At 42.6% G+C, this 144179-nt stretch overlaps 1 long non-coding RNA gene across 1 annotated transcript; it reads left to right on the top strand.

Moving 5' to 3' along the window:
- Positions 1–20535: 20535 nt before the first annotated feature.
- LOC146797479 (uncharacterized) lies at positions 20536–105358 on the top strand. The gene is made up of 3 exons (XR_014968991.1): positions 20536–20618; positions 27665–27762; positions 105331–105358. It is a non-coding gene; the product is annotated as an uncharacterized LOC146797479 (long non-coding RNA).
- Positions 105359–144179: the final 38821 nt, after the last annotated feature.

Genomic DNA, 144179 nt, shown 5'->3' on the forward strand with positions numbered 1-144179 from the left:
TTTATGTCCATCTACTTGTGGCTGAAAACCAGCAGCCAGGAACAAACAGCCGCCATTGAGCGCTGAATCGGGCACGTCGCGTCCTGGCATCCTGACGTGGCTAGAGAGAGTAAAAACAGTCTTGAGGATTTGGAAAGCAAATAGTTGTTGTTGGACCTGGCCCTTTTTGGAAGGTCTCCCACAGAATATTTTCCTTGTGATGATGAAACGGTTTGTTTGGCACTAGGACTCTGTGCACTTTTTCCTGTGGTAAAGTGCTTTCTCCCTAAAACATGGTACCGTTGGCATATACCTGATTGATATATTTAGTTTACTTTTAAGTCCCTAGTAAATGGTATTACCAGTGCCCAGGTCCTGTAAATTAAATGCTACTAGTGGGCCTGCACACTCATTGCGCAAGAATAGTGAACATTGATATGTTAAAACATTAATAAACTAATGTAGCACAACATAAAATGACATTATGCAATGCACAAATCCAAGTAGAGGGATTTAATGAAAGAAAAGTAAAAATGAAAATTTCAAAACATTGAGAAGCACTTATGAGAAAAAAACGATACTTTCGATAACATGAATAAAATGAGGAGCAGATTAAAAGAGCTCACCATCGACAAGGAAGTTGCCAGTACTCAAGTAGAGGCTTTTTAAAAGAATGCATTTTCAGTTAAATGTGGAAAGCTTCTCTAGATGAAGAAAGTCTGATGTCAAGGTGAACCTTTTTCGAGGCAGAACTGCCTCTGGAGGAAAGGCTTTGAATAAATGGCTGCATAATTCTAAATGGGAAGCCTATAAATTGACTTATCACTACACAGAAGAACATTAAATCGTCCAGGAATATTTTTTATGTTTTTAATCAAACCATGGCTCCATTACCTAGAACCTCTAACTGCCTTTAAATGTCTACGATTCACACATTAATACTTAATTGAGTTTAATTACTGTAAATGTAACCCTTTTACAGGAATTATGTATTTTTTAAAATGTAAATATTATCCTTCACTCAACCGTACACCTTCCACTTACTATAATTTTAATAATGTCATTTTGAAATATTATTTTTCCCTACCTAGATATCACTAGCTCTCACCATTTAACTATCCTTTTAATTTTATTATTTTATTTTTGATTCTAACATTTCCCTAACACTAGGCCTAGTACTCTCCCATAAATATTTAATTTAAAACTAATTCAAATTTTAATTAATGTATTTTTTGTAAGCCTAAACATTATGCTATCATAAACCTTAATATATTTTAATATTATGTAATAATGTAAACAGATATATTTACATTTTTAACATGAGTATTTTGTTGAAAATCTGTTTTATTAGTCGTTCATGGTAAAACATAGGCACAGTTCACCGTGCAAAACATACAGCAAGTTTACGCAGCCTTAAAGAACGAGGGCTGCGGTATAAAGACAGGGAGACACTGTACTATAACAAAACTAGGAAACTGAGGATAATGGGGAAGAATGGGGGGTGGGAGTCCTGGGGTACTGTATCCTGTGGCCTGGTGAGCTACTGTGGGGGGTATTAAGAGAGGCCTAGGAGGTGGGACGGTAGGGCAAGGGGGGAGGAGAGTGGATAAGGGTTCTCTCGCCTGCTATGGAATAGGCTACTTCACGGTGGGAGTTCAGCTCCGCGAGGTAGTAAAGCATCCTCAAAAAGCTGAACGGCACAGAGTCGGGGGGACGGGGTAAAGCAGGAGTATTCTAGTTTGGAAAGATTTTCTAGCAGTGGTTGCCAAATATACATGAATTTGGGTTCAGAGTGTGAGATACAGCTGGTTAACAGCTTCTTCGCCATAGTGTGCCGGGGCGGAGTGGGTAGGATCAAAGGTTTTTTCCATGTGCATGATTAGGCGCCAGTCGGAGTGTGTCATGGCTTTAAGATGTTGCGGTCGAATACCCAGGAGGTCTACCATAGGTTTGTTTGGTATGGGAAACCCCACGGTGTCTTTAATGTGGCTCTGGACCTCCTTCCAGAAGAGCTTTAGGAGTGGGCAACACAACCAGATATGGATGAAAGTTCCTGTTGCGGTGTTGCAACGCCAGCACAGGGGTGAGGAGGTAGGGAACATTTTCAGTAGGCGTGCCAGCATGAAATACCAGCGGGTCATGACTTTACAGGCCGTTTCACATTGAGGGATACATCTATAGATCCTAGGGATGTTGCGACATAGTTGTTCCCATGGTTCTGGGGAGATGGTCTCTGAGAAGTCTGCATGCCATTGAGTTTGATAGGAATGTGCAGGTGTGGGAGTGGAGTGTTGTAGAACCTGATATGTGCGGGAGATCAGGCCCTGTGTGCCATCAAAGGAATGCACCAGCGTCTCAAAGGGGGTGAGCGGTCACGTTGCCCCTTGCATGTTAACTGGCATAAGTAGCCAATGTCCGAGCTGGTAGTATTGCAGTCTTGTCGTGTCAGGGATGTTGAAGTCCTTTTTGCATTGGTCAAGGGTCTTGAATGCCTCCCCCTTGAAAAGGTCCCAGATCGTACGACACTTCCCCTCTCCCCAGGCTAGGAAGGAATAGGGTTGTTAGGTCGGGGGAAGTTAGGGTTTTGGGCCAGCGGGGTATTGGGCGAAGGGAAGGATGTGAGGCCATTGATCGCAATTAGGTCCCAGATGTCTAGAACTGTTTTTGTGGGGGGGGCTATGTAGGCACTGCATGGTCGAGTTTGTTTCGGTAGCCAAGCCAAGTCCCAGGGAGGTCTGCACGCCTACGCCTGGCCCATATGAAACCAATGTTTTTCACTTTTGCGAACCACCCACTCAGAAATATAGTGGAGGTGTGATGCCTAATAATAGATGAGCAGGTTAGGGAAGGTGAGTCCCTGGTCCCAGCACAGCTTGAGTAGCTTATTCGAGAACCTCGGACAGCCCTTTCCCCAAATGAAGGTGTTCACTTCCCTCTGGAGGCATGTAATGGCTGTTTGGAGATTAGATGTGGGGAGAGTTTAGAGTAGATTCAGGATTTTCGTCAATATGGACATTTTAACTGCATTAAGACGACCAAGACACAACATGGGAAGCGGTTTCTAGCGTCTCAGGTCTTCAAGAACAGAGCTACGACACTCCGGCCAATTGGCTTGGGACCATGAGGCCAATGTTGAGGTCATGTTTATGCCCAGGTACTGGATTGAGTGGGTCTCCCATTGGAACGGGGTGTGTAATTGCAATTCAAGGACTTTCCGTGGTGAGAGTGATAGGTTTAGTTCCTGTGACTTGCCATGTTAATCTTGAGGCCTCTGATCTGTTCGAAGATGTGGAGGAGCGAGACCAGTGCGGGTAGAGATTCCCTAGGGTCGGTCAGGGTAAGTAGAAGGTCAACTTCAAAGAGTGCAACCTTATGTTCATCACCGCCAAAAGGGATGCCCTTGATAGTGGTTGTCTGGCGTATAGCTATCTCCAATAGTTACACGGCTAGGGCGAAGAGTAGGGGGAAAGCGGGCAGCCTTGTTGGGATCCTCTGCGAATGTGTATGGAGGGGTAAAGAAGCCAATTAACATGGATCTGCGCCGTGGGAGCAATGTGAGGTGCCATTACCTAAGAGACCATAATTGGGCCCAGCCTGATCTTCTGCAAGACGGCTCGGAAGAAAGCCCAGTCCACCCTATCGAAGGCTTTCTCAGCGTCAAGGGAGAGGAGACATGCTGGGATATGCTGCCGCTGGACTTTCTCTACCAAGTGTGCTATTCAGCAAATATTATACGCCCCTTGTGGCTGGCATATAAATCCAACCTGGTCTGGATCTATCAAGCCAGGTAGGTTGGCTCCAGGTGGTTGGCCAGGATCTTGGTGTAGATCTTGGCATCTGTGTTGAGTAGGGCGATGGGGCGGTAAGACATGCAGAGGGAGAGGTCCATCCCTGGCTTCAGTATAAGAGCTATCTCGGCCTTGGACATCATGGGTGTAAGGCCTGTGTCGTCAAAGAGGGAAATGAAAAGATTAAGGAGGTGGGCCTGTATTTGAGGTAGGAACATAAGATAGAAGGAGACCGTGAGTCCATCTGGGCCCTAGGATTTGCCCACTAGTAGGTCTTTTAATGCCCGGCGGACTTCGGCTGGCGTGATCGGGGCCTCCAGACTTTGCATCTGGGTAGGGCCAAGAGGTGCTCACGAGCAGGATGTGAGGAAGGGGCCAACTTTTCCATGGGTAATATGGCCGTATAAGGTAGAGTAGAATGATTGGAATGCCTGTTGTGTGTTGTTTTCGGAGGTGGCCCATGTGCCATGTTCGTTTTTGATCTTAGAGATGTGGGTATGAGTGATTCAAGTGTGGAGCCGGTGGACCAAGAGTGAGGCCACCTTATCCCCCCCTTCAAAATATTTATGTTTCAGCATAAGGAGTGAGCGATCTGCCTTTTCACCCGGAGGACCCTCAGCTGGCCCCGGAGTAGGGCTAGCTGCTTCTTATACCATTGTGAAGGTGCAGTGTGATCCAGTCATTCCAAGGCCTTAATGTCCTTGGTCAGACCGGCTTCAACTAGCCGGGCCTCCCGGATGCGAGCGATTACGTTTGAGGTGATGGTGCCACGGATGGTCACCTTAAAGGCATCCCACAGAGTATGACCCAGAGTGTCGGGTAAAGCATTCGCCTCGAAGTATGCTAGGATCTCTTGCAGGATCTCTTCGACATTGACCGGGTATAGGATATAGAGAGGGAGCTTCCAGCGGGGCGGGGAATGGGTCAGAGCATTGGTACTTCTCAGGGTCATCTTGAGGTGGGCATGGTCTGAGATAGAGATGTCTGAGATACACACAGATTCGAGGGACCAAATTAGCGAATGTGAGAGAAAGAAGTAGTTAATGTGTGAGTACGAGCGGTGGACATAGGACGAAAAGGTCTTGTGTGTCCGGCGATTTATATTGCCAAGCATCCACCAAGCCCAAGGTAGTGATATCTCTTTTCAGTGCTACGGACATCAACCCCGCACCCTGGAAGGAGGCCGCACTGCGATCTAGCTCAGAATCCCAGATCAAGTTGGAGTCCCCGCCCAATGAGTAGATGCCCATCTTCCGGTGTAACTAGCTCCTTGAGGAGGTTCCTGAGATATGTATCCTGCGGCTGGTTGTGGCGTAGACATCAATCAAGGTAGAGGGTTGTGTGTCCAGTTGGGATTCAATTCTAAGGTGGAGTCCCTCCCGGTCTCGTACCACCTGATCCCCTTGTAGGCATAAACCTGCTTTGTAAAGTATGGCAACACCAGCTGTCTTAGACAAAGAAGACACCCAGTCCTGGGTCGGGTACTTGGGGTGGTCCATGAGATGTGTATCTGAGCGTAAGAGGTGTATTTCTTGTAAAAAAATGACATGTGAATCTTGTAATAGAAGGTATATCCAAATCTGGTGTTGCTTATTGGGGGCATTAAGGCCCTTCACACTGAGTGAGAGGAATCTAATGTGTGTTATGTCTGTTTTCGTAGAGAGCAATCAATGTAAGCAAGCGTGCCAACCCCTTTCGACCAGCCAGTTGCGAGGTACGTGTCCCGTGAAAAGCACCACTACACGGGGGTGCGGGGTGTGACGGTGGGTAACGAAAAGGTCAGAACGGTGCGTCCAGCTGTGTGCAGGATGGCATGTCCCCTTTGGAAATACAGAATGGTAAGAGGGAATCTCAGTGACCACCAGTCCCAGGGTCCCTAGGGAAGAGAAGGGAGGATAAGGAAACAAACAACCAAGAAAAAGAATACAGTAAGGAGAACAGGGCCACAGAGCTCCATTGAAGTCCTGTAACGACCCATTAGTCAGGACCAGGGCCATTCTGAGGAAGTCACTCCCCTTTGGGACAGGTTGAATGGAGGGGACAGGAGGAGGCCTCGTGTATGTTATGGCCTCCTGTTCCGGCAGCCAGCGTACAGGGTAGTGGGAGGGACTCCCTTCCAGGGATCCAGTTAAGCATCGAGGTAGTACCACAGGTGAGCCGCCCTGTGGTTGGAGAGTGAGGACCACAGAGGAGGCCCAGAGATGCACATGTTTTATCTTAAGTACTACAATGTCCGTGCAGAGGCTTCTTTCGTTCATCTCTGGTCTGTGCGTTATCAGAATGGAGAGTTCGCTATGCCAATAGCCCGGGGTGAGTTAGATCATTGTGACAAGTGACTGCTAGTTACTATGTGTGCGTGTTAGTGATCACTCAGAGGCCGGAGGGGATTGGGCTGGTGATTGAGCTTTGTCCATGGAGCAACAGTGTTGAATAATGTCTTGCTTGGTTTGGAGGGATGACTTTCCCTTGTCATGGAGCCTGTGCTTGGGGACAGCACAGTAGAACACTCCAGGTATATAGAGTCCCTAAGCGGGGTATGTGGCATGGTCGGACTGGCCTCCCAACAGGTTGCCGTGACATGGAGGAGCTGTTGAGTGTCTCTTGTAATAACAATAATAATAATAATAATAATAGGGAGCAGAGTACTCTGCGCTTGCCCTCCCAAATGAATATCAGAGCAAAGGGGTGGCCCCATTGATATTTGATGTTGAGGTCGAGCAATTTATCAGTAACAGGTTTGAAGTCTCTTTTTTGACTGTGGATGACTGTGGATGCAGCTTATTCTGCGGATGTGATGTCCGTTGTAGATTAGCTCCATCTTGCCCCTGGCAGCCCGCAAGATAGCCTCCTTTTGAGTCCGGGTTGAGGATGTCAAGTCCAAAGTCCTGGTGGCCCTGAGAGGTTGTGACTCGGTGGGCTCATTCCAAGGCCAGCGGAGAGGCATCATCATCACCTCTGATTGTTTGGAAAAGGTCCGCTGGGAATGCCATGATGTCTGGTCCCTCTGCGACCCTAGGGATCTCCCTGATGCTGAGGTTGTTCCTCCTTCTCCTGTTTTCCAGGTCTTCTTGCTTTAGTTGGAGGTCAATATGTTGCTCCTCTAGGGCAGTCATCCTGCGCCATAGGTTCTCCTGCGGAGGATCAAAAGGGACCAAGGTTGAGGAGCTTGATTGCAGCCAAAGGGAAGGGATTGTAGTGTCTCCTGAGGTAGTAGCCAATGCCTCTTTGCAAGCTTTGGTGCGGGGCATGGTCTGCAGGGGACTGCGCCGAGTGTAGTCCTTTTGTGAAGGCCATGTAGCTGAGGGCATGTGTCGGGCAGTTATTACTGTTTCACTTGTGGTCAGACCCCAGGGGCCAAAGGACACAGACAAGGTGAAGGCTCAGGACTGAGGAGCCCCCGCCTTCTCGTCAAGAACACAGGACCCGGGTTCACAGAGTAGCGAATGGTAGGGGATCCCCAACACCGACCAGAGAGCCAAGATGGAGGTGAGGCAGGTGAGGTACCCCATAGAAAGATCCAGGCCGGGGCAGTGCACTGGGTCGGTATACTGCAGGGTGACTCTCGGGTGTAGTCAAGTGGGGAGCCCAGGGCCATGCAGGAGGAAGCAGGAAGATGGGGATCCCGGAGCCGCCCACTGGTAGGTAGGAGATAGGCCCAAGAGGACTGAGGCTACTTTGGGGGTGCAAGGTCCAGGCAATGATCTGCCTCAGGTACAGGGGCAAGGGTAGGATACCCGCCACTCGACTACGCAGCCAATCTCCCCTACCTTATCTGTGAGGCAGGTCTGGCATGGATTGGTGCGTAGGTCCAGCCTCTCATCTCTGTTTCAGCAGGCCCCAGGAGTGATGGAAGCGTGTGGTTGCAAAAGACTCTTAGGCGGCAGGGTCAGGCCTCCGGGCAGCCCCACACAGGTCGCACTGAGTTTCGATGCGGCCAGCCTGTCCTCGCCTCCATAGGGTCAGGGGGGCTGTGCTCTGGCTGACCCCGTGCGAGGCTCAAAGAGGGAGGGGGGCCTAGGAGCTCGAGCTCACCACCGGTGGGGCCTGCCGATAGGCTCAAGCACAGCAAGATGGAAGGTGGCGACGAGGGGCTCAACACTCACTCCTTTGGCTGCGGCCGGGCACCGGGCACCCTGCAGGATTCATAAAGCAGGTGCATATCAGCTACGGGCCCCCGCAGGCAGAAGGCCATGCCCCGTCATACCTCCAGCAGGGCCCGAGCAGCAAGATTGCGGCATAGAATCTGGCCAGATGGTCCACCTCCCAAGTTCGGGGGAGTCGGCAATGGGGAGCACAGCACTCACCCATCCGTATGAGTCAGTTCTGGGCTACCAGGAGGTGGAAGGCCACACAGTCCTCAAGATGGTGGTCCGGACCATATTTAAACATCGGGCGGCGGTCATCCGGTCCGTTTTTCTGCTTCAATAGCCACCCGGCACCGTTGGATTGCATCAGGTGGCGGTAGTGGGGCTAGGGTGGTCTCGATGTGCCCCTCCAAGGTCCCGATGCCATAGGATTGGTATTAGCTGGCTGCGAGGGAGCAGAGACATGGCAAGGCACTTTCTACTCCAATGGCAGCCAGGCCACGCCCCCTTCAGCCCGGCCGCGCTCCCCAACATGGATATTTTTTATTGTTGCAAATAAATTATAATCAGAAATTGAAAGAAACAAGTGAATATTATTATTTGCTATCAAGTCAAGTCAAGGAAAGCTTTATTCGATTGCCATGTGAAACAATCATAAAAGGACATTAAAAAAAATCCCAACTAAGTTCATAAGATACATGTAATATAACAGATTTAAGAATCTCAACCATAGAACATAGCAAATATTGTACAAAGCGAGCTAAGTCATGTTTCAAATTTACAGATAAAAAGAGATTAAATTAAGATACATTTCCTTTGTCTCAAGACTTGTTCAAAAAAAGTTAAAATCTTAAAAACATTGTGAACGTTGTCCAGGTGTTGTAATGCAAGGTAAGCCGTTCGGCATTGCCAGAGCCCCACTGATTTCAAAATTGGTAATACATAGACTTTCCGGGCATCTTGATAAAATTTACAAAAAAAGAACAACATGTAACGTGGATTGTGCTAAGTGACTGTCACACGTACACAGATTAAGATCTTCTGCCCAATCGTTCATTTTGGGGATCATCACGAGTCTGTGAAAAACCCCCAGCCGGAATCTAGTCAATAGAAATCTATCATAAACGCCTGGTACAACAGTTAAATAAGGTTGAATATAAAAGGTAGTTAAAATCAACTGATTATACATAATGGTCAGTTTAATAATCTCAATGGATATTCTGATGGTATCCAAGTGCCTAAGGGCCTCCTTTCTTGTTGTGTCAACAGATTTTGGATTATTAAAATATTCTGGGTGACCTAAATCTTGTAGGAAACTCCTGACATATCTCAGCCATGGTATCTTCAGGACCCCTTCTAATTTTAGAGTATCTATCGGATATCTTGATTTAACTTTGTTTCATCCTTGGTCCAGAGCCTGTGCCATAGGAGAACTGGCTAGAGTTTTATTAGATCAGAGATAAAGGGAAGACCCAGCTCTGCGTGACAGATAGTTGATAAAGTACTATTCGGAACAGACAAAATATATCTTAAAAAATAATTTTGAGCCCTTTGAATAGGAAGCAGGTCAGCAAATCCCCAGACCCCTTCCCCATAAACCACAGAGGAGACACACTTTGCTTTATAGATCTTAATCAATTCAACTGGTGGTCTTCTACCTAGTTTTTTAACAAAGTTAGTCAGGGCGTTTATAGATCTTAATAACACCAATTTTTTGGCTGAGACTGTTTGTGCCCAGGTATCATTTTGGTCGAAGAGAATTCCGAGATACGAAAATCACTTAGTGACCCCAATCTTCTGTCCTGCCACGAACATATCCTTGCACTTCTTGCTACCGTGGCCGCACAGCATAATAGAGGTCTTTGAGGTGTTCAATCTTAATCCTAGATCTCCCATAAAACTGGAAAAGGTATCTAAAATCCTCTGGAGACCTACTTGAGTGCGGGACATCAATACAGCGTCATCTGCATATAAAAGTGCTGGTATTGGGTGACCAGCTACTTGGAGGAAGTCTTGATTTCCTTGCAGGAGTGCATCAACCAATCCATTTATATAGAGGTTAAAAAGAAAAGGAGCCAGAACACACCCTTGCCTGACTCCTCTTCTTATTGAAAACCAGCCCGAACACTCGCCTTGTAGACCACAGCGTACACAAGCCTTTGCAATAATGTAAAAACACTTCAGAGAATAAATAATCTGGGCATCAACCCCCATATCTTCTAATATTGACCAGAGTTTACTATGGATCATGCAGTCAAAGGCTGCTGTGAGGTGCACCAACGCTAAAAACAGCTTACCTTTCTTCGCCCTGGTGTATTTCCCCACCAGAATTGAAAGATTTAAACTCTGCTCTACCGTCCCTATACCTGGGCGGAAACCATATTGTATATCGGACAAGACTGAGTGTTCCTCAGCCCAGTCTTGTAGACGTTCTAGTAATATACGTTCTACTATTTTTGTCATGGCATCCAACAAAGATATGGGTCTTTTCCCACCCTATATCCTGCCGGTCCCTTTTTAAAGATAGGGACTATAGTGGATTCCACCCAGGTAGGTAACAACGGGGTACAACAGCTAGCAGCAATTACCGGGACGATTATTGGGCCCCAGAGGGAGATGTTTGACTAATATAAGTCAACCGGTACCCCGTCTGGGCCGGGAGCCTTGCCACCCTGGCTAGCGGAAAGTGCCCGGTTCACCTCGTCCGAGGTAATCTGCAAGTCTAAGTGGGGGAATGCTGTCACCAGAGTGTGGTCCTCTCCACTGCAACTACTTGTAGCATCGAGATTGACCTCGCCAATATACAGTTTGGTAAAATGTTTAATCCATTGATTTTCAGTTATGGCGATTTCAATGGACGGTCCTCCTTCTTTAATCAGGTACGGCACTTTGACCGCCTTCCAGAATGCTGTACCATTTTTCCGTAGAGATGCTTTATGTAGGTCCTCCCAGGCCTTGTTCTTCAAGATAGCTTTTCTATTTCTAATAGCTTGCTTATAATCTGTGCGAGCCTGTCTTACTCTGTCCACATTTCTTGGGGTCTAATGTAGAGCATCTTTTAATCCAGAATGTGCTGCGGTGCAGCCTGAGTAAAAGCAGCTCCGTTGTTGGCCCGTACTACGTTTCCCCCTTACCAGGGACTCTCGTACTGCATCAATAATCATTTTAAAAGAGGATAAGATAGTGTCTTGAGCGGCTGATTCACTCAGACATGTTTCAAAGGCGGAATTACATTTAGTGACCACGACCTTAGTAATTGCGTCTTGGTCTACCTTTGACCAGCGCAAAGAGTATCCATTTGTTTTCCCAATAGCTATGTTATCTAGCAACTGGTCGTCTTTATTATGGCTGGTGTGTTCACTTGGAGGTAACAGAGCGGAAAGACAGAGGGGGAAATGATCACTCAAAGAAATATCATTAACAGCAAATGAATGAACAGTATGCGCATAACTATTTGATATTAAAATAAAATCTATTGTGGAGTATAAACCTCTACCAATAAAGGTCCATGGCATGGGGGCAGAGAGTGGGCAAAGATCATTCACAAAACCCAAATCAAGGCTACAAGTTAGTTTGTTAAACATCTCACCCAGTATAGAGTGCCGGAATTGGGTATTACTTGTCCCTTCATCATTTGAGAGACCACATAAGTTGTCACCTGCATTGGGGCACAATGCACAATTAAAGTCCCCTACCAACAATAACACAGTATCTTTTGACTTATTATTGCTAATACATTTTAAATCACTGATTAGTTTTTTTCTGTGGATGCAGCTTTTTCCGGAGGAATATAATTATAAAAGTTAGCTAATGCTATACAGTGTTTCCTGCCAACATGGATAACAATCATTTGATAGTACACTTCACTTATAGGCATTGTTATCTGTTTAACATTGAGACGACTAGATACTTACGTACAGAACCGACCTTTGGCCCTTCCCCTCACCCCATCTACAGCAGACGTATGAAAAGTCCTAAACCCATTCAGGTGGTGCACTTCCTTAGACCATGTTTCTTGGAAACAGATTATCTTAAATTTTGTAATGAAGTCCTACCACATAGGGTCATTCAACTTGGAGTGTATACCAGACATATTCCATGACACAATGTTACAATATACTTGACAGCTAATAATAGGTACAGCATTAACTGTGGCTATTTTCTGCCTGGTGTCCCTGCTATAGTATTGCTAACATGTTTTGTGTCTAATTGTACCAGGTGTTCGTTTGGGGCGTCCAGGTTCAAGTTAATGCTGCTTAAATCTCTATCCTTCAGGTTCCTTAAGACAGGAAAGGGCAGGCTTTTATCTCTCTCTATATGGGCCGAGGCGGGATTACTGTTCTGTGGACTGACATAGCTGCTCCTTTCATCATAAAGGTCAACATTAAGAGAGGTATGGGCAAGGAATCCCGTGGGCAGTCAGTCTATCACTTTGAGTGGATTCAGAATGTCAAAACGATTACTCACGGGGAGCCTATTTCCTAAGTGATTCACCTCCACAGGTCTAGGGGGTTGGTAAAAAAAAGCCCAGTGGTAGTATGTTTATATCCTGCGCGTTAACGAACCGATTGCCACCCTTATCGAGGATTTTCTGGACTAAAAACGGTGAGCTAAAGGTTAACACTACACAGTCCCCCCTAGGGTTTTATCTGAGTTGCCCAGCCACCCTATTCTCCTGGCCATTTCAAATTCAGAGACTAGAATATCATTAATCCCAGTCCTAGAGCTTAAGAAATGCAATGACTCGTTCCTTAAGGTGGATCAATGCTCATAGGCATTGTGTGAAAGCGATGGAATATTTGCCAGGACAACCATTTAAGGGGTTGCCTCTGGCGGCAAATGTAGATTTTGTGTTGGGTTGATAAAGTTACCACTATCGCAATTCTGATGCTCTAAAGAATTTGAACCAATCCCTCCAACCCCTGTGGAAGCTGTGGAAGCTGGCACCTCTGGCGCATTAGGGTCAGCTCTGCTTTGCGAATGGCCATGGGGGTTTGCTGGATCTGATGCAGGGGGCCCAGACCGAGTAGGGGGTTTAGCTGAACTGGGGGTGGATTCAGTGTTAGACAAAGTAGTTGAATCGGTGGTTAGGTTATGGGTCTGCCCATTGGTAGAGCTAGTTCCAGCTTGATCCACCCTCTTGTCCGTCTCCCTATTACAGATACTGTCCACTCCTCTGTTTTGACAAGGGGCCGTATGCACTGTCATTCTGTTAGTGACAAGTTGCTCCAGTTTTGCAAGTCTAGATTCCACAAGAGTGATTTTTTGCAGTAATGGATCTAATAATACTGACACCAGAGTCTCTAATCTTCTCCAGTAGTCCTCCTTGTTTCTGCATTCAGGTATCCTCTCCATTGCAGTATGTACAGCAGATGCGGAGGGCCCTTTATCCTGAGCCCTGTCTTTAGTAGTGGATCTGAGCTTCCTCCCAGCTGATTTCGAGTTGGGTTTAGGGTATTTCTGAGGCCCTCGCCCTTTCCTTTTTTTCGATTGGGGTTCATTGACGGTTTCAGGGCTTAAAATAGTTTTCCATCCTCTAGTAATATCAATGAGCCTATCAGGTCCGTTTTCCAAATCTGCAGGATATGGGGAGACTTTTTCTATTTCTGACTCTGAGTGTTGTGTCAGGCTAATTCAGGGGGGAGGGCGATTCATGACTATTTGGGGCAGACAACTCTGCGGGGACAGGTCTTGACTGTGAGGGCAGGGGCTCCAAGGATAGTCTGCGTTCGGTCAGTTGTATGTCGTGGATAAGTGCAGATTCAGCCCTCAATAAAAAGGTGTCAAGTGTCCCAGCGACGCCCTGTCCTGCACCCAATTTGTGTTTATTCATGATGACGACACCAGTACAATAATGTGTGGGAGGCAAATAGAAAGTGATAGCTCACCACAGTATTGTTGACAGTCCTGGAAACAAAGAATTTATGGGGTTGGCCCAGCACGGTCTCATTCGGTCTAAGACGGGCGCAGATGGGCCCACCCTGGCCCCCTCTTAAGTGCCTCCTGGCACGTGTGAAGCGGTACACGGCGTGCGCGCCGCTAGCGCTGCTGGGGGGTGTAGTTCCAGGTTCGCAGGCTCGTGGATGCGGCAACGGTGGTGGAGACAGCAAGCCACCCGCGTGCTGAGACAAAGTGGCAGGTAAGTATCAGGCAATCAGCAGTCAGCAAACTATCGGGCTATTATTTGCTGTCAATGATAATAAAAGTGCTAATGGCACCTGCAACATATCTACATGTAATTTATTTGGGGAAACTTATCATACCCTCCTATTTATGTTTTTTTTTAATGAATAACTTTTGGTAGTATTTATAATAGATATAATTTGTTAGAAGCTGTTATTAATTAAATGAAATATGTAAGCTTATTATTTATATTTCTACATCATTTTCATTAAAAAAAAAATCACTTATAACCTTTTTCCTGTCATATCTACATTTGGAAATGCAGTGACAGGTGATGTTGTGGTTACTATGATGAACTGACCCCGATGTAGGGACCTGAAAATGTAGTGATGGCAATGTAGCAAGGAGCACTTAGTAAACTGTCATGTGTTGTTGCATTTGAAGAAGCAAATTGAACCCTGTTCTTTGAAATCCTGGAACCACTTGTGATCTATAATTTGACTGCCAAGAAGGTAGGCTGATTCCCAGCCTCGCCCCTTGGATCCACAGATCACAGAGATTTCAGTGCAAACACGTTGAAAAATGCAAACTGAAGCCATTTCACAGATATGTGTTCACTCCAGACATACAGCATAACCACATGGTCAACTATGCCAAAGGTACTGAGAGCTCCAAACATTAGTCAACAGGTACCTCTTTCATCTAGTATGTGCATTGCATTATCCACTTCCTGAGGACTACCCCGAACGAGGGATGTGCCAAATTTGTATGCACATAAATAGTGCTGCAACGCAAGTGACTGCTGTAGTTAAATTACTACATATTGCAGCAAAGAGCAGGCCTTTAGTTTTAGGACCTTTATTGAAATAAGTTTTAAAAGATCAATAATGATTTAGCATTGAGTGTGTTTTAAATTATAACTTGATCCGAAAAAGCAGGATTTCACTAAAGGCTAACTAATGGAGCAATTGTCAGGAAGGCATTTTCCCATCCCCTATGTTGGCAAATTACCATAGGCAAAGATATTGGTTTTCGCAGGTGGAAACAAGTCAATAACTGTGAGTTGTGAAGCAGCAAGTCCTGAACAGAGGGAGCAGACTGGTGTTGCAGAAGAGTCACAACGTATTTAGACTCGTTTCTGAATATTAATGTCGGGAGACTGATTAGATTTGTATATGATGTGATGTTAGTGGCACATGAATCACAATTACAATGGATTGCTTCTGAACCTGGTAGGTCAATACATACAACCAGTGCCCAGTGCATGGGGGGTGTTGTTTGATTTCATGACAGACAACTATATGGTTTATTCAAGCTGCTTTGGTTGAATGTTTAAAGGTCACACTTTTGTCTTCTCTTGGATATGTGTTTGTTGTGTTACAGTGAGAAGTGCTATTGTGAGCGGGGTTGGGCAAACAATTTATTCAAAAATCAAAATTTGCTCTTTTTTTGTTCTGCATAAAGAGCAGAATTAAATTCCCAAATCTACCAAATACACCCAGCTGCAGACAGGCGAAAACGCTGAATTTTAAAAGTTTGTATTAAGGCTGCTATCGCCTCCTTGAACTGTAAAACAGATTCCAGTAAATTGCTGCTAAATGCTAAATTCTACTTGGCTAATAATAGCCAATCAGACGGTTCTAACGCAGGGACTGATTGTTATTGGTTGCAGGGCTGGCAAATCAGATTGCTCTGCTTGTCAGAAAACTTATTTTTTAAAGAGCATCTCATAAGAAGGATGGACCTACAACTATGTAAGAAAAAAGTAGCAAGAATTTATGTACTCCTACAGTTGAAGTGCTGCACACTGCTCCAAAGTGTGTGACTGGAATTTTAAAACCAGTAATAGACTAAAGGAATTGGAAGAACCCAAATAAATCCTATTAGTGGTAGACCATGAGCAGTTAAATGCCTTTTAGAAGGAGGCTCTCCCTAAATGTTACAAGAACTGAGCGAATGCCAAGTGTCTATTTCTTGGAATTCTTAGAATTCTTAGTATTGCTGGAAAGGAGAAATGTTCCCCGTCCAATTATATTTCTCCCTATTGGATCCCTCCTTGGGAATTGTTACAAAAGGGTGATCCCATAGAAGGGAAACAAGCCCTACATACCAGGAATTTCTTTTGAGGGGGGAGTGACCACCCTGGCAATGAACTAGTGCTCCACCCTCCACTAGGCAAAACAGAAGAAGAAAGGAGTGGATGCGGCCTACCCTGACATAGGCTTCCACACAAATGGGGCAATACAATTGGTGTGCCCTCTGGGAGGCAGATTCTGAGGTTTGCGCTGACTGACCACCAGAGAATTTAAAATAAGCAAAAAAGAGGTGAGGGTGGCCCACACTGGCATTGGGTGCGCCTCCACTCTGGACAGTGAACATACAGTCTTTATGTCTAGATTTACCTGGGTGGGGGAAAAGCCCAGGCCCCAAATCCAATGGTGAAAAACAGCTGGCTTTGATGGGAATAATTGGATTTGTCCATTTTGGGATGTTTCCTGTCATATAAGTGGGGTACAATGTTCATCAGGACAAGTGTGGAATTACTGTGTGGTAGAAAATTTGTGGTTCCCTGCAGATTCCAAAACTTTCCCTCCCAGAAATGTGAGGGAAATATGTGTTTTTAGCCAAAGTTTGAGGTTTGCAAGTGCTTCTGGGTGAAAAAAAGCATGCAAGTAACAAAACACTCGGTTCCATTGGGTGTTTCATTTTCAGAAATATCTGAGTTTAGTAGGTTTCCCTGGGTGGCAGCTGAGCCCAGGCACAAAAATACCACAGCTGCAACCACTGCAAACAATGGTCGATTTTCAGTGGAAAAATTGATCTGTCTATGTTGTGGTTTGGGGGCTTTCCTCTTGTAGGAGCTGAACCCACCCACACAAAAGGGGAACTGTTTGTATCAAAACAAGTGTGGGAACGCTGGGTGGTAGAAAATGTCTGAATACCCACAGGTTTCTGAAACTTTCCCGGAAAGGAATGTGAGGAAACTATGTGTTTTTAGCCAAAGTATGAGGTTTGCAAGGACTTTTGGGTAAAACAAACGTCATGAGATCCATGTAAGTCCCACCACCCTAGACTCCCCTGGGTATCTAGTTTTCAGAATGTCTGTGCTTGTTAGGTTTCCATGGGTGTTGGAGGAACAAGCACCCAAATTCATTTGCTACCCACATTGAAATAGCGTTAATATGACTGGGTAAAATATGAAGTCTCGAGGAACTGTTTTGTATTGCGGTCACTAAGCCCACCCACACAAGTGGGGCATTGTCTTTTTTTGGGAGACGTGTGGGAATATAGAATTGTAGAACATTTGACATTACCTAATGGATTTCTTTGGATTTTTGGCTTCCAAATGTTGAGCATTAGGGGTATGAAAAAGTAGAGGGATCCATGCACAGCACACGACCCTGGACTCCTTCAGGTGTCTAGTCTACAGAAATGTCTTGGTTTGTTAGTTTTACTGGCATATCTACTGAGCTATGGCGCCAATTTCTTAACTGTCCACATTATACAAAATTGTTGATTTGGGTGTGTAAAATCTGATGGCTCCAGATTCTGTTATGAGGTGGTTTGAGTGCTAAGCCCAATCACATAAGTGGGTACAGCTTTTATCAGGAGACATGTGGGAACACAGAATAATGGTACATTTGTTATTACAATTTCGATTGCTCTGCATTTTTGTCTTCCAAATGTACGTCAATGTGCATGAAAGAAGACTTTTTTTCAAAATGCCCTCTAAATCATATGACAGTATGGGTATCCCCAAACTCAGAGGTATACGAACAACCACTGTTCTTAAATGCAGTATCTTGTGCACATTTCAGAAATACATAAATTTCGTTCATACTCATTTTTCTTTCATTATAATTTATCATTGGAATTTCTGTATGGTAGGTGCACAATGAAAAAAATCATTATCAATTGCAGCTCACTTGTTTGCTCTGGGTATCTCATTTTTTGTGGTGAACCTACACTCCATATATATTCTCGTAACCAGAAGGGTCTGTCAGACATAATGGTATGATGCGTTTGTAAATCTACCATAATAACAAAACAAATTACAGATGAATATGTTATTTTATTTATTTCAACGATTAGTTTCTTTGTGAAAACCATGATGGCTTCCACACACATGAGCCCCTGATGAATACAGAACATTGTCTACTTTTCAGAAATGTATAGCTTTTACCCATGTGTTTTACAACTATTTCCACAACAAAATGCAAGTAGGTTGAAGCCACAAACATTAGGAAAAATTAAGTATTTCTTAGAAAAATGCCAAAACTATAGTAAAAAGTGTTTTGTTAATGCAGCTGTCAATGAAAATCTGGGAAGATGGTGATCTTAGCACAGCAAAACCTTTATTGATGCCGTTTATATCAAATAAATTACACTTTCTTGCACAACACTTTTTCCCCATTTTTCTAAAAAAGCAAAATGGAGACATACGTTGGCTATTTTCTTGATTCCCTCTCAGGGAATCTGCAAATCTTGGTACCTTTAGAATCCTCAGCATGTTGGAAAATGAGGACACAGATTTGGTGGTGATACCTTGCTTGAAAAATAGTTATGAAGGCATATGCGCAAATAAACTCAAATAACAAAATAATATCTCAACACTGGGATTGGACAAGCCTCAGCAGGTAAGGGGTTAAAGTTAAAAATGATAATATACTTCAAAATTAATAGTTTTACTTATTAATGTAAATAATCTATCTATCTATCTATCTATCTATCTATCTATCTATCTATCTATCTATCTATCTATCTATCTATCTATCTATCTATCTATCTATCTATCTGTCTGTCTGTCTGTCTGTCTATCTATCTATCTATCTATCTATCTATCTATCTATCTATCTATCTATCTATCTATCTATCTATCTATCTATCTATCTATCTATCTATCTATCTATCTATCTATCTATTTAAACAATAATTGAAATATTAAAATTAACAAACATACTTAACACAAACATATATCAAAAGTATTTAAAAAATCTAATTAATACACAACCTATAAAAATAAAGATTAAATAACAAAAATAAAATACAATTTAAAAAATAACAATCGAAATAAACAATAGTAGAGAAAGTATGCTTTGAAGGAATCACATTTACAATTCTAACTCCAATGAAAGTAAAATCAGGGAAAGTAGTGGACTTTGGATGAGTTAGATTTACTATTCCTACTCCAACCTAAGCGACAATAGGGAAAGTGTTTGACTGGTAGGAGTAACATTTACTATTCCCACTGCAATCTAACTAATAGGAGGGAAAGTGTTCGACTTTAGAGGGGTTAGATTTACTATTATCACTCCAATGTAAGCAACAGTTGTGAAAGTGTTGGAGTTTGGGTGGGTTCGATGTACAATTCCTATTCCAATCTTAGCAATAGTAGGGAAAGTGCTGAACTTTGAAGGGGCTGCATTTACTATCCCCACTCCAAATGTAAGCGAAAGCAAGTAAAATGTTGGACTTTGGAGGGGTTAGATGTACCATTCCAATTCCTAATCTTATTTTTTAATATAACTTATTTTATTGGCTTTTCAGAAAGAAAAAACAAAAACATACACATACAGTAATACAGTGGTCAAATAAATGAATGTACAGGCGGAGCATTACCGTGTCCTGGAAAGTTGGGATACAGAAAAGAGGGGTGGGAAAGACTGTGCAGGTCATACATCCTTGGTTTTGGAATCCCCTTTTGTTCCATTATTGATCATATGCATATATAACATAATGAAGATTATAAGTGTCAGAACCACCATGCACTTTTACCTGTAGAAGCGTGCCGGTTTGTTTTGCAGAGACGCTATGGACCAAACTTCCTGCACCCTACCTGAATAACCTGATTTTTCAGACAAAACTTAAGGCTACACGATAGGGTTCAGGGAAGAGGGCCGGAATCTTGGACGCTTGAGGATGAATCTGTTGTTGAACTGCAAAGCAACAAGACTTATTACCTCCTTAATACTTGACTGACTTCTACTCACTTTCTAATGTACCACATTACGTAATTTAGTAGGAAGACTTTTACTCAACTCCCTACCTGTGACTTTTCATTTGGGGATTCAGCGTCCGGCTTTTGAGGTGATGATGGGAATTCAGGTGCACAGGAATGCAGAAGAGAAGATTTTCTTATCCTCTCTTTGCTAGAATGGAAAATAACGTTTTTTATTAAAACCTTTACTAATTTGTTTATTCTAGACTGTATATGCAATTACTAGCCTTTGATTTGTACACTCACTTGGAACTGAAATCCTGGAATAGATCACCACTAAAAGAGAAATCACACAAAAAAGAAAACAACAACATTCTACATCATTATATGCCGTGATGCAAGTAGTCTGTTTACATCTATTAACACCAATTGTTTGTATTGCTTAATAATGTTCTCCAAAGTTCCTTCAGCCTTTAACTAAAGTCCAAAAGTTCCAAAAATTGTTTGTTCTCGAGTATTCTCGTGTTAGAAGATACTCTTTCTTGCGATGGATGCCTGAATAAACAAATGAGTACTTAGCTTTCTTTTTTCTGTCTTTCCTTTGCAGGTTCAACTGGAAACCTCTGTGTTGCTGAATACGTCGGAAGAAGAAATGAAGCCGGGGCCGAGTCGAGATACCATCAGGAAGAGCGTCCCTGGAAACAGGTAAGTGCCGCGACTTCACGGAAGGCTAAGCACCTTCCAGAAGTCAGGTGTGGCATTAAATAGTAAAGCCACACCCAGGATGGCCACCACGCTGCTGTACGTCTAATGTAACACGGCGTGCTGCGAGTTTTCAGAGTATTTGTTGTACCTGGAAACCAGCCACGGCACAATCCTGGAGAGCTCTGATTTCCCAATTTCCCTTCTTTCTGCTTTGCCACTTGTTTCTTGACCAGAGCACTAAATCTGATTATGAAATAAAAACAATGCCAAATTAAACGTGCCAAAATAAACGTTCCTAAAAAGTTAACAGTTGCATAGCATAGGATCACAGTTTAGGATACAATAAGGTCCTATTTTCATAATAAGTACAGAAGCACAGGTATACATTGCACTCTCACACTCACAAGGTCGTGCTGGGTGCACGGGACGGGGTGGGTTTTAATGTCTTAAATACCCTGCACTTTTGCAGTGGATTCCCTGTACATCAGGGATTCATGACAGTACTATCCTCTCAAAATCCCCCCATAACACCTCAGGAATGGGTTTGGGTTTGTTTGGATATCATGTATGAAATGCTTTTACTAAACGTGGGGCATTTGTTAGATTTGCAAGTGGTTCCCATGACCTTTCTTCTGGCCCGTAACCCTTCCAGTCTACCAAATAAAATAATTTTCCATGAACTCTTTTGGAATCCAGTACAGCCTTAACTTCAAACTCAGGTACCCCTTCTACATTGACAGAAGGGGTGGTGTTTTCAGTCGAGTTTTCTGATTGTATGGTTTAAGTAGAGATACATGGAACACTGGATGGAATCGATAGATTGAAGGAAGCTTTAATCTAACATTCACAGGATTGATGATCTTGTTAATGAAAAAAGGTCCTATGAATCGGGGGCAAAACTTTCTGGCAGATTTTATTCGTAAATTGTGTTTGGATAACCAAACTTTGTCGCCAATCGCATAAAGTACCTGAGAGATCTGCTGTTTCTTTTTGACTTTCCTTGGCTTTAGCTAGATGAAACTGTGCTAATTGTTGAATTGACATTCACTTAGTAACTTAGTCAGTTATTGTTAGAACTATTAGAGAGGAGGGTAACTCACTGGGGATGGCCCTGGGGTGGAATTCATATGAACAGAAGAACGGTGACATATCAATAGAAGTATGATCTACATTATTGTAAGCAAATTCCAAAGCCCATAAAATGTCAGACCATTCTTAATCACAGGTTGCTAATGTACATCATAAAAATTGTTCAATGGTTTGCTTTGTACGTTCTGTTAAGCCATCTGTCTGATGGTGATAACTAGAGGAGGTGAGCACTTCCATGTTCAAAGATTTACTCCAATTTTGCCAGAAATGGGAAATAAATTGAGGACCTCTGTGTGAAATAATACCGGATGGAATTCCATGTAAACGAATAATGTCTTGAAGGAACACATTGGCTGTTTCCATAGCAGACGGGACTTTCTTTAAAGGAATTAAATGAGCCATTCGTGTGAAATGATCTACCACAGTTAGAATGGTAGTGAAACCAGTTTTGGTTCGTGGGAGTTCGAATATAAAATATAAAGATACAGTGAGCCAGGGCTGAGGAGGAATAGGTAGGGGATTTAATAATCTGCTAGGAGCCTTATGCGAGGTTTTGTTTTGAATAAAAATGGCAGAAGTATCGATAAAATGTTGGACATCCTGAAACATGCAAGGCCACCAGAAATGTCTTTTCATCAACTGATAAGTTTTAGTTACACCAGGATGCGCATATATAGTAATATCATGATGAAAGTGTAATGCCTACTCTTGTAAAGCTTTAATTGGTACAAAAACCTGGTCATTCATCATCAATAAGTTGTTTTTCATTTTAAGTAATGAATACATACTTTGCCATATGGGTAACGGTTTTGTAGACATTTCTTGTTGTATTTTTTCCAATAAATCATCACTGATAAGACTAGCCTGAAAACAGTGTGTAGGTAAAATCTCCTCACTTTCTTGCCCTTGTGAACACAAATCTTCTTGGGTGCCAATGCGTGATAAAGCATCTGCTTTATTGTTTTCTTTTCCTGGGCGATAGGTAATCACAAAGTTATAATCGGTAAAAAACATAGTCGACTGGACGGAGGCCCTGGCCTCCCCACGCGGGGCGGCTATTGCTATGAGCCTTCGACTCATCCAGTTTAAATACCTCCATATGGTATATTTTACTAGAGTCAGACTGTACAGGGCTGGTCTGGTGGCATCCCCGAAATGCCTCCGCTGCTTGCATGAAGAGGGTACTCTGCTGCATACTATATGGGATTGCTCTGCGCTAACTAGGTTTTGGCGGGGTGTACTGGCATGCCTCTCAGAGGTTCTGGGTTGGGATCTCCCTCGGTCTCCTAAATTAGTGCTCCTGCATGTTATGGATGATATAGGGGGCAACGTCTACAAGCGCCACCTGATGCTCCTGGGCTTTACCCTTGCCAAGCACGACATTGCAAGGGCTTGGAAGGCGACGGCCGCACCCTCCGTCTCAGTGTGGAAGGCAGGACTGGATTTCTGTATGGGCCTTGAGGCCCCCATTTTTATAGCACGGGGCTGCCCGCGTAAACATGATAAAATCTGGAAGCGCTGGGCGAGTTACAGGGGATTGGAATTGGAGCCCATTCCAGCGCAGGGATTGTGTGGGTTGTAGTCTTCTCCTCCCTTGTCTTGGGGGGACCTGTATCATATGTGTACCGGGCGGCATGGTGTCTCTTGGACATTTTTCATAGCGAGGGTAGAACTGTAGCTCCGATCATACTTGCTGATATTGCTGGGTTGACTGTGCGATGGGGTGTGGGGTGGGGGGTGTTATCTGTTTTTTTGTTTAATTTTGTTGTATTTTATATGCATGTCACTTCATTATTCCTTTTTTGTTATTACATGAGAAAACTGTCAAAGTCAGGATATTGTTCATTGATGCTACGGAAGCCTCTGGGTTACAGAGCTCTGCTGTATGTGCATTTGACAAACAAAGTTTGTTTAAAAAAAAAAACACATAGTCCATCTAAGCTGGCGAGCAGAAAGAGCTTTTACGGATCGCAAAGTTTGAAGATTACGATGATCCGTGTAAATGGTGATAGGATGCCTAGCCCCTAGCAGGTAATGGCGCCATTCTTCAAATACAGCTTTTCTAGCTAATAATTCTCTGACCGCTATTGCGTAGTTCTGTTCTGTGGGAGATAGTTTCCTTGAATAATAGGATATAGGGTGCATTTGTCCAGTATATTTGTGTCTTTGGGATAAAATGCCACCCAGAGCGAATTGGGAAGTGTCTGCCTCAATAATGGCTAGGCGGGCTGGATCGGGATGCATTAAAATGGAGGCTGAAGTGAACTGGTTCTTAATTTCTTGGAAGGCCTCTTCGGCAGCTTCATTCCATTCAAATTTCACACCTTTTCGTAATAGCTTAGTAATAGGTGTTATATTCTGGGAAAAGTTACGTATGAAACGTCGGTAAAAATTAGCAAACCCAAGAAAACTTTGAATTTGCTTTACAGAAGAAGGGCTTGGCCAGTTGAGTACAGCTTAAGTTTTCTTGGGATCCATTTCAATGCCAGTGGGACTAATAACATAGCCAAGAAAATCAACTTTAGAAGTATGGAGCATACTTTTCTCCAATTTAACACACAAAGAATTTTGCAGTAGCTGCTGAAGAATGGCGCGCACCTGCTGTACATGTTCAGTTTTATTTTTTTAATAATAAGGATGTCGTCAATATAAACCACACAACAAATGTCTAAAAAAAATCTCTCAAGACTTCATTTCTAAAAAACTGAAATGCTGCTGGAGCATTGCAGAGTCCGAAAGGAATGACTTGATATTAGTATAATCCAAATTTCGTGTGGAAAGCTGTTTTCCATTCATCACCCTCACAGACTCATACAAGATGGTAAGCTCCACGCAGGTCGAGTTTGGTATAAATGCTGGTATCCCTAATTTGGTCTAATAATGTCGGAATCAATGGAAGTGGTTAATGATTTTTTACGGTGACATTATAAAGTGCGTGGTAGTCAATACCCGTGCGCAACTCCCCCCCCCTTTCTTCAGTATGAAAAATGAAGGGGAGGAGACAGGGGACTTGGAATGTCTAATGAACCCATTAGCAAGGTACTCAGATCAAGGTAATTTCGTAGATGTTCATTTTCTCCCTCAGTTAGAGCGTATATGCGACTGCATTGTAAAGTTGCTCCAGGCACAAGAACTATTCGGCAGTTGTAATCCCTGTGGGGAGGTAAGGTGTTTACCTTCTTTTTATCAAATACGTCTAAAGGATCAGAATATTCTTGTGAAACACCTTCAAGTAGTAATACTGTCTTGGATTTTTGGGGAAAATCATATCCCTGTACTAATAACTCCTGGACTTTCTGTTGAAAACATTTGTTGTGACAATGAGAAGAGTTGAACAATATAATTTTCTTTAACCAATCAATCTTGGGGTTATGTGAAACCAACCATGGAATTCCTAGAATAAGGCAAAATTGAGGGGCGTCGATAACATCAAATTGGTTTTTTTCCTGATGGTCGGTGGAACAAGTCATGATTAATTGCTTTGAGTGGTGTTGAATTAACCCTGATGTAAGTTATTTTCCATCCACTGCTCTGACTATCTCTGGTCTGATCTTAGGAAGAATCTTTACACCCAACTCTTGTACTAACTGTGTGTCGATAAAATTACCCGTGGCCCCTGAGTCAATTAACGCATCTAAGGACCACAACTGTGCTCTTTCCACTAAGGAAGTTAGAGTAATTTGGAGACTAAGGTGACAAAAAGGATCTTTGGGAGCTGCTGAGGACAAACTAGAAGGAGTACTCGACAAATCAACCTCTTCTTTTATCGAGTTTATCAGTTTTCCGACTGTTGAACTAAGACTACTTCGGTTGTTTTTGGTTTTGCTTTATTGGGACAAGTAGGACATTCTTTAACGAAGTGTCCGGTCTTACCACAATAAAGACACTGGTTCATTTTTCTCCGCTTCTCTTTCTCTTCTTTAGAAAGAGGACCTCCTAGAGTTCCTATTTGCATAGGTTCTCCCATATCGACTTTAGGAGCTGATTCACTCTTGATATTTGTTTTGTCGTTAAATAATAACATTTTATGATCCAACTTATTGCGTTCCCCTTTTCTTTCTGTTAAGCGATGATTTAATTTTACAACTAGATCAATAAATTTGCTATAATCTTTTAGTGGGTCTAGAATTTCAGTTATCATATATTTTAGCTCGTCCCGTACCCCTCTGTAAAACACACATTTCTCTTCAGGCCATTCAGCCTCAAATGACTAATCTATTGAACGTTGAAATGTAATGGAGTAGATCAGAAGACCCTTGTCTTAAATTCATTAACTCATTGTCTGCTGACTGTACAAAGACATGATTGGCGAATAATTTTTTCATGGTTTCTTTAAACCTCCTAAAGTCATATAATAAAGGGTCATCGTGTTCCACTAAAGGAACTGACCACGAGGCGGCGTCCCTTCCGAATAGGATAAAATAAAAGCTATTTTAGATGAGTCGTCTGGGAAGGTGGTAGGTTTAGCTATAAAATATAAATGACATTGGTTTAAGAAAATAGTAAATTTGTTACTATCGCCATGGAATTGTTCAAGGGGGTGCTAGAGGAACAGATAGTGGGGTTACAACCTGAATTTGCGCAGGGGCTGAGGCACCATGAACAGTTTGTGACATGGGTTGAAAAGTGGGCGGTTTAAGAAGGGGTTTTTATGGTGAGGGAAAATTCCAAGATGTTCTGTCCTGCATATTACTGTCCCGCATATTTTGCTGCAAAGCAGACAGATCCCTTCGCAATGCCGCATTTTCAGACTTAATGTCTGCTAAAATTGCGGCAATATCCTACAACGAAATTTGCTGAGTTGGATCCATAACGCCTGGCCAAAACCTATCCTTGTGGGCTTAGACTTCTGTCAGAACCACCATGCACTCTTACCTGTAGAAGAGTGTCGGTTTGTTTTGCAGAGACGTTATGGACCAATCTTCCAGCACCCTACCTGAATAACCTGAATTTTCAGACAAAAAGTAAGGCTACACAATAGGGTTCTGGGAGGAGGGCCGGAATCCTGGACGCTTGAGGATGAATCTGTTGTCAACCTGCGAAGCAACAAGACTTATTACCTTCGTAATATTTGACTGACTTCTACTCACTTTCTAATGTATTACATTACGTAATTTAGTTGGAATACTTTTACTCAAGTCCCTACCTGCAACTTTTCATTTGGGGATTCAGCGTCTTGATTTTGAGGTGATGATGGGATTTCAGGTGCCCAGGAATGCAGAAAAGAAGATTTTCTTTTAATCTTTTTGCTAAAATGGAAAATAAAGTTTTTATTAAAACCTATCCTAATTTGTGTATTCTAGACACTATGCACAATTACTAGCCTTTGATTTGTACACTCACTTGCAACTGAAATCCTGGAATAGATCACCACTAAAAGAGAAATCACAAAAAAGAAAACAACAATATCAGCCGCGGTCAGTAGTAGGAGTAACTGCAGGGCGGTGACGTGGGGAGGAGGAGGGGCAGGGTGGGGGGTAGTAAACTATGGATTACGGAGGTTTACAGGTAAGTTAACATATAAATTAATAAACAAATTTCGTTGCGCGCACTGCATCGCATTTGGGGATGCAGTGCACTCAACGTAATTCGTTTTATTAATTTATATGTTAATTTACCTGTAAACCTCCGTAATCCATAGTTTACTACCCCCCACCCTGCCCCTCTTCCTCCCCACGTCACCGCCCTGCAGTTACTCCTACTACCGACCGCGGCTGAACAATATTCTACATAATTATATGCCGTGAGGCAATTAGTCTGTTTACATCTATTAACACCAATTGTTTGTATTGCTTTATAATATTCTCCAAAGTTCCTTCAGCCTTTAACTAAAGTCCAAAACTTCCAAAAATTGTTTGTTTTAGAGCCTTCCCGCATTAGAAGATACTCTTTCTTGCGATAGGCGCCAGAATAACAAATGAGTACTTTGCTTTCTTTTTTCTGTCTTTCCTTTGCAGGTTCAACTGGAAACCTCCGTGTTGCTGAATGCGTCGGAAGAAGAAACGAAGCCGGGGCCGAGTCGAGATAACATCAGGAAAAGAGTCCATGGAAACGGGTAAGTGCCGCGACTTCACGGAAGGCTAAGCACCTTCCAGAAGTCGGGTGTGACATTAAATAGTAATGCCACACCCAAGATGGCCGCCACGCTGCTGTACGTCTAACGTAACGCGGCATGCGGCGAGTTTTCAGAGTATTTGTTGTACCGGGAAACCAGCCACGGCACAGTCCTGGAGAGCTCTGATTTCCTGATTTCCCTTCATTCTGCTTTGCCACTTGTTTCTTGACCAGAGCACCAAATCCGATTATGAAATAAAAACAATGGCAAAATAAACATGCCAAAATAAACGTTCCTAAAAAGTTAACAGTTGCATAGCATACAATCACAGTTTAGGATACAATAAGGTCCTATTTACATAATAAGTACGTAAGCACAGATACACATTGCACTCTCACACTCTAAAGGTCGTGCTGGGTGCACGGGACAGGGGTGGGTTTTAATGTCTTAAATATCCTGAGCTTTGCAGTGGATTCCCTGTACATCAGGGATTCATGACAATAAGTTGAATAAACACCATTATACATTTTATGTATAGATTCAGAACAGTAAGCGTATAGAACTGAGTTTTCTGAACAGATGCTGTTAGCATTATGAGGATTGATTATGCAGTGGAACATTCAGATATACCATGGTATTAACGTGGAAGGGATCCAGAGAATTTGATTAGCTTGCACTGGGGAGAATAAAACTTCAGCAATCGGTTAGAAATGATGAATAGGTGAAATCCAGGGGTGTGTGTCAGATTTGAGTAAATGAATGATTAAGTTCCCAAGTGTGAGAGGAAATCTTTTAGAGACGAGTTAGAACTCACCCCCTGCTTCTGATTTCACGGAGGTTCGTAGATGAAGTAGTTGACATCCAGTGACATCCAAATCGGTCTACGAGAGGGGCGCCATGGGGAGAGCTGTAGTGCGACAATGTCAGCTCCTCTCAGGAAGGTGATCCATTCTTGCCACATTCGGAATGATATTGTCTTGTGGGCCTAGAAGTATGGATGAGAATTCTTTGGTAGGGACAATGTTGAAGGTGCATTTAATGCAGTCAAAATGTTTGTTCCAGTAAGTTTGGAGGATAGGACAATCGACTAGCATGTGAGATAGGTTGCCTTTGTGCTGTTCCCAATTCCAGCAGTTGAATTTTGGGTAAGACTGACTTTGAACAGCCTATAAGGTGTCCAGTACTTTCTATTAATAATCATATTTTTTGTCTGGGAGAGGACTGGTGATATTTTATTTAAGAAAGGGTTTTTTTAATGTTTCCCCAGTCGAAAGAAGTGTTACTTGTGTTTTGATTCTGATTCTGATTTTAGTTGTTTTTGGGAGAGATTCTTACTTTGATTAGGCAGGAAGAGCTTGTATATGCTTGAGACCATTTGTCCTGCTTCAGATAGGCGTCCTAGTAAGGTAAGTCAAAGAACTGGTGCAACAAATGATTTTCTCGTAATCTGCACTTTTAATTGTAAGAACTTATAAAAGTATAGATTGTTTAGATTGAATCGAGTCTGTAATGAAGAGAACAGTAGTGGGGAGTCCCTTCATAAATGTCTTTAATTAGGTTGATGCCATTATTAGCCCAGTCAGGCCAAAAGATTGGAAGACCATCGATTTTTGACTTTAGGGTTATTCCATATGGAGGCTAGGTTTGAGTTCTGTAGTTTCACCTGTGACTGGGTGTCTAGGCAAAGAAGGGCGTTCTTTGTGTTTTGTATTATATTCCCGGAAGGCAGGAGATGGGATGAGTGCATAGGTGAGAGAGCTGCAAGAGTAATATCCTTAATGAGAGATTTTTCGATTGCCACCCATGGAGATTCATATGTGGGATTATTAATAAACCAACTAGCACCTTGATTACATAGGTAAACTGTTTGGTAGGTCTGGAAGATAGGTAGGCCAAGGCCTCCTTTGTCTTTGGGTAGTTTGAGTTTTTTTCAGTGATATCCTAGGTTCCATCCCTTGCCATAGGAAGTTACTAAAAGACTTAACTATCTTATTTAAGAAATCTTCCGAAAGTGTCACAGGAAGCATGATAATGAGATAGTTAACTAGCGGTGTGATCATAATTTTCAAGGTTTCTGCTCTGCCCCACCATGAGAGAAATGTGGGGGACCACCCTTCGAGTAGAGAACTAATTTTGCTAAGAAGTATTTTTTCATTAATATGAAGGGTAGTAATTAGTTTGTTAATACATTCTAGACCTAAGTACTTGAAATAGCCCTGTTGCCAAGCTAATCCTGATGTGTCTAGTATATCTTTGTTACCTTGTTGAGTGAGAAGTTCAACTTTAGATTTATCTTTATTGAGGGAATACCCTGAAACCTCGGAGAATTGTTGGATTGATGACATTAGAGATGGAATGGTCGAAGGGGCATTTTAGGTAATGAGAAGGTCATCATCAGCGTAAGCTGCTAATTTGATTGTGGTGTGGCCAAATGTGACACCTGTGATGTCTTGGTTCTCTCTTATATACTGGAGGAAGGGTTCCAATGCCAAGAGAAATAGCGGTGGTGAAAGAGTGCAGCTTTGCCTGGTGGCATGTTTTAGGTTGAACAAGGAGGAAACAATGCCTCCAGCTCTGACCTTGGTGCATGGTTTGTGGTATAGGGCCATAATCATCCGAATAAGGTTATCACCTAAATTGAATCTCCAATCGACTTAATCAAATGCTTTTCCAGCGTGTAATGAGATCGCTACTGTGGGGGAATGAACTAATTTTGCTTTTTCTATAGCGTGACGTAGTCTTGTATTGTCACTAGACAATCTGGGGTCGATTCCGATCCTGGAGAAATATTCCCCGTACGAATCGTATCCGGATTTTTTTACATACGAATCGTACAAGTCCCGTACAAACTGGCAAGTACGATTTGTATGTAAAAAACACCATACGAATCGCATTGGGAATATACCCCGACACTTCCTCAGGTCGGAAAACGTGTCCGACACATCCCCGGAAGTTTTTACGTACGACTCGTTAAACCGACGTCCGAACGCGCGAGTACGATCCGTCCCGTCCGTCCGAATCCACAACCGTATGGTAAAAACACCGTACGGAGCGGACCTCCACCATGGAGACGTCCAAACATGTGCCCGCATACGCGCCGAACACCCCCCCATGTCCGCGCCGTACCCCCCATCCCCCCGGCATGTCTGCGACGTCCCCCCAGCCCCCCGTATGTCCGCGATGTCCCCCCAGCCCCCCGTATGTCCACGACGTCCCCCCAGCCCCCGTATGTCCGCGATGTCCCCCCAGCCCCTCGTATGTCCGCGACGTCCCCCCAGCCCCCCTGTATGTCCGCGACGTCCCACAGCCCCCCGTATGTCCGCGACGTCCCCCCAGCCCCCCGTATGTCTGCGCCGTACCCCCACCCCCCGTATGTGCGGTGCGGACCCCCACCCCACCCCCTGTATGTACGGTGCGGACCCCCAGCGCTATGCGCTGGGGTACGCACCATACATACGGGGGGTGGGGGTCCGCACCGTACATACGGGGGGGCTGGGGGTACGGCGCGGACATACGGGAGGGCTGGGGGGACGGCGCGGACATACGGGGGGCTGGGGATACGGCGCGGACATACGGGGGGGCTGGGGGGATGGCGCGGATATACGGGGGGCTGGGGGTACGGTGCAGACATACGGGGGGGCTGGGGGTACGGCGCGGACATATGGGGGGTTGGGGGGGTGTCCGGCACGTACCGGGCCCCCTTTTCCTCACGCTTCGCGGCGTACTTAGCTTTACCAGCACTTTTCGTGTGCTGTAAAAATATAGCCGTCCGGAGTGCTGTCGGAACGAATCGTACTTGCTGGTACGTAAAAAGCTGCCTAGCTCCGTCCGCATGTCGCGTACGTGCCGTCCCGGATCACATTTGTATGTGTTTTTGTGTCGGTCGGTGTTTTGTACGAATCGTATGGAAATGGTGTTTCCGTACGAATCATACTTGCATGTTTGTATGGTGTTTTTACCGGGTACGAGTCGGATGGAGAAAACGCTCCGACCGACGGTTCGTACCCGGTTTTTCCAGGATCGGAATCGACCCCTCTGTGTTTTAGGAAGCCTACCTGTGAGGGATGTATGAGTTTGGATATGTGTTGTTGTATGCATTTAGAAAGAATTGATGCATAGATCTTACAGTAAAGGTTTATCAATGATGTTGGTCTGTAGTTCTTCGCTAGCAGAGGGTCTTTCCTTTCTTTAGGTAACACCGTTATGACGGCTTCAGATGGGGTACCTGTTATCCGTCCAGTTTTTGTAAAGTGAGTGTATAATCTCAAGAGTGGATCTATTAAGGATGAAGAGAGCATCTTGAAGAATTTGGCATTGTAACCGTCAGGGCCTGGTGCCTTATCGATTTTAAGATTTTTGATTGGGTCTATGATTTCATCTTCGGTAATCGGTCCATTGATGGAAAGTTTTTCCTCCTCTGTAGGTGAGGGAAGACTAACACCATTTAGGTCCTTTTTATAGTTTGAATGGTTAACTTCAGTATTCTCTTCGTATATGTTTTGGTAAAAGTCTTTGAAAATGTCAGCTATTTTATCGGGGTTTGTGGTAATCTTCCCTTCCTTGTCCTTCATAGCATTAATGGCATATTTTTGAAGTTCGAATTTAAGGTATGAAGCTGGGGCTTTACCTGCTTTGTTTGACTCACATAGATTAATGGTCTTCTGTTTGTTCACCCAGATTCCCACATGATTACTAATAATTTTGTTATACTCGTATTTCCTATTTCAAATTTTGTTAAGTATATTATTGTCTTTGCTAGTGGTATGAATTTTTTCCAAGACCAAGATTTCTTTTTCTAACTCTGAGAGTTTTGAATTGACTTCCTTTTTCATTTTTTACCTTATTTTGAGAAACTCCCCCCTTAATGTTGCTTTTAAGGCTTCCCACCTTTTAAGGGCCAAAGACTAATTTTCTTTATTTTCATTGAGGCAGTTTTGGATACATTCTTTATTGGCCTGTATGTTGCTTTGTGCAGATAAGATCTCATCATTAAATCGCTAGAGTGGTTGTTCTTTATTTGGTGTGGGGTCAGTAATGGCTAGGGTGATACAGGAGTGATCCAATATCTCTCTTGGTTCTATTGTGGTTTGGTCGATATTACACAAGGCGTTACCTGATATCAGACTGTAGTCTATACGAGAGCAAGATTTATTTGGGAAAGAGTAGAAGATGTTGTCCCTTTCTGAGGGTTTCTGGATCCTCCAAGCATCAACCAGGTTAAATTTTGAGCATAGTTTCTTGAGTGCCTTGTGGGATTTGTTTGGGTGGGACGGGAACTGAGAGTTTTTGTCTAATTGGGGATCTAGAGGTAGGTTGAAGTCACCTGCTAGTATCATCTTGGCAGTGTTTGGTATTTTTTCTAGTTGTGTGTAAAGATCATCCCAGAATGGTGGGTCATCTTTAGTGGGTGCATATATGTTAACCACAAAGAATTCAGTGTTATCCTTTGATAGCTTTGTGATGATCCACCTCCCTTGTGTATCAGAAAGACTTGATACTAAGTTGATTCTGGATTTTTTGGATTAATGTAAGAACTTCATTTTTCCTACCCAAAGCTGCTGAGCAGGCTGAGGCCGAGATCTGATGGTTCCTAATATTTAGGGCTTGTGTAGCATCAAGTTTGGTCTCCTGTAGAAGATTCACATTTCCTTTTTGTTTGTTTAAGTAGTCAAATATCTGTATTTTCTTAATGGGATGGTTGATCCCTTTCACATGTATGGACACTATTTTAATGGTTTGGTTTATACCATCGCTTTATTCCTGACTTCACCTGTTTGGGGAATATCACTTGTCTATGGCTAAGAGGGCTCAGTGAGATAACAGCTGTAATAGGAGCTATAATGTGTTTCTTTCCTCAGGGTGGATCACCGAGAAATAAAATATAAGGTGCATAAATCAAAAGGTAAGTAAGCCAAAAAACAGTACAGTGAGAGCAGTAAAAACTCGAAACCCTGTAGACCCCCCGCCACCCTCCACCCCCCAACATAGCTAATGGGCATGGTGATAGGAGGAAGAACTGCTCCTCCAGAGATACAAACTATGAAACTTTGAATGCAATAGAGTACAACATATGGACGTTTATAGGCGTTCACCTGAGAGCTTACTTGCTGCCTTGTAAAAGCAGTAACATGTAAAGCATGTAAAATTAAGATGTGAGCATCAAGATTACTCCTGAATGTAGGTAATTTGAAGGTGGATATGGCAGGAGAGCTGCGATATATGAGTGTCACTTTGTTGATGGAGGGTAAATAAAGGGTGAGTGTTTGATGTAAGCATATGGTAACTATGGAATGTACTAGTATTTGACTATGTTTAATTAGATGTTTGAGCATTCTCGTGTGTACAGGATAGCATCGTATGTCGCCTGACCCTTTAGAGGGTTCTTACCGTGTCTGACTGATCTTTCTCAAGTACAACATTACACTTACACATCCCTGAAACACATTTTTGAAACAGAGTCTAGGAGTGAGTATTTGTGCAGTAGATCTCTGTTATTTGGAATGTCCTCGTGATTTAACAACTGTTTGTCAGGGGGTTAGTCTTGTATTAGGATTGTTGACTGGATCCAGCACCTTGGTGTCTGAAGTTTGAGGTGTCCATCATAGCTTCTTCTTTGTCTTCAAGACATTTCTTAAGGGTCATTTGGTTGCTGAATACGTGTGAGTTACCTTGTGCTGTAATTTGATATTTGACAGGACCTATGAATGAACCATTGATGTTTAAGGCTTTCATCTTTGTTCGGAGAGGTACTAAGCCCTTGCGAGTTTCCACTGTAGTTTTCGAGTAATCTTGCGACATAAAGATTTTATTGTTCTTCCAAAGGATATGGTTGTGTTTTCACATGTAGGACAAAATGAGTTTGACGTGTTGATATCTTAAGAGCTTGCAAACAATGGGCCGAAGTGACTTTTGATGTTGAAGTATCCTCGCTGGGACTCTGTGTGGCCTGTCAAATTCAAGGCTTTTGTCGAATTTTATGTTAGTTGTTTGGTTGAACCACTTTTCTAGGAAGAGAATGTAGGAATCTGCTGAGTCCTCTTTTCCTTCAGGCATCCTGAGGATGTGTAGATTGCCACGTCTATTTCTGTCCTACAACTCTGCGAGTTCTCTAGAGATCGAGCGGGATGCGGCGTTGAGTGCTTGAATAGATTTCTTTGTTGTGGTGTCACTAGAGTGCTAATCCTACTCTCTGCTTCCACGATTCTGTTGTTGGTTTCCCTGATGTCTTGACATATTACAGAGATTTTGTTTTGCATGATATTTGTGTTTGTTTTGGTGGAATTGGCCAAGTCGTGGACATCTGAAAGTTTTTTGAGAATCATATCCATTGTCGCATTGATGTTTTGTTGGTCTTCACTGGGGATTCCAGGTTGGGAGGGTCTGCTTTCACCCTCTTCAGAGATTGTTTGGACTCCTTTTCTGCCATTTTCACACGTAAGGTGGATCATGTAGAAAATTTGCGATGAGGAACCACTGTTACGATGAAGTATTAGTTCTATGTTGTCAGATAAGAGACGTTTGCACAGAACGAAGATTAAGTAGTCCCAGCCTGTGGAGGTTGATGAGGTGGTGATAGTAGGCTGCGTGTCCTATTTGATTAGTTAGTTCTCACTGATTTTTGTCTGTCCAGGCGTAAATCTTTGGATTGATCAGCGCTGGCCAACACTGAGCTGTACTTTATTATGGCCAGAAAGGGTTGCTACAACGTAGTTCACCGTGTTATCCATGCTTCCCAAAACATTTTATACCTTGTTGGGTGCCATTTTGGTGATGTCTGGGGCAAAATCAGCTTCTCATGCATGCAGCCTTCATGCATGTAGCCCTGAGCATAAGTGCAGTGCGATCCTTCTTATACAATGTGAGGGAAGCAGTTTCTCCAACAGATCAGCAGATTTTCCAACCGTGAGTTGAAAATGGAATGATAGGCTGGTAATATGCTATATTCGGTCTCTGTTCAGATGGAAGTGACTCACCATTTTAGGATCAGGCATGCACGGTCAGGCATGCAGTCAGGACATGCTGATTGATAGTTCTAACTTGTTCTTTTTTTGTGTACTCAAGGAGAAGCTTGTAGTCTGTGTTTGTGGACGCCTAATTGCCAATAAAAGATTCTGCTGCCATCATCAGTGGAAGGAATGTGTCCTTGATCCGTTGCGTACTACTGAGCCATTTGCCATCTTAAGGTCAGGCTTGCAGGGGAAGGTAGGCAGGCAGGCAGGCAGGCAGACTTTGCTGGTTTGAACAGGCCCTGAATCATTAATAAGTTGGTAAGTGCTTACTTTCTCTTTGCATGGGAGAGCCTGGAATCGTGGATGCCCGATCGCTGAGCCAGTAACAAACGTTGGTGTGCCTTGATATCCCACTCAAATATCCCACAAGGCACTTCATTACCTTGCAGGGATGATCCCAACAATGATCGGAGTGCTCCGTTTTGAAGTGAGTTAATCCGGGGTAATTATTTCTTTGACTGGTTTGGCTTATGATCGCGGTCATTATTACAAGGAGTGTAACACAGATAGGGCGCGTATTACCGGGCCGTTCGCCATCTTAAGGTCAGGCAAACTCGCTCCGGCAAGCGGACAGACATTGTTGGATAAACAGGCCCAAGAGCATAAAATTACTGGTAAGTGCTTACTTGTTCTTTGAAGGTGGATAGCCTGGATCTGTGGAAGCCTTACCACTAAATCAACAATGATCGTTGGTGTGTATTAATGTCCTGCATGTAAATCAAGTATCTCACATAGCCCCCTTGCATCGCTGATTGTACCAATGACCGGAGTACTCCATTTTGAGGTGAGTTTGGGCATATCTATTTCTTGACATTGATCCGCAGTCTTAATCAGCCCGCATTGGAGTCAGGGTCGCTTTAACAGGTCACAGAATAAATCTTGGGTAATTAGCCGGTATGATGTGTGGACGCCATTTTCTGGTCAGACTTTGCATGTGGTCGTTGGGTCAGATCGCGCTATAGTTCGCTGCTGCTTTTTCAAGAAATGTAAATTCGGTAGCGGACCATTTGAGACCATTAGAAACTGCTGCTCAGGTCTCCCTTCTTGCATGATACCCGTAAGCCCCGTCATTTTCTCTGCCACGTGAGTCAGTGGAGGTCTGGGCTCGTTCCTTCCACGTACCGACTGTAAAATCCAGGCAGTAGAGGATTTTTCTTGGTGTCCCCTGAGTCTCGAAACGATCACAATTCAAAGGCCACTTTTCTTTGTCCTGATACTCTATTTTATCCTTCGATAATCGGATGTGTTTGTCTCTCCGAAGCGGAGCTGTGGGCTCACACCGCCTTCTTCCTCGCGCCTCAAACCACGCCCCCCCTAATCTTATTTTTAAAAACATAAGAAAATAAAGGTATTTACAATAAAAATATATTAATTACCAATAAATTAAATTAAATTGAAAAAAACTAAAAATGTCCTCCAAAAACAAATAAAACATCATTTAAAATATAATAATAGATATTGTAACAATGAAATTAAATTAATGATGAAATAAAATATTAAACATTAAAACAAATAATAAATATAAAACTCTTTCAAAATTATATAATTAAATAAACTGATCAAGTAGTTATATTTAATTTAAAACCAACAAATAATGAAAATAATAAATGTATAATTAATTAAATAAATTACATAACTTCCAATTAATAAATTAAGTAACAAACAACATTCATTAGAATATATATATTATTGCATTTGAAGTAAAATCCCATCTTAATACCCTGCATATTCAACAATCCGCTACTAAATTAAAATTGACTTAATTACCAATTAACATTTACTTAAATACCAAATTTAAAATGCACAGTAAAAAAATCTTAAAATACTTCACAACTAATCAGTAAATTTATTTATATAATTAATTATCAACTAAATATTTAATTACCATAACAATTAATTACAAATACAAAAACAGTCATTTATCTTTTAAGTAACCTCCAACCCAAACTCCTACTAAACCAGCAACATGATTTTTGTAAAATTACTAATTAAATAAAAAGAAAATACATGTCACATTTAATATTACCACGTATACCGAAAAATCTTAAAATTTTTTCATTGATCTTTTGGCAGAATACGCCAGCCTGAAGTGACAATACAGGGGTGAGTAGGAAAGCAGCATACTGACTCACCAGCAGGAGAACATGCAGCCCTGTTGGAAATGGGAGGCTTTGCCTAGGAAAAAGTAACACATTGTAAGGAGTGGGAATTACAAAAGTGAGCAGCAGTGCCAGGAAGCAAGGCTGTCATGGGTCAGGAACACCATTGACCCTGGGCTGTGAACCCCGCTCCGCTCACGGAGTTTGCGGATTTTCCCGCACTCCGCGTAACCCGGAGCTCGAAGAGTTCAGAAAAATATCCGCTTCGCGGAGCGGAGTTTTTTTCCTTGCTTGCATTCACCAACGTCAAGTTGGCGAGCGCATGTGATGAAAATCCACCTCCCGGCGAGATTTTTCCTCGTTCCCGATCACCAACATCAAGTTGGTGAGCACGAGCGTGGAATATAAACCTCCTGGCGAGATTTCTCAAAGCGGGGGGGGTGGGGTCAGGTTTCTCATCGCATTGAGAAACTGCCCGTTCGCATTGAGAAAGCTGCAGCTCGAGTAGAAATCTACTCAGAAAAGGTAAGCTTGCGCATGGTACTGTTTGCAACAATTGCACAGTGCGTACAAGCATCAGGCACTATGCAGTCACTGCGAACGGCATTTTTCTACCGTACTCCGCCGCTCACGGAGCTCCGCGTAGTGCAGCGGAGGTTTTTTGCACTTCGCGTAGATTTGCGTAGTGCAACTCCGCATACTCCGCCCAGGGTTAAACACCATGCATCCGACAGGAGAAAACTGGGGGGAAAGACAACTTTCACTCAACTAGAAGTAAGTAGCTTGCAGATGGCAGTGGTCTTTGCCCATAGCAATCCACCTAGGGTTTGCCACAGGACACAAAAACAGGCCAAGGACAGAGAAGAAGGCACCAGAAGGGAGAACACTCACCAGGCCACAGCACTAATGGCATGGTTTTCAGAGAGCTCAAAGCAATCAAAATATATCACCTTCCCGTCCCTTCCTTTCCCTTTCCTTCTCTTTCCTTCCCTCTCCCCTTTCCTTCCCTTGCTATCCCATTCCATCCCACCCCGTCCATTCCCTTCCGTTACAGTCCGTTACCTTCTGCTCATTGCTGTAGGAGTTCTGATTCTCCCCCAGAGAAGTCCTGACAATCAGTAATGGGGGGAGGGGAAGTCCTCTACTACCTTGTGTGTTTTGCAACTATTGTAACACATGGACACAATTAACAGAGCAGAGTGTATAACCGCCACCTAGCTTTCGTACTACAACCTCTGCGTTAGAGGTTATTTCACTGCTAAAGACACAGAGGCATATTTAACATACTTTCATGCAGCCCAACCCAGAAAGCCACCTTGCTGGCCTGTGGGAAAGGGCACAAATGCACCATATTTAACATTGTATGACGCATTCCTGTCCTTTCCTTGCACTGACTCACTTCAAACAGCCTAGCGACAATGCAGGCACCCTTGCACCACAGTGTGAGGGTGCCTGGCTTGCAAGGAGAATTGTTTTTGTGCAGGAAGGGATGCAGATAAAGAGTAAATAACACAGAGAAAAAAAGATTTTTGTCCTTGTTACGCCATCGTCTGGCAGGTGTAGTGATTTCACCAATCCCAGGTTTACAAACCTTTGTAAATCTAGAATTGCATAAAATCCATAGTTGGATGCATGGGAATGCCCATGTTCTACCCATGGAACGCCTCAAAGAATGAAATGTAATGCAATGTAGCGCAAGCCACTGCATTGAGTTCCATATTTTTTTACAAAGCCACACAAGGCGATGCAAACTGTTCCTTGCGTGGCTTTGCACATTTCTACAAGCATTTTGCACCATGGATGCGCCACAAAAGTGGTGCAACCATGGCACAAAATGTTAGTAAATCTGGCCCATGGCTCTTGGATGCCAGAGAGCAGAAGTCTTTTTTTGCTCGAAGGGGAGGTGAGGAACTGCTTCAAATTTCCCCGTAGAGGACTCTTTCTTGGTAACTTTGTGATGCTTACGCGTTGGTTTGATCACATGCAGCAGGTTTTTGGTGGGTGTTGTTTGGATGTGATTTTTTTGATTGCGGACTATTTTGTCCCCATGCCAGTCGGGGGAGCGGATCTGCCAATTGAAGTCTTGCGCTGGGAATCATAACAGATGGACGTCATCCAAAGGAACTGGCACGAAGAAGAGAACTGTTTGTGATGCGAGGCATGGAGGACTTGTCCTTGCTGAGAAAAAGGCATCCTATGTCGGAAACTTGGGCGTCCTGGAATTTATTTGGCTGTGTTGTCACAGAGCACCTACAGAGAGGGCATTTTCACTGATAAATGATAGAGCAGTGACTTACAACGAAAATTAAATACGGAGTTTTGCAGACAATATGTGCAATCTATCAATAAACAATTTAAGATACTCAGCATTTGAATTGCTGTAATAATATAGACTTTAGAATTACACATACATCTAGCAAAATAGATTTGTTTCTCCTTTTTGTCTGTGCCTCACTACCCTTTGCCTACCTCTCTGTCTGTCTGCCTCTCTATCTGCCTATCTCCCTGTCTGACTGCCTGCTTTTCTGCCTGTCTCACCGCCGGTCTGGATTTCTACCAGTCTGGCTGCGTCACTGTTTGTCGGCATGCCTGTTTGTTTGCCTGTCTGTCTCCATTCCTGTCAGTTTTGTTCATCTAGTTCTCCATCTATTGCTTCCCCGCTCTTTCTCTCAGATACAAATTCATTAACATTTCATTAGCCTGAGTTACACGTTTTAATTCAGGCATTTTCTTGTTCTCGATTTTCTTGCATTTTATACTAGTATGCTCAACACAAGTTTGCATTAACTAGAGGCAGACCACTTTCTACCACATACACGGTCTCTGCCTGTCACTCAACAGCAGCCTAAGGAAGAGATGTTTGTTGTGCAGAATAAATATAGATTCATGGCACAACATTTTTGGCACGTTCTCTCATGCAGAGACTAAGACAAATATTTCAATACACACAGATCAATTTATTTCAAGAAAGCAGATCATCGAGCAGGGTGGTGCCATGCTGCACCGCGCTCTTCTAAATTACTTAGAGTAATTCTCATTACGTTGAGTCGTCTTTCGCTCCTTTCCTTCTTTACAAAATGAGGCATGGTACATCACAGAAAGAACCCTCTAGCCGCTTGTGTCTAGACTCCCTCTGTCATGTCTCCGCCCCTACCACCTTCCACCACATCCGTGGAGCAGGGGACACTTCCTGCTACATCACCAACACACTTGCCACAACTGCTCCTTAGAAATGAAGGAAATGTGGAAGAGAATGCTAGTTGCAATGAGGATTACTCTGAGTGAAGTAAAAGTGGATGTTGTATCACTCCCAACCTCCTTCCCTTCTTTACTCAATGAAGAAAACCTGGATAAGGCATTAGGCCTGGGTGGGAAATTCCACTCTGTTCGCAGAGTTTGCAGAGTTTTTCTACTCCTTGCAGCGTGCAGTTTTTTCCTCGCTCATACGTGCCAATGTTCAGTTGACGAGAGCGAGCAAGGAAAATTTCACTCCAGACCACCTCCCAGCAAGATTTCTCAACTTCAGCGGTCACGGATTGTTGCTACCGCTCTTATTAAGAAACCTTCCGTTCACGTTGAGGAAGCTGCCGCTCAAGTAGAACATCTACTTGAGTAGCAGAGAGAAGCAGCGCCCTCTTGGGATGGGCATGGTGCCGCTCGTGCTGATTTTACAGCACGGTACAAAGAATCCGGTGCTAAAAATCAGCACAAACAGCAGGACGTAACTCATGCTACCGCTTGCCTAACTCTGTGTAGTGCGACATAGCGGAACTCCGCGAACTCCTCCCAGGCCTATAAGGCATGTCAATTCAAAACAAGACAGAAAATTACAAAACATAAGCAGACACAATGAAAAGTGTCCTGGAGCAAAATGAAGTTTCAAAAAGCAGAGGGAGACAACCCCACCATGACCACACTACAGCAGCATCACAGTCACACACAGATGATAATGGTCAACCAAAATGAAGAGGAGGCCCAAGTGGCAACTTAATAGACAATCAGCAAGAGTGCTTTTTCAGAGACCGAAGGTCACACATTGGCTACCACCCCTCGTGCACATCCCCACCGGAGGAAGAGAGCACCCCTCACACCATAAGCTTGCAAAATCAGATACCAAATTCATCAGCTTATCACGGTGCAGTTTGTGTCACCTCAAAGTTGAAAGGGCCAAATGTAACAAAAAGATTAGATTAATCGTGGAATTTGCGCCCATGCAGAGGCTGGCAATGAGCCTATGTTTTTCATTACTACAACCATCATCAGAACACCACTGTATCTGAAGAAGCTACAACTGATAGATTTGCCCGATGTCAGAAGTTATGAAGAATACTGGCTTTCTCCCCTTATACTCAGGACGACTGGAGAAAATGCAAGGTTCAACAGGATGATCTTCTGGTTGACCTACAGGGCTTCATCCACCCTCAATAGTAAATATGGAGGCTTTCATGCTAACCCGTGGAAATGGGACCTGTCCTTGCCATTTCGTTTGGTTGTGCAATTATTGCTGAAAATATGTACAAATAATACAAATACATTATATTGAGATAACATAAATTATGATTATAAAATACAGCATCTGGAAGATTGTTGGAAATCATTGCTTCATGAAAGTAGATAATGTTGCTGTGACTAACAGAGGGTAAGAATATAAAGTAGTGCGAAAAGCCATAGCATTGGATACAACAATCATTGATTGAACATCAACGCACCATAGTTATACGCACTATGCTGACAGCTGCCAATCATACATGCATTACAAAAAATAAAATGTTTAATAGGTATCTATTATTAGATATGTGACAAGTATTTACATGAAAGGCAAGACAAGGAAAATTGAACTTGTAAAAAAGCAATTGTGCCTCAATCAATAACTAAGCAGACTACATCAACTGAGAAAAAGTAAAGGGAATGATTACTATCTCAAACATAAAATATCAGTTATTTTTAATGTAATTGTGCTAATCACAATACTTATCTGCCTGTCTAAGATCTCCGCCCCGGCCCTCCCAGCCGAAAACCCCATCGATAGATGCAATGAGTTAGCTGATTTTTTTTACCAAAAAATAAATAAAATCTATTCTTCATTCTCAACTCCTGCATCTGAACCCACAGCCACTGAACCTTGCTCCTCTACGCAGAATGAATCCCCCGTGCAAGCAACGCTAAACAAATTCCCACTAATGGACTCAGACTCACTCCAATCCCTGGCCTCACAAATAAAGTCTGGCTCCCCCCGCGACCCTGCACCCCCCCTTACAATGAACATGGTTAGCCAAGTCATCCTCCCCACTATTTTGGAACTCCTCAACAGCTCAATACTTAAGGGCGTGGTGCCCCCAACCTGGAAACAGGCGATGGTGAGAGCATTACTCAAGAAACCGACCCTCAACCCGAAGGACCCAAATAACTATCGTCCCATCTCCCTGCTACCTTGGATAGCCAAAATTTTGGAGAAACATATCAAGATTCACCTCACTAAATTCCTGGAAGAGAACCGGTTACTGGATTCTACCCAGAACGGATTCCGTCCCAAACACAGTACAGAAACTGCTCTCTTAGCCGTGACGGAGGAATCCAGAAGCATTCTGGACCAAGGGGGATCAGTGGCAGTGGTCCTCCTCGACCTAAGCGCGGCGTTCGACACTGTCTGCCACAAAACCCTGCTCGGCCGGCTATCTCATCTGGAACTAGCCGGGGCCGCCCTTGACTGGTTAAGTTCCTTTTTGAGCGGAAGGACTTTCCAGGTCTTTGACGGCGACTCCTGCTCTACTAGTAAATCCCTGGATTGTGGGGTACCCCAGGGCTCTTCCCTAAGCCCCACGCTGTTCAATGTATATATGAGACCGCTGGCTGGGGTTGTCCGCCAACATGGTATTACAATCATTTCATATGCGGACGACACCCAGCTGGTGGTCTCCCTCGCACAGAAGAACAGCGGGTCCCCCCGAGATAACCTAGCGGCCTGCATGGAAGAGGTTAGGAAATGGATGACAGCATCCTCACTAAAATTAAATGGGGATAAAACCGAGGTCATGCTCCTTGGCCCCCCTACCCTCACTGCCTTTGACCGGCTATGGCCTCCTAGTTTAGGCCCACCACCTACCCCGAAGGAGTACATCAAAAGCGTGGCTTGACAAATCACTCACTCTGAATACCCAGGCTACCAAAACTTCAGCAACATGTTTTGGTATCATTCGTATGCTGAGAAAAATTCTGCCCCTCCTACCCTTTGATGCTAAACAGGTGGTCATTCAGGGCCTTATCCAGTCCTGGATAGACTTCAATAATGCTCTCTATTTGGGAGCCCCTGAGTACGTGCTGCTAAAACTACAGCGAATTCAGAACTGTGCGGCACGTACTCTACTTAAGATACCGAGAAAAGAATCTGCCAAAATGGGAATTCGATCACTACATTGGCCCCCGGTGAGGGAAAGAATAAAATACAAAACCCTATGCATATCCCATCAAGCATTTCACAGAGCAAACCCGGAGATCAATCACTCTCTTCTCACTCCCTACCTCCCCGGGAAACTGCTGCGCTCAACTTATGCCTTTCTAGCCACAGTACCCAGAATTAAGAGGTCTAGAGCAGGAGGCAGAACCTTCACCTTCAATGCCACCAAACTATGGAACTCTCTTCCCCTATCCCTCAGATCCAATCCCAGCCTCCCTCCTTCCGCAAGGAATTAAAAACTTTCCTGTTCAGAAACTAATTCCACTCCTTTCTCCCTCAGCTACTCCCTCAGTGAATCAGTTTTTTTACTCAGCGCTTGGACGCCTTGGGGCAGCAGCCGCGCTCTATAAATCCCCTTTCATTTCATTTCATTTATGAAATAAGGACTCTTGAAGAAATGTAATTAGCCAATGTGAGTATTTAGACCCTCACATGGTGGCAAAAAGGAACACTGCCCTGAATGGCCAACTTTCTGGGATATGTGTTTCAAAGTATGTTAACAAATTTCATAAATAGGTGTGAGAACAATCACCTAGAGTTGTAACACAGACTGTGTTCTGGTTACAGTGTGTTCATCCTACCCTCAATGTTGTGCAGAACTACCGCCCTGGTGAGGTCGAAGTACTACAAGTGTGCTGGTGTCAGCAGAATGGTTTCTTAAATAGTTATCAATGAATATGTCCAGGCCTGCTTGAATGTGTCATGTGAATGTTGTCTACTGGAACACTCATAGAAATTCAAAGTAGGGTCTGCTCAGCTCAACCTTTGTCTACGTATGGGCAAATTTGGTGGGGAAACAAACATGCATTTTTTAGTGCATTGTACACAAATATACATGCGCTCAGGAGTTGTAAAGTACATGAAGGCATACTTGCATGTTTGTTTCAGCACGAAAGACATGAGTGACTATGATTGTAACAGTATGTGAGGCACAATGAGTTTCATAATGGGATCCCCAGGACTTGCTGAAGAAACATCTTGAGGTGGAAAAGCACACCAAAACAAATAGTCTATAAAGGAAGAGACAGGATTTCATTAGACATAAAAAAAAGCTTCTTTCAATTGTAAAAAAGATCACTTGTCGAAGAGACATAGATACGTCTCAGGAAGGAGATGTGGCAGTTAAGAGATTAGTGAATGATGTTGAAGGACAGCTGCCACAAGATCAACTCAGACAAGACCAAAGTCTTTATCCGGGTTACACCCCGTTCTCTTGCTGGGATGACTCTTAGTGGTCCGCAGTGCTCGGAACCCCTCCCCACCAAGCACACGCACAAAACCTCAGCTTCACCCTGGACTCCTCGCTGTCAGTAAACCACCAAATCAACGCACTCTTGTCCTGCTTCCACACATTCTGCCTGCTTCTGGAGATTTTCAAGTGGATCCCCACAGAGTCCAGGAAAACAGTCACCCATGCGCTAGTCAGCATCAGACTCGCCTACGGCAACACACTCTACGCCAGCAGCACCCAAAAACTCCTAAAGAAACTGCAGAATATTCAGAACAGCTCCCCCAGACTCATCCTGAACATCCCCCAACACAGCCACATCATTGGTTACCTGAAAGACCTCCACTGGTCCCAATCAACAAAAGAATCACCCTCAAGCTCCTCACACATGGCTACAAAGCCCTCCACAATGCCAAACCTGCATACCTCAACCACTGCCTCCCCTTCTACACACCCATACGACATCTCCAACTGGCCCTGGACACATCCCGTTGATCCTCGAGACCTCAGCCAGAGGCATATCCTTCTCCTACCTCACTGCGAAGACCTGCGAAGATGTCTCTACATCTCAGGCAATCACCATCACTGCCTCAATTCAGGAAGAACCTCAAGACCTGGCTCTTTGACTGAACCGCAGATCTCCTACCCCCCCACCCCCCACAGCACCTTGAGACCCTAACAGGTTAGTAGTCATTCTTTAGAAGAACCTGATTGATTGAGTGAAGAGTGAGGTTGTAGGAGTTTGCAATATGTTGAGACACATATCACTGAGCCTGACATCCATGTGTGAGACTCTAGTCACTCAGTTTACAGAAGAAGTAACATATTTCACAAAACAAAATGTAAACAATAGCAACACAAATGTATGGAAAAATCAACTTAAAGATAATATTTTAAATTACCATTATCGAAAAATTATATTTATTGCATCAATATATGGACCAAAGGAACGTCATAGCACCAACAGTGAACTGTAATTGAAATGCAAATTGAAGGCATGATGAGAAACACAGGCTCAAGGAAATCATTAGTCAAGAGCACTCACTAATGTTCACATCCCAGATTTGCACTGCCATGTTTGGATCTCCATCTTGGTTTGATGCTGATCGCGCATGTTCCTCATTTTGGGGTGGTGCTGGCAGGTGTGAAGCTGGCGTATTTGGAATTGGGACCAATACAGAATCAACAGAGGTAGAAGATGTAGAATACAAGGTGGATAGAACATTATTGAGTGCAAAGAAAGCTGCTTTTAATGAAACTCATACTGGAAAGGAAGGAGTTCATCCTGGACTCCATTTCCTGATGGAAATCCTGGATGGAGGAACTGATATTCCATAGCTGACTGACAACATATGTAGTGTGTGAGGGATCACAGAAATGGTAAACACTCTTCTCCCTCATTACGTCTGCAATATCAGCTTGGAAAACATCTATTCCAAGGATACTAGAATGAGTGTCTCTAATTGCCACCTCTGTCATGCCCTTGTTGGTGCTGAAACACTTCTGGACTCCTTCAAGAGTGCCTGCCAATGTTACCATCCCTGAAATGAATTTCTCCAACACCCACTGCTGAACCCCTTTTCTCTCAAATCAACTTCGGGAGCAGCCTATTGTTCTCGATTACGCTGAACAGTTGCAGGATGTGAAGAAGTCTGGGTCAGATCATCTGGAAACACAACAATGTCTTCATCCCTTACCCAGTCTGGAGGCGAATCATTGAGACAGCCCAGGATTTGATTGAAGGTATCATCATCCAAGAATGCGAAGTAGGAGTTGAGATCTGGTGACACTTCAGTGGCCAGCTCCAGATCAGGAGACATTTGTTCTTCCTGTGAAACACAATGAGATAAAAACAATTACCACAATTTCAAAAACATTTCATTAATACAAAATTTCTATCACTATGAACAAATTAGTATGATATTGTGATTTAAATAAATATTTATACTATAAAGAACATAGTACCAGTATACAAGTATATTCAAATTTCATTCTTTTTTAGGAAAGAATAAGAAAGCACATTGTAGTATTGCTAATTATTATACAACAATATTAAAAGTTAGCACATTTTTCTATATAAAAATTATGCAAAAGCTGCACAAAACACATCCTTGCTTAATTCTGTTTTAATGTTATATTCCATATGAAACAAACACCTGAGTCTAAATACGTAGCAACAGAGTTTATTAAGAATAAATAACTCCTCAAGTCAGATTTGATATAGAGAATGTTTTACATTCATGCTAATTTTAATACATTGGCATGTATGTTGCATTTGTAAGCACACATAACAAGAGAAGGTTTTTATAACTGACATGTCTAAAACAGAAAGGTACACCATTAAGAATAACAAATATGCTTCCACAAGGCAGACACAATTACGCTATGATGATAAGGTGTCTGCATTGGCACATGGCAACATGACGCGACCCAACACAAAAGCACAACACTATAACAGCACTGATCAGATCACACTCAGTTCAGTTCTAACATGGTAAGAGAAAACCGCAAGTTGCCATGTAGTACTGTGTCAACTACTTGCATTTTACATAAGTTGCATATAATAATACATATAAAAATATTGACATTTATTATTAGTATTTAAAAAAGAAAACCACAATGACATTCCCTAACTACAATTAAAAATGTAATAAGAACAAACAGAAATTGAGGAACGTATTAGTGTTAAATATGCCATGATTGAAGACAAATACATACAAATGCTGCTACATAGGCTTACCTGGTGACTGTGATACCCAGTCATGTAGCTACACATCCAAATCAGCAAATACAAAAACAGGAATCAGTTGTAAAACAACCCAGCACAAGTAGGCAGGTGAAAGTACAAAACTTAGGGGCATATTAACAAGGCGGCGCTATAAAATTATCGCCGCTTTTGCGGCCGTTTTCGGACGAAAAGCGGCGATAATTTTATCGCCTTATCAGCAAAGACACGCTATCGCGTGTTTTGCTGACTTAGCGCCCGTTTCCAGCACGCCTAACTTTGCATCGCTAATGAGATGCAAAGTAGGCGTGGCTGTGAAACTAACCAGGGAAAATATCCCGAAGGCAGCTTCGCGATATTAACATGAAGGGTAGCGATTATTTAAATCGCGTTAAGTATGCCTTAATGCAGGAATTTAACGTCTGTTAAATTCCTGACTAAGGCTTACTTAACATGGGGGGTGGATTCTGTGGCTAAAACCACAGGCCCTATCATCTTGGATATCGCCGTTTTCCACCATGGAAAACGGAGATATCCACACTATCTCTAGAATTTGTATCGCCTCGACGATGCGCGTTGTTGATAACACGCTAACCGGGCGATCAAATTCCAGAGATAGCCGGCGATAAATATACAAGCGCTAAGCGCGCTTTGCGATATTTATCGCCAGCCCTTGTTAATATGCCCCTTAGTCCCCTATTTAGATTTCGGCAGACGGGTTACTATGTCACAAGAGTGACGGATATCCCGTTTGCCGAAATATAAATCCCAAAATATCTTATGGTGGATGGGATATCCGTCAATGTTGTGACGGAGTAACCCATCCACCGAAATCTAAATCAGGCCCTTAATTTAATTGAGAAAACATATTTTAAAAATAACAATTGTGCTCTATTCTTGATAAAGCATTCTAAGAAGAAATGATCACAAAGGGAATTATATGTGGACAAAGCACAATCTTCAAACACACACAAAAATCAAAACCCAAAACAGGGAGGTGGGGCTAGGCGTTGATGAGCGTGGCGGCAGCTGAATGAAGCTCCCATGGTGAGAACTGATTCCACACATTTTAGACACCATTAAAGGGGGTTCAAAATCAACATTTCATTCAGCAGCATTCCCCCCTGATGTGCAAAGATGACACCTGCCTGACCTGGTGTCCTCGGGGACACAGACCCTTTGGCATCACCCACATCCTGGTCCCCTACAGCAACAGCGTCTGCAGCAATTTGGACAATGCCATGGGCAACTGAGACGCTTGTGCCTGACTGTACAAACTGAGTGGGATCCAGGGGATCCAGGCATGCACTGGCCCTGACAGTCATCATCCCCTAGTCACTGATGTTCTGATCAGCAGGTAGTGCTGGAGGAGCGCTGCAGATTGTATCCTCCGGGGACCCTGAGAGATCCAGCTACATCCTTTCCCCCTATACCGAGACCAGAGAACCAGTAAACATTGAGGACCATAACTTCAGCTGGACAAAGCTTGGATGAATCATTTTGCATATAATGTCAGGGAGGGTAACTGATATTCATAGTGGCTGCTGCCATTGAGATGTGCTTTATTTTAGACAGAGGATCCTAAGTACTGTGGACAAATCACAAATCCTGCTACTCACATCCTTCTAGCGTAGTCTTACATAAAGGGGAAAGGACATGCATTTGACAGCTTATTGAATGTCCTTCCTTAGGGTACTTTTCTCACTGCTCTTTGCTTTTATTAGAAGGTGGACTGCACCTCCCTGTAGAGATCGATGGTAAAGGTCCAGGAAACCTTTGTCAGATACCTCTCAATACCTCACATGTGTTGAAGCCTAAACCTGATGCAACAATGCCGGCCTCCACAGTGTCAGGTGTCTCTGCCTTCACCACATAACTTAAAGAGTTAACAGACATTAAGGTAGCTATCATCTCCATAAACTTGACCATCATCTCTACAGCAGCAGATGTGCAATCACTTAGAAGGGAGGAGGTCACCTCATTTTCTTAACAACTGACAACAGTGGCGTTCAGAGTTGGTGAATTGAAACATTGCCTGTGCGGGCTACTGGAATGAGGACCCGACCAGTAGAGATGATATCAGAAAACGGTGGACCACAACAAGCAAAGAAAGATAGCATGCACCAATTTCTGAATAATGTCCTTCTAAACCTCCTGAAACTAACTTTTGAATAACCTCTGAAATTCCAATGTGACGATTGGGTGAAAGCGGGACACAGCTCTGATACAAATAGACAGCACCATATTCTGGCGTGCTGCTTGACACATCACCAGGCACAGCAAATAAATAATGCGGCCAACAAACATGGGACATCTCAGTGTGGTAATAGCACGATCTACATTTCTGCAGACTTTTATTTTTAAACAAACTCTAACAGAAAACCCATTTCACTACTGAGGCCCTGGCTACGCAAAAAAATTATCAAATATGGGCCGTATTATACAAAGTGCCCCGGGGGCACAACAGGCATTTGTGCCCATTTTGTGTGCCCCCTTTGGGCACTTAGGTACTGCAGAAGGGACTGCAGACACTTGTGCGACCCCCTCTGTGATACAGATAGCTCTGGCACACATATAGCGCCAGTGCTTTCTTCAAACGGTGTTTCCTCATTTCCATGGGGGCATGGCCCCATCCAAATGAGGGTATCTCTTTGCCTATGCGCCCACGCCACATTTTAGTTGCGGGCGCAAAGGTAAATAAGCCATCAGGAGGCGCACTGACGGTGAGTCACAAAAAGGTGCCGCACTATCAGTGCTCTCTCCTAAATGGCAGTTCTCTGGAGAGGGTGAATGGAGACTCTAGTCATCCCCTTGTAGGGGAGTGCAGTCACTAACTACATCCGCCTGCAAGGGAATCTCTCACCCCTCTTAAAAGTGCAGATGGGTTGCCGCCTTCACAGTGAAACATAGAGCGGCTACTTCAAGGCCGCTCCGTATTTCACTTGAATGCACTGTCCCCAGGGTAGAACTAGTTGGCAGCTGCCATGGGGGCAGTGCATTCTATCTAATACAGCAATTTTTTTTATTGTGCAGGGCGCACCCTTTGTAAGGTGTGCCCGGTGCAAACATGGAAAATGAGCCGCATTGTGTAACATGGCCCTTGTTTGGCTGGACACAGCCTTGATGATTGTAACAGTGGAAGGAAGAAAGAAAAAATATCATGAACTGGAGGACCTGTAAAACTTGTGGAATGCCCTACACAGATTCTAAATGGACACAACATTGCAGTGTGCACACAGATTCCTGAACAAGAGGGATTAAGACCCTTGCAGGATGACAACCCTAACGTGAGAACCTGATTGGGCAAAGTCCCTCTAATGTGGTGTCAAGGATACAAACTAGTCAATGGAAACCTAAAAAACCCAGGGACATACTTAGATCTCTGTTGAAAGTATGAGTAACATAGCTGTCTGGGTCTGGGCACTTCCTGAGGGCCACTTCACCCAATAGACTGGGACAAACGCTTTGATAATCATCATGTATTGGGCAATTCCCGGATATTTGACTCACACAAGGGTACACTCTTGACTGTAAGTAATGGTGGGGTTCTGTCTGAGACTGACCTCCATGTGGTGTGTATTCATATTGCTGCATGGCTGTCAGCATGCTGCTATCAGATTGTATATTTGGTTGCGTAAATGTATCAGTTCACTGTGGCCCTCATTTCTTGGAACTTAATGACACGGGGCACATGTTGCCATTGGTCAGGATGCCACCTGAGACCTCAGAGGTATAGTTTTAATTTCTCTCAAATTGAAGATTTTATATAATAAGATACTGATATAGCATAGCAGATGTATTCACCCTGAAGGGTATTTTGGGAAGGAAGAGGGAAACAGTACGGTTGGAGGTGTGTATTGACAGCAACATATACGCATCACATACATATCTATCTCTACAATGACTTTGCACACTCTAGGTAAACATCTTCACTGAATTAGGCCACAATCCTTTCACTTACTTTCAACTACTCTCCTCTGGATTTGGTCACTTATCACATTCTGCCGGTTGAGGCTGCCATCTTGTTGTCACCACGCTTGGCCTCCATCTAGAGGAGGATATACATTCTTCTTGAGGGAACGCATTGCAGTGCTGCAGCAAAACCTTATTGTGAGAGTCATCCTTTTTGCCCTGATCACCCCCATTTTTGACTGATACTTGTGGTAAATGGCCCTGACTGCACCCTGGACTCTGCTAACCAGGCTGAGAGCCAGTTCTCTGATTAAAAAAGATATATGGTAATAAGGTGTAATTATAATTGGCAGTGACAACCTAACTGTAGGTCGCTAGTATATGGTAAGGCATTTAGGTGTAGAGGCCCAGCAGCTTTGAGACACTCAAGTGAGCACTGCTGTGTTGCCTGCAGTTATTGTAAAAATCAGCCCTGCTTTGCAAGCTGCTTTTAAATTGAAAGTACATGCACATTCGATTTTGGAGTTAAAGGTGCTTCCAAAATATTAAACTACCTTACTTTTACATATACGTCACCTCTACAGTCTACCCTAGGTGCTCCCAGGGTAGAATATCATGTACACATAAGCAGGGACATTTTAAAAGCTTTTTTATATGCCCTGGTGAGGGACAAACTACCAATTTAGTTTATTTCCACTGTAGCACTTAGCTACATAGACTAACATGTTAATACTGTAATACAGTGCAACTATTGACTGGAGTGAGCTAAAATAATATTTCAAGAACTTGAAAGATTGGTAATGATAAATCCAACAACTTGCCACTGTTGAATTTGTCATAACTAATACAGAAAATAAGCTATTTAACTTTCTTTTCGGTGAGCTAAAATCCAGCCTTCTAGCAGCCTCTCCTGATTTGCAAGCCCTTAACAGGCTTAGCTAACTGCTTTGATGAGGTGATAAGTAGCCACAGACAGAGGTTTCTGATGGTGGGAGGTTTGCAGAGAACAGACCTGGAAGGGGGCTTTGTAAATAAAAGTGGGCCTCAAATAGAGCAGGACAGTAAGGAATGCCAGCCAGGCCTACCCTCTCTTCCTGAACCCACCCAGCCAGATGTCAGCCCTGGCTCATCCCACTCAAAGCTCTGGAGCTCAAGACTTCCAGGAGCTGAATGGGGTCTCACGCTGAACCAAGCTGATAAAGTCGCTGTGAATCTGGCCTGCTGGAGAGGCCCACTTGACATCTAGAGAAAATGCTCCAGAAAAGTTTCTAAGTGCGAAGGTAACATTTTAACCAAGGCCTCCTACTTTGTGTAATCGACCAGGGCTCCATTGCGATCAGCCTCAAACTTTTGACTTTGTCCCGGTCAAGCGTGACCAGATATGCCAAATTTGCACCATATGTTTTTAAGTACTAGAAAGTATGCATTCTTAAAAACATCATATCTCCGGTTCCCTATATTGGATCTTTGTCCACTTGGTGTCATTTTAATCATAAAGGTCTTTCCTCTTGTTATAAATTGACTGTGGGTTTTTATTGTGTTTTGTGTCTTAATTATTTAATTTATTTGTGTTTTTAAATGCTTCACAAACCTGTCTCTGAATCTAAGCCTACCTGCTCATTACCAGCTACCAAGGGTTGAGCAACGGAATGATTTATTCAGACCATGTCTGAACATTCTATGGCATTGGTGGCCTTATTGATAGTGGTAGGTGCATACTTAACCCTACTAATAATCCACCTGCCAACACTTATTAGTTAGGACATACTTTCCAATCCTCCATTTTGTCCCTTGCCAGCATGAAACAACTCTCTATTTTTAGTCTCCATGTCAATGGCCTGACACATTATATATAACATAAATACATCCTTCTGGTCCTGAAAACTAGGCACCCAGGCATAGCCCTCCTGCAAGGGACTCACTTAACTGCAGAGAGAAGAGAAACAAAGCAGAGACGGTTTCCCAGATTTACTAACATTTGGTGTAATGCCACGCAGCAGAACAAATGGGGAGAGTTGGAATACACCCTATATTACTACTTTATGGCGCATAAGCTCTCTCTCTGCACTGGCCAACTGAGTGCTGTCTAGCCCCAATGCTGGCACCCTTGCGCCATGGTGCAAGGTTGCCTGTGTTACAGGGAGGATTGTTTTTGTGCAGGAAGGCATACCTTCCTGCACCCAAACAAGTTCAAGAGGTGTTTTCCTCTTTCCATGTGTGCAGCACACATGGAAAGTGGAAATAATGAGAAGATATACAAATATTTCTCCTGGTTACGCCTCTGTTGGTATAGTATAGCATTTTGATGCATTCCCAGGTTTACTATTCATAGTAAATCAGGGAATTCAGAAAAACCTACAGGTGGAGTGTTGGCATTCCCATACTCTCAATTCAGCGTAATGCAAAGAAGAGACTTGCGCTGCCTTGCGTTAGTCTAGATTTATTAAGTGCACGCAAGGTGCTTTTGCATGGCTTAGTGAATCTGACAATTTCTATAGGTGCTCCAAAAAGTTACTTAGGTGCCTACATGTAAATGAAATATGCACAATGTCTGCGTCCTCAGTGCCACATCGAAAACACCTTCCATCGTTAACCCCTCCCCATTATAACATCCTAGCTGGAGTGTAGTAAAGGTTGAACACATTCTTATAATGTTGGGAGCGAAGATTAGCAGACATCAATAACCTCCCAGCCAAATCAATGGAGTGTTCCACCCTAGTACCTTGGCACCCTAACCTATTGTCCCACTTAATATTGTGCATATCCAAGTCACCGCCCTGATTGTCTAACAGTAAGTTATATAAGATGCTGATGCGTGCACTCTTCCGCACCGCCTCAACTAAAGGACTCAACTCAATCCTCTATCGGCTTTTGCATAAATAATTGCGAATTTATAGGTATTTAAAAAATTCAGATCTTCGGAGGCAGTATTTCTCAGCTAGCACCTCAAACGACATCAAGGTCCCAGTAGCATAGATATCTCCAATATATTGAATATCCCAAAATATAGGTGTGTAATAGCCCTGTTGCTGCGAACGGAGTATAATGGGAAACCCTTTCAAATTGATAGCATTTTCGTACAGCTTTCCACACCTTATAGGCGGTGTTTAAAACCTTAATCCTGTTTTTTATAACAACTTGGCTCCAGCCTCACAAACAAACGATTTTTGGCATCGCTGCCCAATAACATCTTATATATAGAAGGAGATTCAGCTGTATTAAGAAGCTCTTCCCCAGTTAATAATATGTTCATATTTTGCAGTATACACACTTAATAATATAAGGTAAAATCCGGTACTTCCCAACCACCTTTCTCGCGAGGGAGAACCATAAAACGCATAGCTCTGCGAGGCTTCCCCTGAGCCTATAAAAACCTAGAACAGATTGATTGGAGTGTTGACAGTTGGACACAGGAATTTTCAAACGGGACGGATCTAAAGTAATATAAAACCTTGGGTAATATTAACATTTTAAGAATGTTACAGCACCCTACCAATGAGAGATGCAGACATTCACAGTGATCTAATTGTTTCCGTACGGAGTTTAAAATATTGCGCCAGTTGATATCCACAAGTGTCTTTAAACAAGTCCTTAATTTAACACCCATGTATGATACCTCACTCAAAATCCGATGGTTATTATAGCCTACTTGATTTAAACACATCATTTGTGAATTAGAGACATTAAGTTTGTATCCTGAGACTGCTCCAAACTCAAGAGCGAGCTGTTCTATTTTAGGCATAGCCATTACAGGATTTGGAGTAACGACCGCCACACCATCCGCATAAACGAATACCCGATAAAGCTCTTGCCTCCAAATTACTGATTCTATCCCTGTGTTTTGCTCTAACATCATTAAAAGGGGTTGATATATAGCGAAAACAGCAAAGGGGAGCACGGGCATCCCTGCCTTGTGCCCCTTGCAATATATACCAAATCAAATTCAATGCCCATTATGCAAATGTTGGCTGTCGGGCATCGATATAAAACTTGGATAGCTGTAATAAAACCTTGTCTAAAACCTGATCGTCGCAGAACTGCCCATAAATATTCCCATGGAACCCGATCGAACGCTTTTTCAGCGTCTAATAAAATCAAGCTGAATTTACTCCCCGTGGTCTTGGCTATATCTAGTAGGGTTACCACCCTATTAATATGATTAACTGTACTCCTCTTGGGTATAAACCTATGCTGTCGACTCAACACCAACGGGGTTAGAGCTTCCGCCAATCGGATCGCTAAAACTTTGGCATAGATTTTGCCATCAGTATTTAATAACAATATAGGGCGATAGGAGCCCGGCTGTTCAGATGGCTTGTCTTTCTTTTTAAAAACAATTATAATTTGTAATTGAATACATTTTCCTCACCCTCAAGAGATTTCCTTACACACTGATTCCTTATAAGCAACCCTGATTCTTCTGACTGTAAGCTTAGCAGCTATCCATCTTGCTTTCATTTATGATAATATGATTATTACTCTTGAGATGTCATTTATAATGACACACATAGGTCATTAGCAATAACATTTTGGAATGCAATCAGTTTTATAATGTAATTACTTTATTATATCTATACAGAGAATATGGTCAGCTATACAGCGTTTGTGACCACATCCCTGACTATTGGACTGACAAGCTCACCACGTCCTGTGAATCTCAATCCACCTGCGGTGAGGACACCATGAGACTAGAGACGGAGAAGTGCAAATAAGAAAACAAAACTACAGGCTTGTTGCATCTGTGCACCCAGGTTATCAAACAACATTCCCATACCCAGCCAATAACTGTCTTATCCCTGCTTCAATTTAGGGAAGAGTTGAAGACACACCTCTTTAAAGAACACTACACCACTATGGAGTAACTATCCACTTCAATTCATTCTTAGAACACAGCTAACAATCCAGTCATTTGTTGGCTGTATCTTTTTACTTTGACCATGTGCAACACAGTACTTACTTTTAGCCCGATTTGCACTATGCAGTGTGACAGGCGTACATATACATGCATAAATAAATACATACACACATGAATGTATACAGTCATGCATACATACATACAAACATCAAAGTAAGGGCTGGTTGACCTAACTCACATATTGCATTGAGATCCCTTTCTATAGTGTAAGAATGTTCCGTAGAATAAAATGCATAAAAGTGTGCTATCAGAGTCAGCAATATTGATGGAATTCTGCTATGCTCTCTCAGGACCTTTACATAATAAGCTAAAAAGTTTTTTCAATAATTTATACTTATTCATTTATATACTAAACTTAAAGGTATCCTCCATGGAAGATTTTATCTGTCTCAAATATATGATAGTGAAAAGTCAAACCTGGTTATCACTAAACCACCTTAAATTGAACTCCCTGAAAACTAAAATGAATTCCTACTCAAATCTACCCAAAGCCCTACATCTAGATGAATGGCTCACCTACTGGAAGCACTCGGATGCAAACCCATCATCATCAAATCTACAAAATCCCTGAGGATAACACTTGACAAAAACGTCAGCATGCAAGCACCTAAAGAAGGTAAAACCATTCATCCTAACAACAGACTTCAAGATAGCAGTGCAATCCATAGTCGGAGCCAGAGTAGACTATGGAAGTGTGCCCTAAATGGGACTTCCACAATTACGACTGACTCCACTAAAGACAACCCTCAATTCCATAGCAAGACTTACACTGAAAAGGAGGAGCTTCAACCACAGCTCACCCTCTCTCAAGTCTTTCCAATGGCTCTTTTTGAAGGAAGAATTCTCCTTAAGATAGCAAACCTGACTCAAAGATCCCTGCACTATAACACACCTGAGTACCTAGCCCATGATCTCACTATCACATGTGGCAATAGTTCACTAAGGACCAAGGGTTCCCTTCTGCTGGAACCATCGTGATTCAGTAAAACAAGGACCTAGGCCTGTTCTTTATCTTTTTCTGCACCCAGAATGTGAAACTCTCTCCTACTAGAGATTCTGCTGAACCCATCGACCATTGCTTTAAAAAATGAGTTCAAGGTGGCGGATGGATAGGATGTGTCTTCTCGTCCCTCTATCCCCGCTGCAATCTAGAGCCTGCAGCCCACCCTCCTCACTGCACAGCAGGGGCCCCACAGTGCCTCCTCACATTATGGAGACAGCCTAGCCCTGGGGGGATCCAGCCGGGGTGATGGACCAATTTCTCTTCAATGACATCAGCATACCCATGGCCACCCAAAACAGCTCAAAATAGTGGTGGCTGTGGCAAGGTGAGACACACGCTCACTGTGGCTTGCTTACACCAGCCCCGGCTTCCCTATCCTAGGCACCAGAGTGAAAATATGTGGAGCCGGGGTCTGCCTCCTGCTAGTGGGCCCCAAGGAATATCTCCTTCCAGTAGTGGCCTGCCGCACACTAACGGGCTGTAACTGTTACAGGGCACGGTGCACAAGATGATGGGGCAGTGGTGCTGTAGGCGCCGAGCAGACCGCAGCCTTGCTAAGACTCACTTGCACCAGCTTTGGCACCCCTGCCTTAGGTGCTGGTATGAATATCAAAGGAGGCAGGGGCTTCACTACCATTCGTGGCCCTGGAGAGCCCCCATGCTACAGAGGCTCATCAAATAACTGACAATGCCTGTTTGGCAGACCCAGGCCGCTCTGCGCGTTAGAGAAGATGGCGGCGGCAGCAATAGGTGAGACACAGACCGTTGCCTGGCTGGCGCTTGTCCAGATGCCCCCCAAACCAACAGGCGACCCCCACGAAGAAGCAGTAAGGTTGTTGCCCAAAGCAGGATTCGCCTCGGGCTGCGGTGCAATGCCCCAGACCAGGGCCTGCATAGGCCCAACAAAGAACACTTGTTGCCTCCCTTGCTGGGAATTTATCTAAACAGGCAGGAGCTGGCTGGAGTCCGCAGAGGTGAGAGAGCAGTGAAGGGGGCATGCAGTGAGCTCTGAGACTCCCAGGGAGGCCGCGAGGTATGACACGATCACTCAAGATGAGGCCCGCTGTAGGCCCAACAAAGTAAGCCTGCTACCCCTCTCCTGCTGGGACTTTACTTAAGTATCAAAGTGAGAGATGGTGAGAGATTGACAGGGGGCATGCAGTGAACCCTGGAAGTGTCCCCCTGATTGCGGAGAGTCTGCCTGATGATGCCCCCAGCATCTTCAATAGACTTGTGCCTTGTGGCACTGGACTGTGGCTTTCCCCCCTCCTCAATGCCCACCATTCCTGGTGAATCCGAGCTGGTGTCTCCCCCTGAAGACGGAGAAACCCTAACCTGAAATGCTGGATTAGAGGTGCAGCTTGTGTGCACCCCGACAGTGGTATTCAGCCTTCCCCAGTACGCTGAGCCAGCTGGGAGAAGGGACCGCGACGGTAGATGGCGAGAGGCGCTCCCGCCAAGACAGCATGAGCTACACAGGAAGGAGGCCTCAACTGGGCCAAAGATGGAAATCTGCACAGTCCTGGCAACACTGACTGCTAAGAGGGAGGCCCTGGTTGCTGCACAGCATCATCTGGGCCTTTCAACTGTGACACAAGCTCACTGTCTCCTTTTTGGACCTAGGTGCGAGGGGCATCTCCTTTGCATGTGGCAACACAAAACCCCTGGATCTCTCTTTCTGGAGGGGAACTAGCACCTGCCTGATGCTCCTAAAGCTGTGGAAGTCAAGAAAGCCTATGTTTTGGTGACCATGGCTGCGGTCTGAGGAAAAAAGGAGACATCCCTCAAGGAGATGCTAGCCAAACCAACCGGGGGCCTGCCCGGGGAGCGGCTTCACCCTCGCAGCTAGAGGCGATGGCAGACAGAGATAACCACGAGAGACTGGTTTCCAGATCATTCCTGAAGGCCCTCCCTTGGCTTCCTATGAGAAGATCTCCAGACAGTTAAAAGAGACCTCTCCCAGGACTTAAATGAGGTCCGTAGTGATCTAACAGATGTGAAGGACAGAGTCTCCGCACTTGAGGTCCATAAGTCTAGTCACGACAGCACATCGATTTGCAGGCCCATACAAAAGATCTAGAGAACAGGACAAGAAAGAATAACATCCACATCAGGGTGGCACAAACCAAAGCAGAGGGTGCAGACATTGGGGAGTATCTGAAGGCCTTTTGCTCCAGATCCTGGACCCACCCCAGAAAGCGAGCAACAGCTCAACAGAGTCCAAGGGCGGCTCCCCCAAGACCAGAGAACGCTCGTGCGCCTGACATCTTGGCATTTGTTAAAAATTTCCAACTCAAAGAAACCATACTCCACAAAGCCAGAGACATTCATCCTTTGCAATGCCGGGGGCATAAGTTGCAACTCTATCACGTTGCATCAGTCCTCACCCTGCATAAACGAAGAGACGTCCGGCATGTGACCACCTTTCTCCGGGACAAAGGCATCGGCTACTTATGGGACTGCCCGTCCCACTTAGTTTTTCACTGAGAGGGAAAACTACATCAACTTCGAATCTTGTTTGAGGCCTGTCAGGTGCTGAACATTAAGGAGCCTACAGAGGAGATACTGCAGGCCAGATCCTGGGTCCGGGAAGCCGTTAGTGTCTCCAATGGCACTGGGGCTTGGCTTCCCCTAAGGTACTAAGTCTGGATCCAGCAAACACCAGCCATGGAGAAGTAAGCAGTTTTGGACACTCTAACTGGTGAACCTGGCCGGCTGGAAACAACCTGAGCACCACAAGTCCTCCAGATCTCATTCCTTAGTAATAGGATCTTGTAGGGGCTACTGGAGTGCGGGGGTGCAGAGGAGCGATACCTCACGAGAAGTGTTCGAGATACTCTAATGGGGTCTTACACCCAGGATCCTTACTGGGCCTTCCTGATCTAAGCCAGTGACTTAACTTCTAATGGGACTAAGTTTCTAATTAAGTTACAGTTTGCATTTTATGTTGGGGAAGTACTCACATTCCACATGAGAACACTACACTCTAGATGTTCTCATAGCCAGTTCCTGTCTGGACGCACACCAGCTCTACCGAGGCGAAGGTCAGTTACATTCCTGGATGGCTGCTACTGTGCCTTCTTCCCTTCCTCTCCACACACGATAAGCTGAAGCTTATCACCCTCAATATGAAGGGGCTCAACAACCCGTCCAAGTGTAAAGTGATTCTATCTTATCTTAAACAGACTGGTGCTGACTTATGTCTCCTACAGGAGACTCATTTGATCTCCAGAGACTGGCATAGACTTAGGTCTTGCATGTTCCTGCAAAAGTTCTTCTCCTCCGCCACCTCCAAAACATTTGGGGTAGCCATTTTGGTATCCCATTCTTTTTGAGGCCACGTAGGCTCTAAATTAGCTGACATCAAATGATAGCTTCTGGCATGTAAGGTGAGCGTGGGGGAAAGTCTTTACATTGGCTTCCCTGTACGCTCCTAATGATGGTGAGGAATGATTCATCAGACGAGTTGTGGCGGAGGTGATAACCTCCCAAGATTGATTGCTGTTGGGTGGAGACCTTAATCTAGTCTTCAATAACAACTTGGACCAATCTGCTCAGTGCTATGGTCACACTGAGGGCACACACTGGCCACGGACGATGGGCTTATGGGACATTTGGCAGGACAGGCATACCCTAGCACAGAACTACACATTTTACTCACACATCCCCATAAGACGTATTCTCGACTTGACTACTTCCTGGGGAGGAGGGAGGTCTATGCCTTGGTTACGGCAATAGACATAGAGCCGGAGCAGGGCCCAGCCCTGGATGGTCCTGGTACCTACCTCAAAGAAGTGCGTACTCCTTGCCTGACGTCAGACCAGGCGGGCATCTTAGATTGCCCGATCTGTAAAGAGGACATTATCTCTGCCATTGCTAAACAAAAACACTCTTTAACTCCATAGCTGGCATGGGGACTGTGCCGCTCTTGATGCTGGATGTGATGGAGTGTAAATTTTAAATCACCATTGCCTCTATCAATTATCCCTATTAAAGGAGATGCTTGTTTCAGGTCCAGGGAAGACATGGCTTGGCAGTTCGGGCTGGACTGTTCCCATGAGGCACAGGGTCAGACTGATTTGCATATGGCCATGTCAGAACTGGGGTGGTGGAGTGAGCTGAAGAATGATGATTGATTAAACCCAGATCAGTTGACTGTGGGTGAGTGCTTGCAATGTTCAACACTCCGTCCATCATCCCCTTTGGTTTTGCTTTGTTCGCCCTGAGTTGGCAGGGTATGCCCAGACGTGGGTCCCTTGCTCACTTTGCCACTGGATTCAAGATAGCCTGGCTGATGAGGGTTATGAACCCGAAACCGGTCCCAGGATGCTTGTTTCCGGTCCAGGGAAGACATGGCTTGGCAGTTCGGGCTGGACTGTTCCCAAGAGGCACAGGGTCAGACTGATTTGCATATGGCCATGTCTGAACTGGGGTGGAGGAGTGAGCTAAAGAATAATGATGGATTAACCCCAGATCAGTCGACACAGGGTGAGGGCTTGCAATGTTCAACACTCCGTCCATCATCCCCTTTGGTTTTGCTTTGTTTGCCCTAAGTTGGCAGGGTATGTGCAGATGTGGGTCCCTTGATCACTTTGCCACTGGATTCAAGATAGCCTGGCTGATGAGGGTTTTGAACCCGAAACAGGTCCCAGGATGCTGGTTTCCGGTCCAGGGAGACATGGCTTGGCAGTTCAGGCTGGATTGTTCCCATTAAGCACAGGGTCAGACTGATTTGCATATGGCCATGTCAGAACTGGGGTGGCAGAGTGAGCTGAAGAATGATGACGGATTAAACCCAGATCAGTTGACTGCGGGTGAGTGCTTGCAATGTTCAACACTCCATCCATCATCCCCTTTGGTTTTGCTTTGTTCGCCCTGAGTTGGCAGGGTATGCCCGGACGTGGGTCCCTTGCTCAGTTTGCCACTGGATTTAAGATAGCCTGGCTGGTGTGGGTTTTGAACCCAAAACAGGTCCCAGGATGGTTGTTTCCGGTCCAGGGAAGACATGGCTTGGCAGTTCGGGCTGGACTGTTCCCATGAGGCACAGGGTCAGACTGATTTGCATATGGCCATGTCTGAACTGGGGTGGCGGAGTGAGCTAAAGAATGATGATGGATTAAACCCAGATAATTTGACTGGGGGGGGTGCTTGCAATGTTCAACACTCCGTCCATCATCCCCTTTGGTTTTGCTTTGTTCGCCCTAAGTTGGAAGGGTATGCCCAGACGTAGGTCGATTGCTCACTTTGCCACTGGATTCAAGATAGCCTTGCTGATGAGGGTTATGAACCCTAAACCGGTCCCAGGATGATTGTTTTCAGTCCAGGGAAGACATGGCTTGGCAGTTCGAGCAGGACTGTTCCCATGAGGCACAGGGTCAGACTGATTTGCATATGGACATGTCTGAACTGGGGTGGTGGAGTGAGCTAAAGAATGATGATTGATTAAACCCAGATCAGTTGACTGGGGGTGAGTGCTTGCAATGTTCAACACTCCGTCCATCATCCCCTTTGGTTTTGCCTAATATTCACATATAACCATTAAAGAAGAAGAATTATTAAATTAATTAAGAAAGTCAAAATATAATCATTAATGTGTGTTTTATATTAATCATTACGTGGTAATGATTCAGCTAAATGTTCATGTGTGCCTCAGATGCTTTTCTTTTCCGTGCTCAAATGGCAGAATCTAGCTGAAGTAGTCACTTTAGACTCTGTGAGAAATTTTCGTAAAGTTCTTTTTTCTGTATTCTACAACACTGAACTCACTTTTTTGTTTAGCAACACATTTGACAAAAATGTATCAATTCTATTGCAAACCCACAGAGAGTGCCTGGGAAGGGACAGACAGCGAGCGAAGTGAAGTTTTCTTACTTCTGAGGAAAGGATAGAATTCTAATATAATTGGAACTTGATGAAGTTGCATAGGGATGACTTAATGCTTCCGGATTTTTTAGTGCGGTATTAATCACACCAACAGCATTCCACTGTGAACAACCAATGCAAAGCATATTGTCCGACAGTAAAGATACTTTGTGGGTGTAAACCGTGAACATTTAGTAGTATAATTGCCCCTTGGAGGAGGAGTCAGGGCTGGCTGTCATTTTTCCAGTTTCCCTGCCTGGTATGCTGTCGGACTGACTTCTGATTTTCCCTTGAAAATGCCAAAACCTGTGAACTGAACTTTCCTGAATGATCTGGAACCTGCACTTTGTCAGCTGGTAAAGTTGAGCAGGAAATAACCTTATGGCTGAAGGGTTAACTGACTCCTTTCTGTGACACGCTGTGCTTCAGTTCTGACTAATCAGAAGGCGGATAAAACGTTAATTATATTTGGTTTGTATGATCTAAATACTGAGTCTCGCTTTTTATCATGTTTTTGTCTCTACTCTAGGCAACCAGCAAATGTTCTTATAGAACCTGTGTTATATTGTGTGGATATTTGTACTAATTAATTGCTATTTAATCTGATTATGAAATGCAATTTCATGTTCTGACCATTCAAATTGAGGCTTTAGATAAACTTTTTCCATGAGCAATCATTATTGTATGGGTGTCATTTTTTGAAGTTAAAACTTTCTTGTCTTAAGGTATTGTGCATTGATGCAACTGTGTGATGAAATCGGCATGTATTTGGCATTTCTCTATTCCAGGTCCTCATAAGGAAATTGCTTCATGTTCTCTAAATATCCAAGTCCCTGTTAGCTCAACAAAAAGATCCATTGAAGGACCAAAGTTGAGTAACTGGGATGGTGAATATTTTGCAACGTCAGAAAGGTGACATGTTTATGGGCCCGTTGGTGTATATGATTTGTAGTGTTATAATAAGAGGAAAATTTGCTAAGCTTTCCGCTTCATCAGATGTTTCCATCATTGTTATTCCTAAGCTTTGGAAAAACAAAAAGCAATGTGGCTCATAACACCTGATATCCCTCCTAGACATGCATAATAAATTATTCACAATGATCCTAGCGGCGGGGTTAGGTCCATTTATACCAGGTCTGATTGACCCTGATCATTCTGGATTTGTCCCTCACCATCAGTGTAGTGATAATACCAAGTGGATCATTCACCTGATAGATAAGGCCAAACGTTGCCAGAGGGAACTAATGCTCCTGGCCAAAGATGCTTAGAAGGCATTTGACTGGGTTCATTGGCCCTATTTAGAGGCAACGCTCAACCATTTAGACTTTGGGGTGAGATTTTGCAACAGAATCCTCAGTAACTATGGAACACCACAAGTCACGGTCTGAGTTAATGGCAGACCTCGGCTCCTTCTCCTATCTGTAGGAGAAACAGGCAGGGGTGCCCACTGTCACCCCGGCTGTGCCTGCTGTCACCCCTGTCGTGGCATGCTTCGGCGGGTGGCAAAACACATTTAGCCTCTATGTCAATTAAGTGATAGTGGCCCTGAATCAGGGCCCTCCCGGCCTTTCCGACAGAGACCGAAGACAATAGAAAGGCCGCTGGATTCCATATTAGCATCCAGAAATCGCCGGCCCACAATCTCTCTGTCCCTCCAGCGATTGAGACATTGCTGGCTTTCCAATATCAGATAAAATAGTCCACTACCTCCATCCCCTATCTGGGGGCCCAATTATCCCCAACAGTGAAGCCTACAGCAGCTTTCAACTATCAAACCCTACTCCGGCAGACATAGAGGGATTTGGCCCAATGGAAACACTATTGTCTGTCCTGGCTAAGCCGCGTGGTGCAATTGAACATTACAGCCCTCCCGAAGATCCTGTTCTTATTCCAGGCCCTCCCGATCCAGCCTCCCCTAGGCATGCTTCAGTCCTCGCACGGAGAGATGTGTCACTTCATTTGGGCAGAGAGGAGGCCTCGCATGAGACCTGGGACAGAAAGGGGATCTGTGGATTCCCAACCTCCTACATTACTACCAGGTGACACAGCTCCACTATATGGTGGAATGAACAAGGGTGGAGTCCAAGAACACTGGCTGTTTATAGACAGGGTAGTAGCTGGGTCACATTTGTGGAAAGGGCCATTTCTGCGGCATGCAAAGAGAGCATGAGGCCTTTTCTCCTCTGCGGTCTGGTCTCTAATGCCACTTGAGGTGTGGGAACAGGTGGCTACACATAAATCTCTGTCATCCATTCCTCTTCACTCACCCCAATTGTGGGTAATGCGGACTTTACACCGAGGCTTGATCATGCTGTGTTTCGGCCATGGCAAAAAGCGGGGTGCCAATCTATTGCCCACTTTTATGATGAGGAGGGTCCTATCTCCTTTGAGCAGCTTCCTAAAGATTATGCGCTGCTAGAATTGAAGAGAATGCATTACCTTCAAGTCCGCCACTGACTCACTCACCCGACATTTTGAGCTGGGGCACAGTGCCTTTGAGAAGTGGCTTGTAACTAAGACCTCTTACAGCCGCCTTATCATAGAACTATATGCTATTCTCCAATAGGCAACTCTGGCGACCAAGAATTCAGGCAGAAGAAATGGGAGCTTGTATTATTGTCGCATAAAGAATGGGATGAGGTTTACTATAGGGCGTGACACACCACACATAATAATGCCAGCATTGAGAACGCTACTAACATAGTTATATACTGGTATCTCACCCCAGTGTGCCTACATAGGGGCAACCCTGTGCATAGTGTGGATTGCCGGAGGGGTTATGGGACTCCCGGGACACTGCTTCACTTGCTGTGGGACTGCCCTAAGCTTACACAGTATTGGGACACAATATTGACTGAAATAGACACCTACTTCGACACATAGTTGCCTTGTTTCCCTGTGTACACCATCCTGGGGCTCCTAAACGCTCATTGGTCTCACCTTAGGGGCACCCTTACAAAACATCCTCTCACATTGGGGCACCAAAAAGCTTCCAACACATCCTGGATGGCTGCATTGATTATGGCACATATTAGGGATGCAGAAACTAACCCTCACACTAACCAATCATACAGAGAGCTTTAGCGTCCTTACATTGCTCTCCTATTCACGGAGTTTCTGGAGCTGACCTGCTCTAGATACCTGTGCTTTCTGCGTCTAGCAGATACTGATACCTTGGTAAAGACTGCAGAGGAAGCCCAGGGAGGATCCACAGATTACGAATAGTGCGTTACTAACATGATGTAGTGGATGTGATTGGTAGAGGTGGGGGGGTGCAAGTTTTTTTAAAATTTCGATTAGTCTTTGTTTTGAAGCAATCTCTCACTTACTGTTTGGGGGCTTGTGTTTTGTGAAATGCAATAAAGATATTTGAACCATAAAGGGGAGGTCAAAAGGATTTTATTCAGCAGATTCCTCTTGTGATGAGCAAACCAAGGGTTGACATCTAGATCTCCCAATCTCACCTGGTACCCTCTCCGCACACTGTAGCTAGCATCGGCTTTGCTGACAATTTGCCAGTAAAGCTCATGGGGAAATACCTTTAGCTGATACATCTTGTGTCCTAAAGGTGTCTATGTTGGACATTTATGTATATACTTTATTAGTTACGAGTAACAGCATTTTATCTGTACAGCACTGATGATGTTTTGATTTCCATTTTGCATATGTTTCAACACCCTTTCCTCTCTACAGTGCTCTGATATATTTGGGTCATGTTTTTGCCCTATAAAATCTTCAAAAAAATTATTTGTGAGATTGTGGGGTGACTGTTCCTGGGTTGATCCTCTGTGCTGACAACTTTTAATGGGAGCCCTGCACCAAGAAACAAGTAAGTCAGAGAAAATAAGTTGCGGATTTTGTATTCTGTGCCATGTCCCTTCATAAAACATTTATTGAAAGACAAGCAAATGTTCCTATTGGAAGGAACAGGCTGTAAAGCTGGCACTGATTCCAGTGATAAATAGCAGGAGTATGAAGAAGCTCCTGGGGCAGACACCTGGCAGGAGTAGTAAGAAACAATCCGACAGATGCTGAGTCCAGGGCCTCCAATTGTGCTTCATGTCATTTGCATAAACATGCACAGTTGCACCCTTTAAAGCATGCACATATGCAATAACAGCAGACATAAAATAAATATATTAAAACACTTTTTTGAGGATCATGTTTCCAGCTGAAATAATGCATATGGAACTCTGATGAGAGCATGGAGGGAGTTGTACACGTTAGTAGGGTTGAGTTATCAACAATCCTTAGTATGGAATTAGCATGCACAATCCTTTTGAACAGTTATGAATCCTTCTGATTCATTCTTGTCAGAACAGGGAAAACCATTTAACATTTTTGCATTAGATAATGTGCCTAAAGTGAAATTTTCTTTGTCAAGTCTATCTGTAGTGTGCAGGAACAAAGCAATCAATGTTTGCAGGCACTCTGCTATTAAGACAACCGTCTAGTATGCAACTTCATTAGGAAGAATAAGTTATGTACTGTCCTTTCCTTATATTCACATGCATCTTTAGTGAGAGTTGCAGAGGGGTTAAAACTTATTTTAGAGTTTCTGAATATACCTAGATCCAAAATTAATAAACAAAAAAATGCATAATAGTTACATTTGGAGCCGATTTAGAGCTGTTTTTCTTTACAAAAATCATACTGATAGTAACAGCTGCAAGGAGCATGTGGAGCAGAAATGTGAACCTTGAACATGAAATGACAACTCATTGTAAATAATTTAAAGCAAAACCTATGATAAGAACCATGACCGCACGAAGGTTTCCATTACACCAGCAAATTATGTGTTTAACAGTTTTATGTCATGTGAAATTTCTTGAAATTTTGAATTTTACATACCTTTTTGCATACGGAATCCTAGCTTGCACAGACAAAGTCTCACCAAGAGGCATGTTTTTGCTCAGAGTAGTCCTCTTCTGTTATCCTGTGAGAGATAGTCATGTGAAGATCATGATCATGTGAAAAAAGTCAAGTTGAAAACTCACAAAACACGTATCTCTTAAAGAGTAATTTTGCTATTTTTTTGGGGCATTTTGTGCAACATATTAATAAATGTTTTCACACTCAAAAAAGTGCCAATATTTTTTCTGACTGTCATTTGGCTCATAAGCAAGATGCAACCTGGTATGGAAAAATAATACATATATATATATATATATATATATATCCAAACGAAGTTGACGTTGAGAAGGACGCCCTTCCTGGCGGACCGGGGCTTGTTAGTGGAGCGTCACCACCATTATATTCCAAACGAAAAAATCCCCACGTCCGAGGATAAGCAAGCCCACCAGCCGGTAGATTTAAAACAACTTCTCTTTAATTCGCAGAGGGTTTTTGCATTACGCGTTTCGACCGCACTCGGTCTTAATCATATGCATCATGTGATTAGGCCAGTTGTTCACCTTTTAAATCCATAGTTGTAAACAGTGAAGATGGACTGTAAAAAGCGACTCAGCACATATATATTAATTTAGACTATAGTAGTCCTTAATTGGGCAAACTGCAGTCTAGTAGCATTGTTTTACTTGTATATATGCACAATATTTCCCATTAGTTGGCATCACAAAGGATATTTTCACATTCATTTTGATGGCTTAGACTGCAATACCCATAATGCATCATTTGCGCTTCAACATGTCCATCATGGATTCTTGTCACAGATTTTCACCTTTTGCAATTTCATGGTACCTCCAGCCACTTTAAAAATATAACATGTTGCCTCAAAACGAACCAATTCCATGTAGGGCAATACTGCGATGTTTTCATAGCTTTTTACAGTCCATCTTCACTGTTTACAACTATGGATTTAAAAGGTGAACAACTGGCCTAATCACATGATGCATATGATTAAGACCTAGTGCGGTCGAAACGCGTAATGCAAAAACCCTCTGCGAATTAAAGAGAAGTTGTTTTAAATCTACCGGCTGGTGGGCTTGCTTATCCTCGGACGTGGGGATTTTTTCGTTTGGAACATTAACATATATATATATGAAAATCCAAACTTTTCTCTTCCAAAAGTATACATGGACACCAGGGAGATTTGCAGTTATAAAGCTAGTTTAATGGACTGCACACACAACGCGTTTCAGCTTTCGCCTTGTTCACGCTAAAGAAAGTTTTTTTTCATTAAAGTTAAATACAATTCGTAATGCGTAAAATAAACAACAGACTCATCTCGACCACATAATGCAGTACAGGAAAATGGTAACGTGGCGGCCATCTTAGCCTAGTACAAAATTCATTGTAAAAGCTTCTAATACCAAGCAGTATGACATGAAGCCTGAAAAAATAAAGGCATAATAACAAATATTGAACTTGATTATCACACAAAATTAATTATAGAGTGATGACTGATTGTGCAAACTGAATCACTCTGCACATGCTAATTTATAATAAAATTATTAAGGCATGAGCATAAATTATACAAAACATATAGCCCGAGTGGGCCGGTATGCAACTAAATCACGTTGGACGTACTTCCACGATAATGTAAAAGCTTTATACATTATACAGAGATTCAGCCCTGATGGACAGATCTCTCTTGCTATTAAGGCTAGGGTAATCAATGTACACCCCACCAAATTGGTAATGATGTCAAGACCCATGCACAACATGAAGCCCCAGTGGGCATAATGGAAGAAGTACAGTACTTTAAACAGTTCAATTAAGTGTAATCCGAAGTTCAAGTTCATCACAAGGCCCCAACATGATTATGATACCAATCCCTGAAAAATATAAAATAGATTTTAGTATAACAAGATTACAGCCACAGTAAATACAGTTTCAATCAAACAACTTAATTGTGCAAATGTACAGATAATTCTTCACTAGAATTCAACCCTTTAGGGAACATTGTATCGAAGTCCACAATGTATCTGGACTCCAATTGTCGGAGATGGAGCAATTTGTTCCCTCCACGTACAGTGTCAATAACAGCATCTATTACCACCATTTTCAACAATCTTTCATTCTGAGCATGCAGCTCGAAAAAGTGCCGTGCCACAGGATACTGTTTGTTATTATGGCGCAGCGCCCTTACATGTTCTAACACTCTTTTTTTCGCACGATGAATGGTGCTGCCAATATATGCCTTATTACAAGGACATGTTAATGCATAAACACAGTACATGGTATTACAAGTAAGAGCTTTTTTGATGGTAAACTTTTTGCTCATACTTGAAAACTGTACCTCCGTACAATCTACACTGTTTCTGCAAGCCTTGCAATTTTTGCAGCAGCGAAATCCTGGCCTGCCAGTACTCTTTGGAGTAATTTCGCTGGTTATTACATTGGGACTTAACTCATCTCTCAGGGAATTGCTTCTCTTAAAAGTGACTTGCGGATGGTTAGTCAGATATTTTTTAAGGTTGTTGTCAGTCAACAGAACATGCCAATGTTTGTCCAGAACACGGCGTAAGTCATGCGCGTGTCCTGAGTACGTAGTAATAAAACAGAGACTTTCCGTTTCTGCTATTTGTTGCACCGGATGCAGTAACTCATTACGTGCAACAGCATCTACTTTCTTGCATGGCTCTTTGATGGTATGTGAGTGGTAGCCCCTATCTTTGAAGCGCTGCACCATATTAGCTTTTTCAATTATATAGCTGCTCTCTGTACTGCCATTGTGCTTAGCGCGTAATAATTCCCCATATGGGATGCTGTACACTAATTTACGGGGATGAGAACTAGACGCACTCAGAATGCTGTTGCCAGCTGTCTTTTTCCGGTAAAGATGTGTATGTATGGTTTGTTCATTGATCTCCACCGTAATGTCGAGGAACTCAACGGAGGTCCTACTAACATGTTCAGTGAAGACCAAATTATATGGGTTGTCATTCAGTTTGTTAACAAATGCACTGGCAGAGTCCAGGTCACCCTTCCAAATTAAAAAGATGTTGTCAATATATCGGAGCCACAAGACACAGTTAGAGAATTCTTCCAGCTGTGAGGCCACCCGCTCCTCCCACCAGCCCATGACAAGATTGGCATAGCTGGGGGCGAAGCAGGTGCCCATCGCTGTGCCTTGTGACTGCCTATAGACGACATCATCAAACAGAAAAAAATTATTGGTCAAACAATATTCGATCATAGCCATGATCATTTCTGAGTGATGTAGGAGAGAAATAGAACGAGCTTTAAGGAAGTGTTGCACAGCCCTCAGACCCAACTGGTGTTGTATGCTTGTATACAAGCTACCAACATCCAGGGTAGCCAAAATATAATCTGGTTCCCAGTGTATCCCAGCAGATAACTGGTCAATCTCTGCCAATAATTTGCTCCGGTCTTTTAATGCAAATTTAACTAAAATACGCATCATCGTTATTGAGCAGGCAGCAGATGGTCCAATAACTCTGCTGCCTGCTCAATAACGATGATGCGTATTTTAGTTAAATTTGCATTAAAAGACCGGAGCAAATTATTGGCAGAGATTGACCAGTTATCTGCCCAACTTGAAAAATTGGTGGCTAAAGAAATATTAGAGACCTTTATGAAAGCTCTACTACAACGCATGGACAAGTTAGCATTTTTTTCTGTTTGATGATGTCGTCTATCGGCAGTCACAAGGCACAGCGATGGGCACCTGCTTCGCCCCCAGCTATGCCAACCTTCTCATGGGCTGGTGGGAGGAGCGGGTGGCCTCAAAGCTGCAAGAATTCTCTAACTGTGTCTTGTGGCTCCGATATATTGACGACATCTGACCTGGACTCTGCCAGTGCATTTGTTAACAAACTGAATGACAACCCATATAATTTGGTCTTCACTGAACATGTTAGTAGGACCTCCGTTGAGTTCCTCGACGTTACGGTGGAGATCAATGAACAAACCATACATACACATCTTTACCGGAAAAAGACAGCTGGCAACAGCATTCTGAGTGCGTCTAGTTCTCATCCCCGTAAATTGGTGTACAGCATCCCATATGGGGAATTATTACGCGCTAAGCGCAATTGCAGTACAGAGAGCAGCTATATAATTGAAAAAGCTAATATGGTGCAGCGCTTCAAAGATAGGGGCTACCACTCACATACCATCAAAGAGCCATGCAAGAAAGTAGATGCTGTTGCACGTAATGAGTTACTGCATCCGGTGCAACACATAGCAGAAACGGAAAGTCTCCGTTTTATTACTGCGTACTCAGGACAGGCGCATGACTTACGCCGTGTTCTGGACAAACATTGGCATGTTCTGTTGACTGACAACAACCTTAAAAAATATCTGACTAACCATCCGCAAGTCACTTTTAAGAGAAGCAATTCCCTGAGAGATGAGTTAAGTCCCAATGTAATAACCAGCGAAATTACTCCAAAGAGTACTGGCAGGCCAGGATTTCGCTGCTGCAAAAATTGCAAGGCTTGCAGAAACAGTGTAGATTGTACGGAGGTACAGTTTTCAAGTATGAGCAAAAAGTTTACCATCAAAAAAGCTCTTACTTGTAATACCATGTACTGTGTTTATGCATTAACATGTCCTTGTAATAAGGCATATATTGGCAGCACCATTCATCGTGCGAAAAAAAGAGTGTTAGAACATGTAAGGGCTCTGCGCCATAATAACAAACAGTATCCTGTGGCACGGCACTTTTTCGAGCTGCATGCTCAGAATCAAAGATTGTTGAAAATGGTGGTAATAGATGCTGTTATTGACACTGTACGTGGAGGGAACAAATTGCTCCATCTCAGACAATTGGAGTCCAGATACATTGTGGACTTCGATACAATGTTCCCTAAAGGGTTGAATTCTAGTGAAGAATTATCTGTACATTTGCACAATTAAGTTGTTTGGTTGAAACTGTATTTACTGTGGCTGTAATCTTGGTATACTAAAATCTATTTTATATTTTTCAGGGATTGGTATCATAATCATGTTGGGGCCTTGTGATGAACTTGAACTTCGGATTACACTTAATTGAACTGTTTAAAGTACTGTACTTCTTCCATTATGCCCACTGGGGCTTCATGTTGTGCATGGGTCTTGACATCATTACCAATTTGGTGGGGTGTACATTGATTACCCTAGCCTTAATAGCAAGAGAGATCTGTCCATCAGGGCTGAATCTCTGTATAATGTATAAAGCTTTTACATTATCGTGGAAGTACGTCCAACGTGATTTAGTTGCATACCGGCCCACTCGGGCTATATGTTTTGTATAATTTATGCTCATGCCTTAATAATTTTATTATAAATTAGCATGTGCAGAGTGATTCAGTTTGCACTCTATAATTAATTTTGTGTGATAATCAAGTTCAATATTTGTTATTATGCCTTTATTTTTTCAGGCTTCATGTCATACTGCTTGGTATTAGAAGCTTTTACAATTAATTTTGTACTAGGCTAGGATGGCCGCCACATTACCATTTTCCTGTACTGCATTATGTGGTCGAGATGAGTCTGTTGTTTATTTTGCGCAATACGAATTGTATTTAACTTTAATGAAAAAAAACTTTCTTTAGCGTGAACAAGGCGAAAGCTGAAACGCGTTGTGTGTGCAGTCCATTAAACTAGCTTTATAACTGCAAATCTCCCTGGTGTCCGTGTATACTTTTGGAAGAGAAAAGTTTGGATTTTCATAATTGGGGCTGCCGATTACCCCAACACAGACCGTCCTACTTTACAGCCTTCACCATTATCGGGATTGTTGGTGATATATATATATATATATATATATATATATATTCACTGAAAAATCCATGGGTTTCACACACGTTATAGTTAGGAATTAGCATTTAAAAAACCTTGCAAATTTAGTGAAAAAACCATAGGTTTCACAGACGTTATAGTTAGGTGGACATTTCACTCGTAAAAAACCATTGAAATTCCCCCGTTATAGTTAGTTCAGCTAACTATAACTCGCGCGCCCGCAATCCACTGCTGATGACGTCACATATAACATCACTCATGACATGGTCACTGACATCACTCATGACATCACTCATGACATCACAAATGACATCACTGATGATCATTGATTTGTACAGATGTTGCCAATTGTCTCTAAAATTTTGGTTTCAGGAAGATTAGATAGGAATTTGCTAAATCAAAAGGCAAACGTTGCTTAAAAACCAATTGACAATCATTACACATTGTCCAGCCTTTTTTACATTTTAGATAAACTGTGTAATGACCAGAAGTTACAGTAGGTCCATCATGGAAAATTATTGCAACTGTTACAAAAGTTTTTCCTGAAATTGATAATTGCTGTCCTGTAAACTTCTTTATTAAAGTATCCAATTTTGAACCATCAGCTCTACATCGTTGCATCATTAAAATTACATACTGTCCGTATTCCTTTAAAATTAACGTTGAAAACATGTCAGATTTACACTCACCGCATTCCATGCTATGATTAGCATCTTTAACTAATTTAGCAAAAGTGACTGATTTACTCTCTGGCAATGTTAAATAAATAAACCTTTCAGAATCAACATTAGAGCCACATGTATTGAAACAGTTTTCACAACTATGTTCCCATTTATAAGAGAGACCAAACATATTTTCTATTTGTACCCCTTCTTCTTCCAGTACCTGAAGAAAATACATCAAGAATTCCTGTGCATCTTGCTGTACATTTTGAGAAAACTGTGTACATCCTGAACATACATGTAAAAGTTTTCTAATTTCAGTAGCACTTTCTATTTTAGTGTTATCAATACTCAGCTTTTCAAAAAGGAGACTCAGCACAGAACAGAATCTTTTTCCCTGATTTACTATTATCTGCTCTTGCAAACTTTCAAGATAAAATACAACATTCAGCACTACATTAGCGTAGCAGTTGACACCAGAGCTATTTTCAAAATGACAACCAACAACCTCTTCAACATTGTCCTTTTTCTTTTTGCTTGCAATTACATCACTCTTCTTTTGTTTTCTCTTCTCTACATCCTCATTACAGATATTCTCAATTCTCCTTTTCCGAGAACCAACACGTTTTTCCAACACAGGATACTGACCTAAATGAGGAGCATAGGTTCTTCTTAATCTATTATACTCCTTTACACAATTTGCATCAGCACTAACTTTTGAGTCATCAAAGTCTATCATGAATAAACCAGATAATGTTTTCATACGTGACAAAGCAACATAAGCCATACCTTCTTTGAACACAGTTGAACCAATGTTCACAAAAGCGCAATCTACAGTTAATCCTTGAGACTTGTGAATAGTTACAGCATATGCTAGAGAAAACGGAAACTGCTTCCTACGTACATATAAGTCTTTCACAAGCAAAAAACGGACTGAACAACGACAAATGTCTTTAACTTCTTCAATCTGATCAAACTTTATTTTTAAAAATTCAATCCCATCTTTTTTCTGGTAGTTCACAAAACCCACAACTTTACCCATAGCTCCATTCACTAATCCTTTTTCAACATCCAAATTTCTCCTTAAAAATACTCTACAGTTCATGCAAACATATAGATTTTTTTCTAATCCAGCTGTTTTCGAAATTTTCTTCTCTAGAGAATCCAATTTTTTTTTCAGTTCGCCTGTTAATGTAATTGTAATACTTTCATGCTGAATTTTGTCCACTGCTTCCAATTTCTTAATCTCTTCCTTTTCCAATTTCAAAAGTTCCTCATTGAATATTGAGCACTCACGTAGTGTTGGCATTAAGCAGATTACAGTATTTTTTTCTGCAATGTTCTGGTATATTTTCTCTGCAACTATTTCTTCACTTGGGAATAAATTATGTAGCAACCGACTCTCTAATGCTTTCCTGCCAACTTCAGTGAGTAGTCCAATTCTGATATCTTTCAGAATACTTGCATAATCTTCATCGTTTGCTTGCCTCATATTAGTAGTAAGTTCATTGTACTCAAAGAAGGACCAAATATTTGCATTACCAATGCTTCCCAATGACTTCTTTGTGTCTTCATGTGTCACAGTATTAAACACTGGTTGTCCTTTAACTGGAGTAAGCTGTAGAAGATCCCCAAAAACTATGACATGTTTTCCACCAAATAACACGTCATAGTCTCTCCTTAGAATTTGCTGCATTCTTAAATGCACAAAGGCAAGCATTAAGTTTGATACCATGCTCACCTCATCAATAATGAGAACTTGCATCTTCTTCAACACTCTTGACACTTCAAAGCATGCTTCTCCTGTTAGCTTGTTGTATTCTATTTTGTTCTCATGCTCCACTGGTAACATTAGCAAACAATGTAAGGTAATTCCTTTTATGTTATATGCTGCTAACCCAGTTGGAGCAGTAACAACACAAGACAAAGTTGAATCCGTTTTTTGCTGTAGGTAGCTTCTGATGACTTTTATTAAGAAACTTTTTCCAGTTCCAGCTTGTCCGCTCACATACATCCTGATTGGTTCAAATGATGTGCATGAGCACTCTTTTTTTTCATGTAGTAATCCGGGATCAATTTTGTTTCTGATCTCTTCATAAATTTGTTGCTGTTCTTTATTCAGTTGTTCTTCCAAATTTGGTAAGTCTATTAATTCTTCTTGAGCTTGATTCATAGCCGTTTCCACTTCAGTCATGGCTATTGCAGCTTCATTTTCTATGATTGGTTGTCCAAGGGGATCTTGACTGAGCGTTCCTGAACTTTGGCTGTCTTGAGAACTGTCTCTAGCTACTTCAGCTGCAATTGTAGCTTCCTGTTCAATTTCTTCATTTAACATTTGGACATAATTTGTGAAAGTACTGCATTCAATCGTATCTTTACATGCATTAAATGAGTCCTCATAGCTCTGGAATTCTCCAAGTAGTTCATCCTCTGAACGCCATGGTTTGAACAGCTGTAAAAGTGCCAAGTAGTAAAATTCCTTTTTGTCAGTAGTGTCGCAACTCAGCTTCCGGTGATTTATCAAACTTCCTTTTGTTTGCTTCATCAAACATCCTTCCTCACCACTGACTTTATATTTTCCATTGTTGATGTCTTCTGTGGCATTCCGTTTAAAAATGTAGTTCTGCAGCACTTCATAGAGACACATGTTTTCAAGGTGATGACTTCTTTTTGGGTAATATGTGTCCAACATGTTTGTTTTTAAAATGTCTGTACTTTCAGGTTCAAACTGTGCTAAATATTCAATTTCTCCAACAGATTTCAGTACCCGATTTCTCATTGCTGCAAGGCCTAAACTTGCCCAAATTATTCTTCTTGATTTCGAGTAGAGACTTGCAGAAGATAACCTATCTGAACATTCGTAGGATCCAATTTCTCGATGCGATAACATCTTTAAACTGAAACTGTATAGCTTCTTACTGACAGTCTTCTCGTGAGAAATCTCTTCCCACATTTCTTTCAATTCAGTCTTTTCTGATTTAGTAATGTAAGACGTTACATATAGAGCAACAGCAATGGAATTGTCAGCTACATACTGTATATCCATGTTAGCTTTCCACATGGATAAAATGACTGGGTTGTAGTCATTTATATATTTTGATTCTTCTTTTCTTTTTAGGTTGTAGGTATTCTTAGGTGATTTTCTTGTAATAGTATGTCTCACAACTGACATAAAACTGTTTACTCTTCCTTTTGAAAGAACAGGTCTAGGAAATCCAAATCGACATTTAGTGTAGAATTTATCTTTGCTCTTGTATTTCCGTCGACAGTATTTTCCACACCGATGACTTTGGAAACGTAAAACTTGCTCCTTTAACTTTTTCTCTTCTGTGCTTTTTGGTATAGCACATGTTGCATATTCTTCAATGAAAGATAAAACTGCTTCATCAGCATCTGTTCCAAATTTTGGGGCATCCTTGATCCACAACAGCATATGAATATGAGGAGCACCTCTTGCCTGGTACTCTTTTCTCCAAAAGAAATCCACTACTTCTCCAAGAGGTGGATTTTTTTTATTGCAGATAAAGGACATCATAGCCTCAAATCTATGATTGAAATATCTGCAGACATTAACCGGATCCAATGAGCACAGTTCTCCAGCTGTCTTGTATTCAATGTTTTTAATGTTTGAATTTGCCTCTCGTAGAAAATCCAGTAAATCATCCCAAGCGTACTCAGCACAGCTTAGGGTAAGGAACCATGTTGGAGTTCCTAAATTCCGTAACATGCATTTTAATTCACCATGGCGTCGGTACCAATATTCATTTGTCCCACGCTGACAAGCCATCAGATTGATCAGTTGTGTTTCCAAATGATCATCTCGGTGCTGCACTTTCTCCATAAAATCCTTAGCAGACACATTTTGTAAATGTACTCCACTTTTTAAAATGTGATTTACTGCATAAGATAATGCAGACAAGTCGCTTTCAAATAAAAGATGGAACTAATAAGGAATACTTTGACGAAATCTTGGATCTTCTGCATATAGTCTTGTAGTCCGATACTCAGAAGCTGGAATCTGTTCTGGACGTTCATCGTATCGTCCTCCTATTCCTGTAGGAAACAGCTGGGGAAAACATCGAGCTTCCAAGCTCTCCTCCCATACACTCACGGGAGTTCCTTTTGCTTTCTTCATCTGAAACAGATCAATAGTGTCTCCCATAACTTCTTTTGAATGAAGAGGATGTAGGCTAAAATGTTCATAAATTTCTTCTTCCTTTGACTTGTCCACTTTTTCAATTTGACTAGTTGGTGTTTCTGTGTCTTTTTGTAAATCTTCTTCTTCTTCTTCTTCTATATAAATTGATTCATACCATTTATTATTTTTTTTCAAATACAAATTTGCTCTTTGTACTTTCCGTACATCTACCAGCTCCTGCCAAATCTTCTTATTCTTTGTAGGTACACCATTAACCAGAATTACTAATGGTTCACTTTCCAAAGTATCTGCATCAATAGTTTCCATATTTTCTTTCAAATCCAAGGGCAAATACACCACTCTTCCTTTTAAACCTCTCAGTAAATCAGAAGGAGGTAATGTACCAGTTTTTGGCTCCATACGTACTATGGTCTGGAACGGATGAACACATTGAATGAGTATAGACTCATATGTATTTAATTCAGAAAGTTCGGCAGGAATAGCATCCAATTCTAAATTATTATGTACAGCTCTGGTCGGCATTTTATTTTCTTCTAACTTGTTATAACAGTATTTACAAATACGTTGATCTTCACCCAAATCAAAACAATTTTCCAGAAATATATATGTTGCAAAATCCTTCCACTTATAATTATCTTCTTCTTCACTTTTTCTGTAGAGATCAACATTCCTGGTTTGATTTTTATAATGAGTTCTGCGGCAACAAATACAAGTAATATTTGGTCTTTCATTAGAGATTATTGCAAATTTTGTGACTTGATCATCAAATTTCTTACTTACAGAGGGCTCTACATTCTCTTCCACATCTTCCTCGATAACTGTGTCATTACCTGCACTCTCTTGTTCTGGACCAAAGTAACTAAACTGAATTTCATCAGTAACCTTCTCTACATCTGATACCGATCCACGGAACAGAGCCCTATTCAATTCATCTAACTTTATTGCTGGACTTTTAGCAAAATACAATCGTCTCACAAACTTTCTCATTTCAGTATGATGAACTGCCAGCATCCTAAAATGGTGAAAAATACTTTGACACACTTTCCTAGATAGACAAGCCAGAGAGTGTCCTTGCAAACCAGTATTCTCTCTCACTCTGCATGGATCTAGACTTTGAAGCACCTTAATCTTCTGTTTAACACTTTTTTTTACTATATTCTCTTAGAAACTCACGAAATTTATCAATAGATTCCTGACGCACAGTGCAAATACTACTACAATTCCAAGTATGCACTGGGGCTTTAGGACGTCTCCCCATAACCTCATCCGCCATCACTTGTTCCTCATCTCTTGGAACCATTTTCTCCTTCTCCATTATACAACCATTTTTCACTTCATAAGCACGACCTCTGGTGTCAACTGCATGCAGCAAACTATTACTTTGAAGATAACTCTCTTCATTAAAAAAAGGTTCACTACTTGAACTATGCATCCATTCTCCTAAAAACACTTTACAAAAGTTTGTTCTTTTCACTAGTCTTTTCCTTTTGCTTTGTGATTTCAGTACATTGACCATTTTATCTAATGCACGCATCCTGTTCAAAATTAAAATGAATAGTTTCCTTTTTAATTCTAAAGCCTTTGCTACAATGGCTTCAATTTCTTTTTTTCTCTTATAAAATTTTGCTTTTTTCTTATATTTCTTCACATCCTTTATCAAATTGGACATAACTCTTCTCTGAAACATTTTTCTACGAATCTCTTTAAACGCTGTTTTTCTTTTTAAGTTAATCTTTATTGTTTCTGAAGGTATATTTGCATTAACTAAATGCTCAATTTTTTCCTGTTGTTTTCTATTTAAAACATTATTTCCCGTACAGACATTTTGTACATTTTTCCTTTTTTTGAAGATATTTTTTAAAAATTCTTTTGTCTGCTTACCAGAAGACTTTCTCTTTTTCCCAACATGAGCATCTCCAACTAACTTAGGTCCTCCAGTTGTCTTCAAATATAGATTTTTTTTTCTGGTTTTTCCTTAGTCTGGATTTTGTAGGCATCTTACATTTTGTTCACTGCTCTTCAGCAATACCTGAAAGAAACTAAAAAACAATTCCTTTATTTTATTTAAATATATTACTATATTTTTTATGATCTTTTCAAATCTTAAAATACTATGTACCCCTTTCCTACAAGTGAAAATCACAATAAAACCATCACAAATTAAATATCTAAAAACAATTCCTGTGTGCACAGAGGCTCATGGTTTGATATTAGGCACAAAACGAAATTTCTTTGCCAATTTGAAAGCAGACTTACTACTCTTTTTTTGGCAAGTGATAAGTACTTTTACTGTCTGACACATTTTCAATCCACTTTTCAGAATCTGAAAACAGCACATGTCCAAACAGCTTTTTGAGACCAGGAACATGTGTAACCTGGGTGAATGACTACACTCCAGCAAAGGCAACCAGCCTTAGTGTTGTTGAATGTTTTTGCATTACTCACTGCAACCTCAAACACCACTCGGTTGTGAATACTATGCACGATTCTACAGGATAAGCAGCTGGGTGTGTGCTAAGAGTGTGCTTCTGCAGTAAAATAGCTGCCCCTTTCCTACTAATGCCAATCTAAAATTACCAGAGTAGTACGCAATAAATCTCTGTCAACAATTCCTCTTGGCACACAGAGTCATGGTTTGATATTAGGCAGAAAACGAAATTTCTTTGCCAATTTGAAAGCACACTTACTACTCTTTTTTTGGCAAGTGATAAGTACTTTTACTGTCTGACACATTTTCAATCCACTTTTCAGAATCTGAAAACAGCACATGTCCAAACAGCTTTTTGAGACCAGGAACATGTGTAACCTGGGTGAATGACTACACTCCAGCAAAGGCAACCAGCCTTAGTGTTGTTGAATGTATTTGCATTACTCACTGCAATCTCAAACACCACTCGGTTGTGAATACTATGCATGATTCTACAGGATAAGCAGCTGGGTGTGTGCTAAGAGTCTGCTTCTGCAGAAAAATAGCTGCCCCTTTCCTACTAATGGCAATCTAAAATTTCCAGAGTAGTACGCAATAAATCTCTGTCATCAATTCCTCTTTGCACACAGAGTCATGGTTTGATATTAGGCAGAAAACGAAATTTCTTTGCCAATTTGAAAGCACACTTACTACTCTTTTTTTGGCAAGTGATAAGTACTTTTACAGTCTGACACATTTTCAATCCACTTTTCAGAATCTGAAAACAGCACATGTCCAAACAGCTTTTTGAGACCAGGAACATGTGTAACCTGGGTGAATGACTACACTCCAGCAAAGGCAACCAGCCTTAGTGTTGTTGAATGTTTTTGCATTACTCACTGCAACCTCAAACACCACTCGGTTGTGAATACTATGCATGATTCTACAGGATAAGCAGCTGGGTGTGTGCTAAGAGTCTGCTTCTGCAGAAAAATAGCTGCCCCTTTCCTACTAATGGCAATCTAAAATTACCAGAGTAATACGCAATAAATCTCTGTCAACAATTCCTCTTTGCACACAGAGTCATGGTTTAATATTAGGCAGAAAACAAAATTTCTTTGCCATTTTGAAAGCACACTTACTACTCTTTTTTTGGCAAGTGATAAGTACTTTTACTGTCTGACACATTTTCAATCCACTTTTCAGAATCTGAAAAAAGCACATGTCCAAACAGCTTTTTGAGACCAGGAACATGTGTAACCTGGGTGAATGACTACACTCCAGCAAAGGCAACCAGCCTTAGTGTTGATGAATGTTTTTGCATTACTCACTGCAACCTCAAACACCACTCGGTTGTGAATACTATGCATGATTCTACAGGATAAGCAGCTGGGTGTGTGCTAAGAGTCTTCTTCTGCAGAAAAATAGCTGCACCTTTCCTACTAATGCCAATCTAAAATTACCAGAGTAATACGCAATAAATCCCTGTCAACAATTCCTCTTTGCACACAGAGTCATGGTTTGATATTAGGCAGAAAACGAAATTTCTTTGCCAATTTGAAAGCACACTTACTAATCTTTTTTTGGCAAGTGATAAGTACTTTTATAGTCTGTCACATTTTCAATCCACTTTTCAGAATCTGAAAACAGCACATGTCCAAACAGCTTTTTGAGACCAGGAACATGTGTAACCTGGGTGAATGACTACACTCCAGCAAAGGCAACCAGCCTTAGTGTTGTTGAATGTATTTGCATTACTCACTGCAACCTCAAACACCACTCGGTTGTGAATACTATGCATGATTCTACAGGATAAGCAGCTGGGTGTGTGCTAAGAGTCTGCTTCTGCCGAAAAATAGCTGCCCCTTTCCTACTAATGCCAATCTAAAATTACCAGAGTAATACGCAATAAATCTCTTTCAACAATTCCTCTTTGCACACAGAGTCATGGTTTGATATTAGGCAGAAAACAAATTTTCTTTGCCAATTTGAAAGCACACTTACTACTCTTTTTTTGGCAAGTGATAAGTACTTTTAGAGTCTGTCACATTTTCAATCCACTTTTCAGAATCTGAAAACAGCACATGTCCAAACAGCTTTTTGAGACCAGGAACATGTGTAACCTGGGTGAATGACTACACTCCAGCAAAGGCAACCAACCTTAGTGTTGTTGAATGTATTTGCATTACTCACTGCAACCTCAAACACCACTCGGTTGTGAATACTATGCATGATTCTACAGGATAAGCAGCTGGGTGTGTGCTAAGAGTCTACTTCTGCCAAAAAATAGCTGCCCCTTTCCTACTAATGCCAATCTAAAATTACCAGAGTAATACGCAATAAATCTCTGTCAACAATTCCTCTTTGCACACAGAGTCATGGTTTAATATTAGGCAGAAAACGAAATTTCTTTGCCAATTTGAAAGCACACTTACTACTCTTTTTTTGGCAAGTGATAAGTACTTTTACTGTCTGACACATTTTCAATCCACTTTTCAGAATCTGAAAACAGCACATGTCCAAACAGCTTTTTGAGACCAGGAACATGTGTAACCTGGGTGAATGACTATACTCCAGCAAAGGCAACCAGCCTTAGTGTTGTTGAATGTTTTTGCATTACTCACTGCAACCTCAAACACCACTCAGTTGTGAATACTATGCATGATTCTACAGGATAAGCAGCTGGGTGTGTGCTAAGAGTCTGCTTCTGCAGAAAAATAGCTGCCCCTTTCCTACTAATGCCAATCTAAAATTACCAGACTAATACGCAATAAATCTCTGTCAACAATTCCTCTTTGCACACAGAGTCATCTTCTGATTCTATGCAGAAAACAGTATTCCTCATTCATACCAGTACACCTTAATTTATGGTGAAAACATAGTCCATAATATTTTACATGTTCCTTACATTTAAATTTCTCCCAAAACACAAATTGAAAAACACAACTTCAACAAAAGGAATTCCAATTCTATTATTCATTTCTAAATTTACCACATACATCCCCTCTCAAACTCTTAACTCACCTTTAAAATTAGTTAGTTGTGAAAGAAATGTGGCACTCAAACAGCAGATTATCAGAGCCAGGATCTCTGTTCTGTACACCTCTCTCCTCTCAGCAGAACCAGATAATGGCAATGTTTCCCTCTCTTTTTCCACACATATACATGTTAATTACAAATCTCATTGCTTCCCCCTTTTTTTCAAATGAAATCACACATTTCTATTGGTTGAAAACCAACCCTTTTCCAAAAGTACCCTTCCCCCAACTTGACTTCTGCCTGCTACCATAGCAACAGCTCATGGAACACTGCTGTGTGGAGTCAGGTCAGAAGTTCACCACACAATGTTTCATTTCCAAAGAGCAAGAGTGCTTGACTTTTCAAACCTAACAGCAAATCCATAGTAATGTTCTTTGGTAACACATTTTTCTGTACCAATACAAAAGATGCTTCTATAAATTTACACATACAGCCTAGTTTTTAGTGTAGAATGGTGTGAAACAGCCAATGAGTTCTTTTTATTTTAAAAAAATATGTATGCCTACATTTCCAAACTGTCTTTCATTTTTTTTCCCATTCTACTGAAATACACCTCCTGAGTGCATCCAGATCTCCTTGGAAGATGTTCACAGTGTGAATTGTAGGGCACAGCTATGTCTTCTGGAGTGAAAAGTATGCAGAGAAAACAGGTATGGTGAGAGACCTTGCTTTGCCAAATGTAGACATTAAATGGATTGGTCAGAGAGGGTTAAAGTGGTACCAATTGATGCCATTAGTGAAATCCTTCATGCAAATCCAACACCCTGACCTCATAATAGTGCACTGTGGTGGCAATGACCTAGGCACTTTGACTGGGGTAGGTCTGGAAATGCTTATGAAGGAGACCTTTGCACAACTGTTTTCACTTTTTCCTAAAACTGCCTTTGCATATTCTAACATATGCCAAAGGCAAAAATGGAACTGGTCCAATCAATTTTGTCCACAGATTGACAAAGCAAGAAAGCACGTCAACAAATCTGTTTCTGCTTTCCTCCGAGACTATGGTATGGGTTCCATTTACCACAACAACTTGCGTTACAACATGCAAGACATTTATAGAGGAGATGGTGTACACTTCACTGATGAAGGGAACAGAGTCTTCCTCTTGAACCTTAGACTCTGCATCGGTACTTACTTGTAGGTACCACTAAAAAATCACTTCATAAACACAACGGCTCTTTTTAGAGCCCCCTAATATCTAAACACTTAAATCTGAATTTTATTTCTTTTTTTTTGTTTTTTTTTTCTGCCGTACGCGTACGGTAAGCTTACCGTACGCGCACTCCGCGATTTTTTTTTTAAATTAATAAATGTATTTTTCGTACTTTTGTGTCCTTCTTTGACCCCCTTTCAAATGTTAGGGGGTCTGTAACTCTCTTCCTTGCCCCCTTTTCATGTTATCCACCTTTTTTTTCTGTGTGAAACACACGAAATGGCGGCCGACACTTCCTGATTTCGTCCGATTCGAATGTTTACAGTCATGTGACAACCAATCAGATTTGAGCTCGTGCACGGCACCGTACGCGTACGGTAAGCTTACCGTAAGCGCACGGAGCGCGCTTACAGATATATATATTGCTTTAAATGCCATTTTCTCAGGAACTACTGAACAGATTTACACCAGACCTACAAAAGGCACATCCTTGACCTACGGACTACCTCTCTGCCAAATTACAAGTAATTCTGTTCAGCCGTTCGGGCTGTAGCTCGGACTAAAGGTCCTATGGAAAAATGCATGGGGAAAACGCGTTTTGGGACCCCCTTTTTTTCTCGGCCCCCGCTTGACGAATCACCCCAAAACTTTCAGGGTAGGAGCGGAGTGGAGCACCCCATTAGTTTTGAAAATTTCGCGAGGATTCGTCAACCGGCGACCGCCAGTAGGTAATATATATATATATATATATTATCTACTGGCGGTCGCCAGTAGATAGTTATAGTTTCAACCTAGTTTCCATAGGAAATCTCAAAATTCTATTTTGAATAACTTTGGCGCCGGTTGAGGAATCCTTGCGAAATTTATAAAAACTAATGGGGCGCTCCGTTCAGCTCCTACCCTGAAAGTCTCGGGGTGATTCGTCAAGCGGGGGCCGAGAAAAAGGGGGGGTCCCAAAACGCGTTTTCCCCATGCATTTTTCCATAGGACCTTTAGTCGCAGCTACAGCCCGAACGGCTGAACAGAATTATGTGAAATTTGGCAGAGAGGTAGCCATAAGGTCAAGGAAGTGTAAATCTGTTCAGTATTTCCTGAGAAAATAGCATTTAAAAGCATATATATATGTGGGCGGAGCCTAACCACACATCTCATCTTGAGATCTGATTGGCTGTCAGCACTTCATCCAAGAAGTGTTGGCAGCCATCTTGGGATCAATATACATGATAGCACCTCATTAAAAAGCATTGCAGTTAATAGAAGGTTTTAAGACTTTAGTTACATTATAAATCATTTGTTGATGGTACCATACTCATTTTAGGAATTGTGGTATGTTCTTAGGTGATTTCACCATGTGAAAAAGCCTTCTGCTGGGATATCATGATTGAGAGAAAAATATTTTCTCATGCTTTTACCACAGAGGTTGGAAGGTGGTCTATAAGCTAAATTGAGAGCTTATTTTCTGTAAATTCACATTATCTTTCTCAGTCATGTGAGAATGAAGTCTGACATTCTCAGTAAAACATGTACATCCAACAAGGGCAGAGACTGTCAGTTGATTCCTTTGTGTTCTACTGCAGCTTCCCAGAGTGTTCCAAAGAACTACTAGAGCGCTAACAGTCCTACTTATGATAAACGTATGGCACACCTGAAGCCATCTTGCTTGGATTAAAGTGGTAACTCTTAAAACATTTAATTTTAAAAGGAACAACATGAGGGGGTTCATTTTTCCATAAAATGTATGATTAGTGCTGCAGAAAGAAAAATTAGGGCACATTTTGAGTGACTTCTCAAATCCTCTTCTACTTCATTAAAAAATTCTGACATGCAGACTGAAACATGCACTTTCAATACCAGCAGCAGTTTTCCCTGGTGAGCAGTAGCTTTACTACAGTGATCTAATGAGCAAAAAGAGTGCTAACATTCTGAATTTATGGCAAATGTGTGAAACATCTGAATGCCTTCTTGATGGAATCAAAGTAAAACACTGAAAGTATTTCCTACTGAGGAGACTGCAGTAAATGAGGAAATTAGGAAACTTCATAACAAATAAGCCTCCCAAGATGGCCACCAGAGACAAAAGAGCCCAAATGTAGCCCAAATATCACCCAGATGTAGCCCAAGTATAGCCCAATGACAGAATGTGCCAGAATGTTCTTAAAAACAACTAGAGCGCTTACTGTCTTCATTATGACAAAAGTATGGCACACCTGAAGCCATCTTGATTGGAATAAACTGGTAACACTTAAAACATTTAATTTAAAAAGGAACACAATGAGGGGATTCATTTTGCCATAGAAATTATGATTAATGCTGAAGAAAGAAAATGAGGGCACATTTTGAGTGACTTCTCAAATCCTCTTCTATTTCATTAAAAAATTCTGACATGCAGACTGAAACATGCACTTTTAATACCAGGAGCAGACTTCCATGGTGAACAGTAGTTTTACTACAGTGATCTAATGAGCAACTAGAGTGCTAACATTCAGAATTTATGGCAAATGTGTGACATATCTGAATACCTTCATGATGGAATCAAAGTAAAAAACTGAAAGCATTTCCTACTGAGGAGACTGCAGTACATGAGGAAATTAGGAAACTTCATAACAAATAAATTTCCCAAGATGGCCACCGGAGACAAAAGAGCCAAAATGTAGCCCAAAATCACCCATATGTAGCCCAAATATAGCCCAATGACAGAAGTGTTCAAAACACTTATTATTTTGTGTTTTTGCAGTGTTATATAGTGCAGACTTGCCAGGTATTGGAGTGCTTTACATGAGCATTGGTTACATCATACAAGAACAAATTCATTTTGGTTGTAGACATGGGGAGACTAAGTGATTTGACCAGAATCACAGAATGTCGAGCTGAAGCAGAAACTTCAACCTGGTTCCCCAGTTGCAAAGTCTGCAGTTCTGGAAGTAACACCACATCCTCTCCCCTAAGTGCAACATTTAATCAAGTGGTCAACTGGATAAAAAAACATAAAGATAACAAATAATTTAAAAGTGCTTTGTCGCTATTTGAAAACTCAGAAAATATGTCCTTATTTTAGTCTTTTAGAGCACTAACCATAATTTTGATGCCAATAAGACCCTCTCATATATGTAATTTCTAAAGGAAATGCTCTAGGTATTACAGTTTTGATTACATCAAGATGATGTCAGGCGTTCCACACTTTTGTAATAAATATAGAATGTTAGCAATCTAGTTGTTCATTAGGACACTGTTGAGAGGCAGAGGCCAGGGGCACGGACTCTGAAAATTGAAGGCAGGTAGGAGGGTGCAAAGGCAACAATTTAACCACACTGAGCAGGCAGGAAGGGCCGTGGAAGCACAACAGACTATGGAGGGCAGTGGAAAGGGGGGCAGGGGCAACAAACCAACAATACAGGACTTGCAAGAGAGGCTGTGGCAATGTAATAGACCATTGTGGGCAGAAGGAAGAGGCAATGGTAGTACAACCATACATGCCAACAGACCCGATTCAGCCAGGAAACGTCCAATGTTTTTAAGCTCAAATGGGCTTTATTTGATCTGTCCCCTGTCTACAATCTCCTCTTTTTCAATGTAACTCAAAGGGGAAAATCAATACCCCAGTTTTTTTTCAAAATCTCCCTCTTACCAAGTTCAAAATGTTCGCAAGTATGGTACATTGGATCATGGAAGGAAATGGGGTAGGGACATGGACTTGGATAACAGAGGACAGGAGGGACATGGAGAGGTGCACCAAACTGACCCTGCGGGCAGGCATCAGGGTTTGCAGCAGCACAATACACCACACAGGGCATGCAGGATGGGAGTGCAGCACAACAATCCATAGAAAGCAAGAGGGAGGGGACAGGACCATGCACATGGACAACAGAGAACAGAGGGGCAAGAGGCAATGGTAGCTAGCTGACCATACTGGACAGACAGGAGAGAAAGCTGCAGCATAACAGACCATAAAGGGCAGGAGGGACGGATCAGGGGCATTACAATGGAACAGACAAGCCAGGAGGGAGGGAGTAGGGGTCTGCACATGTAAACAGAGGGCTGGGGGCAAGGGGGCAGGGCAGGAGCAGCAAGATAGCCATGGAGGTCAGGCAGGATGGGCACTAGAAGCAAGACACACCATGAAGAGCAACAGTGAGACTGTGATGGCATACACACAGACCATGGAGGGAAGGTGGGAGGGGGTCAGGGGCAGCTAACTGACGACACAGGGAAGGTGGGAGGGGCCATGGCAGCACAGAAGACCATGCATGGCAAGTGGGAGGGTTAGTGGCAGCACAATGGCTATGATGGGCAAGAAGGAGGGTGCAGGGGCATGCACAACGGACGATGGAGGATAGAAGGGAGGGTCAGGACCTGTGCACAGACAAGAAAGTTCAGGGGAAGGGGCCTCACAACAGACCACACGGGGCAGGCAGGAGGAGCAGTTGCAGCACAACAGACCAGGGAGGTTAGAAGGGTGTGGCAGTACAATGGACCATGTAGGACAGGAGGAAGAGGATAGGGGCATGGCATGTGGACAGGCAGGGTGGAGGTGGCAGGGACAGGTTACAGTCATCTGACAATGCTAGGCAGGTGGGAGGGGAGTGGCAGCTCAACAGAACACTCAGAGTAGATAGGAGTGGCAGGTCCATGGAACATGGTGGGCAAAAAGGATGGAGCAGGGGCATGCACAAAGACATCGGACGGCAGGGGGAAGGAGAATAGGGGCAGCAAGCTAAGCACAGAGTTTAAGCAGGAGGTCAATGATGGGGCATAGAATTGGGCAATGGAGGGCAGGAGGAGTGGACTGGTACATCATACTAAATTGAGGGCAGTGGCAGCACATCAGACCATGCATGGCAGGAGGGAGGAGGCTAGTCCATGGATTCACACAACAGAGGATAGGGAGGAGGGGGATGGGGCAGCAAGCTAACTGTTCAGAGAAGGCGGGTATTAGGAACTTTATTGTTTTTAAAACATTGTGTCTGTGCGAACTACTTAAAATATGAACAAGTATGCAGCATAATCTCACTTTTATTTAAGAAGAGGACGTTTGTGACTGTGACTCCGGGCTCACTTGGCAGAAACACCCCCTGACCCTCCACCCCCTATCGCAAAATGTAATGCCCGTGAAAAGGGTAGGTGAACACAGTGTTATATAGAACATAGTCCTGAGAGCACGATTGAAAATGAAAACTAGATATAGTGTATGGTATAAACAATGCACCAAAAAGTGTGATATAAGATGAACCGGGCGTGAAATATAATATGCAATACATTGTGCGCAATGACAGATTCATTGGAGAGCACGAGATAGCACAGGCACTAGCGCGTGCTATGCGATATGCGCCTTGGAGTGTAATATGCACAGGGCAGTGTAGTGTAACCTAACTAGTCTCTAAAGTTGTAATATAAAATATGTGCTGGGGAGTGTAACGTTGCATATGCACTGTGACAAAGATATGGATCCCAGATTGTAATATGTATGGCATAGCACTGTGCGTTATAACATAGGCATCGAGGAAGGCACGTTAGATGGGGCAATATAACCCGTGCGAAGACAAGTGTGGCATGACATATTCACGGGGTGGTGTTACAGTGCACATGGGCTAGAGAGTGTCATAGCATATGCACTAGCTAGTGGAATACAACACAGAGGTGTGTGGCACTCGGCAGGCAATGGTGGGTGTAACACAGCATTGGGCTCTGTCAGGAGCGCGCTGTGACTCTCAAGTGATGTTCGTCCCCTTTCCAGAGAGTAAAATAAAAAGTATTAACCGTGAGGGGGGTTTCTTGCATAGTTTTGGTTGAATTTTTGTCGAATCCCCTTTGAATGGCTTGGTGTGCATGTGTATTAAATGTGCCCGTCAATAGCTACCCATGTTTGTATAAATAAACGACAAGGGTGTCTACCGGGATTAGGCACGGTAGGGCATCAGACATGTCAGAGCTTCACTAGTGGTGTAAATACATTCCACGTGGATTCATTGTATGCATAGTCGCCTTTTAATGAATATCACGCAAATCGTCATGGTGATAGGTACGTACGGTTTGTCCAGCATGTCCTAGGTGTGTCTATAAATATATATTTTTTAAAAAAAATAAAAAACAGTGGCCGGCCCTGGGGATTGGGGTCAAAACAATATAATTAGGAGACAGGCCCTGGGGGATGGGGTCATCAGGGCCAATAAATTAGAATAAGAAGGGGAACCACACAGCCCCCCTTCTTAAAAAATTAAAATAAATAAAAGACTGGCATCGTGCCGGAGGCCATGCCCCCTCTGTGCAGCACTCTGCAAACGCGCCCCCAACAGGCATCTCCAGTATGCGCCAGGGAGCTGCGCTGCAGACAGGTTTTCTGAGGCCAAGCCCCTTTTTACACCTCTCTGCAACGCAGCTCTGTGGCGCTTACTGGAGGTACCTAGTGGTCTAGTTTGACCCTAGGGACCCTTAGGATTCAAGGGGACTTAATCTCTCAACTTAGAACAGCCACAGGGCGCGTTTACACAGTGGTGAAGGGAGGGGACGGGGCCTGAGGTGACGTGTGCAAACACGCACTGTGGCACATTTTAAATTGGGGATATAATTTCTCTTCAATACTGAGGGCCCCTGGGGGCTAACTAGCCCACCAAGTGCTTCCAGTAAGCGCCACTGAGCTGCATTGCAGAGAGGTGGTCCAGGCCCTGCCACTTTTTACACCTCTCTGCAACGCAGCTCTGTGGCACTTACTGGAGGTACCTAGTGGGCTAGTTGGACCCTAGGGACCCTCAGGATTCAAATGAACTTAATCTCCCAACTAAAAACGGACACAGGGCGTGTTTACACAGTGGTGAAGGGAGGGGACGGGGCCTGAGTTAACGTGTGCAAAAACGCCCTGTGGCCTGTTTTAAGATGTAGTTTTAATCCCCATGCCCTATTATATACTAGGGGCTTACAGAGGAGGTCATGCTAATCACAGGGGGACCCCAACGCATAATGTTCCCTAGTGTATGTAGGTGTTTTCACTGTATTCTAAGTGTCTTTTAACATAGCACTGGCTCTAGGACTGGTTAGTCAGACTCAGTTACCACCAGTATCCGTCTGAAAAAGTTGAGGGTACCGGATGATTTTGCAACAAGGCTTCTTTCTGCTCTTCTTTTTGTTCTTTCTGCACGTTATCCTTCTTCCTGCACTTTTCTTCGTCTTTGAGGACTTCTGTTGCTTCTTTCTGCACTTCTTTTGTTTCTTTCTGTGCATTTTTTCTTCTTTCTTCACATTTCCTATCTCTGTAGGCATAGTTAGAAATTAGCATTTAAAAAACCTTTGAAATTCACTGAAAAAACCATAGGTTTCAGGCACGTTATAGTTAGGAATTAGCATTTAAAAAACCTCAGAAATTCACTGAAAAAACCATAGGTTTCAGGGGTGTTATAGTTAGCTGGACTTTTCACTTGTACAAAACCATTGAAATTCCCCCGTTATAGTTAGTTCAGCTAACTATAACTCGCGCGCCCGCAATGCACTGCTGATGACGTCACACATTACATCACTCATGACATGGTCAGTGACATCACTCATGACATCACAGATGACATCTCAAATGACATCACTGATGACATCACTGATGACATCATTCTTGTGATAGAGTGGCAGACCTCCTCTCACCCTAATATAACCTTTGATACACACATTCAAAAATAGAGACTAAAATGTTCAAAACAATGGACATACCAATACCAGTTACAACAACCCTTTTCAGTAATTCTAAGATCCACATACACATCCACTCATTCACCAACAGTCCTATACAGTCACTCATACATGTACTCACTCATCATATGTACTCATACACCTATACATCCTGTTACACAATGCCACTCATCCATAGAGTTACTCACACACATAGTCACTCATGCTAATAAAGAATCAAACATACATTTACTTGCATATACAGTTATACACACACCACCACACTTACTTCTACGGAAACTTACACATACTTAGTCTTTTAAACAATCACTTATAGAAACACATACTTATTCATACAGGAACTCTTTCAATCTCTCACTCTCACATATACTCACATATATACACCAATAGTCACATATACTAGTTTAAAACATATGTAGTTACTCATAAAGACACTATTGAGACAGTCATTCACTCACTAACACACCCATACACACACTCATCCACCCATACAGTCCTGCACACATGCTGTGTTCAACACATACAAACAGTGAGTCACTCATTCATGCACCTATGCACTACATAATACCCCCACCGAACCATGCAGACACTCAGACTGATACTCAAAAAACCAACTAATAAACTATATAGACACCCATGTAGCTACTCACCAACCCATGCAGCCACTTATACACAAAGTGAGAGACTGATACAGATATTTACATGTTTAAACATTACTCACTAAGCCATGTATTCACTATGATACACTTATTCAGTCAGTTACACAATCAATTTTTCAAAAACAAATCATCCATTTAGACACTTATATACCCATTTATTCTTCCATCGACCTTGAGATATACATATATAAAACATATTTAATTTTCAGAAAAACACACATTCACTGGATGATGTCATCAGTGATGTCATCTGTGATGTCATTTGAGATGTCATCAGTGATGTCATGAGTGATGTCACTGACCATGTCATGAGTGATGTAATATGTGACATCATCAGCAGTGCATTGCGGGCACGCGAGTTATAGTTAGATGAACTAACTATAACGGGGGAATTTCAATGGTTTTGTACAAGTGAAAAGTCCAGCTAACTATAACACCCCTGAAACCTATGGTTTTTTCAGTGATATATATATATATATATATATTATATATATATATATATATATATATATATATATATATATAACAGCTCCAAAAAGCAGGGTAAAATCTCATGTGAAATTATTTCACTACTCAAACCTAGGCTAACATCTGGAATGGAGCATACTCCATTTGTGCTTGCCTTCTGATTCCTGCACGTCAATCTAAAATGAAGCCTTGAGGCTTAATTCCTGCATTTCACAAGTACTAGGGAGGATATCTTCCAAGACTTCGAACAAGTAAGCCTGCCATTTATGAATAATAAAAACAGTAAACAAGTGAGGTTCACATGGAATGTGTTTCACCGGAACTGTTCTTCAGAAAGACAAAACTAAACAGATTCATAGGTCAGAAATATGTTTGGTGCACGTGCATAGAGTTCTGATAATGTTTGCACTACTGCTGCAGACATAATTGCATTTTCATATTTAATCAGGTAATGTTGAATGTTTTACAGTAACAAAACAAACAGTAATAAAGTTAGAATGCTGTTTAAAAAGCAATTAAAAGTAATGTAAATATTTTAATAATGTAATGTGTTCAAAATAGGAGTGGTACACTGATTCCTGCAGGAAGAGGTTTAACGATACTACTTTCATAGAAACTCGAAAAATGCGTGTTGGCAGCAAAGCAGACATGACCGTAGCTAGGCAGTAAGCAGACTCTCGCACTCATTATTGTCACATTTTGTAGTGTTTTGTAAAAATTTAAAATGGGTGGAACATTTATCAGAGGTTATAAAACAAGACTACTGTTGCATCTCTTCACATAACTTTAAGGCAGATTTTTAGATATATTTGCCTCATTGCTTTGAGCTGCTCTCCGTCATGGTTCTAGACTGTGTTTTTTTTTCTGTAAATATTTTCCACAGTATTGTACTCTACTACATATGAGCTTACAGTTACTGTTCCTGGAAGTAAACACTGGCTCCCTGTTCAGCAGAGAATCGAGATTAAGGCGCTCTGCTTGGTGCACAAGGCACAATATGGTGGTGGCTCTGTGGACTGTCAGGATAGGTTCAGGCTCTATATCCCACCGCAATATCTACGATCGGCCAATCTTGGCCTGATCTGCACCCCTAGATCTAGACGGGCCAGATGGAGCGGCTGCTCAGAGTTCAACAAGTGCCTCCAATGCTCAAAAAGTTCTGGAAGGATGTTCCCTAAGAAAATAAAAAATAATTGGAGCAAGTTCTCTTACAGTCCAAGTTGAAGTTCTGGACCAGGTGTCTCGGTTCTGGTTCTTTTTCTTGGGTTATGGGACTCTAGATGTGGTTCGGGCCTCTAAGTTGCATTTAAATTTAATTTCTTTGTGGACAAACTGTCTCAGTACTGTGGGCTATAAGGCCTGGTTCTAGTCAGAGAACCCCCTTGTCAAGATTTTCTGTTGTGGTACTGGAACTCTCGTCATATCCTGTCCCTTTGCCTTTGTGATCTGGAAGTCCAAGAGGTCGGTGACCTTCTACGTGTTTTATGTTTCCTTTCTGTTGTTTTCCATGCTTTAAGCTCTTATTATGTGTTTGAGTCTTTTATTTTGTTTTCTCTGTAAAGGAAGAATATATGTTGTATATTTGTGCTTACTTCATTGTGGCTACTTGGTGTCAGTAGTCCCTCCTTTGTGTTTCTACCTTCTCAACCTCCCATAGTACCTATGAGGGTTCTAACTGGTATGTGAAAGTTCCAGTCTTGGCAGTTGATGGTCTGGTCAGCTGGCGAGGTGTAACGCTCTGCTGTGCTATCTTAATAAATCTATCTTGTAACTTGAAGACGTGTCCTGCTGCCTACCTAACTTACTTACAACAACTACCTAGAACAACATGCAACCGTCTCTTAATGGTACACTTGTGGCATAATAATAAGCATTGGCAAATCCAATAGACATTTGGATAATGCATTCACATAGACACACACTACTCATTGGCACACAGTCAAACATAGATCATGCACACATTCACACAGACCAAGACATCTGAAGGCTCTCATTTTCACTAGGTACAACAGACATATGTGAGTGTGGGGAACCCCAAAACTTTGACACCCCAAAACTTGACCTCAACAGAGCGCCTACAGGTTGGCGAATAGGAGGTGGTGTTAAACCTCCATTTCGTGAGGCAAGGTATCCCCGAGGTAAGGCATCTCTCAACACATCAGAAATACAGTTAATTAAGTTACGTTATGTTATATTGTTTTGTATCATAAAGTAATCATCCAAAAGGGTATCCAGGTATTACAAAAATTCCAAAGATGCAGTACAGAATTATTGCAATGAATGCTCTCAGAAAATGGAACATTACAAGAGCACTGCAAAATACAAAATATTTAAAGTCCTAAGTAGGCAGCAGAATCAATAGAGAAACGGGCAGCATCTCTTGTGGCATCAAAAGGTTCAGGAAGTCTTCTCTTGCTTATTGCCAAAATCAGGGGTAAATCATAGTGGAATGATCAAAAATGTTACATCCTCAGCAAATCAGAACAGTTTTTTTTTAAACGTAATATTGTCTTAGCACCTAAACACAATCCCACAGCATGAATATTGATTCTCTCCACTCTATGCTTATGTCATCCGGAGATGGTTGGACAAACTAGATACATGCATACCATTATTATGAATGAATAGGGTACAGTGAGCTAGTGGAACATCCGTGAAACAAGATGAAGATTGCGACAATGAAGGAAGATTTCACGGAGAAATGCAAGAAAAACGTCAATGGATGTAAAGAATCATGGCAACTGTAAAATATGCAGGGGAATACATCCATTTTGAAAAACATGGCTACCAGGCCCAAACTGAGGCCCGGTTAACAATAGTCAAAGGCAGCAACACAGTAACAGTGTATATACATTTGCACCCATGTCCAGAAACCAACCAACTTCCAAACAACAATGCACATACAACAGTGATGTGTTATGCGAGCAGTGTGCCGCCTTTCATGGGAGCAGGCATGCTAGATGATGTACATCAGCGAGCGCTGGGTATTTACTATATATAGGTGATGTGCCTCATGAGAGCACTGAGTGCTGTGCATATCGGGAGAGAGGAGTGATGTCGTTTTCATGGGTCCTGGTCATTTGCACACTACTACTTTATGTACTCAAAAATGCTATTCTCTAATCTCTGGCTGGATAACCACCTTAGCCGCCAACACTGCGGAAAACTCAGCACACAGACATTTACGGTTTTGTTGTAAATATGGGGCAAATTGGAGTAGTAAAGAATGAGGATTATTAACTCTTAAATTGGTGGAGGTAATGTGAAATTGTAGAGGGCCGAAGGAAGAGGCAAGCAACTACCAAAACACATCAACAATAGAGTAAGTCACTTACTCATCATCAAAGTTACACCCACATTAACTCCCATAGATCTGCCGTGTAAAAAAAGGCTCAATCAGTCTCCAGAATGTCTAGGAATAAGTCACACATCACACATGGCCATTAATGGGTACTGCTTGAAAAGCTCTTAAAAATAAATGGGGGCATGAAATAACACTACCAACCACATTGGACAAAATAGAAAAATAAAGAAAAAACGTGTGACAAAAAATTATCTCATATTTAAAAAATGAAAAACATTTTCTTGAAAAACTAAAACACAGGCTACAGTAATTATAGTTATAATTAGGAGGGGACACATATTGTAATAGGCCTTCCTTAATATTTAATACACCTGCTACAGTAAGAGGGAGAGTGAACACTTGGGACTCCACCACTCCAGTCAATAGGGGAAACGCACAATCACACAAAGACAACCATGTAAGAAAACAAGCCACATGTCAGTGAGTACTTCTGTTGCGTTACCTTTCATTTTGAAGAAACAAATACTTGAGGAGAAGACAGGATACACAGGCAGAGGATAAACATTTTTGGCATGTACAGGGAAGAAGTCCTTGGTAGATATTGCTTCTCTGCTTCAGATGCGACCCACGTCACAATATTGGCATCAATCCTGTCATATTTATAAAGAACAGGACTCCTTAAGGTCATGTAGATTCAGAAAAGTAGAACATCTATTACTCCCTTCATATTAATGTGTTGCTGAGTGCCAAGTCCAGCCAGACACAGCTCTCTTGCTGTTGGAGCCACTCCACCACTTCCACACTCCTAGTGACATGGGGGGCTCTAAGTGTTGCAGGCAGCACGGTGCATGGATGTCAGGAGCAGGGTTTCAAAATAATGCATGGTCCACTGGATGACAATTTGGCTTTTTCTTTGAGGTCTTCCGTATGCCGTGTATTTTCAAGGGTGGAAATAAGCCTTAAACGTCCCTGTCCAAAAAGGTGATTAGGCTATTGGACATTATTGGTCCAAGATGAAGACAACTTTCTTCCTGTGATCTCAGTTCATGCTAGGGATGGGCAGAATTCATGTTGATTTCATGGAGTTCCACCAACGGGTAGAAAATATGCATGTTGCGCTACTCACACTGCAATTTAGCATCAGTAGTGAGCAGCACTGAAAAATCAGCTCGAACAGCACCATGCGGTGCACAAGTTGATTTTTGCTGCCGCTGGATTGGGAACTGTACTCGGGCATCAGCAAATCACCTTGAGAAGTAGCCCCCTGACCGTGACCGCTCACAACTGCCCGCATTAAAAAATGATACTGGGGGACACCAAATCTCTGCAGTCTCCTGGGGAAAAAAATCCACCACTCTGTGTTTGGTGGAATTTTGCCAGAACTCCATGTTACAATAGTAATACAGAGTCAGCAAATTCCACCAATTTTGCACATGGAAAGAAACATTCTACCCTCCCCTAGTTCAAGCTTATATAGGATGGTACAATTTCAAAACAATGGCAGTAGTGATCTTTAAGACTGCACCGGTCAATATCCCAAAATTCTTATGTAGATTGTGCCTACTTCTAGAGTTGCGACTGCCCACAAAACTAAATATTTATCAACAATAATTTTTAGGAGGAGGGCAACAGCAACAATTTATCAGTTTGTTTTATTTATATGTCCATGATTCTGTTGTATATACCTGTAATTACTTTAGATTCAAATATTCATATGTAAAGTCTTTCTTTTTATTGTAAATTATTCTCCAGGAGTTTGTGTTTTTTTCAAAATGTTCTTTATTGCAAATCAGTTCTGAATCATTTTTTGGCAGACATAGACAACACATTTAATCCCTTATAGGGACTTCATAAGGGCCTAAAGCAATTACATATACACATAATCAGTGCTTTAAATATATTAAAAACATCATCACATTTTTCATTTATTTCCCTTTTTTTTCCTAAAAATTCTTACATAAAAAATATAGACCCCAGGCCTGTGTCAAATTCGTGTACCTGAAAACTCAAGCCCAGTTTTACCCGTTTAACCATACGCTTTTACTTTTTTTGTGAGTCAATTAATTTTAGGTGCATCCTAACCCAAATTATCCCCTGTAATCTCAGTGATTCCATCTACACAGAGCATGTTTTATTTCATTTCTTACACTCCTTTCCAACTAATTGTGCATGCTGGTAAATATGGTAGATAGAGGAGGACCAATCCATTACTAATAGAAAATATATTTCATTTCCATGATGTCACTGATTTAGATTTCATGATTTTCAGTCCATTAAAACCCTTGTTAATCAAAAATAAATATCCAAAACGTGTTCTTAAGCATTTTCATGCAAACAAGTCAAGCTAAATCACAAAAGTTTGTTCAAAGCTGTGAGACTTTGGTGGCACTCACATAAATAAATGTACTTTGTGCACCAGAGTGCATATGTCGACCATCTTTGTGTCAAAGTGATGGGTATGTAATATGTTAGAGTTAGTTTATACACTTTGAGGAAGGCTGTTTGTTTTGAGAGTGGCAGGGCATGATAGCCTGATAGGGAGAGCATTGGACTAGAGGATTGAAAGAGGAGAGGAGTGGACGTCAAGTGAATCATAGTGCCTGGATTCTGCTCCATGATAAGCTAGGTATCATTAGGCTGTATGGGATGTCAGGAGCACATTCTAATATCAAGGGTGTTGGCTTTCTTCCATACTTCTTTGACTCTGTTGCTAGCTACAGTCTCCATCCGAGGCCAAGAGCCTCATTTACGAGTTTTTGATGTGGTGCAGAGCAGCAAGCCACTTTGCTATGCTGCCCTGTGTCAAAAGAAAAGGACAGGAATGCACCATATTTATGCTACACGGCGCATTCCTGTTCTGTGCCGGAAAGGACCTTTCATGCACAGAAACAATCCATGGCGGCGTTTTCCTAGTTCTATTCGTGCTGCAGAATGCAGCACACATGGAAAGAGGAAAAAATGAAGGGAAATGAAAACATGTCTCCTTGTTACGCCTGCTCTAGGGAAGCATACGTTTTTGGCACTGCCCCAGGTTTTACATGATTTTGTAAATCTGGGGCCGTGTCAGAATCTATGGGTGTTGCATGGGAACACCCACCACAATGCCTATGGAACACCTCCTTGATGCAGAGTAAGGCAACACAGAGCTTTGCGCTGCCTTGTCTTTCTCCATATCTATGAGGCCATGCAAAGCCATGCAGGGTGGCTGTGCGTCACCTCATAGATAGGATTGAGAGGCCTGCGCCACCCGAGTGTCAAAAAAGTGATGCTGCGGCACGCAGGCCTCTTGTAAATACGCCCCTAGGTTTGTACATAGCTTCCAGAGTGACCAAGTAGAAAACATGGATGTAGCGAGTGGAGGAGTTATATTATTTGTAGGAACTGTGAATGACAGTGAACCTTTTTATTTTTAGGGTGGAAGTGAAGGAGGCAGCAGTAGATTTGTTTGCCTGTAAAATGCCCTTTTGTAGAGAGTACATTAATCAGTATTCTCTTTCTCTTTCCTCCTTTCAAGAGAAACCACAGGGAACCAAAGGGAATTAAAAACACAACCTCCATGGCTCAGGTCGATGATAAAATTTCCTTTATTATTCCTTAAACCTTTCAAAGTGATACTTTGGATAGCTACAAATTCACATTAGTTTAGTTAGGTATTGTGTGTGTATTTTTTTACTTATGCAAAATACTGTGGTGTTCTCAACACGTGCGTTATGTTTTTAACTAGGTCCAGAAATACCTCAGGCCAATGCTGCTGAAAGGGATGGCATAGAGCATCTAGCCGAGGGAGGGCCTTTCAGCATCTCCAATCATTGGGATCAGTGCTGTGATCAAATGGTCCACCTTCCAGCAGCACCAGTTTCGCTTTATTTTTATTGACACAAAAGTTTGATGTGACCAGGTAAGGGAAGAAGTTTTAGAGTAAGAAACAGCAGGGAGTGAGATCTGCAAAAATGAGGAGAGATGGATCAGAACTAAAAAATAATGAGAACCTTGCTTGTAACTTTTTATTCCACATCAACACCTGAAAGAAAAAGACGTTTTCTCTTTTTTCACATCTAGGACTTCTCTGCCTTAGATGATAAAGATATGGGGGTTGTTCCTAATCGAGAATATTTTGAGCCACGAGGGTCTGTTTCCATAGAAATCATGCACACACAGTATTTAACATAAATTCAATTAAAGCTGAACATACTGGAACGCAAAACAGTTTTTTTTCTCTTTCCAGAGTGACTTTGATTAACTTATTTGAATCCTTTCTTCCGTTTCTTTGTTCAGAACAGAACAGTTTCAAGGTTCCAACATTACTTATTTCAAGAAATTGTTTTTTCTTTAATACAATTTAGCTGCCTTTAATTTCATAATCAATGTTCTTTTCCCAATTTGCGAAAATTAACTCCCACTCTGTGTAAACCAGAGAGTGCCCATGATAAAGCTTCAAAAGTCTCATTAACTCTATTAAGTTTGACGAAAAACAAACAAGATTGAAAATGTTCCTTTGTTCTGAATTCAAACCTCTATCAACAAATTACACAGCTTTCTCTTTAGAAGAACAGAGAAGAGCCCAGCAGTGCTCTTCAGCTCTCTCTCTCTCACTCTCCCTCTCTCCCCCCCACCTCTACCCCCAGAGCATGATGTAAGAGCTGCCCCTGGATACCACTGCTCCTCAAGAAATCCACCATATAATGCATGTCTCAAGTCCAGTCCCCGTTTAGACTCGACCACCGCCCCAGATGGTAGTTGCACTTCAGATTCTGGGACGGGCAGGCCCTTCAGTCCAAAGTTTAAAGTGTGGGTGATAGCAAGACACGTTGCGCAGTTTTTTGTTGGTTGTGGACAGCACAGTTGGAAAGTAGAGGTGGGTGGAACATGCAGAGTTTTACAAACTCAGCGAGATTCCTCGGAGTTCCACAAGTGGCAGAATTCCAGCCCTTCATGCTGCTCGTGCTGATTTTTAGCACCTGGGAGCTTCTCCCTGGCTGTAAAATCAGCACAAACGGCAACACACGGTGCGCCATAAGTGGCTATTTATTTCTGCTGCTCAAGCTTCAGCTTTTGCGGCACAAGTGGCGAGTGGTACGGCCTTCCGCGAACTGCGGCGACTGCCTGCATTGAGAAATCTTGCCAGGAGGCGGTCTAGCACTATTTTGTTTTTGTTCACGCTCGGCAAATTCATGTTGGAAAGCCGTGTGCTGGAAAAAGTCATGCCACGCAGGGGTTGGAGGAGTTTTTGCCAAACCCCGTGCGCCAAGTGGAGCATGGAGTGGGCAAAACTCCGCAGACTGCCATGGCAGAGTTGAGTTTAACGCCCACCCTTATTCGAAAGCTAGACTTAAAATAAAGGTATGCCTGCTTTTTATCTTGTCTTTCCAATTGCCGCTGTTTGAGCTTTAGGTTTTGATAGCTGTTACCAAGGACTCCTTTGATTTCATAGCCAATCAGATGCAATCTCATAAGAACCAAAGCCAGGACTGTAGATCCCATTTGGGTTCATAAACAACATGATTTAGATTTTACTTTTTACTTGCTGCAGGAATGAATTAACTTTCTGGCTACCTGACTATACGGGACTTCCTAGAATTGGGGAACCCTTCTAATTCTGCTCGTATTATGGAGCGTAAAAACGAATTGTACTAAGCAGACAAACTCGTCCTCTCTGATATTTTGTGCCATATTTCTAACCGTCCTAGTCTAATACTCCTACAATGGATTTATGATTTCGGGAACCTCCCATGAATACGCGATGATACCAAAGTGTTTTTTGCTTTTGAACTAAACAAAATACGCCTTTTTGTGCCTTGAAGAAGTTCCAGTGTGGAACGAAACGCGTTGGCTGGTCTTTTATCTCTTAACATTAGAAGAAAATAAAAAGGAAACATTAAGGACTTCTGTTTGACTTGGACTATCTATATCTAGTGCACCTTCCTCTTTGTTCTGTGCATCTTCAACTGAATCACAGTGGAGTGGTTCTGCGACACACTCCGGAAGATTTGTGCACAGGAATCTAATAACATTGTGTAGACCAAGGGATTTGAAGTGCTAAACCGGTAGTCAGTCGTAGTTGTTTGTGATAACAACATGATTTAGATTTTAGTTAAACCAGAATGCCCTTGCATTTAGTGAGGCCTGAAAGGGGTGGATGCTGCTACTGGGATGAATTTGAAGTCCTTTTCCTTCCTCGTTGATATCTGCCACCTTTGTTAAGGGATTTCTTTCTTGCTTCCAAGCACAGATACCAATCCTTTATAAATTATAGAGGCTCCTTTATTTATGTCTCAGCCTCCCCACCATTGAAAGTAATAAGTAGAATAAAAGTTGTGTTGCCCAGTGCCCACTCAAATCTACTACCTCCTCCATTCCATTCCAGCTAGCTCACAAATTACTAATTGGATCGCTGTACAGGCCACATTTCTCCTGCGATTTCTGCCTAACTGTCTATTTTTCGTGGTTTCCATTACTGGTCTTTCCTCTTCCTTCCCTTAGCCATGTGACTAGGCCTACTACAACCTGTCCACAGCCAAACCTAAACCAGGCCTAAGACCTGATTTTCTATTTAGAACTCATTTTATGTAACACTTAATTACTCCCTAGCCCAGGAATAAAATGTCTGTTGTACATTTCAGGAATTTGGGTTGCTGGATGTAGTGTGGGACTTAGTCTAGACTCTGGTGAAACTCGGAAGGGAGTAGCACAAGAGCATGGCCACTGGAATTTATGACATGCAATTAGTTGTCCCAAAAATCACATACTATCCTGCCAGGTTGGCTCCAAAAATGTTGCATGATATTTATAACAATAGTCAAATACATTGGTCAGCATAAATTTAATGTGCAATATTTTTCAGTGTCAATGTATATATATTTTTGCAACTGATTAATTAATTTTAATAAAACATAAAGAGAGTGGAGAAAGTGACTGTCACCCCATGAATAGCTCTCAACTTTTCATCCTTTGTAGAAAATAATCTACTTTTGATTATGGTGTGGGTCATGGAATAATTCATACCACAGTCCGCATTATGTGAATTATGTATGGGAAAATCACCCTCTGACAAAGAATCACAAAAAAGTCTATTGGCCCTAGGGGACCAGAGATGTTACTGTCTTCCTGCATAAACAAGTGTTTGCATCTAAGTGCTGCAATTCATGTTTTCCTTTTCCTTTTTTCTTTCCTTGAATCCTCCTGTTGCTCCTGCCAGAGACTGTACCCTGAATTTCCAGTGGGAGATTGCCTCTCAATTGCTACTCCAAACCATGGAATCTACTGTGATGGAGTACTGTCAGCTGTTGCTCCTTAGGAAGAAGAAGAGGAGGCTGCATCTGCTGCCTCTAGGCCCCAGCCAAAGGGAAGCCGGCAACCCCACAGCAGGCAGTCAAGGTCTCACGTTGTCACTCTCTGGCCGCAGATGCCATCCATCAAAGCAAAAAGAACAAATAATGGATGGAATGCTGAACAACGCAAACATTCCCACCAATCACAAAGATCTGGGTTCAATCCATTGTTTTTTTGCTCACTACGCTACCCCAGTTTGGACCCATCCATATGCAAATCAGTCTGGAGGCTGCTCCTCGTGCAACAGTCCATCGCGAAGTGCCAAGCCAGGTCCTCCCTGGACCAGAACAAGCATCCTAGGACCGGTTTTGGGATATCACCACTCATCAGCCAGGCTAGCTTGAATCCAGTAGCACAGTGAATACAGAATCCAAGTCTTGGTATTCCCTTCCCACTTAGGGCGACAAAAGCAAAAAGAACAAATGATGGATGGATTACCGAACAATGCAAACATTCACTCCCAGTCACAAAGATCTGGGATTAATCCATCGTTCTCCATTAAATGCCCGCAGAATAGGGATAGAAGGTGAACGCTAACTTTAAGAAAATCAGTGTAATATGTTAGGGAGGCAGTAAGCCACAGAGGCACATTTTTTTAAAGAAGGTTTTGGTCCTGTTGTGGGAGTAAAGGGTGGGAAGGACAGTTGGAGGTGGGGCTTTAGAGTTTACATAGATGAGTGACATGAGGTGAGGGTGTAACTTTCCTTTTTTTTAGTAAATGCATGTGTTTTTCTAATTCAGTGTGTCTTTTATTTTTTTAATTTAGTACTAGAGATTACTAGTTAGTGTAGTATCACTGTTAATTAATCAGGGAGGGGGTCCGCACGCCCTCTCCCCTTTAAGTTGGGGTTCCCAGGGCCAATTAAGGCCTGAGGTGGTGGTCTGCGGAGCCTCCCTCCCCTTTTCAGAGGAATTCAGCCACAGGGCAGGAGCCGCCCAACCCTTCCCGTTAACATATAGGGTTTGGCCCCAGGGGTGGGGGTCCTCTGAACCACTATTGGTTTGGGTAGCGGGGGCTGTGCGTCCCCTTCCCCTTAATTAAACAAAGGCTCAGGATGGAGTCCCCGGGGCCACGAACGACTTGAGGAGGCACCCCTGTATAATTAGACTTTGGCCCCGGGGATGGAGTCCAGAGGGCCGTTTTAGGCTCAGGGAGGGGAACTACACACCCCTCCCCTAATTTAAATCCTTCAGGCCACATCTATAATTTATAGATTATAGATGTGTCCCTGGGTCCTTTTCAATATGTGTAACAATGCTGTTTAGGCATTTGACACAGTTTTCCCGTATGACTATCAATATTCTAGTAGTATGGTAACTCCTGATGTTGATCCTGTGTTTCCTGCTACTGTATTGGATGGTCCGGATGGGGGTTATAGTGATTCTAGTGAGCAGTGGCATTATCTATTTTGACCAAGTAATAGTTAGGCCTGACCATTTGTCAAATCCAAAGACATCCCTGACGTTGGGATTTCAATTGCTATTTGGATCTTTGACTAAAAGGAAATAGTCATCTGTGTGAAATGACACCACTATTCTTCAAGACCCACATTTTGTGCCACAGTTATGGTGAAATTCTCTCAACAGACTAGTGAGGGGTTCTTTGGTAAGGGCAAGCAAAATTGATGACAAAGAGCAGCCATGCCTTGTTCTCCTTGACAGGTGCATTGGTTCAGAGAGATAGGTATTTACTTTGAATCAAGATCCCCAAGATGTGCTCAGTGGTTCAATCCAATTCACCACAGCCATACACAGACCCATCCTTTACAGCACCATCCTTAGAATATGCTACTCAATAGAGGTCTTTGTTGTGTCTAAAAAAGTAGCTGCTGTCTGGACGTTTGAGTCTGTGTGTTGTGTGATAGCAAATAGTGTCCACAGATTATCTGCCGTAGAGCTACCTGGAACAAAACCGAAGTTGGTCTCGCTCAACCAGTCCCTGCATCAGGGGGAGAATCTTATTACTAATATTTTTGCAAACTTTTTATTGTCTACAGTGATTAATAACAGAGTCCTGTAAGAATCACATTGTTAGGTCTTTTGCCAAATTTCAGCAAAGTTATCATGGTTATTTCCAGAAGCGAGGGCAGCAAAATCCAACTTACTCTTGCCTCTTCATGTACCAGCAGCAAGTGTGATACCAATTCCATAACGTATTGCTTATACAATTTTTCTGATAGTCCCTCACTGTCCAGCACCTTTCCATTACACATCTCTCTAGTTACATTTATAATTTCCTCCGGCATTAAGGGCGAGCATAGAACTTCCTGTTCCTCCACCTCTAGACATAATTTAAATATTTCTGTGTTTCAGTGCTGGTGTTATTGTTCTGCAAATAATAAAACTTTGCCTAAAATTTAGAAAGTTACTGTAAGATATTGTTGTAGATTCCTCATGCTTGATATCAAGCTCACAAAGGAATGTCTTCATTTCCCTAGATGAGAATTTGATATCATTGTTGGTGACTATGCAAGCTGGCACACCTTCGCAAGCGAATGAGTCTCTTAAGAAGTCGATAAGGACTTTTGTCGATACCCGTGAGACACACTTGTATTTGATCCAGTGAGATGTGAAATCCATGAGAACAATCAAAAATCTCTTTAGGACTCCTGATTGTCCCATGGGACAGATTATCTCCAATGCCAACTTAGTCCATGGAGTTTTTGGAACTGCTGTGGGATTGTCAGACAGATTACAAATATTCTCTGCAGGCAAACTTTTAACAACATCCGTTCCTGATACAGCATGAACCAACTCTGGCACCCCTCTTCTACAGGGGTTTTGGCACTATGTTTAGAAATGATATACACTCCTGTGGGAGGTACGTCGCAGGCAATGCTATTTACTCTTTGGCCTATTCTAGTGAATAACTCAGAACACTTGTATACATCCCTGCTGGTTTCATTCACCTCCTCAGCTATGAGAACTTGATCTTTACTGTTCGGATCAAGTACAATCCCCAGCTCTCTTTGATGATGCCAACCCAACAGATTTGACCCCTTGCTTACCATGTATACTTTGCCCCATGTGGATCTTCCTTTGAATTTAATACACACACTCATCATCCCTACTAAAGGAATGTTCTCATTGGCATACCCTACTGCTGATATGTCAGGTTCCAGCATTTTGAGACTAGATGTATCAAAAATGTCATTTATGAGATCAATATTAAATAAGGTAACCGGGGCACACGAATCGGCCAACACATCTATGGGCTTATTATTCACAAAGATGGTACATTTAGGATGTTCAATAGGCCTGTGGTCACTGAATTGCTCTTGAGAACTTGGGGAAGCTTGACAGTCCCTAGCTTTTACTTGGAAAACATACTTGGGGGCCAAGTCCCCTTCACTGTGTACTAATTTCACTCGATAGTTTTCACTGTTGTTGCACACTCTACCCAGGTGCCCTTTCTTGTTACATTTTACACACGTGACATTTCGGGCAGTACAACGTACATCATTAGCAAGGTGATTGCTGCTGCCACATCTATAGTATTTCAACCTTCCCTTTTCACTGACAGAATGGTTATCTTTGACATCTCCGGGTCTAATCTTGAATACCTCATTATCAAAGGAATTGGCCTGAGCATCACTGCTATTGCGAACATTGGCAACAAGCTCATTGGGAGTCTTCATCTCTTTGATACCCTTAGCAGTGTGTTCCACCGAGACTGCTATACTAACCGCTTCTTTTAAGGTGGGGTTTTTTGCCAGGAGTTTTTCTTGACTACGACTATTGTTTGTGCACCTGACAAGTTAGTCCCTGATGAGTGAATCGGTGAGTTCACCAAAGTCACATAGTTGTGTCAGGCCTCTAAGTGCTGCTATATAATTGATGACTGATTCCTGTTTACCTTGGATGCGGGTAAAGAACTTATGTCGCTCCAAAACTATGTTTACTCTGTCACCAAAATGTGTCTCTAACTTTAACAGTGTGACTTTAAACTCATCCGTATCATCCTCATCCTCTTCTAGTTCAGGTAAAGTGTCATAAATCTTCCTACCTTGTACGCCTAGGTTATGCAACAATATGTGTTGTTTGCGAACTGGTGAATACCTTTCGCCGCCTATGGCAATGAGGTATGAGGCGAATACATTTATCCATTCCTTCCAGTGAATTTCCGGCTCCCCGATTTCATTGAGGAACGGAGGAGGTTGGCTCATAGCTTGTCCAGCCATAGTGGGAGGAATGAGCTATCAGGCAAGCTGAACCGGAATATCCACTAGGCGGAAGGAGCTACCAATATTTAGTTATATCACAGCGGAGTGTATATCAGGGGTCTTAATATGTATCCGGGGTGTTTTTCTCCTTCCTTTTACTGCTGGGCGCTCCCAGCTTTCCAGGCCTAGGGGTTTCCATGTTACTGATACGTTTAATATTTGTTACTTCACTGGTTCCTTGTACCCCTCACCTTTTCCTCTCCCTCTCAGCCTTTTCCCTTGTTTTCCCTTTCCCTCCGTAGGGAGATGTGTTGTAATCTCTCTCTTTTTCCCCTGGTACTTTCCTCTGTGGTGTTCTTCACTTTTTTTCCCTAGTGGTAGCTTCCTCTCTCTCCCCCGCCCCCTCCTCCCTCTTGGAACGTTCCTCCAGAGTTCACCATGGAATGTTCGACAGGCTGTCAGTTGCGGAGAGTGGATGACAGAATAAAGACGCTTGAACTCACCTGCCTCAGATTTGGTCTTTATTATAACAGATATCTTTTGGGCTGTAAAGTCTTATATCCTTCTCTGACTTCATCTGAATTATATCTGATGCCGATCCTTGTGGGGGGATGTGGGAGGCCAGAGTGTGACCTGGCCATTCTCCCTCTCCATATATTCTTGCTAGTGGATATTTCCCTAAGATGTTTAATTCCTTGTATGCCCTCTTTGATGGAATGTATGTCTGAAAGTGTTTAGGAATCTTTTGAAGGAGGTGTATGCCTTCTCTAATGCTTTGATTTCAGACTCTAATGGTTTTATCATACAGCAGAATTATTTAAGTGTACCATGTCCTTTGGTTATGCACTCATCCCAAATCACTGAAAATGCTTCCCAAAGTACAGGATATGTGTCCATCTAACTTTTTTTGCTGTCCGAGTAAGACGTGATGGCTTGTCCTGTATCATCCCTAAATGCACTGCCAATCATATGGTAGACAGAAGCCTCCACATTCGGTGTGTAGAAACTTCAAATTTTAGTATCACTGAGGAGTGATCTGAGTATATTCTTAGATTCATGATGGTGGTCGTTCAACCCACAACATCCCTCGTGTCCAGCCAGATGTCAATTCTCGATGGTGAGTTTCGAACTATAGAGTAGTATGTAAATTCTCTTGCCAAAGAATTTCTGGGGCATCAGATATCTAATGATTCATATTTATCTAGAATATGTAGTAGTCTTTCTCTGAACTTTCTGTTCAGTGTGAACCAAGTGTTTGTGCTGTCCAGCTCCGTATGCAGCGTGAGGTTCTAATCCCCTCCCCAATTTAAAGTTTGCGGCTCGAGTTCAGCACAGCAGGCAATAATTGTGGATAAGAATTGCGATTAATCAAGGGTTAGCCGTATGCATTTATAAATGTGTAAGAAAATACCTATTTTTCCATGCTCACCCTCAATTATTTTTTGGACTAATGATGATGGCTTATTTGGCTCTGTGCACTAAGACTCTGCTAAACAGACAAAACATAATCTTCCTAACATCCTGTGAAACCTCCGACTTAGAAACCTTTTGGAAACCAAAGCCTCTGGAGGAACACAACAAACCTGACATTCATTCCAACAAAGGTGTATTGCTGATGTGCAAAAGATTGTTAGCTGCCACTATGAGCTTCTCTGCCGCAGCAAATCCCTTTTAGAGTGACACTGAGGAAAGGCTAGCTGGCCTTGTTGAGCATGGTTTAGATAAACCTTTCAACCTTGCCCTGCTTGAAAAACTTGAGCTCCAAAAAATTGACTAAGTCCAAAGATACACATCTTTACTAAAACTATCTGTCTGGGGAGGGACCTTCTCCCTCTTGGAGCTTTAATGTGACCTCCGACGGCTGTGTAGCCTCATGGAGTCCTTCCGGGTCACATCCTTCTGCCATGCCCACTGATGATTCTCAATTTCAGAGAGTGAGTCAGAAGGTAAAACTTCCGATCAGGATGAGCCTGGTTTCTGTATCCAACCCTTCTTACACAAAACCAATCCTGCCTGTAGCATAGACCCCTATGCACTAAGGTGTAAGGGTGCCTGTGTTGGCGCTAGGTAGCACACTGTGCATCAATGCAAGGAAGCAGTAGAAAGGTGCCAAATCTTTGTAAATATGGTCCATTCCTGAAGTCTCCCTTTCAAGCAACCTCACACAGCAAGTTGCCTTGCTTCACTGTGCTGCATGAAATTTTATTAAAACTGGCCATGTGTTCCACCCTCTCACTCCTGTATCCTGCTTACAAGCATTGTACTTTGATTTTCAGATTGGAACCCATCATCGAACTCTACGTGGACAGCAATAAAAGTGAGGAAAGGGGGCAAGACAAGTTGCTAAAAGGCAGAAATGGCCACTGGGTATGTTGATAGGCGTTAAATCAACATCTAATCATCAATCCTTCTCATCTTTCAAACTCAAAGCAGATTGTATCTCTCATGAGCCACTGCTGGGAAAACTCAAAGACATCAGCAGTGAAATAAAACCAGTGTTGGTGGCTGGAGTACCAAATCCCTGAGCGAGGAAAAGATCAGCCCCTTTGTCCATGATTAAGACTGACAATATTTTGGTAATACCATCTGACTCATGCGAGTGCCTACAACAAATGGATTCTTTGAACAAAAACTTTTCATTTTCCCAAAAAATACTTCATGAAAGATTTGACCCTGTGGATGGAGGATAGTGAGTGTAAGTACTATTTTCTATTATCTGGCCCAGTAGTTAACTTTGAAAGATTACAAGGTGATAGTTGGTTTAGAATGGCAGGTGTACAGTGTGTATACTGTTTCTTATACACTTTAAGTGTGAACACAAATCTCACACTGGATAACAAATCCCACATAAAAATAATTTGCATAAACTGTAACACAGTTTTCCTGGTAGACACAAGGGGAATGATTATGGGATATCTTGAAAGCGGGGGATATGGTGTGCCAAGAACTAGAAAGAATACTATGCTGTGTTAGAGTTATCAGTTATTGACGGTCACTCATTTGAGTACACCTACTATCTCTGAATGTAGTAACCATATAAGGATGATTTTGATTCAGCATCTCTAGGCAGATGACCAGACAACTGGGTTGATAGATATTAAAATGATGCCTGTTGACCCATATATTCTATGCTTAAAATAGTAACGATTATAGTCCGTAGTATAAAGGAGGTGGGGTCATGATACTTATATGAATAAACCTCCTAGGTATGAAGTGCATACATTAATATTTTTCAGGAAATAAGCAGTTCTAAAGCAATAAGATGTAATATGAAAGAGCAGGCATAGGAGAGAGAGTACAAGTGTGCTTACTAACTGATGGTGGAAAAGGGTGCTTGCTACATCCTCATAAATGACTTTGAATTAATTATTACTCCAGATCTTCACTTCCCAATGTACCTGAAGCACAGCCAGCATTTTATGAGAAGCAAGATCTGTGAAAAATATCGTAATAACTATATATGAAATCATAGCACGGACACAGTCCAGTCTACTCAGTAAGATTCAGAACATAGTAACAGCACACCAGGTGCCAATCAATGGCCCACAGGTCTGACTCACACAGTTTCCCTTGTAGACTTGCTTGAAACTCATGTCCCTGCAAGTTAATCAGGGACTTCTATCATTCTAAATGTCACTGGACACCAGGAGAACAGGTGATTTCCATACATATTGAAAATGATTGCACCTAGAGATTAAAACAAGGACGTAAATATGTGTTTGAGGACTCTGCATTTGCATTTAAGCATTTGATGCATCTGTGGTGCCTGAAAAAAGGTAGAAATTCCTTACAACATGATGACACACACCCTCCCCTAAATGCATTTCTACACTGCATATGTGAGTGTATATTTATTCGCATATAAATGGTATGCTAATATGACTGCGTGCCTGTTGAAGGTCTCTGCCAGTGACGTGACTAATTAATTCAGTGCGTTTATGATTTATACTTAAGAGTACAGGTGCTTTTTCTGCAAGTGTATATATGCAAACACACCCTTGTAGTTCTATGGATGGGATAGGTGTGTGTTTTCTCTTTGTTTAGCTGGGTCTGATGACTTAGTGGACTAATTGCGCCCACTATAGGGGAGTGTGTTTGACCTCACGATCATAGGTTGAAATCTTGGTGAGTTCACCCAGCCTTTCATTCTTTTGAGGTTGATAAAATTAGTACCATTGATTTGGGTAACAATAAACAGCTGTTTTTCAGCACCAAGATGCCTGCGGGTGAACGCGCGCTTTACACATACACATGTTTTGTTTGTGCATGCATTCTCATATAGACATACATGACTAACAAGGAGAAAAAGTGGATTGTAAGTTTAAAAGACAATGGTGTACTTATGAGATGTCTGCCCTAAATGATCTGTGTTTGAAACAGTTTGTCTTTTATGTATATGACATCCCCGCAAAGGAGATCCTCCACAGAGTCCTCTGGGTAGCAGACCCTCAACATGCAGCGCTGTGGTCATGAACACGAAGGATTGGACGGAGGACATAGTTTGTGGCCAGACCCTGCCATCAAATTCCCACATGGCCAACAGTCATGCAAAGTTGATATTGACTACAGTGCCTGTCTTACAGCCAGGCCCTGTACTCAACTTTCTGCATGGCCAATGAGTGGGGCACACAGCCTGTTATCAAGGGAAAAGGGCATTGGCACAGGGCCTTCCACCCAAATTTAAATTTAAATTGTGGTCAGGTTTACAGACACTTCAGGTGACTTCCATATTGAGTCTGCGAACCTGTAACTGAGGTCTGCCAATTTGAAGTCATCACAAAATGTTGTGGCTCCCTTCATATTGCTAATGCATGGCCACAGTTTAGTAAAATATTCCTTACAGTATTTTTATTAATCACTCAAGGGTATCTTTTTAGATCCACAAATCACAAATGACAGGTTTACAAACCCAGCAGGGTGACTGGTAGTGCTGTCCACAAATAATGACATAGGGCCCAGTGACACTGCCAGTAAATTGTTATTTAGAAAACAAGGAATTGAAGGCACAGAGGGGACTCTCTGTGGCCCACCCAAATCACTTCCGTATTAGAGAATGCTATCACAGCCTCATTATATGTGTTGTACATGTGTTTTAATTTTTTTTCATGACCAGGGCTTGCCAATCCATAGCATCTAATAGCAGTCACATCAAAAGTTTTCAACATGGCAACCCATTCAGACCATGGAGATAAAATTGGTTCCAACCCAATGCCTCTCAACAATCTACCCTCGCTCTTTGGCTGTGCACTCCATACTCTGAACACAGGATCTGGCTGCGAATCCCTATGCCATACACCTACTATACCAGTAAAACCACCTGTGAAAGGCATTTAACTTTACCCAGCTGGGTCTTAGCACAGTGCGGGTCCTGTAGCCAGACCCTGCCCCAGGCCACCTGACCAGACCTGCAAGGCCTTTTGTTACAGCAGATCTATTTACCTACATTTGATTTGAGATGTTGCAACTATGTTAGAAATAATGCCATAGAACATGTCATGAGTGATGGCATATGTGAGGTAATTAACAATGCATGGCAAGGGATTGAAGGGTAACTACTTTAGGGCACAAGTTATAGTTGCATAAGATAACTGTAACTGATGAGTTTCAGTGGTTTTGTTCATTTAAAATTGTAAATTTAAATGACATTTTCTAAGGTTTAGTCAATGTAAAGGAAGATATTTTTACTATTCCTAGCTATAAAATCTCTTTAACCTTTGTTTTTTTAGTGAATTTCTATTTTTTTTAACCTAAAGTAACATGTCCAATGTTGTGTGTGGCATTGAGTTGGGTGCCAACTCCTCCGGTGCAACTTCACCGCTACCCATGGCTCACTATGTCAAGTAACAGAAAGTCACACCTAATAACCCATACTGAGGCCAATACAAAGGCAAAACTGAAAATGATTTCATAAACACATTTTATTAGATCACAAGAGAAAAAAATATACCAAGATTATTTTCACGCACGTTATCAATTCTTCTTCTTATGTAAACATTAAACTAATTCATCAATATTCAATGCTACAACTAAGACACATACACCCATCATTTCACAAAAATCAACCGGCAACCCCCACCCTCCATTCTGGCACCAGAACAGGATCTGACAAATGGGAAAAACTAAACGGGAGGCACAAAAAAAGTGCAAATTGGAGTTATAATCCTGAAACAATGTTTAGTAAATAATGTGTATTGATGAAAAGACTAATAAAATATATATTAAGGAATTGGAAAACTGTGGGGAGTAGAAAAATATTGTTTGTGTCTACTTTATTGTTTAGACCCTGAAAATATTATGTTGATTTTTATTGGAATGAATTTGAGTGGCTGAGGATGTTTACGGCTGAATGATTGTGTTTTTTAACCCCTTGAGTGCCCGCCCCTTTCACCCGCCCTGTGCCGGCCGTTGCATTAGCGGGCGGGGTTTATGACGAGCTGGTCTCGTCATGGGCACAGCGCAACCGCGGCCCATGACGAGACCAGCTCGTCATGGGCACTCAAGAGGTTAAGGTTATATATTAAGGGAAGGAAGGTTTTGGCAGGTGATCGTTATGAAATGATGGGGAGGATACATGGTGCTGTAAAGAAATACAGTTTTTGGCTCAGGGGGAGGGAGGAGTCTAGAAGGGCAGGGTATCCCTACACCTGCCCCCTATATTTTTTTCTCTCCTTTTTGCAGGGCAGATGACTGAGTCCTACATTTTCTGTCTTCATATCTTTGTTCACATGGTGACAGCCAATTAGATCTTATCTTTTGATCTGTCTGTATCATCTGCGGTGTGAAATATACATAAATGCTTATATATGTATAAATATACCCTCATTTCTAAAAAACTACTGATTGCATTAACACCAAATCACCAAGTCTCTGAAACATTTACAAAACACTTTTACTCACTGGATGATGTAATCATTGGTGTCATCAATAATGTCATTTGAGATGTCATCAGTGATGTCTTTAGTGATGTCACTGACCATATCATGAGTGATGTAAAATGTGAGGTCATAAGCAGTGCATTGCGGGGGCATAACATATAGTTAGCTCAGGTAACTATAACTGCTGAATTTCACTGGCCTTGTACAAGTTAAATCTAAGCCCAACTATAATGTTCCTGTAAGGTTTTTTTTAGTTCTATTTCCTAAGCATAATGCCCCTATGACCTTTGTTTTCTTCAGTGAATGGGTACTTTAAAAAAACTCTATTTCCTAACTATAACATCCCTGTAATCTTTGTTTTTATATTTTATTTCCTAACTGTAAATTTTGAGAGTGAGTGTGTGAGTGAGTGCATGAGTGTCTCAGTGGATGTGTGAGTGACTGTATGAGTGTCTCAATAGGTGTGTGAGTGGAACTGGGAGTGGCTGCATTCTCACTGGATGTGTGAGTGTGTGCATGAGTGTCTGAGTGGGTGTCTGAGTGGGTGCATGAGTGTCTGAGTGAATGTCTGAGTGGGTATGTGAGTGGGTGTGAGTGTCTGAGTGGGTTCGCGACTGCCTTCAGAAGTGTGTGAGCCAGTCTATGAGTGAGTGCATGAGTGTCTGAGTGGGTTTGTAAGTGGGTGCATGAGTCTCTAAGTGAGTATATGAGTGGGTGTGTAAATCTGTTAGTGAGTACATGAGTGGGTGTGTAAGACTATGAGTGGGTCTGTGAGAGAGTACATGAGTCTCTGAGTAGGTCTATGAGTGAGTGAATGAGTGTCTGAGTGAGTCTGTGAGTGAGTGAATGAGTCACTGAGTGGCTGCATGAGTCTCTAAGTGGGTATGTGAGTGGGTGCATGAGTCTCTGAGTGAGTCTGTGAGTGGGTGCCTGGGTGCTAAGTTGGTCTGTGAGTGGGTGCATGAGTGTATGAGTGGGTCTGTGATTGGGTGCAAGAGCCTCTGAGTGGGTTACAGAATTATTCTGCCCTGGGGAAGTGGTGGTCCCCGGGGCTTGTAATACGGGGTCCACATGTCCCCTCTCCATGATTAAAATAACACCCTGGAGAGGTTGTTGTCCTCACGGCTTCGTGCAAGCCCATGAAAATAATGCCTCAAGGAGGTGGTGGTCCCCAGGGCTCCTCAAGGAGGTGGTGGTCCCCAGGGCTCCAAGATCCTTAGGTAAATGATGTGTGATGAGGTGATGTCATGAGTGATGTCATTTGAGATTTCATCAGTGATGTCATGAGTGATGTCACTGACCATGTCATGAGTGATGTAATATGTGACGTCATCAGCAGTGCATTGCAGGCACGTGAGTTATAGTTAGCTCAACTAACTATAACAGGCAAATTTCTCTGGTTTTATATGAGTCAAATGTCCAACTAACTATAACGTCCCTGAAACCTATGTTTTTTTCAGTGAATTTCTAAGGTTTTTTAAATGCTTATTCCTAACTATAACATCTGTAAAACCTATAGTTTTTTCAGTGAATTTCGAAGGTTTTTTAAATGTTAATTTTATATTTTAATATTTATAAAACCTATATTTTTTCAAATTGTTTTTTAATATTTTGCAACTCTATCATCCTTTTTTTTAACTTTACAAATTATGTAATCTTTTATATCTCCCCCACAAAATATGTATATTTTTTTTTTTGGGAGAAAACTACAGTCCCGTCCCGGTAGTCTACCAAGCTTGATCAACACGCGAATCCTATCCACCACATTTAAATGATGTGCATTTCGTATCCGACGGGTTTGTGGCACCACGTCCTGCGTAACAACATGTACATATGAGGTCGCGCCAGCTGCTACTTTGGTATGCGACAGGTATGCACTACCAAGCCGCATGTTACGTCATGTACGTATAGAGTTGCGCCCGCTGCGTGTTGCGTATGCGACGAGTGCACGCTGCCACGCCCTGTGCTACGTCATAGACGTACGATGTCGCGCCGCATACGCCAATCCCTCATTTTGTTTTGTCTCAAAACTATATCTAAAAACTTTAAAGTGTATATGAGAGCAAGCGATAATTAAAAATATTTTAAACAGTTATATATTTCTAACTCTAATAAACATATTATAATAAATATATTTTCTCAAAATCATATCGGGTGCGGTCTCATTGCGCACTGGCTGCACAATTGCCATGTAACCATAAAAAAAAGCATTTAATTAGTTCATAACATTTCCCATTGTAACAGTTTGAAAACGCCACCCATTTTAGTCAATAAATGTACTGCATTTCATGAGACACACCTCTTCTGCTTAGAGAGCTTTGTTCAAAACATTTTGCAATATACACATATCTTACATTACACACAACATGCAAACATCATTTTCATCAATATTCATGCTCTGTAAAGTAGCCTTCCACCTATGATACCCATACACCTACAAGTTACATTACCGAAATGTACTCCAATACCACAGGTAACATGGTTCTATACGCTGTCCACATCACAACGTAATATAGTACGGCCCACAGACAGTATCATGCATAGATAATGAACATACGGACACAGATAGATAGTGGAAGTGGATACGGGCACGTACGCTCGACTCCTTTTTATTACCATGGTGACATATCCAGTGACGTCTGTGCTGGATGTGTGTGCAGTAAGTCTAAACCAGCCTTCAGACAATGGTTGCTGCTAGCATCAACTACAACAGTAATAATTGGATCACACACAGGGATTCAATATTAAAAGAATCAATAATTTATGCTGCAGTAAGGTAGGGACAGTAGATGTGAAATAATACAGAAATAATTCCATTGTAAAAGGACAACAACTTGTGGTATACTGACACACAATCAATAGATCTGAAATAATACACAAAAAGATTATATAATCAACGCTCCATCAGTTCTAGTGCACTCACATAACCACAACAAAAGCATTCAGCATGTGCACAGCCACCGATTATGCGTGCTGTAGACAGCCCGTACTAGGAGCAATATCTGTTGCCATCAACACTGCATCATCTGCAATACTGACTCAATCTGAATTATGAACACTGCTGTCTGCAGTGTAGGCCATAGAGAGCAGTCACAAAGGACCCACAGATACGTAAAGTGACTTCACCTACCCCGTTTGTCGTCATCGAAGCAACAAAAAAGAGTGTGCAAAGCCTGCAATGATGCATATGCATGGTGCAGATAGTACACACTGGAGCAATGTCTTTTCCTACAGGACTACCTCATCTACAATAGTGACTCAATCTCGATTGTGAACACTGCTGTCTGCAGTGTAGGCCAGAGTGAGCGGTCAGCAAGGGCCCACAGACACGTGGCATTGACTTGGGCTCTACGGTTTGCAATACATGAAGCAAAAAAAACATGTGCAGAGCCCGCAATGATCTGCATGAGTACTGCAGACAGAGCACACTGGAGCAATGTCTTTTCCTACAGGACTGCATCATCTACAATACCAACTCAATGTCAAATGTGAACACTGAAGTCTGCAGTATAGGCCAGAGAGAGCATTCAGCAAGGACCCACAGTCACGTAGCATTGACTTGAGCTCTACAGTTTGCAATACACGAAGCAAAGAAAACGTGTGCGGAGCCTGCAATGATGCATATGAATGGTGCAGACAGAGCACACTATAGCAATCTCTTCTCTTACAGGACTGCATCATGTACAATAGCAACTCGATCTGAATTGTGAACACTACTGTCTGCATTGTTAATTAAAAGCAGTACTCACACACACAACCATCAATACTTGTTCTCACTCCTTCTTTACAAAATAAAACAACATAAATTACAGAGAACTCTACAATGAATAAATCAAAACAATTCGAATTGGGATTTCATCTCTCCACAGTCTACACTATTCACTGTTCCTTTGGACTTCCAAGATAAATTTGGTCATTTCACTAAACCTATAACTGATATAAAAAAACTTCTTGAAGCAAGTATGCTAAAACATTATTGTGTATGTTTCAATAGACGTTCTAATTACTTAACTACTGGATTCTGTAATTAAACAATCACCACGCAATCTAAATTGTGAACCCTGCGAACTGCAGTCCACACCAAATCCAGTGGTCATTCACAACTCACAGCCACATACCGTTGGATTCGGAAGCACGGAGTTGGTTGCAGCTGATTAGAGGGGGTACACAAAAATCATCACAGACTTTAACTTATGACATCCTCAATCATAGAATCAAGACCCAATTTCACTGTTTGGACCTGCTCTACCATGGTGTATTCCAGCAATACCAGTCAACTAAGCCCAATAACCATGTGCAGCACTTAACTACAGAAGCACAGAATCTGATGCACCTCAACAGACGGAGTTGTGTGAAAAACCAGCAACAGGTAATATCAGACATCATCCATTGTGTGATCAAGACACCATTCCACTGTTGGTACCTAGAGTTGACTGCGCCTCATCAGAAGTTATACACAAAAATCATCACACACTTTAACTTCTGACATCCTCAATCATAGAATTAAGACCTCGTTTCACTGTTCGAACATGCTGTACCGCTGTGTATTTCAGCAACTGCAATAAACCATGCCTAATAATCATGTGCAGCAGTTAACTACAGAAGCACAGAGTCTAATCCACCTCAACGGAAGGAGTTCTGTAAAAATTAAGCAGAATGTAATATCGGACATCTTCCATTGTGGAATCAAGACAACATTCTACTGTTGCAACCTAGAGTTGGTTCCACCAGGTCAAAGGGAGTACCTTCATCTCCACTCTCATCTGCAGTTCTAACATAATCCATTATGGCATCAAGACACCGTTCCACTGTTGGGACCCAGAGTTGGTTGCAGCTGGTCAAAGGGAGTACCTCCATCTCCACTCGCAGATGCAGTTCTAACATCGCCCATTGGGGGATCAAGACACCATTCCACTGTTCGGACCTAGAATTGGTTGCACCAGATCGGAGGGGGTATCTTCATCTCCACTCTCAGATGCAGTTCTAACATTGTCCATTGTGATATCAAGACACCGTTCCACTGTTCGGACCTGCTGTATGGAAGCACAGAGTCTGATGCACCTCAACGGAGGGAGTTCCCTGAAAACTCAGTAGCAAGTAATATCGGACATCGTCCATTCTGGGATCAAGAAACCGTTCCATTTTTCGGACCCAGAGTTGATTGCACCTGATCAGAGGGGGTACACCGAAATCTTCACAGACTTTAACTTCTGACATCCTCAATCATAGAATCAAGACCCCATTTCATTGTTCGGACCTGCTGAACCGCGGTGTACTCCACCGACTGCAGTCAACAAAGCCCAATAATCCTGTACAGCAGTTAGCTACGGAAGCACAGAGTGTGATGCACCTCAACGGAGGGAGTTCTCTGAAAACTCAGCAGCAGGTAATATCGGACATCATCCATTATGGGATCAAGACACCGTTCCACTGTTGGGACCTACAGTTGCTTGCAGCTGGTCGAAGGGAGTACATTCATCTCCACTCTCAGATACAGTTCTAACATCGTCCACTACGGTATCAAAACACCATTCCACTGTCGGTACCTGTCGGACTACTGTGTTACTATTATACAGAGCACTCCACGCTCCTGGGCCTCAGGCTGGGCTCTGTGTGCCTGTGTCGTGGTAGCCAGCGTTAATCTCAGGAGCCTTCCGAGCTCGCAGACCTTGGCCCAGGACCTTCCGCCAGCACGTGGTCGGCCCTCTTTCACATACAGCGGTGTCGAAAGGGGAACTGTGGGGCATATATGCGTCACAGCGGCCATGACGGTTTCTGAGTACCAGCAGGCTGACAGCAACATTCATGCACCCACCTTCACTCACAGCATCAGCCTCATGGCGGTGTAAGCTGCGCAGACCTGGCAGACGCGTTCGCCAATCCGGAAGAGAACCACACCCAAAGAAACGTGCCTTTAATTCATACCCCAATGCTAGCCTTGCGTACGGCGAGCCAGCCCACTTTCCTAAACATTTGGGGGGGGGAGGAGGCACGTACACGCTACCATTCTGTAATCTTCCCTACTGACTGTACTATCATGGTTGAGTCCACTGTCCACTTCACTCAATAGACCATCAGTGTATGTTGACATGTACATGTCTGTGCTCTGCATACTCAAGTCTGTCCGGCACATCCCCTCAAGAGTTTGCATTGTATACTTTTATAATCGAGAATTACTTTCCAACTTCGCACATACTTTGCTCCCATCTCTCCCCGCATTCTGCATTGTGTGGCAGAGGTGCAATGCCATGTTTTCTTTGTGTACATGGCTAGCCATGGTTCCCACAGTACGTAGTGTTGTTGTGTCTGCTAGGTGTACATGTTGTTTGTCATGTTGTATGTGATTATATGAAGTAGCGCGTTTATTCACGAGCAGTGGTTTCTCCCATTTACATATCGCTGTTTTAAAGAGCATACAGAAGTTTTTCTCACAGGTGAAAAGTGCGACCACAATAGCAGTCATTCATTACTATCCAAGAATTTCCAACTACACAACGCTTCTAAGCTTACAGCCCCCAATCTTGCGTCCTTTCTTAAAAGAATGCCAACTCCCACAATCAGACCAACATTCACACAGCTTTCTAACGGCAGTTATCTGCTTCTCCATAACATGCACTCCTACAGAATGTGAGCTGGCATACCGAATGTCCTTACTGTTTCAAACCGAGTAACTTCCTGTGGCAATGTCTATTCCCACCCACACAAACTAACTCCCAAACTTCAACTTGGCCTTCAATCCCTACTTTGAAAATAGATTTCATTAAACAAACCAAACTGAAAGCGCTTTTGTTCACAACAGAACTGTCCCTCACTTCTGCAAAAGAAATGTATCGACTGCAGATACCATGAACTTCAAGTAAAATACACTCCCTATTAAATACGAACCTCCCATTACACTTTGTGACTTGTTACACAAATTTCAACACATGTCACACTCAAGGTCTGGCACACTTTTTTAACACGGTCTCCTACAGCCTTCTAACACTCTTTCAAACTGCTCTTCTTTTAATACCAGACTACATTCAGACATTCTTTCGATCATCTCTGGAATAACAGGAACAGTGCCCATAATTCTCATCCTCTTTGCGGCCATCCTACTACTAACTCTACTTCTAGAAATGGCTACGCTCTCTATAGTAACAACTATGTCCAACAGAATACGCCTCTACGCCAAGCTACATCAATACTGTAAAAAAACGGAAAAACTTTTCGGCTGCCTGCCTCTATCTATTATCGGAGCTAGCTACAACATAACATTTATCTACACTTATGCAATATGCGTACAACCATCGTTTGATTGCAAAACTTACCCATTCGACTGGCGAATGGATGTATGCCTTGCCAACATCTCAACAATCGCTCCAGATATCCAGCAGGTAATGGAGAATCTTGAAAACCATGAACGTGATTGTTCTGGCAGCGGAGCAATGGCGAAAGCAATGCAAAAAGGAATCGCAGCGCAATGGGATTTCTGCGCAGCCGCGAAAGATCTACTGCAACGTGCGACCTTTCACAACATCGCAGATTGTCTGCTCATTCAAATTACCGCTCCAACATTCGAGGAACATTACTGTCCCTTCGAGGATATGAATTGGATGGCTTCGCTTTTCTCACACGATAGCAACAATAGCCTCTTGAAACTTCTGGACTGGAATCTCCAAGACTTGTAAGAAACTCACATTATTCTTGAATGGATTTTTTTCCCATCTTTTTTTACTTTTTCCTTTACATTTTTTATAATACATTTCAATCCTACTACTTTGATATAATAACTTTCTAAGTATACTCAGACATTTGAACTCTATCCTCATTATTCCCCCTTACGTCTCCAGTCTAACCAGGAATCGGTAATGTATGACCTATGCAAATACGCTATTTACTTCCAAAATTAACCTAAACCCGACACCCATTTAGAAACCACGTATATTCTTTGTGCACACACCTCTCTGCCTGCCTGTTATTCACAAAGCCCTTTCACACAATTTTACTCAAAGTCAGCCTCTGCTAAGAACCACACGACAAAAATGTAAAAAGACAACTTTGTTTAGGAACTGGTTGGCACAGTGTGGTAATCGTAAACTACCTTTATTTTCATTATACAATGTATTTATTCATGTCTAATAGCTATTCTGTAGGTCACATAGACCTGTAACATATAATGTGCAATTCACTGATGCAGGAGCTTCGATTTGACTACAGCAGAAGCAATTGGAGTGTGTCTAAGCTCGATGCCTTAGATCTCTACATAAGAATGTTTTTTTGAAACAGCTGAAGACAATAATGTACGGTTTGACTACAAAGGTACCGAAAGTGCTTCTCAGAAGAAAAATGTTTGTATTCATCCTCAAAGTTCCAATGTGGGTAGAACTAGTACCAATTCTGACACGCACCACATTGAATCTACTGTACAACAGATTGCTAACTATTCTACTGTTGTTAATTTTCGGTTACAAAAAAGCACTGCCAAGGTACATAAAAAAATTGATGACTACATTTTGCAATTTCTTTTTTATTTATTTCTTTTCTTAAACGATACATGTACTAATCGTATCCTACCTTTATTTTCTTTATAGAATGTAGAGTCATTCAAGTGTAATAGCTATTGTTTATTTCACATGCAACTGTAACATGAAATATACAATTCACCGATACCGGAGCTTACGTTTGAATACAGCAGAAGTGGTTCAACTTTGCATCAGCTGGATACCCTAGCTCTTGCACCAGTGGGTCCAATTATGGCACTGAAATAAAGACACTTTCTATATAATTTTTAAACTCCATCCCTTTATTACACACAAACACTTTCTTAGACACAACTCATTTTACCATTTTCCTTCTCTGGCATTGCAACATTCTGCATTATATTCTTCACGATCATTCCTTTATTCCTGCTTCCTAAAACACTATATTCCACACTTCAGACCAATAGGGATGAGCAGTTCGTTTCACACTCCCTGCATAGAATAAACGCACACTAACACTACTTACATAGGTATGCTACAGCGGTCAGTATCCTACAGCGCCCACAGCACATCACTTCACAGCAATAAACTCACAACTTACACTCACAGTTTCATTCCCGAGTCTTCATACCAATACCACTAAGTACTTTGCTTCCCACTCCCGCTATACTCTAAACGCATACTAACACCACCTGCACAAATATGCTACAGCGCCCACTATGCTACAGCGCCCAGAGCACATCACTTTACAGCATTCAGCTCACAGTTTAGATGCACGGTTTCATCCCAGACTGTACCGGCACCTCACCTCAGCACCATCTCACAGTGGGCAAAACAGCACTTTCACACCAGTAGGGATAAATAATTCGCTTCACACTCCCTCTATAGCACACCCTACCCACCCTACAAACCTCGCAAAGCTCCTACCCTCCTCTTTCCCACTTTTTTCTCCCTTTTTTCCCCTTACTCACTTCAACGTAATCACAAAATGGCGGCCAACACTTCCTAGTTGCTACCGCTCGCACCGCTCGCAGCCAATCACCAGCAAGCTTGTGCTCGTAACGCCTCAGCCAATCAGGTGGCAGAATTCCCAAATATCGATATCTGTAAATTTTGCTATTTCTCAAAAGCTACTGAACGGATTTACACCAAATAAACAAAAGCGTGCTTTCTAGACCAAGACCCTTCTCCCTTCCAAATTTGGGGTAATTCCGTTAACCCGTTCGACCTGTAGCCTTGTCTAAAGTTTCCTATGGAAATTAACATTGAAAAAACACGTTTTGGGACCCCCCCTTTTTTCTCGGTCCCCCCTTCACGAATCACCTCCAATCGTTCAACATAGGAGCTGATCTCAGCAAAGAATTAGTTTTGAAAATTTCGCGAAGATTCGTCAATCGGCGCCAAAGTTATTGGGAATAAAATGTTGCCATTTTCCTACAGTAATAGGTCCTAATTACAACTACCTACTGGCGACTGGCAGTAGGTAATATATATATATATATATATATATATATTCCCAAAAGATGCCCTGCAACAGAGACGCACTCCTCCAGCCGATGAGTTTCACAACTATTTATTTGCATGGAACAGATTAGCATCTCTGCCTTGGTCCAAGAAATAAACTTTAAACACGCACCACCACTGGAGGTGAAAAATCATTGGAACATTAACTACAAGTTCCGTCATGCACTGCAATTAAGTCTATTAAGAGGGGCACACCGGAAGCCTCAATTAAGACATGAAGGGAACTGTGGGCAATCTAAGAACTGCTGTGTGTTTGAATCTTGCCTCTGAAGAAAGAGCGTGAACGCTCTGAAACGCGTAAGGTAAAATGGATTTTAAACAAGGCAGAGATGCTAATCTGTTCCATGCAAATAAATAGTTGTGAAACTCATCGGCTGGAGGAGTGCGTCTCTGTTGCAGGACATCTTTTGGGAAGATTTTACACGGCAGGTCCAGCCGTGAGAGGTCGCACCACCCATCAATGTTAAGGGATCGTCAGCCATGAATCATTCGTGGTGGAAAAGACGGCGCAGCTGATTTAAAGATTACGGAACAGGCTCCCATCTCTGTGACCCACTGGAGGGTAAGAATTGGTCCAAGAAATAAACTTTAAACACGCACCACCACTGGAGGTGAAAAATCATTGGAACATTAACTACAAGTTCCGTCATGCACTGCAATTAAGTCTATTAAGAGGGGCACACCGGAAGCCTCAATTAAGACATGAAGGGAACTGTGGGCAATCTAAGAACTGCTGTGTGTTTGAATCTTGCCTCTGAAGAAAGAGCGTGAACGCTCTGAAACGCGTAAGGTAAAATGGATTTTAAACAAGGCAGAGATGCTAATCTGTTCCATGCAAATAAATAGTTGTGAAACTCATCGGCTGGAGGAGTGCGTCTCTGTTGCAGGGCATCTTTTGGGAATATATATATATATATATATATATATATATATATATATATTTACCTACTGGCGGTCGCCAGTAGGTAGTTATAGTTAGGACCACGTTTCCATAGGAAATCCTCAACATTCTATTTTGAATAACTTTGGCGCCGGTCGACGAATCCTCGCAAATTTTTCAAAATAGGTGGGGCGCTACGCTCCGCTCCTACCCTGAAAGTCTCGGGGGGATTCGTCAAGCGGGGGCTGAGATAAAAGGGGGGTCCCAAAACGCGTTTTTCCCATGCATTTTTCCATAGGACCTTTAGACAGGGCAACAGCCCGAACGGCTGAACAGAATTACTAGAAATTTGGCAGAGAGGTAGTCCTCAGGTCAAGGAAGTGCCTTTTGTAGGTTTGGTGTAAATCTGTTCAGTAGATTCTGAGAAAATAGCCTTTAAATCAATATATATATCTGAGCCAGCTTACGGTGCGCTTACGGTACGCTTACCGTACGCGTACGGTGGCGTGCGCGAGCGCGATTCTGATTGGCTCTTAGATCTTAGTAAACGTTCGAATCGGCCGAAACCAGGAAGCGGCGGCCGCCATTTTCTCTCTCGCACTGAGAGTTAGGTTTTAAAATAAAGGCAAAAAACATGTAAAGGGGCTGTTTAGACAGCTCCCACACACATAGCCATGTTGAGGGAGTCCCCAAAGATCCCCCAAGGCCAAAAATGCAATTTTTATTTTTTCTCTAATTTCGCCGATTACGCTTACCGTACGCGTACGGTAAAAAATTATAAAAAAAAAAAACTATCCACACTCTCCCCACCCCGTGTGCAATTGGTGGCCGCAGGCCACCAATTCTGCATGGCTTATAACATGTGTGATAAACTATAATATTTTAAACAAAAATAATAAAAGAAAAAATTATCCACACTCTCTCCACCCCGTGTGCAAATGGTGCCCGAAGGGCACCATTTGTGCATGGCTTATAAAAATTACGAAAAATTAAAATATTACCTTTCAAAACGAAGTGCATCATATGTCCTCCATGTGTGCACGGTGCGCGAAGCGCATCGTGCGTACATGGCCCATCTAGCGTAACGTGGGCACGCGGTGCGCGTAGCGCACCGCGTGCCCACCGTGCGTGCACGGCACTAACTGCGTAAAGTGGGCGCGCGGTGCGCGAAGCGCACCGCGTGCTTACTGTGCGCGCACGGTGCGCGAAGCGCACCGTGCGCGCACGGAACAAACTGCGTTAAGTGGGCGCGCACGCCACGAATGGCGTAAAGTAACTTAGCATTTAAAAAACCGTACAAATTCACTGAAAAAACCATAGGTTTCACACACGTTATAGTTAGGAATTAGCATTTAAAAAACCTTGCAAATTCACTGAAAAAACCATAGGTTTCACACGTTATAGTTAGCGGAAATTTTACTGATAAAAAACCAGTGAAATTCCCCCGTTATAGTTAGTGCAGGCAACTATAACTCACGCGACCGCAATCTTCTGCTGATGACATATGTGTCTTTATGAAAAAAAAATATTTGTAATATATGTATAGCTAATAATGTATGGAAGAAGACATGGGCAAATAAGTGTCTAAATACAGTATTAGCATCAGCAGAGGATTGCGGTCGCGTGAGTTATAGTTGCCTGCACTAACTATAACGGGGGAATTTCACTGGTTTTTTATCAGTAAAATTTCCGCTAACTATAACGTGTGAAACCTATGGTTTTTTCAGTGAATTTGCAAGGTTTTTTAAATGCTAATTCCTAACTATAACGTGTGTGAAACCTATGGTTTTTTCAGTGAATATATATATATATATATATATATATATATATATATATATATATATATATATATATATATATATATATATATGCTTGAAAAAAGAGTTTCCCCTTGGGTGGAGGCACATATCAATAGTTGCTGGAATCCCACACTCGCGATCACATTCCAAATTCGCCGCCGACGCGTTTCGGGCTGTTCACCTTCTTCATGGGCGGTCTTAGACAAATGGACGGCACACAAGGACCACCAGCGTTTTCCCTCATCGCTTTTTATTCATCCTGAAATAGGTCATCACTGGAATTATGGGACTGGTAGTTCCTCCATACAATTGAGCCTCACATGAGGTGCTGCCAAAAATGTCCATCTGTGAAAAATAATAAAAAACAATCACTGGGGTGCTCACAAGGTGCAGGAAAAGCAATGACAGCAACAGTCGTTCCGCTGCCGCTCTTGATCTATGGCGACAGTGGACCCACAAGTTCGGTGAGGGTGCCATCCGTGACCGGGGCAGTCACTAGGATGCTTGAAAAAAGAGTTTCCCCTTGGGTGGAGGCACACATCAATAGTTGCTGGAATCCCACACTCGCGATCACATTCCAAATTCGCCGCCGACGCGTTTCGGGCTGTTCACCTTCTTCATGGGCGGTCTTAGACAAATGGACGGCACGCAAGGACCACCAGCGTTTTCCCTCATCGCTTTTTATTCATCCTGAAATAGGTCATCACTGGAATTATGGGACTGGTAGTTCCTCCATACAATTGAGCCTCACATGAGGTGCTGCCAAAAATGTCCATCTGTGAAAAATAATAAAAAACAATCACTGGGGTGCTCACAAGGTGCAGGAAAAGCAATGACAGCAACAGTCGTTCCGCTGCCGCTCTTGATCTATGGCGACAGTGGACCCACAAGTTCGGTGAGGGTGCCATCCGTGACCGGGGCAGTCACTAGGATGCTTGAAAAAAGAGTTTCCCCTTGGGTGGAGGCACACATCAATAGTTGCTGGAATCCCACACTCGTGATCACATTCCAAATTCGCCGCGGACGCGTTTCGGGCTGTTCACCTTCTTCATGGGCGGTCTTAGACAAATGGACGGCACGCAAGGACCACCAGCGTTTTCCCTCATCGCTTTTTATTCATCCTGAAATAGGTCATCACTGGAATTATGGGACTGATAGTTCCTCCATACAATTGAGCCTCACATGAGGTGCTGCCAAAAATGTCCATCTGTGAAAAATAATAAAAAACAATCACTGGGGTGCTCACAAGGTGCAGGAAAAGCAATGACAGCAACAGTCGTTCCGCTGCCGCTCTTGATCTATGGCTGCCAGAATATCGCCAATCAAATCGTTGTAACAACCGCGTTGTGATTCCCTGCGGGCATAAAGTTTTGCGGTAAACGTTGTTTACCAGTAATGTACATTCTGTCTCCACAGGCGAGGCAGCACGCAAGTCTGCTGAAGGGGACACAGGAAAGGCACCCAGGTGAGCCAACACACAGGATGAGGAGGTCTTGTCGCATTCTGAGCACACACCACCACCACCATCAGCACCACTGAGAGCCAGGAGGCATACAGTGGCTAGCCTCCAGGAGATGGAGGGGTCAGAGGAGGATAGCATGGGAGGCCAACATTCCATGCTGGTAGAGGATGAGAACAGTGCAGGGACACAGTACCCCAACGAGCACGTACACACATGTGTCAGACGCCGCAGATCAAGGGTAGCCAGTCCTGTTGCACAGGGCGATGAGTCCAGCGTATTCGAGGGCCTGGAGGTGAATATGCTGAAGGTACAGCGCCTGCAAGGCAAAGCCATCAAATCAGTTCAACGCCAGATGGTGTACATGAACAGACACATGCTTGATATCAAGGAGGGCATGAACAGCATGAACAACACTGTGGCAGAGGGAATGCGGGGCATATCAGAGGCTGTGAGGCTGCTGTGCAGGAAACTGGATGAAGATCGTGTGGTGAGGCACAGGGACTGACAGAAATCGGACCGCTACACCAAGATGGTGAACCGCCTCTCCACTGCCACCTCTGTTCTCAGCAGACGCTCAGTGGCCATGCAGGAAGAGATCGCCCACTGTAGCCGTGACGTTGCAAGGGGGCTGGTGACAGTTACGAGTGTCCTGGGAGTGCTCCAGACCACCCAAATAGCCGCAACAGGTGCAGGGGATGGGGGGACAGTGAGGAGGCCAATAGCCGCAGCAGCATCACACCCCCGATAACTTAGTCCAGGAGGCACAGTGAGAGGCATGGAGCTGCCACAGGACAGACCGCCAGGGAGGACAGTGTTCCCAGGGAGCACGGCAGTGCTGCGCGTGGGCGCCAGAAATAATAACAGCCATCACCGGACATTGTGAGATGGGTGATGTAACCCATTTCACCTTTAAAATGTTTAGTGAATATTGGCATGGCATGTGGAGGCATGCATGCTGTGGCAGTGTGCTGTGCTATTGCCTGAGTTAAGGTTAATAAAACATCATCACGCAATTACAGTTCCTGGCTTTGTCTCATTACTTACTCAGAAATAGTTGCGTGTGATCTCATCCCGTCTGTGTCTCCCATCTGCTGCTAATGCCACACCTGCTGCGCTGTGCTCTGGCTGTGGACAATCCTCACCCTCATCCTCTGAGTCGGTTAGTTCCACTGCTATTCCTTTCTTTGTGGCAAGGTTATGCAGCATGGCACATGTTGCTAATATTTTACAGCAGATGATAGGGCGGTACTGCCATGCACCTCCACTTTTGTGGATGCAATGGAACCTGCTTTTTAGGAGACCAAAAGTGCGCTCAACAACATTGCGCATAGATCTATGTGCCACATTGAATCTCCTCTCACTTGGGGTAGATGGGTTGAGATGAGGTGTCAGGATAAATGCCCGCACGGTATATGCGCTATCACCTGAGTGAGGAAGAAAGAGTCATTAATAACAGTCACCAAAACATTCATACATCATACATACATATACATACATACATCAGGGTGTGTCACATAGATTTACCTAGCAGGTATCCTTCCCCAAATTCGCTACCAGCCAGACGTGTGTAGATCCCACTGTTCCTGAATTTGTAGGAGTCATGGGTGCTCCCTGGAAATTTGGCTACGATGTCGGTGATGATGTTGTTCGCATCACAAATTACCTGCACGTTGATGGAATGTGTAGATTTGCGATTCTGATAAATGTACTCTGTAGCTGCAGGTGGGCAGATTGGTATGTGTGTCCCATCAATGCACCCTATTACATGTGGGAACTGTGCCTTTTGATAAAAATCTATCTTGGTTTTATGCAGTTCCGCCTGTGTGCTGGGGAACCAAATGTAGTGGTGCATTCTTTGAATTATGGCTTCCAGGAAAGTGTTGAAAAAACGGGACAGGCAACTCTGTGACACACCACCTGCCAAAGCTATCACCCCCTGGTAACTACCTGATGCAAGTAGGTGCAGGCTACAAAGCACCTGGACATGTGGTGGTATAGCGTGCGCCCTTGGTGTCTGATGCTCCAGGAGTGGGTGCAGGTCCCGTATCAGGCCTAGGATGGTTTGGGGATGAAGCCTGTACCTCTCATGGATTTCAGCCTCAATCAGTTCAAATAAGGTAATGCGCAGTCTGTACACGCGTTGCTCCTGTCTCCAGATCCTCAACCCTGCTGCTTGCATCCGAAGCCACCTTGCAATCACATAGAGGGCCGCCGTTGTGTTCACAATGTTGCATTTTGGGGCTGTTTAAATGCAGTGCACCTGATTACCACCTTCTTTGAGTCAGTGGTAATTTGCAACTCCTAAATAACGAATATTTGAAAAATAGGTAATAGCGATTTTTGGTACATCGATTTGCGATTTATTTTAAGGATTTCTTATTTAGCGATTCACTATTTAGGGATACGGTGGGTGCTAATCGCAAATTAAGGAATCGCTAACTGGTTTCCCTTATTTTTAGCGATTCCTTATTTTGCGATAGCGTTTGGCATTACCTACATTGTACATGGCTATTTACCGGTTGGAAACGCTGAAATTCTGCGAATTTCAGCGTTAGCGCTCGGTATTTGGCCACCTACATCAGGCCCCATGTCGCATTTAGTCTTCTTAAATGCATAGATGGATGCATGCCTATTGCATACACCAAATTGGTTGGTTGCTATTCACTCACTGTACAAACTACACAAAAGGTTCTACTAAGGACTAAGGAGTCAAGGACTGATGTCACGTGAGAGGACGCGTCACGCGGGCCGCTAAATTACTAACTAATACTAAGTACCTAACTAACTACCACTATATTAGTGACAGGATAAAGGAAAGAAGTCTCTCTCGTCTGCATTATCTAACTTAAGTTCTCTAACTTCTCTTACATAATCAGTCCAAGTGAGCGCAAAGTAGCAAACAACTTCAAGTACCATTTGTATCGCTGAGGACCTGTCTAGAAGAATAACGATCACACAATATAAGATTTTTTAACGTACCTTACCTGCATGTAAGCAGCAGCATTCTTGCTGTTTAGGAAACAAACATAGAACACACAATAATAATAATTACCTACTCATCGAGCCCCACAACCTCAATGCTTAGCAGGTCCAGCAGGTCCTGCTCTTGGTCCAGGATATCGGACCACTGGTGAGTCACTAGGTTATGGGACTCCAGACCCCAGAGCAGCGATACATTGCCCAGCCCCCCCTCGCCCATCGCTGATGACGCTCTTGGAGCCCGTGCCCGGACCCAGGCCTGTCGCTTGCTGCCAGGGTTGAGGGGAGGTGGTGCTGCACGAAAAAAACAAGGGCTGCCACCTCCACTGTTGAAAATAAGGCACAGGGCTGCACCCCTTCCGGGTGCGGCCTTCCGCAAGGAAGGCGGCTCCTCTTTCCCCAGGTCGCACTCTGCCATGATGCTTGGGCGTTGGAGGCGGAAGAGAAAATATAGATAGTAAAAAAGTAAGGGAAGGGAAGAAGAAAGGAATTAAATAAAATGAGAAAGCAGTGATATAGAAAAACTGTAGAAAATGCAGTAAAAACACAAAAAGTTGAAAACAACACAAAATATACACTTAACAAGATACAGGGATAGATAATAAAAAAAAAAAGATCAGAAAAAAAGTTTTTAGAAAGAAAGATTGAAAAGATTAAGGCAGGATTGAGAAGTAGGCCCCAGCACCATAACAGGGAGAAGAAAACAAGATGGCCGCACCAAGGCATGACCGCGTGGTGCTGTTTGAGCAATATTTTCCCCCGAACACATAATCCCCATTGCCATACAGCAGAAACGTCACGCGAACGGGTGGAACAATCAACTCCATCTGCTTGCGGAACTCCACTTAGCGTGGCGGATTTTATTTGCTGCTTCGCGGAGTTCTCCGTACCACGGCTAAGCGAATTCCGCCCACACTTATTCAGCACACTTCTCAACCAGCAAGATGGACTGCAGTGCTGTTTCAAGGACTGCCACTCTGCTGGACTTCTGCTCTTAAGGAACTACTGCCCTACTGTGCTGACTTGCTGCCCTATTGACTAGGGCAGAAGAACTGGACCTGCAGATTCATCTTGAACTCAGGACCCCAGAGTGACTCAAAGGGCTCGTATGCTGGTCTCCTAATCTGAGCTGTAGGAACATAAAAGGCTCCCCAACAGCTCCCGGACTCTGCTGTAGCGAGTTCCTGACACCAAAACAGAGCCTCTAATTGTCCTGGACCCTTGGTGTGGCTTAAAGGTTCTTTAAATCAAGATTTTGAGCTCCCCATGACCGTGAATGGAACAGTTCACATTGGGACTGCGCTGCTCACACCAAAATGCAGCAGGAGCCACCTTCAGCCCATCTGATCATGCAGCAAGCATCGATTGCCTGCAGAGGACCCCCAACACAAAGCACAAGCCCACCTCTCCTCAACACCTGGTCTGCTGCTCCTGCCAAGCCACCACGCTTCTCCTTGCTCCCTGCGACCCTCTCCAATGTGAAAAGGACTCTTGGCACAAAAAGCTTGAGAAGTTAAACCTTCAGCTGGACTAATCTGGGATTGTATTCACCCGTGCTCCATCGCGGTTGGCCTGAACCTTTGAATTGGACCCGGTCCAGCGTGACCAGTTAGCCGCGGTTGGCACTTTTTGCGTTTAGGCTCTATATTGCAGTTTATTTTTTAAAAAATTCATAACTTCGGTTCTACTGATTGGATTTTTGCTGTTTTGGTCTTTATTTATTTATTAAATTAAACTCTATCTTCCAAACATGCTGTGAGATTCTTTTTGAGTGGTGGTTTCACTGTTTTACTGTTTGACGTGTTGCACATATACTTTACACATTGCCTCTAAATTAAACCTGACTGCTCTGTGCCAATTTACCAGGGAGTTGAGCACAGGTTAATATGAGCTTTGCTTGTGCCTTACCCTGACAGGATTGTGGTTGCTGCTTGACCAGGGCTCACACCCCAGTCAACCCGTAACCCAATGTCTCACAGATATGTAGAAACAGTTGTCAAAGTAAACAACAGAACATAGCACAGTGACATACACAATGCAACAAAACAACATTTGAAACAACAGGGCATATCACAAAAAAACTGTGAAAACAGAACGCAACACACAGATCTACATGACAAGACAACAAAATCACATTGCAATAATGCAGCCCAAAAACACAGCAACACAATAAAAACACAGAACACATCACCTTTACAACAAAGTGGGACACAAAAAATATGCAGATATATTCTTTCCAAACTTTCCCATGTCCGAAGTCCTGTTTTCATAGTATGGATGTGAAAGGTGTTTGAAGCAAGCACTGCACTGCTTCACTTACAACCAAATACATGATATATCACATGTAAAATTGTTTTCTTGGGATCTAGCCACTTAAATTGCACAATGCACCAATTTGTAAAATTAGATCCCCAGACTAGAGAAGTGTTTCAGTGACATAGAGTCATCTGTTCCACATACATTTGAGTACTTTGCAGGGTTAGTAGGGAGGATATTAAATAACAGTGTTGGTGTTGAGTGGCCTGCACTGCAAAATTAGCTTGGTAAAATATTAAGAAGACTAGGGCTGGACATAACTCACTTACATCTGTGTATATAATCACATGGAATTACCTACAAATTCCACGAGATGATTCACAATTACGTATGAAGATAAATTCTGCATTTAATACTATGTTCCTAGCACAAAAATGACCCCTTTAATCCAAAATAGACTTGAGGATGCATTTTGGGTAAGAAATAGTACTGAATGCAACAGAACACTTTTTTCCCAGCATGTAGCACTGGTTTCCATTTTGGATGCAAGGATGTATTTTGCCCTAATAAAATTATTTTAAGTGCAAATTTGTGCTAAATCCCCCCAAAAAAATGTAGAGAAGCACGAGCAGCCACTTGTGCTAGCTATATGTGTGCTCGTAATAGGATGTCTTCCTCTACATTACTCTTAATTGCACTAGCGGGTGTAATTGGGTTACCTGCAATTCCGCATCAAAGAGTAATAAAGGCTTCTTTCTCTTATTGGGATGATGGCTGTGAAAAGTCAGGTAAGTTATATTATTTATGACTCTGGAAGTTCTGTAATTGCCACATTGTTTCATTTGATGGTCACTGCAGTACACTCTGACACATTGTTTGCACATTGTTTACTGCAACAGTGGTCTTGGGAAACATCCTTCACACATATTTCATAGAAACCGCGTCAAACTTGAGGAAACTTGTAGCTGCTTAAGATGGTTACCAGTGAACCTCCATCCAATAATGTCACCTCTGTCGGTGCCAGTGGATGCGGACATGCGGTGTTTCAAGTCAACAATCTTTGGGTCAAGACAGAGGCAAGCAGTTTATTGGAAGGAGCTTGCAGTAGTGTTGAATGGCCTTCTTTTCTACCTTTAAGGCAACTTAATAACCTATTAGTCTTGATCAAGACTGGCAGATTGGCAACCATATTATATGTGAATATCCTTGGTGGAACCATGTCACACAATATAGCAACCCTGGTGCCAGCGCAACTGAATGTCCCTGTTTTCTCTGTATTTTCTGAGGATTAGAATCAGGCACTTGATCACATTAGCCCATCAACTGGGTTTTCTCTTTTCTCAGAGAGTCTCCCTGAACCCAAAATATACTGCAGTTCTTGGAGGAGATTGGTGGTTTATGGAGATACCGCTTTTGAAAATGGCTTTCTTTTCACGTTTTATTCCCTGGCTTCAAGCCCATGGACATTAGCAGTGGATGCCTTTGCAATTTCACAGTCCATAGCTTTTTAAAAGCATCCCAGGAGGAAAGGACTACCAGTTAAAAAAGTGTTGCTGTTCTTGGGCGGGATACAGATGTTATTCACAAGTTAAAGGTAGATCAAGCAGTGTCCTTTCTATTTGTCCATGAACACTAAGGTCATGGGCGAAGAGGAGAACAATTTTAATGGTGCTTGCAAAAGTTTAAAAGGATTGCACTATAGAAGTGTTTGTAATGGCAGCTTACTTTAGTAATGCAGCAGTCTTGTGGGCTGACCACCATTCAACCTTACTTGAGGCATTGATTATCCATTCCACAGACATGAAATGAAATGAAATGAAATAGATTTATAACGCGCAAACTTGGCCCGAGGGGCATCAAGGCGCCTAACATAATAAATTGAATCACCATGCGCAGTTCAGTAGTATGCTTTCCCGAAGAGCCAAGTCTTAAGGGCTTTCTTAAACGAGGGCAGAGATGCTATAGTTTTAAGCTCAGAGGGAAGAGCATTCCATAATCTAGGAGCCACCGATGCGAAAGCTCTACCTCCCCATCTTGTCTTCTTAATGCGGGGGATAACCAGGAGGTTTTGTTGCGAGGATCTAAGGCATCTGCTGGGTACATAATTAAGCAGCAAAGATCCCAGTCCATCGGCCAAGTCTGCTGTCAGAGCCTTATGAATTAAACAGATAACTTTGAAGGAGATGCGTTGTTCGATGGGCAACCAATGAAGAGTCTTCCTGGCTAATGTGGCAGAGGCAGAGAGAGGCAGATCCAAGACAAATCTTGCTGCTGCATTCTGGGTTACCTGCAGACGGAGTAACAGTCCCTTGTTAATCTCCGTATACAGCGCATTGCAGTAATCAAGGCGAGATCCAACCAGTGCTACGACTGTTTGCTTTCTCGCCTGTGGTGATAAGTAATGAGCTATTCTACGAAGGATTTTTAGAACTCCCCAGCAGGTGGCCACAGTTCTATTAATCTGTAGGTTCATAGCTAGCTCAGCGTCAAAGATGACACCCAAGTTTCTTGCCGATTGTGACGGGGTCGGACAGGTTCCTAGGGATGCCGGCCACCATTCACTGGACCAGGCGTCCCTGTCCTTTCCAAAGATCAGCACCTCGGTCTTATCGCCGTTCAGCTTCAAGGAATTGAGAGTCATCCAGTCGGCAACCGACTGCATGCAATTCCTGAAGCCGAGCGCTGTGGTGCTGACAGACTGTGACAGGGACACCATGATCTGAGTGTCATCTGCGTACGACACTACTTCCATCCCCTGAGATCTTACTAGTCTAGCCAGAGGTGCCACGTAAATGTTGAATAGGGTCGGGCTGAGGGCCGACCCTTGTGGCACCCCACATTGCAAAGACTTTGCAGAGGAGAGATATTTGCCCATTTTGACCCTTTGATCCCTAGCCTCAAGAAAGGAAGATAGAAGATCGAGGGCGGCCCCCTCCACCCCCAACTCCCTCAGTCGCGATGTTAAGACTGAGGGAGAAAGGGTGTCAAACGCAGCTGTCAGATCCAGTAATACTAGCATCATGGTATGGCCTTTATCTACATTCATTCTGATGTTGTTAGTCACAACAGTGAGTGCAGACTCCGTGCTGTGGAGTTTTCTAAAACCATGTTGAGTCTGATCAAGGAATCCCGAATCGTCCAAAAATGCCGACAAGTGATGGTTCAAGTGCATCTCAAGCATTTTGGCTGGGGCAGGAAGAAGGGAAATAGGTCTAAAATTTTTTAACACTTCAGGATCTAAAGAAGGTTTCTTCAAAAGAGGCCTGACAATGGCCCTCTTCCAAGCCGAGGGAAAAACACCGTGCTGAAGAGCGCGGTTCATAACCTCCAAGATGTAGGGAAGAAGGGTTTCACTACATTCCTTCAAAGTTTTAAGCGGACACGGGTCTAAAGGAGACGAGGACTTCGTCCTATTCAGAAGGAGGTTAAGATTTTCTAGAGTGACAGGAGGGAAATTAGTCAAGGTTTTAGCCGGATCCTTTGACCATGTTTCAAAAATTGACAGTTCAGTGGTTATTTGAGGTCCCAGTCGTTTCATCTGTGAATCCAGTTGCATGGAAATATCTACAATTTTCGTATGGAAGAAGCTGGAGATATTGTCACAAAGTTCCTGAGAGCCTGTTATGGGATCAGGTGACTGTAATGAGCAGAGGGAATCTACAATTTTAAAAAGTTCCCTCGATGAAGTCAAGGACGTAGTAATGTTGGAGAAGTGGTCTTGTTTGGCTTTGACAACTGCGGTTTTATAGATTTTTAGGGAGCTTTTATACAACTTTCTATCCTTAGTGTCCCATGTCCTCCTCCACTGTCTTTCTTGTCTTCTACATCCTTGTCTCATAAGCCTAAGTTGTTCCCCAAACCACGGGGCAGAGGGTTTTCGCCTCGCGACATATCTAGGGGTGGCTGGCGCTAAGACCTCCACGGCCCTCTGTATGTGGTTAGTAAGTTCTGTGGCAGCCTTTTCTGGGTCCAGAGACAGGGCAAGGATTCCAAAAAATGGGGCCAGGGACTCATTTGAGATATTTTTATAGTTCCGTTTACATTCTCTTGAGGAGTCCATCCTCCTAAAGAACTGTTTACTAGGGATGGTAAGTACAATCGGTACTGCTAGATGATCCGTCCAAGCTAGTTGCTCCGGAGGGCCAGTCATGACCCGAGAATCATTAGTGAAAATTGCATCAAGTATATGACCTGCTTTATGTGTTGGTTCCATGACCAACTGTATGAAGCCACAGACCTTTAGAGGGTCTATGAGAGATATAGTATCTTTACATCTAGTATCGTCTAGATGAAAATTGAAGTCCCCTAAGATGGTAAAATGGGGTTTACCAGCATAAGGTTCTAATAATCTAAACAGGTCGTTGCTGAACTGTGATCTCTGTCCGGGGGGCCTATACAACAAAATCCCTGAGAACGATGAGGATGGTGATGATGAAATACAAAAGTAGAGAGCCTCAAAAGGATCTGAGGATTTTGACAGAGCATTGATTCTACACGTGAGATGCGACCGATATAGAATAGCTAGGCCACCACCTCTACGTGTACCTCTGTCTAGTCTCTGTAAGGCATAATTTTCTGGAATAGCCAGAAGGAGATCGTGTCCTGATGTATCTGTAGCCCAAGTCTCCGTAATGAACACCCATGCTGGATTCCTAACAGTCACGAAATCGTGAAAGTAGATGTTGTTTTTAATTATAGAGCGGGCATTGATCAAAAAGCCCTTCTCAGCAGAGTCCCCATTAGGCAAATGGCTAGGGATCTGGACCTTACGATTAGAATCGGGGATGATAGGTAAATTAGGCCTACATACATCACAGAGATACCCTTCCCGGAAATTTTCTGGGGTAAACCTATGATGACAGGAAAGCGGGATAGGTTTCATAGCTCTCAAGTCCTTCATAGCATATGAGTAGATTACCTTAGTATAGGGCACTGGTTTCACCTGGCTCAGCCCGACCTGCAGCCCGTCCTCAGCGCGGACGGGCGCAGACGGGCTTTCCTCTGGCGCTCCTCCGGCGCGACGCTGCGCGCGTGCGCTGCGCGCTCGCATACTAGCCCCTTAAATAACGTGTGGCAGGAACTCTGTGTAACCGCTAGAGCGCTGCCCCCAATGTCGTCCTAGAAGCGAGTACACACCCAAGATGGCGGTCGGGGCAAAGAGCAGCGAGAAATCACCCAAACGGTGAGTTTTGTCAAACTTAATTTTAAGGTGCAGGCAATGCGAACAAAAAGATGGAAGGGGGAAGAGTGCAAACAGCAATGCGACAGTGCAATAAAATATATACCTGACATGCTCAGGTGAGAGTATTCTGCTCTTTGAGTGCAAAGCCCACCAGATTTTCTCATCACTGACAGGTAGCTACCACATAGACAAACTTGTTAACAAGTTGCAAGTAATGACAATGACATTTAGGATGTCTCCAAGATGAAAGATTGTGTTGTCTCGCTCATAGGTGAGTGTATTGATCCCTGCTTGAGGTTTACTAGTGGCATTAAAGTATTTACAGTTTTCGCTTTTCTTCCTTTTGATGTGGTTCCTTTGAAGACGTTTTTCCCCATGGTGTGTCCCTAGTATGCGCTCTCTCAGACAGATGCTGTGCAGCCCTGCTTAGCTCTCAGTCTTGCTGCTGTGGGGTGACCACATCTCTCCTGATATATTACCCATGTTACATTCTACAAAGAAAATAGTCCTGAGTTCTTTCCAGATGTCTTCTTCTCATAAAGAGAAGGTTATTCACACCCTACATATTTAGGTTTAATTTCTACAACTGACACTCATTGCAAGTCTGATTGTCTGTTATAACATTTTGAACAGTGAAGTAGGACTCTCCACCATCTTCACCTAACCTGAATAGTTATATTCATGCTTGTATTTTTTTTATTTATGTACTTCTTTTCCTTGCTCAGTTAGATCTTGCCTGCAAGGTGCATGAAAGGTCTAAAACTGCAGAAGGGCCTTCAAGGACTGATGCCTAGGGCCCCCTGTCACAGATGGCAGCGGAACAACAAGTTTGTCGTTCTAGAACACCTTTGACCTAACTACAGGTTGCATATGGTGGGGGATGTTCCAGGTATACTGTGTACTGTGTTGAACCAATGTGCTTTAAATTCTTTATGAAACCAATTGAACAGTTGTTTGTCCTTTGACTATTCATTGTGTTCAATTCAGCAGGTCAGTATCATTCCCCTGCTTTAGTATTCAACCAGCGTTGTTAGAAATGGGAGGAGGAACGGCGATAAAGTGGTAATGTCTCTATTACTTTCCACTAATCTTCATCGCTCCTGGTCTTAGTATCAAACAATAACTTGTTCATCTCATCCTATGTGGTTGTCCTCAGTTTTTGGTTCAGGTACTGCCTAGTACTTGACACAGGAGATATCAGGCTCTCTCACCTTTCATTCTGTTCTTTTTAGGAGTGTCTAGTATAACACGATACTAGGATGCCTTTTGGCATAAGAAGACAGTGGATGCCTTTTTGAGGATGGAGGTACACTTCCTCATTGTAAGACTCTGACAGGTAAGTAGACAACCCATTATTTCAGTACAACCCTAGGCCAGTGGAATTGGAGTGAATTTTGACACACTGCTGAAGGAGCAGTACAAGGAAGCAGTTTTCGTTGTTGAACTATTCATGTCCCAAAATGTTCAACATGTTCAGCGTTTGACCAAGTGGATTAGTCTGGGTATAATTGCATGCCGTACTGAGAGAATTCTTTTCCTTAGATAAATAATGGGTGCTATCTCTTTCTCATGGCCTGATTAAGAAATCGCGGGATGGGTTACTCCATCACAACGGTGAAGGATAGTCCATTCAATGAAATATGAATTTCATTGCAACCTATGGGATTTATATTTTGGCTGGACGGGATATCCGTCATTGCTGTGATGGAGTAACCCATATGCCGAAATCTAAATCAGGCCCTTAGGCTGGATCTACATTTATCTCAAAACGAAATAGTCACCTTGTTTCCCACAGTAGGTCTCTTTACAGGTTGGGTGAAGTGGTATTATTGTGGGGATCGCAGCACATATGGTAAAACCAAATGTGTTTCTGTGCACATTTCACACTTACTCACAGCAGGCAGAAAACGTTGGTGGAAACGGATCCGGGCTCATGTAAATAATGCAGAATTGGACACAGCAGTAATTTAGTGTCCCACACGTTTTAATCGATTCTGGGTTCATTAAGTCTGGTATTATGATAGCTGCCAGAATCTTAAACTCATGCCCTAGTATCTCTCTCTCTCTCTCTCTCTCTCTCTAATTACAAGGCATCTCTTAATGAGTCATAGTTGAACAGATCAGCTGGGACTTTGATTTAGAACCTTCATGCCCTAAACTCAATCCACTACACTCCAAATTTCCTACAACTTCTATAGAGACCACCAAGCCCCACTTAGGTCATATGTGCTCCTGCCTTGAGCAAACTATCAGATTCGGCTGAAATTGTAAAAGAGATGCATGCAGGTGGCCAAGGATTTATCTAAATACCAAGGCTGCCTAGTTTTGATTCCACCTCATGCCTCAATCTTCCACCACCGTACATTTTCCTGTCTCTTTACCTCCCGCATATCTTCTTCTCTACTTCCACCCTTTTTTATGTTTTCCTATAATGTCTATGCTTTTCCTGTCTCCCTGTTCTGCTTTTCTCTGTCTTGGTCAAAGTCTGATCATAAAAAATACATCTGTTTCCCAAAAATAAGTGCTGGTGTCCACCACCCGCAACTACAGACATAAATTAAAGCCCACTTTCCACCTACTGTACATCTCCGTTCTTTAGCCGTAAAGTGTGATAATATAGTCACTTCTTTTTAAATAGGCGTTTTAACCAAGTCCTTTCTAAAGCTGTTTCACTTAGTTGACATTAAAATAAATTGTTCAGAAATTATACATCATAATGCCCCTGACAATGATTATGGCTCCTTTTATGTCCCATTCTTGCCTTTGATATATATCTATACATTTTATAGAGATACATCTAGTCTCTAATAAAACATTTAACTTCCCATAAATCATTCATCTCAAGGAAGCCATGTCTTCTGCTTTATCAGACAGCAGATAACCCTTAGTTTTACCTTTGCCATGATACAAGATTATGTATTCAGATTGCACATTTATTGTCCCTCGTGCTGCTAAATAATAGAGGACTTTTGCATCTTTCCAAGGAATATAAAAATCCAGAGGCTCTTCTGAGGATAAAAGGTCCATGAATTCTTTATCACGCAGCCTGACTCATTCAGCAGGGCAGATTCTAGGGTGTGCACGTGACATCCCTTTGCCCTTATCTGCCTCCAGGATCATGGAGGTTGAGACC

This window comes from Triturus cristatus, chromosome 9, assembly GCF_964204655.1.
Source record: "Triturus cristatus chromosome 9, aTriCri1.1, whole genome shotgun sequence".
NCBI classification, from domain to species: Eukaryota; Metazoa; Chordata; class Amphibia; order Caudata; family Salamandridae; genus Triturus; species Triturus cristatus.